The sequence below is a fragment of the Prunus avium genome, chromosome 2, assembly GCF_965620075.1.
Source record: "Prunus avium chromosome 2, drPruAviu1.hap1.1, whole genome shotgun sequence".
Taxonomy (NCBI): Eukaryota; Viridiplantae; Streptophyta; class Magnoliopsida; order Rosales; family Rosaceae; genus Prunus; species Prunus avium.
The window spans coordinates 1,991,038-2,135,216 of record NC_142285.1 but is presented as its reverse complement, the minus strand read 5'-3'; the positions used below and the strand labels follow the sequence as shown (position 1 = coordinate 2,135,216).

General features: G+C 37.3%; 8 protein-coding genes, 1 long non-coding RNA gene and 2 pseudogenes across 21 annotated transcripts; 8 read left to right on the top strand and 3 right to left on the bottom strand.

Annotated features, from left to right (window-relative positions):
* The first annotated feature begins 45,989 nt into the window (after nt 1-45,989).
* Nucleotides 45,990-50,726, top strand: LOC110746297 (uncharacterized). 4 transcript variants are annotated; one of them, XR_015833468.1, is made up of 4 exons: nt 45,990-47,066; nt 47,907-48,024; nt 48,945-49,076; nt 50,180-50,726. It is a non-coding gene; the product is annotated as an uncharacterized LOC110746297 (long non-coding RNA). The 4 variants fall into 4 exon arrangements; XR_015833465.1 differs by having other exon boundaries at nt 45,992-46,308; XR_015833466.1 differs by having other exon boundaries at nt 45,993-46,308; nt 47,910-48,024.
* A 545-nt stretch (nt 50,727-51,271) lies between these two features.
* ATAB2 (RNA binding protein) lies at nt 51,272-75,073 on the bottom strand. 2 transcript variants are annotated; one of them, XM_088249628.1, is made up of 5 exons: nt 74,517-75,073; nt 74,336-74,405; nt 52,240-52,411; nt 51,963-52,106; nt 51,272-51,615 (listed from the first exon to the last, which is right to left on the bottom strand). In XM_088249628.1, exons 1-5 carry the CDS (start codon nt 75,014-75,016, stop codon nt 51,356-51,358), a joined length of 1,146 nt encoding a protein of 381 aa, XP_088105754.1. In that variant the 5' UTR covers nt 75,017-75,073; the 3' UTR covers nt 51,272-51,355. The 2 variants fall into 2 exon arrangements, with proteins under 2 accessions (XP_088105754.1, XP_088105753.1); XM_088249627.1 differs by lacking the exons at nt 51,272-51,615; nt 51,963-52,106; nt 52,240-52,411 and adding exons at nt 72,242-72,585; nt 73,050-73,193; nt 73,327-73,498 and having other exon boundaries at nt 74,517-75,072.
* LOC110764637 (uncharacterized) lies at nt 67,762-71,668 on the top strand. 5 transcript variants are annotated; one of them, XM_088247887.1, is made up of 6 exons: nt 67,764-68,127; nt 68,440-68,795; nt 69,737-69,955; nt 70,445-70,490; nt 70,591-70,757; nt 71,238-71,668. In XM_088247887.1, coding segments are annotated over exons 2-6 (588 nt in total). In that variant the 5' UTR covers nt 67,764-68,127; nt 68,440-68,793; the 3' UTR covers nt 71,392-71,668. The 5 variants fall into 5 exon arrangements, with proteins under 5 accessions (XP_021823337.1, XP_088104014.1, XP_088104013.1 ...); XM_021967645.2 differs by lacking the exon at nt 68,440-68,795 and having other exon boundaries at nt 67,762-68,127; nt 69,807-69,955; XM_088247888.1 differs by lacking the exon at nt 68,440-68,795 and having other exon boundaries at nt 67,763-68,127.
* A 586-nt stretch (nt 75,074-75,659) lies between the features above and the next one.
* On the top strand, nt 75,660-82,328 carry LOC110764641 (Aldolase-type TIM barrel family protein). 2 transcript variants are annotated; one of them, XM_021967650.2, is made up of 13 exons: nt 75,660-75,815; nt 75,945-76,087; nt 76,271-76,397; nt 77,399-77,526; nt 77,628-77,697; nt 77,819-77,921; nt 78,524-78,641; nt 78,841-78,922; nt 79,382-79,443; nt 79,799-79,871; nt 79,962-80,042; nt 80,702-80,782; nt 81,890-82,328. In XM_021967650.2, exons 2-13 carry the CDS (start codon nt 76,032-76,034, stop codon nt 82,052-82,054), a joined length of 1,146 nt encoding a protein of 381 aa, XP_021823342.2. In that variant the 5' UTR covers nt 75,660-75,815; nt 75,945-76,031; the 3' UTR covers nt 82,055-82,328. The 2 variants fall into 2 exon arrangements, with proteins under 2 accessions (XP_021823342.2, XP_021823341.2); XM_021967649.2 differs by having other exon boundaries at nt 75,681-76,087.
* A 1,619-nt stretch (nt 82,329-83,947) lies between these two features.
* Nucleotides 83,948-88,341, top strand: LOC110764640 (leucine--tRNA ligase, cytoplasmic pseudogene; annotated as a pseudogene). The gene is made up of 3 exons (XR_015833662.1): nt 83,948-84,163; nt 84,267-84,369; nt 84,898-88,341. The product of XR_015833662.1 is annotated as a leucine--tRNA ligase, cytoplasmic pseudogene (transcript).
* Nucleotides 88,342-92,933: 4,592 nt separating this feature from the next.
* Nucleotides 92,934-97,544, top strand: LOC110769229 (40S ribosomal protein S27). The gene is made up of 3 exons (XM_021973168.2): nt 92,934-93,246; nt 94,569-94,912; nt 95,422-97,544. Exons 1-3 carry the CDS (start codon nt 93,033-93,035, stop codon nt 97,378-97,380), a joined length of 2,517 nt encoding a protein of 838 aa, XP_021828860.2. The 5' UTR covers nt 92,934-93,032; the 3' UTR covers nt 97,381-97,544.
* A 5,735-nt stretch (nt 97,545-103,279) lies between these two features.
* Nucleotides 103,280-108,364, top strand: ARP7 (actin-related protein 7). Its single transcript, XM_088249679.1, has 7 exons — nt 103,280-103,510; nt 104,420-104,635; nt 105,264-105,405; nt 105,985-106,229; nt 106,707-106,890; nt 107,281-107,348; nt 107,987-108,364. The coding sequence occupies exons 1-7, from the start codon at nt 103,433-103,435 to the stop codon at nt 108,137-108,139; spliced, it is 1,086 nt and encodes a 361-aa protein (XP_088105805.1). The 5' UTR covers nt 103,280-103,432; the 3' UTR covers nt 108,140-108,364.
* A 2,016-nt stretch (nt 108,365-110,380) lies between these two features.
* On the bottom strand, nt 110,381-113,502 carry LOC110762422 (polygalacturonase-like). 2 transcript variants are annotated; one of them, XM_088249673.1, is made up of 10 exons: nt 113,322-113,502; nt 113,158-113,228; nt 112,779-112,910; nt 112,004-112,171; nt 111,845-111,865; nt 111,490-111,697; nt 111,191-111,272; nt 110,981-111,089; nt 110,736-110,852; nt 110,381-110,608 (listed from the first exon to the last, which is right to left on the bottom strand). In XM_088249673.1, the coding sequence occupies exons 1-10, from the start codon at nt 113,488-113,490 to the stop codon at nt 110,381-110,383; spliced, it is 1,305 nt and encodes a 434-aa protein (XP_088105799.1). In that variant the 5' UTR covers nt 113,491-113,502. The 2 variants fall into 2 exon arrangements, with proteins under 2 accessions (XP_088105799.1, XP_088105798.1); XM_088249672.1 differs by having other exon boundaries at nt 113,158-113,502.
* A 3,046-nt stretch (nt 113,503-116,548) lies between these two features.
* On the bottom strand, nt 116,549-120,095 carry LOC110762421 (polygalacturonase-like). 2 transcript variants are annotated; one of them, XM_021965059.2, is made up of 9 exons: nt 119,563-120,093; nt 119,173-119,304; nt 118,371-118,538; nt 118,212-118,232; nt 117,856-118,063; nt 117,528-117,609; nt 117,320-117,428; nt 117,102-117,218; nt 116,549-116,937 (listed from the first exon to the last, which is right to left on the bottom strand). In XM_021965059.2, exons 1-9 carry the CDS (start codon nt 119,896-119,898, stop codon nt 116,710-116,712), a joined length of 1,401 nt encoding a protein of 466 aa, XP_021820751.2. In that variant the 5' UTR covers nt 119,899-120,093; the 3' UTR covers nt 116,549-116,709. The 2 variants fall into 2 exon arrangements, 1 of the variants encoding a protein (XP_021820751.2); XR_015834133.1 differs by having other exon boundaries at nt 116,806-116,937; nt 117,102-117,244; nt 119,563-120,095.
* Nucleotides 120,096-126,273: 6,178 nt separating this feature from the next.
* On the top strand, nt 126,274-128,284 carry LOC148296237 (uncharacterized; annotated as a pseudogene).
* A 12,124-nt stretch (nt 128,285-140,408) lies between these two features.
* Nucleotides 140,409-141,924, top strand: LOC148296236 (NAC domain-containing protein 96-like). The gene is made up of 3 exons (XM_088248083.1): nt 140,409-140,697; nt 141,000-141,580; nt 141,691-141,924. Exons 1-3 carry the CDS (start codon nt 140,415-140,417, stop codon nt 141,922-141,924), a joined length of 1,098 nt encoding a protein of 365 aa, XP_088104209.1. The 5' UTR covers nt 140,409-140,414.
* The last annotated feature ends 2,255 nt before the right edge of the window (nt 141,925-144,179 follow it).

The following is a 144,179-nucleotide window of genomic DNA, read 5'->3' as shown; positions in this document are numbered from 1 at the left end:
CTGAATCCCCCATGACCAACCATTGCCTAAAGAACCGTAAGTTTCTCTTTGGTGGATGTCTTGCCGTACCATGTGAACTAAGAGTCTTCGCCGCTCGATCAGCTGCTTGGGCCAAAGATCTCACAGAAGGATAAGTAACTGCAGTCACAACGGTCTGAATCTCTTTCAATGGTCATCTTTTGAATCGTTTGCACCTCTCTTCCTCATTGGGAACCAACTCAGAAGCAAATCTAGACAACTCATTAAATTTGTGCTCATACTTTTTTTAATGAACTGGGCGGTAAAACCCCAAGAACACACAGCAACTACTCACTACAGACCAACTGAGTCCTAGCGACTCCAAGCAAATCATCAACAAGGCTAGAGCCAATCCAACTCAGAGCCAATCCAACTCAGAGCCATATCAAGAAAACAAACACCTAAGTCCAGATTGTAGCTCCACAGCAATACAGTCAGTAACCACATTTCTTTCTCTATAAATGTGTTGAAGAGCACATGTATCAAACTTTCCCATAAGCTCCTAGCAACTTGAAGCCAGAGACACCGTATGATGTAAACCAAGAGTAGTAGAATTCTTCACCAACTTAATAGCCACTGCAGAATCCATTTCCACCAACAGATTACGAATACCTCTATCCTCAGAATTTATTGTTTTCTAATTTGTCACGTGTTTTTCTCATAAATAGCCAAAATTTTAACCCTAAAATCATAAATGTCAGTTTTTATAAAAACACTCAAATATAGCCAAATTCCCACTTAAATATATTCAAATGCCCTTAAAATTAAAAATCAAATAAATCTACATTAAAAAAAGGAAAGAAAAAAAAACTGCATTTATAGCTTGTGTCGCTAGCACTACTACATTTTAGACTTTACGTGACGAACACAAAACGGTCGCGCAAAGCACAACGGTGTCGCGCCAATAACAGCGCGACAGAGATATCGTCGCGCAAAATCAGTCGTGCAAAAATCATCAAGAAAGCCTTTGCGCGACAGAAGTAATAAATATCGTCGCACAAAACCCTTCGTTGCACCAACAATTCGGGGACGACAAATTTTCCGTCGCGCAAAATATTGAGCGACGAGGATACAGGCGTTGCAGGAACCTCGCGCGACAACAATTATCCGTCGCTCAAATGTTTGCGCGACAAACAACCAGACGTTGCAAGAACATAGTGCGAAGACATATTATCGTCGCGCAAAAGCGTTTGCGCGACGAAGAATTCGTCGTTGCCACAACTCTGTGCGACGATTTATGTTGTGACGCAAACCCTTGCGCGACGACGATTAATTTGTCGCCTTTTCTTTAGGGGACAAATATGCCGTCGCACAAACCTAAAATATATTCGTTTAAAATTTATTTTTATGGTTTTTTATTTTGTAAAAAGTGATTATGCGCGACGGATATGTTATTCGTCGCGCAAATATTAGTAATTAATTTATTTTTATTTTATTTATGTGAAAAAAATAATTTTGGTTTATTTTATTTTTATAATTAAATCAAATTACAATTAAAAAATGTAATGAAGAGAAATTGTTTTTTAAAACATAATATAAATGTATAATACAAGAGAAATATTTAAAATGTAATTAAGAAAGTAAAAAACTAATTAAACAATGTAGCTAAATCTACTTCCTCGTCAGGCAAATGCGGCTCGGAGGTCTGGACATTGGGGACAGGGGCAGAGGTTTGGTGCGCAGAGGTGGACGGGGGAACAAAAGACGATACGGGAATGCCGGGCTGGGCCATGGACTGTACAATCTGAGCCATCTGGGCCATCTGGGCTTCAAGCTGGGCCACCTTTGCTGTCAAAACACTGTTTGAGTGCGACGATGAACGGGGTCTAGGTTCCCGCCGCCGGGCCGGGCATTCCCCATCCACTACTACAAAAAAGGCAAAAGACGATGGGAATTCACCGTCGTGAATTTGGTTTTCAAACCGTCGTAAAATCGATCGACGTCTTTTGCAAAGTAAAACCACGACGCGAAATCACCGTCGTTGTTATAACAAACAACGTCATTAACAAAAAAACAATCGACGTCTGTATACTGAAAAATGAACCAAAAAATTGTCCTGGAGAAGAATAGACGACCTATTTTATACAACCTCCGTCGTGTAAAAGAATACAATACGATTTAAATAAATAAAATATGACGTTATTAAATCATACGACGTCTAATATATTTATATAACCGTCGTGCAATAGTAATGCCACTTCGTTTTTTCCATTAATATTGACGTGGAAATAGCGGTTAGGGTAAATCACCGTCGTTGTTGTAACAAACAACGTCAATTACAAAACAAAACCGACGTCTGTACACTGAAAAATGAACCAAAAAATTGTCCTGGAGAAGAATAGACGACCTATTTTACACAACATACGTCGTGTAAAAGAATACAATACGTCTTTAAATAAATAAAATATGACGTTATTAAATCATACGACGTCTAATATATTTATATAACCGTCGTGCAATAGTAATGCCACTTCGTTTTTTCCATTAATATTGACGTGGAAATAGCGGTTAGGGTAAATCACCGTCGTTGTTGTAACAAATAACGTCATTTACAAAAAAAACCGACGTCTGTACACTGAAAAATGAACCAAAAAATTGTAATGGAGAAGAATAGACGACCTATTTTATACAACATTCGTCGTGTAAAAGAAAACACTACGTCTTTAAATAAATAAAATATGACGTTATTAAATCATACGACATCGAATATATTTATATAACCGTTGTGAAATAGTATTGTTACTTCAGTTTTTCCATTAATATTGACGTGGAAATAGCGGTTAAGGTAAATCACCATCGTTGTTGTAATAAACAACGTCATTTACAAAAACAACCGACGTTTGTATACTGAAAAATGAACCAAAAAATTGTCATTTAGAAGAATAGACGACCTATTTTATACAAACACAGTCGTGTGTATATATATACTACGACCAAAAATTGTCATTTAAAAAGAAACGTCGTCTAATGCTAGCAAGAAACGACGCCAGCGAACTTGAACCACGACGGTAGTTAAAAACTGCGTCGTGGTATATATTTACAAACGACGGTTTGTTAAAAAAACCGTCGTCGTATGCATAAAAAGATATCGAAATCCCAGTTTATTTTCAAGAACCCAAAATATATTCAGAACACAACATATATAAGGTGAAAAGACAAGCAATGACTATCACTATAGCAGATTATATAAGGTTTTAATAGCAAATAATATAGTAAACAGACGACGGTTTTTTAACAACAACAGACGTTTTACACATATATAGACGACGGGTTTTAAAAAAACGTCGTCTAATGCTAGCAAGAAACAGACGCCAGCGAACTTGAACCACGACGGTAGTTAAAACAAGCGTCGTGGTATATTTTTATAGACGACGGTTTGTTAAAACAAGCGTCGTCGTATGCATAAAAAAGATTTCGAAATCCCAGTTTATTTTCAAGAACCCAGAATATATTCAGAACACAACATATACATTAATTTTTATGTAGGGTATTAAGAACACAACATATATATTAATACTAAGCACGAAACCAACATATACTAAGCATGAAAACATTAAATCCATTCCCAATTCATAATAACAGAGAGTATTAAAAGATCCGACAACATTAAACCCTAAACCCGATTCATGAAAACATTAAACATTAAATCCATTAACCCATACCGTCGACAACATTAAAAAATCACAAAATCCTTTACCACAGAACTGAATATCATTCAATGAATTTACAAGCATGAGATTAGGGTTTGCACTTACAGGTAGGCAGAGCTCACAGCTTATGGCCAACTTGGATTCGACGGAGTTGTAAACTTGGCCAACTTGGATTCGACGGAGAGACCAACTTTGAATTAGAGTTGAAGTGAGAGAGCGGAGCGAAATGTTTTAGGACACAGAAATTTTGGCAACTTGTATAAGAGTTAGAGCGAAATCTGAAAATTTTAGGTCGAGGTGAAATTTTTAGAAAGCGAGCTTTTTAAAAAACATCGACGGAAACAAAAACACAATCGTCGTTAAAAGTTCAACCTAAACATGACGCTTATTTTAAAAATGACGTCGTTGTAAATATCCTTACGACGCAAAACCAAACTACCGTCGTTAAACCCTAATAGACAAATATAACCTAAACCCTAAACCCTAATAAATAAAACCACAATTATATATATATTTTTTTTAAAAATAATTTCTCCAAAGGGATTAGGGTTTTATGTCCTAAAATATCTCGTCCATAAAACCCTAAACCCTAATCCCTTTTCTAAATTTATATAAACCCTAAACCCTAAACCCTAAACCATGAAAGTATAAGTGATGTTGTGACTCATGAAAACATTTCTCTTTTTGGTTTTAATTTTAAATTTGTATAACTCAAACTTAATTTTTTAAAGCTTAAGGGGGAAGAAAATATCTCAATGACTTCATAGGAGTTGACGTTGCATTTTTTGGATTTATTTTCAATTTATTATGAATATTTCGAATTAAATAGAATAAAATATTATTTTAAAAACCCACAAACCACGTCGGCGTTAATAAATTAACGACGTTTTAAATTATAATAAACGACGTAATTTTTAAACAAACATCGTTTAAAGTTAAAACCATGGTCATTTTTACACAGAAAATGACGTACAAACCATTTTCCACGACCTAAACGTGTATAATGTAATTAATACACGTCGGTATATTACAAAAAACGACGTGTTAAATAATATACCATGACGCGAGAGATTAATTTATCGACTTATTATTTTGGAGTATACTACGACGGTACCTACAACACTACTGTCGTGTTTATTTACCACGTCCTAAGTTCAAATTACTGTCGTATTTTTTCAATTTATACGTCTGCCTTCTCTGTAAACCGCCGTCTTATTTTTATAGATTTTTAAAATTAATTAATTTTTCTTTTATTTTGGTAATATCTTTCTTAACACAAAACAAAATTTAATTCTCAATCCTCAACAACATTTTCATCTTAAAAGGCAAATCTCTTCGTGTTAAATATTTACACAATATATGTACACAAATTTGGCAAATACATCGTGGCAAATATATGTTCAACTGTTTCTTCCTCTCATATGCAAGCTGGGCCCTCTCCTTCCTCTTGTTCTCAAGCTCCTGCACAGCCTCGATTCCTGAAAATCAAAATCAAAATCAACAAAGTGTGAACCCTCACTCCTCGATTCCTGGTTACATTGTAGTCCCCTTTTCCACAGTGATCAACTTCAAAACTCCTGTGTAGCAAGGTGGAACCAGCCTTAGAACCTGTTGTGGGTTGTGCCTTTGGGGTGAAGCTGGGAGAGGGCTTGAGGTTCAGAATGTATAGACACCACCTACTCATTTTGAACCTCAAGCCCACTCCCAGCTACAGCCACCACCTGAGTCCGTCTCTGCGAGCATCAGGAACACCCATGCAGGTTCTAAAGCTGGTTTCACCCTTGCTACACAGGAGGAGGTAGCAAACCCATGCTTGGTCTTGTGAGGAATCATTCTACAAACCCATTTGCTTTCAGAAAGACAATTTCTTGTGAGGAATCTTCTGCAACCCTAATTGAAAACTGAGAGTTAAAAAACACGTGAAAAAATCATATTTAAACAAATTATCGAAGTACAACGTCGGTTCTAATATACATAGCGACGTCATATTTTAATAATCAACGTCAGTTTAGATAAACAAGCGCCGTCATAACTACATCGGAAATCCAAAAGTCATTTGGCGAGTATTAAAAAGAGAACGACGTCGTTTTCAGAACCCCAAAGTAACCACGTCGGTTTATTAAAATACACAATCGTTCGGCAGTTGTGATAACTACGTCAGTTATGATTTATTTACCGTCGTTATAACTTTATAATACGACGGTTTGTAAACCCTTTTACGTCACTTTGTAAAAACTATGACGTTGTTATGTGTGTACAACGTCATTTTAAAGAAACCACGGTTTAGAAATGCGCCCTTCGATAATCATCGACGGAAAACAAAAAAATCGTCGTTAACAATATAAATAAACATGACGCTTATTACATCTATACCCTAAACCCTAAACCCTAAACCCTAAACCCTAAACCATAAAATATAAACCCTAAATTATATATATATGTTTAAATAATTTTAGAAAAGGGTTTATGGTTTTACTGCCTAATATATATTAACCATAAACCCTAAACCCCAAAAATAAACCTTTATCCCCCTAAACCCTAAACTATTAAAGTATAAGTGATGTTGTGACTCATGAAAACATTTTTCTTTTTGGTGGTAATTTTAAATTTGTATAACTCAAACTTAATTTTTTAAAGCTTAAGGGGGAAGAAAATATCGCAATGACTTCATAGGAGTTGACGTTGCATTTTTTGGATTTATTTTAAATTTATTATGAATATTTCGAATTAAATAGAATAAAATATTATTAATAAAACCCACAAACCACGTCGGCGTTAATAAATTAACGACGTTGTAACTAATAATAAACGACTACATTTTAACAACAAACGTCGTTTAAAGTTCAAACCATGGCCATTTTTACAAAGACAACGACGTACAAACCATTTTCCACGACCTAAACTCTTAACCTCTCGCCGTCTAATGTCAAGAAAACAACGTCGTCTATATAACCAATAGCGTCGTTTTAATAATAATTTACGTCGCTTTTAAAAAAAATATGACGTTGTTATATGTGTACAACGTCATTTTAAAGAAACCAAGGTTTAGAAATGCGCTCTTCGTAAATCATCGACGGAAAACAATAAAACCGTCGTTAAATATGACATCTATACCCTAAACCCTAAACCCTAAACCATAAAATATAAACCATAAATTATATATATATTTTTAAATAATTATAGAAAAGGATTTATGGTTTTAGGGCCTAATATATATTAACCATAAACCCTAAACCCCAAAAATAAACCTTTATCCCCCTAAACCCTAAACCCTAAACCATTAAAGTATAAGTGATGTTGTGACTCATGAAAATATTTTTCTTTTTGGTGGTAATTTTAAATTTGTATAACTCAAACTTAATTTTTTAAAGCTTAAGGGGGAAGAAAATATCTCAATGACTTCATAGGAGTTGACGTTGCATTTTTTGGATTTATTTTAAATTTATTATGAATATTTGAATTAAATGGAATAAAATATTATTAATAAAACCCACAAACCACGTCGGCGTTAATAAATTAACGACGTTTTGAATTATTATAAACGACTTAATTTTAAAACAAAACGTCGTTTAAATTCTAAACCATGACCATTTTTGCACATAAAACGACGTACAAACCATTTTCCACGACCACAACTCTTAACTTCTCGCCGTCTAATATCAAGAAAACAACGTCGTCTATAGAACCAAGAGCGTCGTTTGAACAACCTTTTACGTCGCTTTTTTAAAAACTGTGACGTTGTTATGTGTCTACAACGTCTTTTTGAAGAAACTACGGTTTTTCACAACATGAAAACCTCAACAAATTTGGTTCAGCATGATCTTGGGTTTTTCACAACATGAAAACCTCAACAAATTTACAGGGACGTTGATTTCAACAAAAACTTGCTAATTCTAACCAATTTTGTACAAAAACTTGTCTAATTCTAACAAAATTTGTACATTTTATAAAAATGTTTAAGTATGCCAAAATTCCTCTACTCCATATGAACACACACAAACTCTGCCCATTCTTTCCTAACTTCTTCAATGGCAGCTTGGGGGTATGGCGCTTGATCCTTTCCTTTGGCAAACTGCAGTCCATAAACAAAGATTAATCTCACAGACGACGCTATTATTCATTTACCGACGTAGTATATATATTCAACGACGGTATTTTTAATTTACCGTCGTTGATAATATAAAAACCCACATAAAAATAAATCTGAAAATTTTCTTCTTACCGTCTTCTCAAATTCCAGGGAAGTATCCTTTATGATGTCTCTCATAAAGCGCATGACATAATACCCGCATTCTACACTGCTTGGTTGCTTTGGAGTGCCGGGCAGAGTTTTCCAAAGAGGTGTTTTACGGCCTACTCTGCATATGTGTGTATTATACATTTTTAGAGCAGAGTTCACTATGTTTTTCCCGTCCTCATCCACAACACGATTTCCAGGCAGTGGATCCAGAAAATAGACGGTCTCCTTCTTTGCTCTCACAATGATCAAGACCCAATGACGGCTGCACAAAATAAATATAAAGGTTAAAGTTTTATATGCAGAGCATCATACAAACAAAATCCTGTTTTTTGTTTGGAGACTAACCCTGGATTGTAAGGCATCAGGAAAATCTGTTCACCATTTGTTTTTTGAAGTCGATTGGCTACAAGACGTGATCTTTCAGTTAATGAACCAGCGTCGGCACTAACTAGAGCAGGGTCGATAAAGCCAACCATGTTCACCATATTTGCAGCCTTCAAATGATCAAATAGGCACCTAAATAAATGAATTGAAACCATGAGTGTTTTTTTTTTTCAACATAAAGGAGAGTGTCAAATGAATATTTGATAAGGACAAACCTCATATATACTGCAACGACAGTAGCCCCAATTTCTTCCATGCCAGCAAATTGGGTAATATCTTCATGCAAGACGAAGGTGTTACGATCTATGCCAAACACCTCCTTCTCAATAGTAAAGCTCATAGCCTTCTCCTGAGGCTTTAGTGTCGATTCAACATAACTACAAAGGGATTGTAAAGAAGATGGCAACTCCAGCTTTGAATAATCTGGTACTTCAGTACTCTGTTTGGACAAATAAAGCAACATAAAGTGACGTGGTAAATAAATAACAACGACGGTTTAAATAACAAAACGTCGTCTTAAAATGAGTTACACGACGGTAAAAACATACCGTCGTAATGAATACTTTATTACGTCGTTTAAATAAAACCGACGTCTAATTCAAATGCAAAATTCATAATTAATGAATTTACCTTTTCAATTTTCTTTTCTCCAACACTGGATTGCTGTTTTAATAAATAAAGAGATATATATATAAGAAATATTGTACAACAATTTAAACATTCAACTAAATAAAAAATGGCGTGGAAATTTAAAACAAACGACGGTTGAAAGAAAATATAGACGTCTGAAAATTGAAAAACAAATGAAAAAGGCAAAGTTAAGAGAATTTACCTTTTCATCTTTCTTTTCTTCAATCTTTTCACCATCCCCAGATTTCTGTTATAAGAAATAAAGAAATATATATAAGACATAGTACAAAAAGGGCAAAAAAAAAAAAAGTAAAAAAATTAAATTAACCGTCGTGGTAATAATAACAAACGACGGTATTTAAGAATTACAGACGTGTATATTTAATCAAACGACGGTAAATAATAAACGTCGTGGTATTTCATATACTACGACGGTATCTAAGCTTGTACAACAATTTAAACATTCAATTAAATACTTGCAGACGTGTAACATTCATTAAAGGTCGTGGTAATTCCTTTATTGAAAAAAAAATGAAAAAAGCAAAGTTATGAGAATTTACCTGTTTAACTATCTCAAGTATCTTTCCTTCTACTCTCTTTTCTACTTCCCCTGATTTCTGTTTTAAGAAATAAAGAAATATATAAATGACATTGTAGAAAAATTAAAACAAATAAATAAACCGTCGTGGTAAACATTAACAGAAGACGGTATGAAATAATTACAAACGTCTGAATAACATCAAACGACGGTTTAATAAAAAGCGTCGTGGTATAAGTTTAACACGGCAGTAAATATAAACAGAGAAACAGAGAATTCAAAGTTCAAAGACGTTACCATTTCCTCCTGCTTTTCCCCATTCTTGGCAGTATCCTCCTCAAATTGTAGGGCTCTAACATCAAGTGCCCCAGAGCAGCTTGCTTTGTCCGACATTGGATTTTTGGGACTTTGCCCTTGGATTTGGGACAATGTATTCAGTTTCAGCACGCTTGGATCAAAATTGGGGATGATTTTTGAAAGCTGACTCAGCAAATTTTCCCTCTCAGCTTCTACCAATTGCTTGGTCCTAGCCTCCATCTTTAAACTCTCTTCCCTTGATCTAGCCTCCATTTTCAAAGTCTCTTCTTGAAGGACAAGTCTTACACTTTCCTTCAATTGATCAGCAAACCTTACCTTCTGTTGTCTAGGTAAATTGAAGTATTGCTTAGGGGAAACCCCAGCCCCTACCCCTCTAACTCTTCCTGGATGCTCGGGACCCAAAGCCAATGTCAAAACATCATTGGATCCTGACAGAGAAAGAGTGCCTTCAGAGACTTGCTTTTGCAAATCATCCGAACAAAAAGACATAATAAAAAGTCAAAATAAGGAAACAAACGATGGTTATTTATAAAAAATAGACGTAATATAATATTTCACACGACTCAATAACATAACAATCGACGTAATATAATATTTAAGACGACGCTAACTAAATACCGACGTTATTAATATATTAACACGACGTCAATAATAATCCACCGACGTCTTATGATATAATTACAAAAAACAGAGCATGGATTCCAGATTCAGACCTTTAACGACGCCTTTTAAAATATTTCGACGTAGTAAAACTTTTCACACGACGCAAAAATATAACAGCAGACGTAATAAAAATTTTAAAACAGAGTGAGTAGGCTTACAATTAATTTTGCTTTCTCTGCAGTCTTTGGATCCGGGATGTTACCATGTTTGTCTTCTCTTGCTTTTTTCCATAAGGTAGATCGATCAATATCTACCCCAGGCATGATTTCCTTCAAGTCCTCCTTAAAACCAACATATCCTTTTCGAGACAATCGATGATTGTACTCGAGTTTCTCCCTCCTCTGTGATTGTTCTTCATGCACAGCCTCAAATTCTTTAGATAACCTTGAAGCTACAAAGGCATCCCATTGAGCTTTCTCTATGAATTTGTATGTTTCAGGGGGCTGCCTTAATCTATCCTGCTCCTTGATGAATGGAAGGATATGAAACCTCGTTGGTATAGACTTGAAATCCTTCCATTTCTTGGCGGCAGAAGATAGCACCATTTGCTTGCCCCCTTTACCAACCACAAAAGCCATGTCAACGGCTTCCCAAATCTGCTCTTTTATATCCTTGGATATTTGAACCCATTTCTTGTCCACAAGTGGGACTCTGGAGCGTGCCAACACACCAATGTAGGACTGCATCTCATTATGTGCACGGCCATATGGTTTCCCTTCTTCATTGTACTCAACAACAGGCTTGATTTTCTGAATTTTTCTCTGCACAACACGGGGCATTGTGCTCATATCCCGACCTGACTTTGCCTCCTCAGAAATAGTTGCCGTGCTGGCTGGTTCTGTCTCAGAAGATGAAACAAACTTCATCTTCTTCGAGGCCTTGGTTTGAGGATTTACAACTCTAAGCTCCTTCTTCGAGGATTCATTTTTTTTCAAGCCAGACTCCTTACTTTGGGATTGAGAAACCATGGTTACAGACAAATTAAACCTGCAAGTGAATATATATCAGTGAAATTAAGAAAAACCACGACGATTATTTATAAACTACGACGTATTATAATATTTCAAACGACGTAAGAACAAAACAAACGACGTAATAATAAATTTACACGACGGTAATTAATCACCGACGTGATAAAATATTACAACGACGTCAATAATAAACAACCGACGTCTTATGATATAATAAAAAACAGAGTATTAAATATTACAACGACGTTAATAATAAAAATTCGCCGTGGTATTGAAAATAAAACGACGTAAATATTATTATACCGTCGTCTATACCACAAAAACAAATTAGGAACAACGTAAAATATTTTCAGCAGAAAAATAATTAAAAAGATTTTCTAAACAAAAACCATTGTTCAGAGAAATCAAACATGCGATGAATATATCCTTAAAAATCAAAAACAAAAAAAGGATATCATTTTAAAAAACAACGACGAACACTTTCACACGACGCTAGGGTGACTGACGAACCGTCGTGGTCTATAAATCTAACCACGTAAATAACAAGCCACCGTCGTCTTATTTAGTTGAAGTAAAAGAACCAAAGTAGTGTTCAAACTTGGAAACTTTTCGTCTTTGTCTGTAAATTTTATCAAACTTGGAAAGAAAAAATGTAAAAAGCTTTTAAAAAATGAAAATGATATGCGCATGCAAAACAGGAACAAAAATCCTTCCAGAAATGTTTACCCTTTGCTTGCGATGAAAGCTTTCTTCTGGAGTTTGGTGTTTCAGTTCAGAGATGAAGACGAAGAGGAGATAAGCTTGAAAGTTTGAAACAGTTCTTGGAGAATGACAAATGAGAAAAGCTTGAAAGTTTTTCTCGGGTTTGGAAACAGTGCAAGTATGGGTCAGGAAGGCGAAAAGTTTAAAATAATAAAGAACCGTTTCATAAAAACGACGCTATTAATAGTATGCGCCCTAGTATGATACATTATACGGCGCTATTGTTAACACTGCCCTATAATATTACTTTAAACGACGGTATGTTTTAATGAAACGACGTTTTTAAATCGACTTACACGACGCATGTTTCTTAAAAAAAAATGAATCGTCATTTTCCAATTTACCCAACGACCTTATATTCAATAATAACGACGTGAAAAATTAATACCACGTCGTTTTAATTACTCATACCGACGTGTAAGTTTTTTAATTACACAATAAATTAATTTTCCAAAAAATTACAACGTCGTTTTTATATAGCGTCGTTGTTAAATAATTTATACGACCTTATTTTAAATTTAAAGGACGTGTATGTTATATATAAACGTCGATATTTTAAAACACCGACGTGGTATATAAGATTTGTTTATAAATAATGGGTTTTCTGTCTTTCTGTCGTCTTCATTTTTCAATTAGGGTTTCAACTTTTTCTCAATTCTCTGGAGGCACATCACCTCTCTGTCTCATCTCGCTTTCATTTTTCAGTTTGGATGTTGATGTGTGGGCGCGTTTGTGTATCTGAAAGACACAAACACGCACACATCATCTAAAAAATTGTCTTTCTACACAGAAGGAGAACAAGGTCTGCATCAGCCCTCTTTCTCAGCACCTCCATGATGGGGTTCTCTGGGTTGATCTCCATGGTCTTCTTGCTCGACATGTACCCAGCCGCTCTGTTATCCCTCAAGGCCTGAGCCTTCATGATTCTTTCCATGTTGGCAGTCCAGCACGGTTAGACGGTCAGACACCACAACCTTCTCCACTCTGTCACCCAAAACATCCTTCACAACCTTGCAGAGTCCCTCAAACTTCTCCTTCAACTCTTCCTTCTTCTTTGCCTCGTCTTCACTCTCATCAAGCTTGAGACCTTCCTTGGCGGCTGAGACAAGCTTCTTGCCCTCAAACTCCTTGTGAGAGTAATGATAGACGAATAATGGCATAAAATTTGTACGTCGTTAATTTAACAAACCGTCGTGGTTAGTACAATTATGCGACAGTAGAGTTATGGATACCGTCATAGTATATTATAATTAAAAAGTCGATAAATTTATATTTACAGTCGTGGTAACTTAATTTAAATCGGCGATTTTTTTTGTAATTAACCGTCGTAGATTCCTTTGAATTTATGCGTCGCTGACTAAGAAAATTGGGTCGTGTTTATTAATTAATTAACACGGCGTCTTATTTTTATATCGTCGTCTTTACTTTCTACGGCGGTGATTTCGTAGATGCAGTCGTTGTTTTTAGGTTCAGATTTTAACTCTGAAAATACCTTTGTAATAAGACGACGCTTTTTTAATTTGGTGCGTCGTGGTTTCAAAATATCTATACGTGTGCCATTTTTTAGGTGTTTAAAGTATGTTTCTACGACGGGTTTCTATTACCGTCGTCTTTTAAAAAACAACGACGGTTTTTTGATCTACCGTCGTTGTTTACTGGTCGTCTTTTGCCCTTTTTGTAGTAGTGATCCCTCGACAGTATGTCCCTGGCCACCTCCCGAGAGTCTGATCCAAGGTGTCCATCAAGATCTGAAACCCCGCATCATGTGGAGGAGCCACGGACTCGAGCGGCGTATCGGGAGGAAGCTGGGAGGCGGACTCCTGAAGAACCAACTGGCTCTTCTCTATCATAGTCGTCTGTTTAACATAACATAAAATATGAATTAAAACATTCATATAATAACTATGAAACTTGAACGCGTAAGATAATAATTAAAATTAAAGACTACTTACATGAAAGGACTCCGCTAACTCATTCCTAGGTCGAACATAAACGTCGCCGAAGACGTCAATCTCAGGGAATTTGGACCCCTCCTAAATTGAACAAGAGAAGAGAAATGTTAGTACGAAAAAAAACAAATTAATATTAATGACATATTAAAAATTAAATAAATACGACTTTATTATTACCCGCCGCCGTGCCTCCATCCTATAGGAGAAGGGTTGGGAACCTGAATGGTGGAGAAGAGTCTTCTTCTCCCTATTGCCCTTATTTGCTTTGGCCATCTTCTGTTATACAAAAAAAATAAAACGTATTATTTGAAATTCAAATAATACATATAAAAAAAATTAAATAAACATTAGTAAGAAACGTGTAATAATTTTAAACTTAGTATAAAAAAATACCACATAATCGGCCCCCTCAAGCTCCTTCGGGCAACCCTGCCGAAGAGTGACCTGTGGATCATCAAATGCCTGAAAATGGTGGTGCAGGTCGCTCTTCCACTGCTTGTTGTTTGTGCCTAATAAATCACGGCCATGAACTAACCGAAGGAGCCCCCTTTTCTCGGCCATAGCACCTGCTTATGAACAAAACGCGGCATTTCGTCAAGTATTTTTTGCCTTCCTAAAGACAAAGGAAAAGTTGCGAAGACATAATCATCTCGGCCTCGATTATAGGCCGAGGCCGGAACCGAACAAAATCACGGCCAAAGGTATTAAAGTCAGATCATCAAGTGGCAGCAGGGTCCCACGCTTCATTTAATGAAGTAATGCCTCTGTTTATTGCAGCAAACCCACTGGCCACGAATAAACATTTAATGCACGAGGGAAGGTGGGAAGCGACTGAAGTCAGGATTTGGTGGTAGGAGTCAGAGTGATTGGATGCAAACATTCTCGCAAGAATTCGTGCAGCATGAGAGATTAGGTCACCAGCTATCAGAACAATAAATGCATCCCCACGACCAGAAGCGCAGATTCCACGATCAAGGCGGCGGCCGAGAATTACCAGGATTTATGGGGTCATACCACCATGCTTCACGATCCCAAATGTCGATTGGACTGTCCACTTGCTCTGATCAGGCTCCGCCATGCTTCACGATCCCAAATGTCGATTGGACTAAGCCACTTGCTCTGATTAGGCTCCACCATGCAGATTTTTTGCCTCGATTACTCATCCAAGAGCTCTTCCTATAAATACCAATCTCAAACTACATTCAAAAGGTTCAAACACCAAACAAAAGCCTCCCACGGAGCAACTTATATTTTCCTGTAATGCACTTTCAATATTTTTACTTGATTTCCTAGGAGTAGTGTTAGATTGTAAGGAAAATTCATTCATCAATATCTCTGTTACTCTCTCATTCACCCCATATATCATACGACCGTCGCTCTCTGAGCAACGCGCCGGAGCACCGCCCAAAACCCACCGTCAACACCACCACTAAACGGCCTTGTAGCTCAGGCCGTGAACCTAACGGCCGAGACCAGTTCCTCTCTCGGTCACAATCGTTTGATTAGAAGTCAGGCTCAAAACAGGCGCACCACTTAACTATTCTATCCAAACCACAATCGTTTTATAAACTATTCTATCCAAACCACATCACCATCTCGACGCACGGTAGACCGTGCTGGCACACTCACGCATAATCGCACCGCATCTAAAAGCAGGAAGCCACGTGTTAACGCACATCCCCTCAGCCCGGATCACCAGGCCGTGAGATTTGCGCAGCCAACACTTGTACCTGTCAGCGAAGAGTCTGTTGATGTACATCAACAACTCGTCGTCGACGTTCTCTAAATTGTAGTTCATCTACCATAAAGTAATTACATACATTAAGTATTAGAAATATATAAAATTTGAAGGGAAAACAATTAAAAGGTAGGATACATACCGACAGGTGTCCGCGAACCTCAATCTGCACCTCAGCAGGCATGGCCTTCCAAGACTTCCATTTCATCAGACATTGGGTCCGAACGACTGAACCAACATCGTGTGCCAATGAGCTATGTTGGTCCGCCGTTGGGGCAGCCCGATGACGATCGTCGTATCTGATGCTGATACGAGAGTTGGTCACCCGAGTGACCTTCGACGTGTTCAACTGGCGACACGGTCCCCGAGTGTTCTTTTTGCCTACAAAGAAATATGAAATTAATGTTAAATAACAAATTTGACTAAAATCTTGGTACGAAACATTTGTAGTTGAAGGAAATCTTTACCTGGTCCGCTCGAAGTGGTGTCGGTGGTGCTGGAAGGGCGATGACGCCGCCTAGCGCTAATAGGTTGCGCCACTGATGACTCTGATGACGCCGGTGCATGGGAGACGTTGGGACCCACTGGCATGTCGGGCAACTGTGGTGGGGCAGAGGGAGGTGACGTCATAGTTGGGAGAGGCAAACTACGTGAAGGCGTCACTGTCTTATGACTTCTGCTGATTAGGTTTGACATCTTGCAATAAAAACAAGCACCAAAGTTTAAAAAAAATAATTACTGTAATACAACAATCTTGCTAATTTTCTAACATTTATTTCATTTCATTTAAAATAGGGTCAACGTCTAATAACAAATAAAACAAATAAAACAAATAAAATATAACAAAAATATAAAACATTCTTCATTAATTATAAAACATAAAAATTATTCCAATTTAGGGTCATTATATAAACTAAGCTAACAAACATAAAAATCAATCAAATTTACCAACATATAAACTAAGCATATTTTAACAATATTAAAAAATTAATTAAAGCATATATGTTGGCGTACGCTTTGCGATTTCGGAGTATCCGGGACTCCGATCCACAATCCGTTGAATCCTATACGATCCTAGACATACAAGGTACATTATACGTGAGTTTGAGTTTGATCCAATGGTCCGAACATATCAAACCGTTAAATCGCACAATAGGCGAAATCCATTCGAAGCTGAAACAGTATCCAAATTGGAATCCGAACACACCTACGCGCTCATGACAACTAGGGGATCGCATTGGGACACAATGTGGTTTTGCTACAGTTCCCATGCGCAGCCACACGCGGCAGCAGCGCATGGATGTGAAAAAGCGATAACGATCGCCGGAAAAATCTCAAAATCAAGGGCCAATCTTCCTACCCTAGGTTCAAGACATTGAATAGAGGCACTTTTGTTCTCGGACATAGGCCAAAAAATGGCCGGAAGTGGCCGGAATTTCATCACGAAATCCGGCCAAAATCTGAGTTACAAAATTAGACAACGTACGCTACAAATTTAACAAATCCTACCCAACCATCAGCTAGATAATGAAAAATAAGGGGAAAAGCATACCTCACTCGTCAGATTTGGAGGCCGGAGGAGGGAGAACGAAGCTGGAGAATTTCGCTCAAAACCGGATAAATTCCCGCCGGTTTTCAAAGCCAATTGTCACGGCGGCGGCTCCGAAAGGGCTAGGTTCGGCGGTGGCCGCCCAATCGTTCTTTAACGTGGAGAGTTGAGGTGGTGGCCGGAGGGGAGAGAGAGAGAGAGAGAGAGAGAGAGAGAGAGAGAAAAGAGAGCGGCGGCGTGAATGAACCAGAAGGTCTGAAACTGTCGAGTTATTATAAGACCTTTGCGCGACGAATAATACTATTTCATCGCGCAAATCAGTAAAAGGAAAAAACGGCGCGTTTTGCCTAAAAATTTTCGTTAAGTTGCGCGACGAAAAATATTAACTGTCGCGCAAAGCTGAAAATATTAACTTTGCGCTACGAAATAAAGAAACAATCGTCGCGCAAAGACGTTGCAGTAGCGGCAATTGAACCGCCAAATTTTCACGACCTTGCGCTACGCTGGGCATCTATTGCGTCGCGTTAAAACTATACCCTAAACCCTAAATCCTAAACCGTAAACCCTAAACCCTGACCACGAAAACCCTGAACCCCATCATCACATTGCGCGACGAAACAATGATGTTCGTTGCAAAAAGTTGTTTTGCGCGACGTCAGTTACTCGTCGCGCAATTGGTTGTATAAAATATTGAATAAATTGTTTTGATGGCATACACATTCTACGAAACTAGTTTCAACGATCCAACCGTCAAACTTATTTTTCATACCTTTATTCATTCGTCTTTTTTTAGTAAACTAGATGCATATATGTGACGTTAATTAGGGGAAGTCACTCACACAAAGAGAAACATGTACATTTCATTTCAGCATATATTTATAAGGTTTTGATATAACAAGTACATTTCATTTCTTTACACTACCCTATTAAATTACAAATAAATTACATTATTCATCAGATGAACTATAATAACCTTCGTTATCATCACTATCCGTCTCCCAATCCTCTTCCTCCTCCTCTTCCTCCTCATCCTCCATAAGTACATCATCGTTGTTGTTCGGGCCCATGGTTGGATCGTATCGCGGAAGATCACCGAGGTCAATTGTAATTGACTGAATCGGTATTTCTCTTGAAGACACTCCGTCAATCTGAAATGGTTCTTGAACAACATTTGTATCTAGAAGTGTATGTGCATCATTTTCCATGGAAGAGTCTAAACGTTGGTCAACGACGTCGACGTCGTTGTCAGATGGGTCTAGTTCTGGTATAGCATACACGTTCCTTTGATCCATATGCTGAACAACTTTCCAATCGTTCCCCGCTTTAGGGTCATTTAGATACACAACTTGTTTTGCCATGTTTGCCAAAATGTAAGGGTCGTCATCATACCAAGTTCTGCTCATGTTCACAGATAGTAACCCATGATCGATTTTAATACTTCCCTGCCTATTTGGGTTCGTATCAAACCATCGACACTTAAACATGATCACTTGGTATTGGTCTTTGTAAAGCAATTGCACGACAGTTGTGAGTTTGCCATAGAAATCAATGTCCGTACTTTCGCCTCCACCTGGAACATGGACACCGCTGTTTTGCGTACACAACTTGTCATCTCGTGCAGTCCCTAAAAACTTGACACCGTTAACATGGCAACCTGAGAACAATTCTGCTCGGAGTGGGCCGAATGCCAAGTTATATAACTCTTCACTGTAAGTGGGGGAATTCTCTGATTTCAACTTATTCACCTAATATTATAAAAAAAAAAACATTCATATGTTAGTTTGGAAAAATGTAATAGAACAATATATATATCAATTATAAAACACTGATAACTTACATATTCCAAAAACCATTGTGGAAACAATTCACGGTGTTTCTTGGAATACAAATGTGATGGATGTTCTCGCTTCATCATCTCTTCATGCTCATCTAAGTATGCCAATATCTCATCACAATTGTCCAATACGAACCAATGAGCTACCTCCATGTCATTTCTGGAAAACGATTCTCCTCGTACAGGATCTCCAAAGGGTCGTGCGCTTTGGGCAAAAACAGAAAGTTGCTCATTTCTCAGACCTCCGTCATTATTGCGCTGAGGTCGATTGAAAGCCGTGTCCACATCCTTTAAATACATTCCACAGAAAGTAAGCGCCTCATATTGAACCCAAGCCTCTACAATTGATCCTTCGGGCTTCGTTCTATTGCGTACGCTTTTTTTCAGCTCTCCGAGTAGCCTGCCAAAATAAAACGAAAAGATGCAAATTAGCATGCAGGAAGCATGAGATAATGATGCATACACAAATGATGATGATTATATACCTTTCTATTGGATACATCCAGCGATAGTTGACTGGACCAGCAAGCAATGCCTCTTTTGGCAAGTGAACCATCACGTGAATCATACTCGTGAAGAAAGCCGGAGGGAATATCATCTCAAACTTTGCCGTCAGTTGGGAAAAAAATCTGGACAACAATATGATTGGCTTGACTACATCTTCAGGCAATAGGTGTCGAATCCCCACAGGAAGTAGGCGTTGCATAAACACATGGAAGTCGTGACTCTTTAGTCCAGTAAATTTACCCCCGTCAACTCTCACGCAACGTGCGATATTAGAAGCATACCCGTCAGGAAACTTTACAGACGATACGAACTGTAGAAACTCCTTTTTGTCATTCGGTTTCATGGAAAAAAAATGCAAGATCCCGTATAGCTTTATCATTGCCCCTTTTCAGCCATAAACCCTTTCGTATGCCCATTCTTTCTAAATCAAGACGAGCTTTTATCGTGTCCTTTGTCTTGCCCTTGATATCTAGAATCGTTCCCATCAATGTGTCAAACACATTTTTCTCAACATGCATAACGTCGAGATTGTGCCTCAATTTTAGTTTCGACCAATATGGGAGCTCAAAAAATATAGACTTGTGCGTCCAGTTCATATGTGTAGCAGGTCTGGTCCGACTAACTGTTTTCCCGAACGGAGCAAAATCCAAACGGTTAAGCTGTTCCAAGATCTGATCACCGGACCATTCTCTAGGTTTTGCGCGACGCTCTTTGTTCCCGTCGAACTCTATATTCTTCTCTCGCCACTCGTGGTCCCATGGCAACCATCTTCGATGCCCAAGGTAACACACTTTTCCAGCGTGCCAACCAGAAGTTACATCTTCCTTGCATACAGGGCATGCCATATAACCCTTTGTGCTCCACCCCGAAACCATTGCATATGCGGGAAAATCATTCACAGTCCACATAACTGCCGCCCGCAAAGTGAACATCTTCCCAGTGGATTTATCGTACGTGCGCACCCCGTTTGTCCATAAATCTTTGAGCTCATCAACCAACGGCCTTAAGTACACATCGATTGACCTGCCAGGATCCTCAGTTATCAAAACAGTCATCATCATGTACTCTTTTCTCATGCATTTCCAAGGCGGGAAATTACATGGGAATACGAAAATCGGCCAAGTGCTGTGGTGTTGGTTTAGAACCCCGTACGGATTGAATCCGTCAGTGGCAAGTCTCAACCTCACATTTCGGGGATCAGCAGCAAACTCGGGGAACGTTCGATCGAAATCTTTCCATGCCTCCCCATCTGCAGGATGCCGCATCACATCGTCGTCTACCCGTTTTTCCTTATGCCATCTCATTTCTGTGGCAGTATGCGTCGACATATACAATCACTGCAACCTTGGTTTCAGGGGCAGATAACGCATGACTTTTTGTGGAATCTTACTCATTCTATTCTGAGAGGTCTGTTTGAACCTCGACTCATTGCATATAGGGCATGTATCCAACGTTTCATACTCTTTGTAGAATAACATGCAATTATTTTTGCAAGCGTGGATCTTTTCATAACCCAATCCAAGACTACTCAACATCTTCTGCGCCTGTCTATGATCTTTCGGCAAACAATTGTCCGTTGGAAGCATTTTCTTGAAAACCCCCAAAAAGTAATCGAAACACAGGTTCGACATACGATACTTTATTTTTCCGTGCATTAGCTCCACAATCTCCGTCAGAACGGAAAAGCTCTCACACCCCGGGTATAACTCTTGGTTGGCATTTCTTAACAGGTTTTCATACTGTTCGAACTCTGCACTGTCCATTGGTGTAGGCACTTCATCTTCTCCTTCCTGATTACTGCTGGTCGATGCAAATGGAAAAGCATCATTTATAATATCTCTGACTTGTTCATTAGGATCCACAATGGGTTCAACATTGTCCACTCTTGTGGCCCTTGAAGACGAAGCGATGTCTAATTGTTCCTCGTGATGGTTCCAAGTGTTGTATGTCTCAATCATTCCATTCCTTACTAAATGAAATCGAACATGTTCAATTGTCTCCCACAACATGTTGTTACACCTCCTGCAAGGACACCGGATTCTAGTTGCACCCGGGTTGTGTGTCCATGCAAAGTTAATAAAATCCTCGATTCTATCCAAGTATTCGTCTGCGCACCTATTCGGGTTCTGTATCCACCTCCTGCTCATCATTCCTGGAACCACAATCACAATACAACAATCATGTTGTATTCGTACAAAATCTTTCTTTATGCCTCCGGTAAGGGCCCTATCCCATTCGGAAATGCATAGTCATGTCACGTAATTTACAGCTACATGAGATTAGATTTCGACGTGGATGAATTTCGGCAGCATCTCGGTACAGTTCTTGAAGTGTACCGTAGATATAAAATACCTACGTACCACCCGAAGAACGTACCGAGATGACACCGAAATCTCCACAATCGAAACTTAATCCTGTAGCTGTAAACTACGCGACATGACTATGCATTTCCAAACTGTCCAAAATATGGGACAATTCAAGAATTAATTGGACCGTAGTCGTGGTTTACCCACCCATGCGCGGTCCAACTAACCTCGAACAGGAACTAAGCTTTACAAAAAAAAAATGTACGAAGTTAATTTCAATTAACTTCGTACATTAACGTACATGCATAATTTAACAACATATTATAAACATAATTTCATAAATCAATATAAACATAATGTAATAAATTTTATATTATAAAACAACGAAAATACCTTCTAAATCGTTCTTCACCAATCGCTAATCACATATAATTTTCCTATATACAAGGAAATTAATGGCGTTAGTATGAATTTACAGTAAAAATTTTACACTAACGACAAAATATGCATACCCAATGACCGTACCAGAGGCAGAAGTAGCTCAACTCATAAACGAAATGAAAATGACGAGTTTTGTAGGCCAATACCGCTCGAGACAGACAGAGAAACGGGCTGAGGCAAACTGCAATTTTTTTTGCAGTTTGCCTCTGCCATGGCCAAACTGATCTTTGTATAGGACGACGCTCTTGCGCGACAAATAAAAATTTCCGTCGCGCAAGATTGGTCCCTTGCGCGACGAACACAATTTGTTCCGTCGTACATAGTCTGTCACGCAAACCACTTTATCGTCGCGCAAAAGATATTTCCCGGTCGCGCAAGGTGCTGTCGACATTGATTTTTTGCGCGACGCCAACATTTTATCCGTCGCTCAAACATTCGTCGCCATAAACTATGCGCGACGGAACTCTCGTCGCCATGAACTCTCATGCCGTCGCGCAATTTTTTGGCGCCAATTACTACCAACAGTTGTGAGTTTTTCGCGCGACGAATATTTTAAATTGTCGCATAAAATATCTTTGCACGACGATATATACTGTCGAGCAAATTTCACCGCCAAATAAATTTTTCCGCGCGTTTTCCCAACGCCTTTATGCGACGATTTCGATTTTTGTCGCGCAAAAGTTCTTTCCGCGACGAATTATTTTGTCGCACAGTATTGCGCTATGCTTTGTGTTACCCGTCGCGCAAACCGCTTTTGCGCGACGAAATATCCATCGTCGCGCAAAAATCCGCCGCGCAAGGACTAAAATGTAGTAGTGTAGGCATCAATCACAAATATAAATAAAACAAATCATTTTGATCTTCTTTGAATTGATACAAAGAATGTCTGATCTGGAAGAAGGCACACTGTTGTTCCATAGTTTCTTAGTTTCAACCCTAAGTTCAAAGTGAAAAATTAAAAGAAAGCCTGTGGAAGAGGATACATCATTGTTCTATCCCTCACGAGGGACTATTACCTCGTGAAGGCGGCGGTGTGAGGAGGTTTAACATGGTTTGTTTCTCATTTGGGGTTAATGGAACACCTCTAACACCAGAAAAAGTAGCAACCAGAAGCGGTGACACCGCAAGTACAGTCTGCAGATCAAACTTTGGGGAACAAAGTACTGTCTCCCCAAAATCCTCTTCAAGTTTCTTGTAAATCTCTCTGTCACTCTTCCCATCACGAATCACAACATGAATTAAGTTTCTAAGCAAGATGGCAATATAAGCTTGTGAAGCAGAGAAGACACATCGAATAAAAACTGATATGGTGTGAACAGATGGTCCTCATGATGATGAACTATGTTTTTAGGTTATTTAAATTTTGAGGGTATTCTTAATCCAAAAAATAAAAATAAAAATTTTGAGGGTATTTTTATCTATTTACTAGGTTTCTGGATATATTTGAAAGTTTTTATAAAAATTGACATTTATGAATTTCGAGGTTAAATTTTAGCTATTATTGATAGAATCACTTCCATTTACTCGTTTTACCAAACTCACTTGTTCTTTCTTCCTTTTCTTCTGCGTGGAACAGCAGCTCTATGTCTATGGCATCAATTCGCCTGTAAATTGTGATATTGCGGAACGTTTTGCCCCATATGCACCGTCTAGCGGTAAATGCTCACATGTCCTTCACAACAACCCACAAAGCTCAGAGCCAGAAGGAGACTAAGAAAGAGTAAGAACTCTATTTTTTTATTTCTTTATTCTCTTTTTCTGATTTGGATTGGGTTGAAGTGTTAGATTATGAGCGTAATTTGACAAATTTAGGAACTCAATCAACTGTTCTTATCTGTATCTCTGCATACGTTGATTCATCACGTTTTCTGTAATGCATTGTCAATGTTAGTGGGTTTTGAGAAATTTACGTGTTTGGGCATTTTATCTTTTTGGAATTTCAGCAATACTTACAAGTGACTGTGAATGATGCAGCCACATGTGATTGCCCTCACTGGCTCTTTTGTATCCTTTATATTTGGAGGGTTTGAAGCTTAGGCCCTACTATCTTCCTGGAATTGTCATTGCTTTTCTCCCCGTTCGATGAAATGCCTTAAAGGCATCTTGTTGTCAAACTTCAGTTCCCCTAATTTACACCACCCAACATTCAACATTGCATATACATATATAGTTAAATGCTGAAACAATATTGATACGATTTATCTGAAACTGAAGCTGAAGCTTAAGGATGGCCGCTGATTAGCTAGATCAGACACTCATACTGTTGCAGCTTTGAGATACAGCTTTTTATCATTTGGCTTTTCCTTCTGAAAACATGCATCATATGCTTTCTGTAGTGTTTCTGTATCGTCACGGTATATCCAACAACAATAAGTGCATGAATTGTGGATATCATCAACATATTATATTGCTCTTATTGTGTCTCTCCTTTGTCTTGATCAAAAATTTAATTCAAGTGTTCAACTATTTCCTCTGTATAAGCAGAGTAGAGGAGGTTTTCTCTCATGCACATGGGTTAGTTGCAGCTAAGGGCACATGAATTACTTCAGCTATTAGATTGAAGGTGAGGAGAGTGCAGTTGACGTTGGGCTTTAGGATTGTCGGACTAATGGCTGAAGTAACTCATACGCAACTCATGTGCATGAAAGAAAAGCTCGTGAAGGTAGAATCCTAGGTTACCACTCTGTTGTCTTCTAATTTCTACATTTTCTTCAATGTCACAGACTTGGCCCCGCCACTTCACACCACATTCCATCTTCTGCACGACTGATGAGTTTTCGCCCGCATTCTTTCCTTTCTATTTCATAAATTCCAACATTTATATCTTGCGTGGTTAACTCAGTTTTGTATATGTAACCAAAAGAACAAATAAAGGTGATATTCATTATCTACATTATGTAATCTATAAGGTGCATTATTGTTCTCACAGTTTTGCTTGGTTTCTCCAAGAAATACATAGTTTTGGTTATTCTTCTCAAAGTTGATAGGGAGGCCCATTGTCTTCTCTCTTTGGCCTGACAAGCTGCAGTTTTTCCAAAACCAGGTAAATTCAAATGTCTACATATCTCTCATTGATACTAACTTCAAAAATAGGAGTGAGTCATTTATTTTATCTTCCAGGTGGCTAAAAGAAGAGAGGGACTTTTGAACTACATGTTGTTTCTACGATTGCCAAACACGTTTATTAATCTTGCTTCACCAATAGTGGATGTACCCTATCATATTTTCTTCCTGGCAACCGTAATTGGTCGGATACCAGCTGGTTATGTCACTGTCAGGGTATGTGTCTTTCAATTCTATGAAAATTTTGGGTTAAATTATGAAGTTCAATTGTGGTCTCAGAACATCACAAGGAATTATCAGAACTCTACTCAAATCCTGAAGGATTCTATGCTCAAATGACCCAAAATAAAAATCATTATGCAAAAACAGATATGATTGTTATTTTTTGAATAGAGGAAGATCATTATACCTGAACTTTTACAGAAACCTCTCCGCCCATTCCTTTCTTGAGGGTATATTTTGACGATATAGGAGTGTAAAATGTGATTCCATTAAGGACATCACGTCCTTTTTGTCATATGTTGTAGATTATGAATATATAGTGGGAATGTGGAATGAAATAATAGTGGGAATGTGGAGTTTTTGTTTTGCCATTAAATTGCTCTCCTATTGCATTTGTATTGTTATCGTATTGCCATTGTAGTGTTGTTGTATTGCCTGGTTATTGCACTTATATTTGTTTCTTATCGCCTGTTTTTTCAAGTCTTTCTTGTGAATGAACTTGTATGGATATTTTGTAAAAGAAAACGCTTGATTGTATAAGGTTATTTTGTAAAGGAAAATGCTAGATCATTGTTCGTTATCATATAAATAAGGTACAACAAGCACCATATATGTATCTCTTCAATTTTATTTATTCGTGTTCAGCTATTGGAGTAAGAATGTGATTCCATTAAGGTGTAAGAATGCGATTCCATTATTGCTTTTTTATTGATTATCTATTAGTGTAAGAATGTAATTCCATTAAGGACGTCATGGTCCTTTTTATAAATCAAACTCATAGTTGCTTTCCCTGCAACAAATTATATTAATTAAGAAAACCAACCCAAAATCAAGGCTCCACTCCATTGTAATGTCACGTAGATTATGAAGTGGCAATAGACATACAATACAAAAGCAATACAAAAGCAATAAACAAGCAATAAAGTGGCAATAAACAAGCAATACAAAAGCAATACAAATACAATAAACAAGTTGGGCGCGGCCTTTCTTTTCCTTGTGCAATTTGAAAAGAAAAGGGGAAAGAAACAGAAATTGTCATGACAAAACTGCAAAAAGATTTAGTGTGGGAACAGGAAATGTTAAAAAGAAATATTGGATGGTTAGGGCAAGTCCTTTACCTTCATTAGCAAGTCCTTTACCTGAAAAGGGCAATTGGACAAGGGCCCATTTCTCCCCAACAAGATTTTCTGGAAGTTCCATTGGGAATGGGTTATCTACTGCAAGGAGTGGCTTAGATCCTTTTTGGAAACCAGGATGGCGTGTGTATACAGTCTCGTAGCGTTCTTCCAACCATAAAAGCAACGAGAGACACTGAAAGAAGCAAAGTTCCAAGACAATAAGTAGACAGAGCATAGCAGTTTTACCAGAAAACCAAACCAAGCTCCATTACTATACTAATGTACACTTGTAAACCACATATCCTTCTCTAATGATGCATAGCCCAGATTAGGATTGAAGTCAGGGCTCATACAAGGTCTCCTGGGTTGGGATGCACTCTGTAGAAGACCTGCACACTTAGAACAGCTATCAGAATAGGAGTGAATTAGGGTTGGTCCCTGTTGAACTCCCAACTACTGCGATAGTGATGGTATGAGCCATAAATATCCTCGTCGCACCACCTTGTTTGCCATAGACTGGGTCGCAGCATGATCGCCACATATTCCCTCATGGTTTTCCTAGAGGGCTTCCAATCCCTTCTCTGGGTTGACACACAACAATAGGTGCAAGGAGTGGCCCCGCTTGTACAGTTTTTAGCCTATGATAGTGTAGCGTGTGGCCCTGGCCTGGATTTTCCGAGCTTGGATCTTGTCCTGGGGGAGTGCATCATTGGTGAGGAACGCCTATATGGGGGTCATCCAGGTTAGTGGCTCGTCTACAGCCATACTAGTGCAATTCGTCTGAACGATGCTCTTTTCGGTTAGGTACTCGATGGGGATGTTCCGGGTGTGCTCGATATCGAGAGCCGAGGCGAGACGAGCCAGTGAGTCGACTCGAGTATTTTTGCTGTGTGGAATCTGGATGATGGCATGTGATCGGAAGGAAGAGAGGAGTCCCTTAACCTTCTGGACATAGGCGGTCATATGCTGCCCTCGAGCCTGATACTCGTCAGTGACCTGATTAACCACCAGTTGTGAGTCACTGTTGATGATGATGTGTTTAGCCCCCAGTTATTTTGCCAAGCGCAGGCCTGCAAGGAGGGCTTCATATTCTTCCCCATTGTTTGATGCCTGGAATCGGAACCGGAAGGCATATTCCACCGTGATTCTGCCAGGGGATATTAAAATGAGACATGTGCCGCACCCCTGCAAGTTAGACCCGCCATCGACAAATAAGGTCCATCGTGGCAAGGTCAGGTCGGTGGGCTGGGCTCTATCCTGCCCAGTCGGTGCTGGGGTTGAGACTGGCTCCAAGGTTTTTGGTAGGCCTTCGTATGCTGGTGGTGTGAACTTCGAAATGAAGTCGGCAATGGCCTGTGCCTTCATGGCTATGCGCGGCTGATAGGTGACATCAAATTCGCCCAGTTCTACTGGCCACTTAATGAGCTGGCCTGAAGTCTCTGGTTTTCTCAGGACCAAGCTTAGTGGCTGGTCAGTCAGGATTAAGATAGAGTGGGCTTAGAAATAGGGGCGCAGCTTTCGGGTCGAGGTGATCGGGCTAGGGCTAACTTCTCAATTTCCGGGTACCGAGTCTGTGTATCAATCAATGCCTTGCTCACATAGTAGATTGGGTGCTGTATCTTGTCCTGGTCTCTGGTGAGCACAGAGCTGACCGCCGAGGGGGAGACAAATAGGTACAGTGATAGTAAGTCCCTGACCTCGGGTTTAGATAGTATGGGGGCCTGTCCTATATGTACCTTTAGGTTTTCGAATGCCGATGCGCATTCGGGTGTCCAATCTGCTATCTTCTTATTTCCTTTGAGTGCTTTAAAGAAAGTGATGCAGCAGTCAGTGGCCTTAGAGATGAATCAGTTCAGTGCCGCCACTCGCCCAGTCAGGCTTTGAACCTCTTTTCTGGTCCTGGGCTGGGCCATACCTATGAGGGTCTGGATTTTCTCTGAGTTAGCCTTGATACCCATGTGGCTTACCAGAAACCCTAAGAACTTCCCTTAGTCGACCCTGAATACACACTTGGCTGGGTTCAACTTCATTCCATACTTTCTTAAGATTGCAAAGGTTACGGCTAGTTTGGCGACGTGCTGGTTGGCTCGAATACTCTTGACCAGCATGTCGTCGACGTAGACCTCCATGCTCTTGCCTAACTGGTCGGCAAACATGCGGTTGACCAGTCGTTGATAGGTAGCCCCCGCATTCTTGAGTCCGTACGGCATGACCTGATAACAATACGTGCCCCTATTGGTGATAAAAGAGGTGATTTCCTGGTCGGCTAGGTGCATGCAAATTTGGTTATATCCAGAATAGGTGTCCATGAAACTTAGCAATTCGTGCCCTGCTATGGCGTCAACCAGCTAGTCAATTCTTGGTAAGGGAAAGCTGTCATTGGGGCATGCTTTGTTGAGATTGGTGAAGTCAACACACATTCGCCCCTTATCTTCTGTCTTCCAAACCATGACAGCATTGGACAACCATCTAGGGTAGTCCACTGGGCGAATGAAGTTGTTCTTTGGTAGCTTGTCCACTTTCGTTTTCATTGCGGCGTACCTGACGGCGTCGTACACCTGATGTTTCTTATGGACGGGGTGATGTTGTGGATCAATGCTGAGACGGTGGGTTATAACGTCCAGGCTAATTCCTCGCATATCATCATGAGACCAGGCGAACACGTCGCTATTTTCCTTTAAGAATTGGACAAGTTCCTGGCAAACTGCCGGCATGAGGTGGGAACCAATCCTTAGGAGCCGATCCGGGTGGTCGGGAAAGGGTGCTATTTGCTCTAGCTCTTCTACTGATTGCGGGTTTACAGGGCTGATCTCTCCTATTGGATCAACGACCTCAGAAGAGCTAGGAGTTTCCCCATTGTAGGTCTCTACGCAATATGCCTCGTAGGTCACCTTGGTCTTCAACTTTACCGAGGAGGCATAACAAGACCGAGCCGACTCCTAGTCTCCTCTGACGCTGCCGACCCCATGGGGTGTAGGGAACTTAATCAGCAGCGCTCTCATATTGATTAATAAGTTCAGATCACCTTTGGCAGGACGACCGAGGATAACATTGTATGACCACTACTACAAAAAGGGCAAAAGACGACCAGAAAAAGACGACGGTAGAACAAAAAACCGTCGTTGTTTTTAAAAAGACGACGGTAACAAAAAACCGTCGTGGATAAGTGACTTAAACAACTAAAAAATGGAGATACTGTTGAGAATTTTTTTATAACGACGCACACAAATAAAAAAGCGTCGTCTTATTAAAAAGCTTTTCTTCAGAGTTAAAATCTGACCAAAAAACAACGACAGCAGGTATGACAAGCGTCGTCTTTTAAAAATCAAGTGTCCTTTTTTTGGTAAAGACATGGTTGTTTTGAAAGAACTGTCGTCTATTATATGTAAAGATGACGGTTTTTTTATAAAAAGGGTCGTCTATTATTAAGTAAAGACGACGATTTTTTTATAAAAAAGGTCGTCTATTATGAAGTAAAGACGACCCTTTTTATATGAAAATGGTCGTCTATTATGTGTAAAGACAACCATTTTCATATAAAAAGGTCGTCTATTATATGTAAAGACGACGGTTTTTTTATAAAAAGGGTCGTCTATTATGAAGTAAAGACGACCCTTTTTATATGAAAATGGTCGTCTATTATGAAGTAAAGACGACCCTTTTCATATAAAAAGGGTCATCTATTATATGTAAAGACGACGGTTTGTTTATAAAACGGGTCGTCTATTATATATAAAGACGACCCTTTTTATATGAAAAGGGTCGTCTATTATGAATTAAAGACGACCCTTTTCATATAAAAAGGGTCGTTTATTATTTGTAAAGATGACGGTTTATATGTAAAGACGACGGTTTTTTTATAAAAAGGGTCGTCTATTATGAAGTAAAGACGACCCTTTTTATATGAAAAGGGTCGTCTATTATATGTAAAGACGACGGTGTTTTAAAAAAAGGGTCGTCTATTATGAAGTAAAGACGACGGTTTTTTTATAAAAAGGGTCGTCTATTATATATAAAGACGACCCTTTTTATATGAAAATGGTCGTCTATTATGAATTAAAGACGACCATTTTTATATGAAAAGGGTCGTTTATTATGAATTAAAGACGACCCTTTTCATATAAAAAGGGTCGTCTATTATATGTAAAGATGACGGTTTTTTTAAAAAAAATGGGTCGTCTATTATGAAGTAAAGATGACGGTTTTTTTTTTAAAAAGGTCGTCTATTATATGTAAAGATGACGGTTTGTTTTTAAAAAGGGTCGTCTATTGTGAAGTAAACATGACGTTTTTTTAAAAACAAGATTTAACGGTTATTTCAACTCTTATTTTGATGATTTTTTACAGCTACACTCCTTGACCCTATATGAATACAATGACTGCATTCGATCGTCAATTTAAAATATTTACAATAGTGGATACCACAAAATCTTATGTTATATTTAATGAAAGTATAAACAAACTCTTAATTGTTAGTGAATATATTATTTTGATGGCATACGCATTCTACGAAACTAGTTTCAAAGATCCAACCGTCAAACTTGTTTGTTTACACATCGAGATCATATACGCCAAAAATCGGAAAAAAAAATAAATCAGAGATCAAGTAACGGGATAAAACATTTCGACGGTTATAAACGAAAAATCAAGATTTAACGGTTATTTCAACTCCGATTTTGATGATTTTTTACATCTACACTCCTTGACCCTATATGAATACAATGAACCAATTCGATCGTCAATTTAAAATATTTACACTAGTGGATACCACAAAATCTTATGTTATATTTAATGAAAGTATAAATAAACTCTTAATTGTTAGTGAATATATTGTTTTGATGGCATAGGCATTCTACGAAACTAGTTTCAACGATCCAACCGTCAAACTTGTTTGTTTACACATCGTGATCATATACGCCAAAAATTGGAAAAAAAATAAATAAATCGGAGATTAAGTAACGGGACAAAACATTTCGACGGTTATAAACGAAAAATCAAGATTTAACGGTTATTTCAACTCTGATTTTGATGATTTTTTACATCTACACTCCTTGACCCTATATGAATACAATGACTGCATTCGATCGTCAATTTAAAATATTTACACTAGTGGATACCACAAAATCTTATGTTATATTTAATGAAAGTATAAATAAACTCTTAATTGTTAGTGAATATATTGTTTTGATGGCATACGCATTCTACGAAACTAGTTTCAACGATCCAACCGTCAAATTTGTTTGTTTACACTTTGAGATCATATACACCAAAAATAGGAAAAAATAAACATTCAGAGATTAAGTAATAGGACAAAACTTTTCGACGGTTATAAATGAAAAATCACGATTTAACGGTTATTTCAACTCTGATTTTGATGATTTTTTACAGCTACACTCCTTGACCCTATATGAATACAATGACTGCATTCGATCGTCAATTTAAAATATTTACACTAGTGGATAACACAAAATCTTATGTTATATTTAATAAAAGTATAAATAAACTCTTAATTGTTAGTGAATATATTGTTTTGATGGCATACGCATTCTACGAAACTAGTTTCAACGATCCAACCGTCAAATTTGTTTGTTTACACTTCGAGATCATATACACCAAAAATCGGAAAAAATAAACATTCAGAGATTTAGTAATAGGACAAAACTTTTCGACGGTTATAAACGAAAAATCACGATTTAACGGTTATTTCAACTCTGATTTTGATGATTTTTTTACAGCTACACTCCTTGACCCTATATGAATACAATGAACCAATTCGATCGTCAATTTAAAATATTTACACTAGTGGATACCACAAAATCTTATGTTATATTTAATAAAAGTATAAATAAACTCTTAATTGTTAGTGAATATATTGTTTTGATGGCATACTCATTCTACGAAACTAATTTCAACAATCCAACCGTCAAAGTTGTTTGTTTACACATCGAGATCATATACGCCAAAAATCGGAAAGAAAAAAAAAATCAGAGATCAAGTAACGGGACAAAACATTTCGACCGTTATAAACGAAAAATCAAGATTTAACGGTTATTTTAACTCCGATTTTGATGATTTTTTACAGCTACACTCCTTGACCCCATATGAATACAATGACTCAATTTGATCTTCAATTTAAAATATTTACACAAGTGGATACCACAAAATCTTATGTTGTATTTAATGAAAGTATAAATAAAAAAAGGGTCGTCTATTGTGAAGTAAAGATGACGGTTTTTAAAAAAAAAGGGTCATCTATTATGAAGTAAAGACGACGGTTATTTTATAAAAAGGGTCGTCTATTATATGTAAAGACGACGGTTTTTTTTATAAAAAGGGTCGTCTATTATGAAGTAAAGACGACCCTTTTTATATGAAAATGGTCGTCTATTATGAAGTAAAGACGACCCTTTTCATATAAAAAGGGTCGTCTATTATATGTAAAGACGACGATTTTTTTATAAAAAGGGTCGTCTATTATTAAGTAAAGACGACCCTTTTTATATGAAAAAGGTCGTCTATTATGAAGTAAAGACGACCCTTTTCATATAAAAAGGGTCGTCTATTATATGTTAAGATGACCTTTTTTTTTTAAAAGCGTCGTCTTTTAAAACACGCTAAAAAATGGCCGCTTAAGTGAATTCGCGCTCGACAAATTTTCAAATTTTCACCCGTCTTTGAAAACCTTATCTCTCATTAACAAACGTCATCTTTTAAAACACGCTAAAAAAAGGCTACTTAAGTGAATTCACGCTCGACAAATTTTCAGATTTTCCCCCGTCTCTGAAAACCTTATCTCTCCCTCCTTGAAACCCTCCTGCACTCTCTAAAACACCCTTATGAAACTCTCTACAAAATCATCAAAAAATCGATATCAATGAAGGAGTTGAGAGATTGAGGTCTTCGCAGATCCATAAGATGTAGAGGGAGGTTCTGTATTTGAGAATCAAAGCTGGTTGAAAGGTTTGATTTGAAAGATCTCGACCTTCACTTTCTTCAAAGAAGATCTCGCTCTCAGGCACTCAACTCGCTCATCAAACTCAGTGACTCGATCTAGAAAGACTTATGGAAATCGGTCTATATATATATATATATATATATATATATATATATATATATATGTTTGTTCATGTATTGTGCTAATTTCGTGGGATTTAAGTGAGTTTCTCATTTGGGTTTTTTATAAATATGCACAGCCGTCCCACAAGGCCTTCGTAATCAAGAAGAAGCTGACGAAGAAGATGAGGCAAAACATACCCATCCCTCACTAGATCCGTTTGTTTTTGGACCGACAACATCATCAGGTCCAAAATACTTTTTGTTTTTGTTGTTTACTTTAATTATTTTGGAATTTCATTGTTAATTTTCTGAATCTCTGATTTTTCATTTGTTATGGTGCCACCACAAGAACAGGTTATGGTGCCACCACAAGAACAGGTACTTTGCCAATTATGCCAATTGTGTTCTGCTGTCATTCTAGAGCTGCATAGATATTTTTGCTAAGGTTAGGTTACTGCTAAACAAGTTTATGTTTAAGAGTATTGGGGTCTCTTTCGTGCAGGTCTTTCCTTTTCCGACACCAACAACTTGGAAAATGTGCAAGAAGGCAGAGCTAAGTCAACCCAAGAACAAATTGATGAAGTTAAAATCAAATTAGTAGAATTTGTGAGCTCCGTTATTTCTAATTATAGGTAGGAAGTATGTATGTAATAGAATAAAGATTGGTTGACTATGTAATAACTATTGACTCTTCAAAAAACTAAAGATAATAAAACGATGGTTTTATTGGAAAAACCGTCATCTGTATATATTATCAATGACCTCTTTTAACACCATAACGTCTTTTTATAAACAATCAACGACGGTTTTACTAAAAAATCGTTGTCTTAGAGTTAATAGATGACAATATTTCAAGAAATCGTTGTCTTCACATTTAATAGATGATGGCTTTTTAACAAAACCGATGTCTTTGGATATAATAAAACATAGTTCTTTACTTAATAATAGACGACCCTTTTTATAAAAAAAACCGTCGTCTTTATATATAATAGACGACCCTTTTTATATGAAAAGGGTCATCTTTACTTCATAATAGACGACCATTTTCATATAAAAAGGGTCGTTTTTACTTCATAATAGACGACCCTTTTTAAAAAAAAACCGTCGTCTTTACATATAATAGACGACCCTTTTTATATGGAAAGGGTCGTCTTTACTTCATAATAGACGACCATTTTCATATAAAAAGGGTCGTCTTTACTTCATAATAGACGACCCTTTTTATAAAAAAAACCGTCGTCTTTACATATAATAGACGACCCTTTTTATAAAAAAACGTCGTCTTTACTTAATAATAGACGACGGTTTTGAGTAAAAGCGTCGTCTATTTACATATAATAGACGACGGTTTTGAGTAAAAGCGTCGTCTTTATAAATAATAGACGACGGGGATTTACCGTCGTGGTTTTATGCATCAAAAGATGTCGCTCGATTTCACGACGGTTGAAAAACCGAATACACGACGGTGGATTACCGTCGTCTATTTCGATTTTTGTAGTAGTGGACGAGGGGCATTCTGCTACGATGAAGTCCGTAGTAATGCTAGTACGCTTAGGGTATACCCATATCGACAGGGTCAGGGGCATGTGGCGAAGGTGCTGCACATGTCCTCCCCCAAAAGCCACGAAAGCAGGGCAGTGTCGATAGAGAAAATTCTCACTGACTCCCAACTGTCTGAAGGTGCCGAGAAAAATGATATTGACATAACTGCCCCCATCCAAGAATACCGGGCCACTTCCCAGTGAGTGATCTCGGCTATGATAACCAGGGGGTCGTGATGGGGGAAGGTGACGTCTGTCGTGTCGCCTTGGAATAAAGTAATCGGCTCTGGTTCTATTGTGGGTCCCGTGGGTGGGGTTTCAGCTGTCTCCATTGCCATGACCTCGGTATTTTCACGTCGGTAGGTTCTTTCATGGCTTTTTATGGCTCTGTTCGAGTTGCCGGCTACAGTTGGTTGTTTGTGCCTAATAAATCACGGCCATGAACTAAACCGAAGGAGCCTCCTTTTTCTTGGCCCCAGCACTTGCTCGTGAAACTAAAATGCGGCGTTCCGTCAAGTGTTTTCTGCCTTCTTCAAAACAAAGGAAACTTGCGAAGGCATGGTCATCTCGGCCTTACAACCACGGTATCATCAGGCCGAGGCCGAATGACGAAGGGGACACGGCCGAAGATATTAAAATCAGATCATCAAGTGGCAGCAGGGTCCCACGCTTCATTTAATGAAGTAATGCCTCTGTTTATTGCAGCAAACCCACTGGCCACGAATAAACATTTAATGCACGAGGGAAGGTGGGAAGTGACTGAAGTCAGGATTTGGTGGTAGGAGTCAGAGTGATTAGACGCAAACATTCTCGCAAGAATTCTTGCAGCTTGAGAGATTAGGTCACCAGCTATCAGAACAATAAATGCGTCCCCACGGCCAGAAGCGCAGATTCCACGATCAGGGCGGCGGCCGAGATTTACCAGGATTTATGGGGTCATACCAACATGCTGCACGATCCCAAATGTCGATTGGACTGTCCACTTGCTCTGATCAGGCTCCGCCATGCTTCACGATCCCAAATGTCGATTGGACTAATCCACTTGCTCTGATTAGGCTCCACCATGCAGATTTTCAGCCTCGATTACTCATCCAAGAGCTTTTCCTATAAATACCAAGCTCGAGCTACATTCAAAGGGTTCAAACACCAAACAAAAGCCTCCCACGGAGCAACTTATATTTTCCTGTAATGCACTTAGGAGTAGTGTTAGATTGTGAGGAAAATCCATTCATCAATAGATCATACGATCCTTGATTTTTCAAGTCGCCGGAGCACCATCTCTGTTGATCTCTCATTCACCCCATATATCATACGACCGTCGCTCCCTGAGCAGCGCGCCGGAGCACCACCCAAAATCCACCATCAATACTACCTCTAAACGGCCTTGTAGCTCAGGCCGTGAACCTGACGGCCGAGATCAGTTCCTCTCTCGGCCACAATCGTTTGATTAGGAGTCGAACTCAAACAGGCGCACCACTTAACCACTCCATCCACATCACCATCTCAAACTCACGGTAGACCGTGCTGGCACGCCCGTGCACAACCGCACCGCATCCAAAAGTAGGAAGCCACGTGTTAACGCACATCCCCTCGGCCTGGATCAACAGGCCGTGAGATTTGCGCAGCCAACATTGGTCCTCCCGATATGGTAGATATGTACACCCGAGGCACCCCCGGTTTGTCGTTGGCATTGCTTCATGCATGGGCTTCCATAGGGGTTGCGTCTCCCGCTAGCGCTTCTATCTTCCGTATAATAGCCATAATCGCGGTGATATTTACAATACTTGCTGTCATCCCTCCTTCCTCGGTAAGGGAACCTTATCCTCTTCCGGTTAGGGAGCTCATCGGTTATTACCGCTAATATCTCTCCCTTTGATTTGTTCATAGGGGTATAATTTGTGTACTGATTATGCTTTTCTAGTCTGACTTCGCTCCTCCGAGCTGAGGATCCCGGCTCTCCCTTCTTTCTTTTTTTTGAACAGTCATAAGCATAGTCATTAGGTCTCTTTTCTTTGGGCTAGTATGGGGTGTGGGCTTCCGAGACCAATCCTGCAATGGCCTTCCTAGCCAGGTTCAGCTGCTTAGCTCGCGAGTAGTTGGTGGCTTCGCGGAAGAGGTCTTTCTACGTCTCTTGGGGTTCCTGGTAAGGGAAAAGTAGAAGTCTCCTCCCTAGAGGTCCCCCCCCCCCTTCCCCCATCAAAGCATTGTGCACTGTTTCCTCGTCGCATCCTTCACAACGTGCATACTCGTTGTTGAATCGGGTGATGTAGTCTCTAAGTTTCTCATCAGGTCGTTGTCTGGCTATTGACAAGTCATTCGTTGTGTATAGCCGATCAGAAATGATCATGTATCTTTCCAAGAAGACTTTCCTGAGCTCGGTGAAGGAGCTGATGGACTCTGGGGCAAGTCGTTTGAACCAACTCGTGGCGGGGCCCTTGAGTGTTGTTGGAAACAGGCGGCATTTGGTTGCCTAGTTTGCGCCACGTCCCTCCATAGCATAGCGGAAATTGTCCAAATGGTCATACGGGTCGGTCATCCCATCATACAAGGGGATCTTCAAAGCCTTTGCATCTCCCACTACCCGAGCATCTAGCAAGTCTTGGGTATATGGTAGTGGGATCCCCTCCTCTGGGCATTTTAGATTTCTCTACCTGCCCTAGTTGATCCCAAACACTTCTTAACTCGCCGATGACCAAGTCTCTGAGTTTGGAGGTGATACCATCGACCTCTTCCTCGGCATCGTCAGAGCCGATCTGAGCCTTTCCCTTGTGCAGACTCCTTACCAGGCGTTTGTTGCGCTCCTGCCAAGCCTTCTTCTCCTTCAGTATGTTCCTCGCGTCAGTCTCTATTCGCTTCGACGTCTCAGCCTCTGCCGATAAGGACGAGGCTCCACTGTTGTCCTTGGTACCGGTCGGCTCGGGATCTTGTTGGGCGTCCACCCTTTCTACTAGCTCGGCATCGTTTTCTTGCAGTATTTCATTCTGCGCCCGGAGGCTATTACTGAGGTTCTGCACATCTTTCAAGACCTTCAGGATCCGGTTCATTTTCTCCTCCAAATTCTTCAGACGATCAGACTTCAGCCTCTCCTTCTTTTGCCTCTGGGTGTTTCTCCCTGCCGTACCGGAGGGAGTTTTCTTTCTGAGATGCTAGTTTCTCAACATAGCTTGGTTCTGCTCAAGTCGGAGCTCAGGTGGATGATGGGATGCGACTTCTGTTTGTAAAGAAGTTCTCGCAGACGGCGCCAAATGTAAACCGCATATCCTTGTCTAATGATGCATAGCCCAGATTAGGATTGAAGTCAGGGCTCACACAAGACCTGCACACTTAGAACAGCTATCAGAATAGGAGTGAGTTGAACTCCCTCCGACGGTGAAGTCAGGTGCGGTTGTAAGGTGGAGAGAATGAATGTATGGTTTGCTTAGTGAAAATATTTATTACCTTTGTCCAGAGATAGGTGAGGGGTATTTATAGGGGGAGAAGGAGAGATAAAGATATTTAAGGGGGTGATATTTCCCTCTCTTCCCCCTGGTGTGGGTTACATTAAATGTCATGTTTCTGATCACCATACTATCTGACAGGGATCAGGTGGCGAAGTGACATGTGGCTTTGGATGGGAAGTGCATTAACCGATCTCTTTCCATCGCCAGGCTGTTTGATCATACTAATGGAGTGATTGACTTGACAGGGGTTCTGATTATGCCTGTATATCATCAAGCGCTTCTGGTCATACACGACACCACAGTGGTCAGGTCGGTGTTTGGATGTCGAGCACCATTTCGCCTTTTGTCTTGTCAGGTTTAGGTTGGGAGGTTCCTTATCGACCTCCGGGAGGTATCAAGTCTAATCGGGTCGGTGTAAAGGTAACCCAACCCAACTACGGCCACGTGGTGTTCTCTAATTGGCTCGGCTCACAATGATGGTATGAGCCATTAACAACACTAGTTCAAAAGACATGCAAGTTCTACATCTGTGTTGTAGTATCACCACAATTGAACGTTATATACGATTTGAACGTCCGTTGTAGTGTCTTGTTAACATAGGCTCCAAAAAAGGTGTGAACAATCATCGTAATAATATGTGCTTTATATCATTAAGTAGAACAAAATACTCGGATTAAGGAATTTCAACTACTTGGGATTGGAGAAAAAATCCATGTCAATAAGTGATGCAAAACGGAAGAGAAACTAGAAGAGTACAGCCTCCACAAGGAGTAAGGACACTCAATGAGACAAACATATACTAAATTTATCTAATGCTTACTACCTTTAACCTCATCCTCCATTCTCATTATTGTTCAAAAGGGCAAAGGAACTAAATCCCAAGTTTTATTATTGTTCAAAGCTTCCATTTCAACATTCATGGCATCCATCCACTTGGGGTAAGATAAATCATCATGCAGCTTAGTTGGCACACATACACTAGATAATTGATACAAATATGATGCATATGACTTAGATAAACGATGAGTTGACACATAATGGCTAATGGGATATTTAGACTTGGCATATATATCAAGAGAATATTGTACTTTAGGTTTCCTATGAGTGGTTTGTAGAGGTAACTGATAAGTTGACACATTTAGATCATCGAAAATTACCTCACTTGATTCACTATCATGAGTAAATTGGGGCACTGGCAGGGCAGATGGGGTGTCACGATCTGATTCGAAAATTAGGAATATTCCCTAATCATGGTGTGAGTCGTACTATAGTTATAAGAATAAAATCATACAACCATGATATGATGAGAAATAGAGCCAATAATATTACAAACTTATTTAATAAATACGAAGTCAGAGTTGCAGTAACTCAAAGTTAGTTACACACACTAGAGTAATATTCCAACAATTTATTCCTTAATAATTTTACAAACAATAACTAATAACACTAATCTAGTCCTCTAGTGGAACTTCTCCTTCCTAAAGATTTGCATTGGAACCTACATCATCTATTAGGGTGTGAGCATTCTAATACCCAGTAAAGTACCGTCAAATCCCTCAAGGTCAGCTATCACAGTTAATCAAAGTGTCATGCATCAAATAACACAAGATATATAAATTATGCAATCAGACCAGATAAATAAATTTGCATATGCGGTGATGCCATGAACTCACTCTCTTCTAATCTAGGGATGGCAATGGGTCGAATCGGGGGTGGATATGCCATTCCCATCCCCATCCCCATTAAGCTTTTTTCCCCCATCCCGGCCTTCATACCCACAATATTCATATCAGGGATTCCCCATCCCCACCTTCGTTAGGAAATGGGTTCCCCGACCCGCCCCATTATGGAAGAAAAAACCAATATATAACTACTTTGTTGAAGAAAAAAAAATACTAAGGCAAGATATAATATATACTTATAAGACAATATAAGAATGTTTATATATGTCTTGGAAGTTAACTAAATAAATAAGTAGTGTGGTTTAAGATTTGTATAAATTATATAAGTACATAATATAATAATATAAAATTTAGTCGGTACAATTACTTTAATAGCATATTTATATATACTATAATATACCTCATCACAAAATTAATATATATATTCTAAACGGGGAGGGTTCGAGTTGGGGATTAAAATATCATCCCCGCCCCTCCCCAAACACCATACCCAAAAAATTCCCCGTACCCATCCCCATACCCGTTTTTTGTCCTTCATACCCGACCCATTAGGGTCTGTAGGGGTCTTTTTCTTCCGGCAGCAAGTGGGCTGGGCTGATGAAGTTGTCCCCTTTGTCTGAGTTCGAAAATTAAGCCCCAAAATGCTTCGAAAGGGCAGCAAAGCCTTAGGAAGTATTTTGGTTATCTTCACCAACAAAAACAACAGCAACTTACAGATAATTTCTTCATGTTTACAGATAAACTTTCGGGCTTGGCATGAGAGGCATGTGGCATGGGAGCAAAATTATCATAGGTTTAGCACTTTAGAGAGAGAGAGAGTTGTGGGCTCCTACGAAGGACAGAGGTTCTAATGGAAGAGATGAGGGGTTCTAAGGAGGATTGGTGGAGAGTTTTGGGTGATTTTTGTAGCTTCCGGCAGCTTGGCGGAGACTCTGCCAAAACTTCTGTCGATCAGCCAAAACAGAGGAAATAAAGGAGACTTGGCAGGGATAGCACGAAAATTGCTGGGTTTGCAAGTGAGAGAGAAAGCTTGCTCTCTGAAGGTTGTGGGTTGTGTTGTGTTGTGTAGGAGAGGCCCTATTTATAGTTGCTGGGGTTTGTTCTTCTCCAAGAAACCCTAATGGTTTCTTCCCATTCTAGCTAAGCTTTCCTCTTCCTTTCTTCTCCTCTTTCTTGACTTACTTCATGGTGGCAAAGTTGGCTCTGCCCAATCCCACAAAATCAGAGATTTTGGGTGCTCCAAGTTTCTTCTAGCGGCTGCCTCAGAGGGGGGGCTTCTATTTTCACTCATCTTCTTCCTCTTCTTTCCTCCTTTTTTCATAGCTAAATCTGATGAGGGAAAGGAAAATGGGTGCGCCTGCTGGTTTAAGAAGTAGCGTCCTCCCTTGCATGCCAATACCCATCAGTTTCTTGAATGCTTGCACTTGGGATTCGTTCTCCCAGCAGCCCCTCACATGTGAGCCTTTGTTCTTCTCGTGGCCCTTTGTTTCAGCCAAGTGCTGGAGGCTTTGACTTCCCTTTATTCAAATAGTTGGGCCTTTTTAACATAGCAAACCAAGCTATTTAATGAGTGGGCTGAATTTACCAAGTATTTGGGCTTTTATGGGATATCTAAAGTAATGGGTCATTTTGGTTGGGCTACCCTAGTTGAGGTAATGGGCTATCTCTCCTCTTGTGCTTACCCATATTTGGGCCTAAGAAATGGGCCTGAGTCCCGAGGCCCCCAAGCGACCCGAGACTTCCATTTCTTGACTCATCAATGGGTCCCATGACAATTTGTTACCATCCATACCACAACCCACTCAAGCAAGCCCCGGGCATTTGAGTGGCTTGGGCCCACTTAAGCTTGAAGTGCGATTGGGTGTGAAATAATAATTTCCCGCTTGGCATGACATGTCGCTTGGCATGACATGTCGCTTGGCATGGCATGTCGTTTGGCATGCTTTTAATTATGACGCTTGATAGGATAATTGGCATGAATTTGCATAGCTAAATGCATCTTTATAATTTTAATATCAATTTCTAGCATGACAGATTTTTATTTGGCATGGCATGCAGGATGTGGCTTGTGCATGGCAGACTTTCGTGTACTCCAAATTGGATCCTTTTTCGATAATATATCGTTTTGGGCTATGAATTTATTCGGGCCCAACCATGGATTTTTTGGGCCTCAACAGGGTCGAATCCCCACGAAGACCCTTACCCGCGGGGAAAATTGTCATCCCTATTCTAATCCCACTAATTCATATCCTAGGGCAACAAGCCTACATGTCCCATACCATGTGTTTTACCATTGTGGCTTCGAATACCCTAAAATATGAACTAGCGGTCATTCGTCCCTTAACCCATCTTTCTTTTGTTTAATCAAAGTGTCATGCATCAAATAACACAAGATATATAAATTATGCAATCAAACCAGATAAATAAATTTGCATATGTGGTGATGCCATGAACTCACTCTCTTCTAATCTCACTAATTCATATCCTAGGGCAACAAGCCTGAATGTCCCATACCATGCGTTTTACCACTGTGGCTCTGAATACCCTAAAATATGAACTAGTGGTCATCCGTCCCATCACCTCAATATATTCAGGCCCTGCTCCCGTCACTTGAATATATTCCGCATTTTTACTCAGATGTATCTAAAGCCTTCTCTCACCCATTAGATATTCATATTTATAATATTATATATAAGCACCAAGATTAAAAGTGACATAGCCCAATCATTGAGAAATCAGGAAACCCTACCTCGTGTCCAGCTAACTTAACCTTGTGCAGGTTCGTCCTCGAAAGTACGCAGAGTAGAACAACTAATTAAGATAATTTACTGATTAAAATTCACTGGAAATAAGGAAACACGTTTGAGTGTCCTATTGGCGCACTTAGACCTAAAGCCCCATAATACGCTTGACAAGTTGTTCGACCCGATCTTTACTTCCCTTAACCTCACGTCCAAGCAAGCATAGAATCAAGCGTCAAGGAAAAACCAATCTATTCCCCTCCTATAATAGTTCTACTCTTTGGGATATTTAAAAGCAGGTTGTTCGGCTCTAGACTCAGAAAGAAAATTTAAAACATAAATTTAAAACAAAAACTTCAGTTTTGCTAAACATTTGGGTTGGAACAAGTTAACTTTGAAAATTCACTAAATATTGAGTTTAAATCAAAATAATGTAAAAATTTTCAGATCACAACTACACATAGAAAAAATAAAAATGTCAAAATTTGATGGAAATTAGGGTTAAGGAAGCATGTCAAAATAGAAACCAAAACAGACTAGGCTGTAGAATGTTCCTTTTTTCAGGTTTGTACACTTGTTTTGAAAAATCGCCAAAATTTCAATTTACAACCAAACGAGATAAAACTTTCCAGATTTGAAGAAGATACGTGAAAGTAAAACATATTAAAATTTCATGAAAATCCAAGTTCAGGAAGTTTTCAAACACTTATTCAAAACAGGGCATGTAGTAGAATCAGAACAATTCCAACAGCATAGTCTCTACTTTGAAATTTCACAACAACAAAAAATTCAATTTAAATTCAAATGGCACAAAACCAACTTTGAAATAACCCTTGAGATATCAATTTTGATGTAACAAAATCCCAGAATGAAATTGGTACAAAATCACATCGAAATAATCTAGAACTTCACAGAAACACACTTTGAAAGAGATATATGTCATTGAGGCATTCTAACCAACACTTTATTTACAACTAGTACTCAAAGAGACAATATGAAGATGAGCTTCCTACCTTCAAAGAATCATTTACTTGAGATGATAGTGGCTAATTTGATCAATGGAATGACAAGAAAGAAACCATTTGAGAGAAAGTACACATCTATAACAAGAAATTCAATCTAATCAATGAACAAGTTTTGTTCATACCAATTTTCAGAGAGTTATAATCGTTGCGTTTTGCTGACCTTTGGATATGTTATAAAGAGGAGAATTTGGAGTAACTATCGTGAAGAAACTATAGTTTTTTGAGCTTTCGAAATGAGTGTTCTGGACTGAAACCGAGGGAAGGAACTAGGGTCGAGGACTATAAACAAGTTCCACTCTAAACGTTCCCAAGGTGGCTATAGAAGTCCGATAATCCTAAACTTTTGATATATTATAATAGACAGCATTTCAAACAACTTTGATGAAGGAACCAACGTAATTTGAGTACAGGAAATCACATAAACATATTGAAACCGAGCATACTACTGTGAAATTAGGAAATGGTAAACTTATTGTGATCATACCAACCTTTCGGAGTCTGTACTAGTCGGATTGAGGTGAAATTGGAGCATGTTATAGGAATCACGTAAATGAACAACTTTTATGAAGGAAGTTTTCTCATTTGAGCTTTCGATATTTGAGTTCTCGGCTGCTCCAAGGAAGTGACGAATTTTGGATTTTGAAGAGGAACAAAAGAAGAATGAGGATGAAAATATTGTGAATGAGGAAGAGAGTCATGATACAACGAATGATGAGGATAAAAATAAATTCATGATTGAAGAGTCTTAGGCTAGGTGAGTCATCAATTTAGAAGAGAGTGATGATACAATGAATGGGAAGGAAGAGAATAAATTCATGATTGAAGAATCTTAGGCTAGGTGAGTCATCAATTTAGAATAGGTGACTCATGCTTTCATAAATGGTGGATTTGAAAGCTTGAGGCAAGGGGGAAAGAATGGGAGGAGGGTGGGTTGATGCCCTTCACATTTCAGATTTTTTTTTTTTTTCTTTTTAAGGGCCTACAAGGGTATTTTGGTCATTTTGGCCCAAAATTCAGAAACGATTTCCTATGTGTTCATTGAGTCGACTACGATTGTACTACATAAGAATCATAATGGTCTCACCTCAATTTCTTAAATGTCCTTTGAAAAATTCACAAAATGTTACATAAGGGCATTTTTGTCCAACTTGAAATTAAACACACTTAATTCAATAGTCTCAATCCAAAATTACTTGATAAAATACCCTTAATTATTCTTCACCATAATATTGTTTTTCACTTAAATACGAAAGTCCACCTTGAATTTTTCGGGGTATTACATCCTACCCTCCTTAAAAGAAAATTCGTATACGCCTCGTACGAATTGAGTTGTCTGATTCTTATTGAGTTGTCTGATTCTTATTTCATACTCCCAATTCTCTTAATCAAATTAGAATGTCGCGAACAAAAATAACACAATTGCAAATAAATAAATAACATACGGAAGGAAAAAGAAAAATGGCTCCTGGTAGATGCAGAGATGCCAAAGATGAGAATCCAATTGCAGGATTTAAAAAAGTAAAAAGAAAGTGATGTCGTATAAAACAATAAGGAGTACACATCATACTGTCGATATAAAGACACGACAAAGAGCCGTAATGCTGGCCTGCTTTTGCCATTTCCTTTGTTTATTGTATTGCACCTAACTCATTGGCATTGTTTACTACTACTTGCATCTGTAAGTTGTCTACAGATGCTATGTTTCGTTTTGCTTTCTTCTTCTTCTTCAAATCTTCATATCTCTGTTGGTTTTTCTCTTCCTGCCTTGCCGAATTTTGTGGGTGGAAAATGCAGCAGTATCAGTTAGATATGAGACACACACAGGCCCGCATCACAATGACCACCGTGAACTGCCATTGTCAACATGCAAGCGGGGACTTTCTCTTTGTGGAGACCGGATTACGTGAAAATTTAAATGGGTTGGTTTTTACTACTCTCTTCTTTCTCTTTTTCATCTGATTCTGGAAAGTTGGCATCGCCTTTCTCCTGATGATCCTTCTCAACATATTTTTTTCTGTTTCAAATCTTGTTCCCACTGAACTAGCCCCAAAAGCCATGAATTAGCCTAGCCTCTCTCTCACTTGATTTTTAGCAGTTTTGGCAAAGTTCCAATTCACTTGATTTTTAGTAGTTTTTTTATTTTTATTTTTATACGATTGATTTAGTAGTTTTTGCAATTCAAAAATAAAGACTTCTCTTCTTCCATTTGTTTAACAAAAGTAGCACGTTTGAAGCCCATCATCTTGTGTGTGAGAAAACTCATCATCTTCTCAACGTCGACACACACAAAAAAAAACCAATGAACGGGCCTGTCAAGGACTGGGCCTGATCAGTCTTCATTAATGACCCAAATTATATTTTCCAAAACTTTTTTCTTTATATACTTTCAGGCCATTTTTATTTAAGTTATCATGCACAAATTAAGTTAGTGGGCATTTTGGTCAAGTCACTATAATTTAAAATAGCCAAAATTTACCATATAAATGGACTCAACTCCCACACATATAAATAGCAGAGGTGTGTGAGTTGCTATTTACAATAGCAGCCTCTCTTATCAACTCCCACCTCCCGCCACCCTTCTCCATATCTCTCTCTGCATAAAGGTTTATAAAAAAAGTGAGCTTCATTCATAAAGGTTTAGCATTTCCTTGATTTTCTCAGTGCTTGTATCGGTTCGGTAGGTATCTTCAATTTCTTGTTCATTGTTCACCACTTTGCAGTTTGATCAATTTTTGGATAAGTTAATCTTACGATAGTTTCATATTTTTTCTCTTTCTTTTTTCTGGGTTTTCAGTTGTAGCAAAGTGTGGTGCTTGGTTTATGGCTGATTGATGATTGTTTGGGGTTGTTAAGCCCCATTTGATTAATTCTGTGTAGTTTGTTGTTTTTTTTTTTATGGGGTTTCCCCTGTTGGGTTTGAAAGCAGCGGAATAGGTGGGATTAGTATGGATAAGAGAGGCTGATTACAATGCTATTTTTAGGTTGTAGCTCTGTTTGTTCTGTACTTAAAGCCAGATACAAAAGCTCATATTTAAGCAAGACATAGAGCCCCCTAGAACATGAATTAAATGCCAACTACCATCTGCTATCCAACTCTTAAACACACATTAACATATCAAACTTTTCTAGAAATTATAAAACTACTAATGAAATTTTCAAAATTAATCTCAATATTCCCCCTGGTTCATAAAAAAAAAGAAAAAAGAATTGTGGTGCTTGGTGGTCATTGATGTTAATAAAACAGGGAATGAATTCTGGGTTTTGTGCAAAGTATTCTATTTATATGTTGGCTTCGTCTCCTGTTTTGAGAAGGCAACAGTTTTTGATAAGGTCTCTTAGAGCAAAACACTAACACCCATCATAAAAGAATGCAAGGTCTCTTTGATAAGGTCTCTTGGCTACTCTCTTTTTAAAAATCCTAATAGTCTTAATGGAATACCACAAGACTTATTTAGATAATTTTAAAGTCTTAATTGAATACCTCAGTTGTTTCTTCTTCCTTTTGTTTTGCGTGTAGCAGCAACTATGGCATCTCAGCCTGTGGATTCTGAAATTAGGGAAGGCTTTGCCCCTTCTTCAATATCTAGCAATACAGGCCCAGATACCATTCATCTTAGCTCCAAGAAAAACAAAAGGTATGAACTTTTTTTTTTTTTAATTTTTTTTTTTCTGATTTAGTAATTCAATCAACTGTTCTTTTCTGTATATGTGTTGATTCATCATGTTTTCTTTAATGCATTGTCAATCATCTGTTAGTTGGTTTTGAGAAATTTAGGTGTTTGAGCATTTTATCTTTTTTTGGAATTTCAGCAATAATGAGTTGCTTTACTTACAAGTGACTGTCAATGACGGAGCCACATATAAGAGGGGGAGAACCTGTTTGATGAAATGCCTTAAAGGCATCTTGTCAAACTTAAGTTCCACTAGTTTACACCACCCAACATTCGACATTCAACATTGCATATAAATATATAGTGCTGAAACAATTTTGATACGATTTATCTAAAGCTGAAGCTTAAAGGGAGGCCACTGATTAGCTAGATCAGACACTCATACTGTTGCAGTTTTGAGATACAGCTTTTTATCATTTTCCGTTTCCTTCTGAAAACATGCATCATTGGTGTTTGCAAAAGTATTTACTTCATAGGTCTTTGGTATTCATATGCTTTCTGTTGTGTTTCTGTTAATTAGGTGTTTGATGACAATAAGTGCATGAATTTTGGATATCATCAACAGATTATATTGCTCTTATTGTGTCTCTTCCTTTGTCTTTATCAAGAAAATAATTCTAGTGTTAAACTATTTCCTCTGTATAAGCAGAGTAGAGGAGGTTTTCTCTCATGCACATGGGCTAGTTGCAGCTAAAGGCACATGAGTTACTTCAGCTATAAGAAGGTGATGAGAGTGCAGTTGAAGTTGGGTTTTAGGATTGTTGGACTAATGGCTGAAGTAACTCATACGCAACTTGTGTGCATGAAAGAAAAGCTCGTGAAGATAGAACCCTAGGTTACCAGTCTTTTGTCTTCTCATTTCTACATTTTCTTCAATGTCACAGCCTTGACCCCACCGAAGCTAGTATTCGGGCAAGATTTGCAACGAATCGGATCTCAAGGGGTTCCGATTCACGTGCTGGTCGTGTTGAGCCAGAAGTTTCTGAAAGTCACAGCATGTTTGCTGTTATGAAAAAGTAAGAAATTAGCTTTATTGATTCATACCTCTCCTTTAACCAATTTTCAGCTGATTTTGAGAAAGTTTGTCCTTTGAACAGTTTATATGTTTGGACTATCTACCTGATTGGTGTTTAACAATAACAGTTAGTACCTAACATTTCTCATCTCTTGCTCTGTTCCGTATTTTTTTATGCCATGTAGTTGTTTAATTAAGAAAGCTGAAAGAATAATGACTAGCCAACTGTATGTGAAATTCATTGATACTACTCTGGAATTTCTACTTCGTTGTCGATGTAGAGAAATTTGATCTTTTCAATATCTTCTGGAAAGGAAAACCAACTTTGTAGGTGTTTTTTAATGAACTCCCTAGATCTTTGGTATTGATATGCTTTCTGCTGAGATCATGTTAATTGTACCTGACGTTTCTCATTTCTTGCTCTATTCCTTAATTTTTCTATGTTATGTAGTTGTTGGAATCTTATTATGAAATCTGAAACAGTAATAATTAGCTGGGTGCACGTGAAATCGATACTTCTCTGGATTATCTACTTTGTTGTTGATGCAGAGAAATTTGGCTTTTCATATTTTGGAAATATCTTCTGAAAACCTACAGTGTTGGTGTTTTTAACAGAACTGCCTACATCTTTGGAATTGATCTGCTTTATGCTGTATTCATGTTAATTGGCTAATGATCTTTGTTCTGATTTGGGACCTTTTGTTATTACTGTGTGGCCATGTTTGGTGCCTAGGATTTGATTGGATTGGATAACTCACAAGATTCAAGGTATGTTGAAGGAAGAAATGGAGGCCATCTTCCAAACTTGGTCCAAGTTGGATGTAGAATATGGCTTAGTTATGAAGAAAACCTTATAACTTACCACACGATGAAAAATCCTTCAGCTCTACCTTCATTTCTTATTTCAACATACCTTGAATCTAATAAGGTATCCAATCCAATCCTAGGCAACAAACGTGGTCTATGCTTGTATACTTTTTGTAGTGTACTGTGTACCAGGTCACTTTTATGTTCTTTGATATTATGGCACCAAGAATTTCTCATGTAATTTTCCAAAATCATCATTTTTTTCATAACCTCGTGTTGTCAACTATGCCTCTGCAGAATCACCAGGATGTTCAGATGTTCAAGAAGTTGAAACAAAAGCTGGCACGTTTGACTCAAAAGTGCTTGCCTGAGAAAATGAAGATTCAACATTTTTACGGCATTTCTTAGCATCCATTGCAGTTTTGAGGAGAGTTCCAGTTTTGATTATTGAGGTTGAATCAGCTGACAAAGTGGAGTTCTGGGTTTTCAAAAAACAAAAAACAAAAAACAAAAAACAAAAAACAAAAAAACAAAAAAGAATTACTGAGGTTGAATTTATAGATATTGTGTTTAGTATACTGCTAAATTGTGTGTATTCCCCGAGTTCATTCTTGTGTTTAATTTCTCATTTGACATTTTTAGTACAGAATCCCTTACAAATATACTCCTTGAAGTTTAATGTAGTTCGAAAAGAGAGATGCATATTCATAATTTGTATATGCACTTTGGGGTAAATCAAGGAGTATGAGTGAGGGTTAAGATTACTATAATGTGTATTTGAAAATATTTTCTACCTGAAAAGAAGTTAGATCATCTCAAACCGTTTAGGTAAATTTGAATTTCAGATTTTAGCAATTTGAAGAGCTACTGAATATACCATCGTTCCATTGCTTTCTTTGTTTGTTTGTTTGTTTTTTTTTGGGTCAATTATAGAAAATTCCCAAACTAAAGACAACTCTATCTCATCTCTCTCCCATCCTCTTCCCCGCAGACCCTACTCTCCGCTGCCCCCATCCCACCACCATCCCCCAAGCACCTTCATCCCTCCCGCAACAACACCGACCCCCTAAAAGCTGCAGCCCCTCACCCCTACCAGATCCATGTTTTTTTTGGAGCTATTTTTCATAGATTTTGAGGGGTGAACATCATACATTGAATTAAATTTAAGAAGCCGTGGTTCAGAATTCAGGTGCTGGGATTTAGATTGGGACCCCGAACCCAAGTTTGCATGACACGTCGAACCCCAAGCTTCACACCCACATACAGACCCCTGACAATGAGTTTCACTTCCCGTTTTCAGCATTTTTAGAAATAGAATGATGCATATGTGATCTGAGACCAAGTAATAAAAATCAAGAATGGCTAAAAACCTTAATAAGAAAACTCAGCTGCAAAGGAATATGAAGCGATGTAACTGTGAAACTAATGTGTAAGAGTAATTTCTTTTTAAAATTTGTTTGGACTGATTACACTCTATACAGGTGGAGACGGTAAGTCTAGTAGAAGCCAAAATCCAACACAATCATCCGAATCCAAGTCCCCCTGGATTGCAAGGAAGTGCAAACCTCCGGAATCCTTCTTTGCTGCTTCCCAAGCTTCAGCTTCACTTGTAGTTTCAGGAGTTTTGTTGTAGGTAGCATAAATATATCGCCCAGAAATACGAACAGAAAGAATCAAGCGAGCCCGTGACAAATCGGCTTCAATTGAACAAACTTCCAACCCATTCATCCAAGCTGCAACAGTTTATAGAAAGATGTGATTATGATCCTTTATGGTTAGAGGAGCATCAGAAAATTGTATAAGACAAGGAATAAGATAGCAGATTCAAGGAGAACGTATCACAATATCCCGTGAAGGATAGTGTTATCTAGTCAAAGAACCTGGGTATACATTAACATTCTGGACCACATGTTCAAATTAGAATCCACTCGATCAACGGTTTAGCTATTAGCATGTGATGCTTTCTGTACCCAGAACAGAACATCTATATAGATAGTCGCAGTGTATTGAATAATCATAAGGAGAAAGAAATTGCCATGTTATAAACAGACCAGAAGATGGTATTGGAGAGAATATACACCTGCTAGTGGTTTAGCACGTGAAGATGCAACAGCCAATCCGGGAATCAATGTCTTGTCATCAATTTCAATCCCCAACAAATCCAAATCTAGACTCGCACCAAACACGAGGTTTGAGTCCAAGGATGAGATTTCCTCTTGAACAGCTGAAAACAGGAGTTAGATTTAGTGTGGGAACAGGAAATGTGAAAAAGAAATATTGGATGGTTAGGGCAGGTGACAGGATGTGAGTTGTTATATCTGTCAAGACTCAGAAATCTTCATTAGCAAGTCCTTTACCTGAAAAGGGCAATTGGACAAAGGCCCATTTCTCCCCAACAAGATTTTCTGGAAGTTCCATTGGGAATGGGTTATCTACTGCAAGGAGTGGCTTAGATCCTTTCTGGAAACCAGGATGGCGTGTGTATACAGTCTCGTAGCGTTCTTCCAACCATAAAAGCAACGAGAGACACTGAAAGAAGCAAAGTTCCAAGACAATAAGTAGACAGGGCATAGCAGTTATACCAGAAAACCAAAGCAAGCTCCATTACCATACTAATGTACACTAGTTCAAAAGACATCTGTGTTGTAGTATTGCCACAATTGAACGTTACATATGATTTGAACGTCCGTTGTAGTGTCTTGTTAACATAGGCTCCAAAAAAGGTGTGAACAATCATCGGAGAAGAACGAAATACATGGATTAAGGAATCTCAACTACTTGGGTTTGGAGAAAAATCCATGTCAATAAGTGATGCAAAACGAAAGAGAAACTAGAAGAATAGAGCCCCCACAAGGAGAAAGGACACTCTCAGTGAGACAAACATATACTAAATTTATCTAATGCTTACTGTAAGATGGTTTACTGTCTTAAACCACAGAAGTGATCTTCTAATCGAATAAGGTTTTCTAAGAACTCATGGTTTATCAGAAAGTCTATTCCTATCAGATATGGCAGCCTAAAATAAGTGTTCTAGATATACACAGGCTTAAGGATTCCTACTTTGATAAGGATTAAGATTACCTAATCCTATAAGCATTAAGGTTATCTCTAGGAGGTTCTTGATGGGCAAAACTCCTAGAGATATGCATATAAATAGGAGGCTCCTTCTAGAGCCGAGACACACAACAACAAAGCATACAGATATTCACCCCATTAGAATTACTGCTGAAAAAGAGTTCTCGGCTTCTAGGAGAAAGTCTCTGTTTTTCTCAGGTTCAGTTTTGATCTTCATCTTGTTCAACATGACTGATACAGGTTAGTGTTTTACATGTTATATCTATTTAGACTTACATGTGGTATCAGAGCTTTAGTTATATCATGTTTTACCTAACCAATCTGATACAGGAAATCTATGAAAATTTTAAACTGAAAGCTGCAAGTTATATAGACAAGAACATAATAACAGTATAAAGAATTGACTTTATCATGTTCTTGACAGTTTTTGATCAAGTTTGCAGTTGCCATGGGATAATTGAGCAAGCTAAAGCGGCTCAATCATTCCATGATAATTGCATTCAAAGACATTGATCCAAATTGGCATCACAGTTCAGAACTTATTGAAAGGCTCTCCGTCCAAAGATGGGAGCATTTTGATATAGCTTTGACTGTGATGGATCGACATGGAATATGCACAGTTATAAAATAGCAGAAGTTCTCCTCTATCCAAAGATGTGGACAGCTTTTGTTCAAGGAATTATATAACTGTTTGTATTTCAGTGTCAATGGACGTACTTACACTTTCTATCCAAAGATGTGAGTTAAGTATGTTTAAACTAAAGTTTTGGGGAAATTATTTAAGGTATTAATGTTTTAAAACCTGTACAGTCAATCACAATTCAATCCAGACCCTCACTGGCTCCAACTACAAGAAATGGAGAGAAGATCTAGAAATAGCTCTTGGCTTATTGGACTATGAAATGGTTCTAACTGAGGAAGCACCAGCCACACCAGCAGCTGATGCATCTGTCGAAACTAGGACCAAGTTTGCAAAATGGACTAAGGCTAACAAAATGGCAATCTTAATCATGAGGAGATCAATTTCAGAGGAGGTAAGGGGCAGCATCACAGAGTCTGAAAATGCAAAGACATTTATTGAGGCAATAGCAGAGAATTTCCAAGGCTCTAAAAAGGCTGAGATAGGTACACTAATGAGCAAACTCACAGATTTGAAGTATAATGGAGAAGGATGCATAAGGACTCATATTCTGAACATGGTAGACATTGGAAACAAATTGAAAGCTCTGAAAGTTACAGTAGATGAAGCCATGATGGTGCACTTTGCTCTTAACTCTCTTCCTAGCGTTTATAGGCATTTGAAAACTACTTACATTGCTCAAAAGGAAACATGGACAGTGGCTGATCTAATAGGAATATGTGTGCAGGAAGAGCAAAGCATTAGAATTGATAATGCAAAGGAACATGTGAATCTGGTGCAGGATTTTAAAGGCAAGCCAAAGGAAGGATATAAATCCAAATATGTAGACAAGAAACAGAAGAAGGATGAAACTACCAAAGGGACAGGTCCAGTAGGTCTGAAATGTTTTTTCTGCAAAAAGTTTGGTCACATGAAGAGGGATTGTAGAAGGTACAAACGTTGGTTGGACAAGCAAAAGGCTAAAGGTAAGAAAAACTCAGTTTCTGTGGTTTATGAATCAAATTCACTTGAAATTTTATCCAATACATGGTGGTTAGACAGTGGTGCAACAGTTCATGTAACAAATTCTTTGCAGGGGTTCAAAACAAAGAGAGTGCCAAACAAGGATGACTTGAAGGTGTTCGTGGGAAATGGAGAAAGAGTTAAAGTAGATTTTATTGGTTTAGTTAATCTAGAGTTGCAATCTGGTTTTTGTTTGGAATTAGTTGATGTCGTTTATGTTCCTACTATGACAAGGAACCTTTTATCAGTTAGTAGGCTTGTAAAATCAAACTTACAATTTGAGTTTGATGATTTTGGTTTCTCCATTTCAAGAAATAAAAGAGTTGTTGGTAATGGCTTGATTGTTGATGGAATGTTTCGATTGAATTGCAAACTACCAAAACAAGGCACTGAAATGTTAAATGTAATAAGCACAAAACAGTTGAGCAATTCAGAATCATATACTCTTTGGCACAAGAGACTAGGACATATCTCAAAAGAAAGAATAAGTATCTTAAGCAAGGAATCTATGTTGCCACCACTTGACCACCATGAAAGGGATAAAACATGTATTGAATGTGCAAAAGGGAAGATGACAAACCTCAGAAAGAAAGGAGCTGTAAGAAGTGAAAAATTACTTGAGTTGATACACACTGATATCTGTGGCCCTTTTCCAGTCAACACTCATGATGGCTTCAGATATTTTATAACCTTTACTGATGATTTTTCCAGATATGGTTATGTGTATCTAATAGCAGAAAAATCGAAGGCATTGGACATGTTTAAAATTTACAAAGCAGAGGTTGAGAACCAACTAGATTCGAAAATCAAGGTAGTGAGGTCTGATAGAGGTGGAGAGTTTTATGGAAAATTCAATGAGAAAGGAAGAAACCCAGGACCTTTTGCCATGTTCTTGCAACAAGAAGGTGTTGTGGCTCAGTACACGAATCCTGGAACACCACAGCAAAATGGTGTTTCAGAGAGAAGAAATAGAACTTTGATAGAGATGGTGAGAAGCATGATGTGTTGCACAACACTACCAAAATTTTTATGGGGAGAAGCTTTGAAGACAGCAAATTACTTGCTTAATAGATCACCTACTAAAAGTGTTGACAGAACCCCCTTTGAAATTTGGTGCAATAGAAAACCAAGTTTCAATCACTTGAGAACTTGGGGATGTAGAGCAGAAGCAAAAATATACAATCCAATGCAAAAGAAGCTTGACTCAAAGACAATTAGTTGTTATTTTGTGGGATATCCAGATAGGACAAAAGGCTATAGATTTTATTGTCCTAATCACAACACCAGATTTGTAGAGACACAAAGGGCTGTTTTCATTGAAGAAGAAAAGGAAGAAACAGATACAGCAGATTTTGAGTTTGAAGAAATTATAGAAAGCAAAGAAATTGCAGAAGCTGGAAATAAAGAAAAGGGAGTGACTATATTGAATTTCGACAACTTGAATAAAGAAAACTCTCCTGCACATGAAGACATAAATATTCATCCAAATCTAGAAGCTGAAACGCACCAAAATGCAGAAGTTGAAATGCAATTAAATCTGCCAGAACAACATCAGACCATGGAATTAAGGAGATCCCAAAGAACTAGAAGACCAGCTCTACCAAATGACTATTTTGTCTATTTGCAAGAGTCTGAGTTTGACATTAACACCATAGAAGATCCTGCCACTCATAAACAAGCTATGGAAAGTGAGGAAAATCAACATTGGTTTGCAGCCATGGAGTCTGAACTTGAATCGATGAGCAAGAATGGTGTATGGAGTTTAGTTGAATTACCACCAGGTTCTAAACCTATTGGCTGCAAGTGGGTCTACAAAACCAAGAGGAATGCACAAGGGAAAATAGACAGATACAAAGCCAGATTAGTGGCAAAAGGGTTCACACAACAAGAAGGAGTGGATTATAATGAAACTTTTTCTCCTGTGTCAACAAAAGACTCATTCAGAGTCATTATGGCTTTGGTTGCACACTTTGATCTACACTTGCATCAAATGGATGTCAAGACAGCCTTTCTAAATGGAAATTTAGTTGAAGAGATCTACATGAAACAACCGGATGGTTTTATCTTAAAAGGGGGAGAGAATTTAGTATGCAGACTGCAGAAATCAATTTATGGTTTAAAACAAGCATCAAGACAATGGTATCTTAAATTTGATGAGGTAATTAAATCTCAAGGTTTCATTGATAATCCAGTGGATGAATGCATTTACATGAGGTTCAATGGAAAGGATTTTATTATTCTACTCTTATATGTAGATGACATTCTCTTAGCAAGCAGTAATTTGTCCTTGTTACATGACACCAAGAGAATGTTGTCTTCTCATTTTGATATGAGTGATCTAGGAGAAGCCAACTATGTACTGGGAATCGAAATTAGCAGAGATAGAGACAGAAAGTTGATAGGTTTATCTCAGAAGGCTTATATTGAGAAGATACTTAAGAGGTTTAATATGGAAAATTGCACGGGTTGTGATGTTCCATTCTCAAAGGGTGACAAGCTTAGCACTGAACAGTTGTTGTGTAGATACAGCTTCACCAAAATGGATTCAGTTGCATCCTCAACTTGTGATACTCGCAAGTGCACGAACCGTTCGGTAGTATAGCGTATGTAAGTGCGAGGTCGATCCCACGAGGATTGGTGATTGAATGATTCAATTCATTTTCCCTACACAAAACAGAAATGAAAAAGAAGGGAAATAAATAAAAACAAGGAAGAAAGAAAATAACTAACTCAAGCAGATAAATTCCCAAGTTCAATTAGATTAACGGATTGATTCTAGCTAAAGTATGATTAAGCCATGGTGTTTGGTCATAACCTTGTGTTCCTAATTCCCTAATTTGATCATTTGTTGTCTAACCTAAAATTAAGCATTAGGAACCCATTAAGCATAGAAGAACAATTTAAACAACCAAGCATGTATCTAATCCCTGTTGTCGAATGTCCATACATACTCTTCCTATTCATAGTTCAATTCGAATTAAAGCATGGTGTCTACTCTTAATTCAAACCAAGATAGCTAACATGCAAGCCTAAATGGTGATCAATCATTCAAACTAGCATATTAACTTATAAGCATAATGAATAAGAACAAAAATCATAATTGAAACTTGGAAACTAATCAAACTTGAAACTAAAGAAAAGAATTTACATAACAATGAAAATTAAGTAGAACTTGGAAAAACTTAAGGAAAATTTCAACACAAAAGATTTCATTACAACAATTGAAAACTAGAAAGAGAAACTAAGAGAATTTGAGGGAGAGAAGGGAAGGGAGCTCTAGAGAAGTGTTTGAGAGCTCCCCCCCTTGGGGTGTGTTTACAAGCTTGGGAAACCTCACTATATATAGGCCTAAGGAAGCTGAAAATCTGAATTAAGTATGGCTAATGCATACAACACTTGTTTTATAAAATCTGAAATGGTTGATGCACTTCACTAATGCATACAACACTTCCATTATAAAATCTGAAATGGTTGATGCACTTCACTAATAAATCCCACCAGCAGCCCTAGCTCATCTTCATGTCACCATGACCAAGCTTCCAACCAGAAATAATAGCTCATCCTGAGGTCAGCATGACCAGCAACTTCAAGGGCTTACGAATTGGGCTTCCCTTAATCAAATTAAGACTTTAAGCACTCAAACTTGAAGTTCAGAATGTCTTCTTTCCAGCCATATATCATTTGGGCCAATCCAAGGTCGGAGGAGGAAGTTAAGGCCAAAACAAATTGCTAACTCATTTTGCGCGCTGATAAAATCCATCTTGAGCATGGCTCTGTGTTTGCTAGGTAACAGACTCCATATTTATCCAATGGGGCTGAAGTTTGGATATGTTATATTACACACCCATTGGAACAACTTTCATGAAGAATGTGGCCTCATCCGAGCTATGTAGGTTGCTGAAACAAAGCTTACAATATGACCTACGAAACTGGGCTGGCAGGGGACTGTAGCCAAAATTGAGTTTGTCTTTAAGCTCTTCATCCATTCATCCAAATTAGGCCCTAACATGCATGGATTGCATCATTTACTATCCAAAGCCCTCATTATTACCTAAAGCTCAATGAACTGAAAGATAAACACAAAAAAGATTAAAAGCACAAGTTTAACTCAAAAACATAACCAAATCATAAGCTAGAAGGGTACAAAATGATATGTAAATATGCACCGATCAACAGTCTCCCAAGACTGAACAAGAAAAGATAGAGATGCAGGACAAGCCTTATGCCTCATTGGTAGGAAGCCTCATGTATGCTCAGGTTTGTACTCGACCTGACCTTGCATTTTGTATCAGTGTTCTTGGCAGATTTCAGTCCAATCCAGGCCAGGCACATTGGGTTGCAGGGAAAAAGGTGTTAAGGTACCTACAGAGGACTAAGGAGTATAAACTGATTTATAGAAGAGTTGAAGAATTGAAACTAGAAGGTTATGCAGATGCTGACTTTGCAGGCTGCTTGGACACTCAGAAATGCACATCAGGTGTTGTTTTTCTTTTTGCAGGAGGTGCAGTCGCATGGAAGAGTGTAAAACAACAATATGTTTCAACCTCTACAATGCAAGCTGAGTTCTTAGCAGTTTATGAAGCCACTTCCATGGCAATATGGCTCAAGAATTTTATGTCAATGCTAAATATAGTAGAGTCAATACAGAGGCCTATTCAACTGTGGAACGATAACAGTGCAGCAGTATACTTTGCAAATGGGAATAAAAGGTCATCTGGTATGAGGCATCTACATTTAAAGTTCTTATCAGCCAAGGAAAAGATTCGAGATGGTGAGACTGCTTTAAATCATATAGGAACAGAATTGATGATAGCAGATCCCTTAAACAAAGGCTTGCCTAATCATGTTTTTCATAGGCACGTTGCAAGTATGGGGTTGCTGATAAGTTTTGATGCTTAAAGTCAGTGGGAGTTAAAGTGATTACAGTTTTATTTTGGTTTTGTTAACTAGTTTATCTAGACAGCTTTTGATTCAGTTATGTTTTGAAGTTTTCTATTACTTGCATATACTGTTTCGTTAAATGACAAATAGATTAAAGCCAAACTGTAATTGTGCTAGCAATTGTTCACAGTTTGAATCTATGAATGAGTCATTGAATGATTTTGTTTTAAAGACCTTGGCAGTCATTAAAGTGAGCTAAACCAGTTATGATTGATCACACTCGACAGTATAATCATAACTGTTTTCAATCTTAATCCAGTTGGAAGCCTTATGTGTTTTTGCTAGTTCATATGTGTGGTTGTAAAAGTCTTAGATGTTATATATCTGAGGAGCTTCGACAGTCCCTTGTGAACTATCAATCATGACAGTGGCTTGATAAAGGAATAAAGATAAGAGTAGATTTTCACATGGCCATTAAGTGATGACAATGAGCTTAGATCGATTATTTGATCAAGTGGGAGAATGTAAGATGGTTTACTGTCTTAAACCACAGAAGTGATCTTCTAATCGAATAAGGTTTTCTAAGAACTCATGGTTTATCAGAAAGTCTATTCCTATCAGATATGGCAGCCTAAAATAAGTGTTCTAGATATACACAGGCTTAAGGATTCCTACTTTGATAAGGATTAAGATTACCTAATCCTATAAGCATTAAGGTTATCTCTAGGAGGTTCTTGATGGGCAAAACTCCTAGAGATATGCATATAAATAGGAGGCTCCTTCTAGAGCCGAGACACACAACAACAAAGCATACAGATATTCACCCCATTAGAATTACTGCTGAAAAAGAGTTCTCGGCTTCTAGGAGAAAGTCTCTGTTTTTCTCAGGTTCAGTTTTGATCTTCATCTTGTTCAACATGACTGATACAGGTTAGTGTTTTACATGTTATATCTATTTAGACTTACACTTACTACATTTAACCTCATCCTCCATTCTCATGCTCCATCATTATAGAGCCTACGTTAGAGTTCACGAAAATATCTACTTAGACCGCTGAGCAAGAGTGTTAAGCACATGCATCAACACAATACAAAGGGTGTTTCTTTCTGGTGATAGTTTTTAAACAAAAGAAAACAATCAACATCAATTTTTCCAAAAGAGATAGCTGGCTAAATGCCAATAGACGATTATGTTACGTACCAATCACCAGATAAAATTCATGCAAATCTTCAGTATCTTTCTCTAGCGGAGAAGGAAATAACAAGCGTATTTGAACATTTCAAAACAAAACAAAAGAATAAAGAAGAACCTTCAACTCTGTACCGGCCCTTTATATTCTCTAGGCTATTATCAGCTGAACTTTCCAATTATTCATTAAACAAAATATAAATGATAATTAATATAATTAAATAAGTCTAAGAAATTACTTAATTGCAAATATTAAACTAAACAAACTAATTTTGTTTAAAATAAAATAAAAACAAAGTCCATAAAATAATTTAAAATAATTAATTACTATTTATTAAGTAATTTATGAAATCAGTAAAATATTTAAATATTAATTAATCACTAAAGAAATAAAATTAAAACATAATTACTAATTTAAGTAATTAAAAAAGGCTAAGATATTACTTAATTACAAAAAAAGAAAACCATTTTGTGCAGTGCGGCCATACTGAAGTATACTATATTTAAAATGTATAGCCATTCGGCCATACTATAAATATATACTAAAAATTTTGTAACAAACACGCATGTTAAACAGGAAAAATACATACGTGTACAATACCCTTATTGTATGTTTGCTTTTTTCTAAAACGTGTATTTTACCGAATCTTTAAGATGTGTACGGAAAACATAAGTATTACTGAAAAATACGTACATACTTGTATAGTACAAGTATTAAACGGGAAAATGCTAAATTCTTTATATCGGTAATAACTTCGGAAAAGTAAAAAAATTGAAAGGGAACAATAGAGACTCGGGTAATGGCCTCATAGTAATGGATAATGCTCTTAACAGGTCGCAAATTCAATAACAAATCACTTAGTTCTTCTAATTCAACCTCAAAATTTTCATAATCCGAAGCATGGTTTTCAGTGTTTGATTGACCAAATGTATTTGGTAAAATCTACCTCAAGGCGCACTCAACTAACTAGGGTTAGGTCCGATTATGTCGTACTAACCGTATATTGAGATCGAAACTCTAATCGTAAAACCCTAGGTTGAGTTACGTGAGTATCCAAGCTGAATCAAGTCATAAGTGCTCCATAGTAGTCTTGTGGTCAGGGTTTGAAACTTGGGTTTAGCGTTTGGAGGGTCAAATCCAATTTTTGGAATACTAAAATTATTTTATAATAATTGAAACTGTTTTTAAAAATATATTAGGAAATTAAAAATAATTTTAAAGTCCACAAAATTATTTAAGATAAGTAAATATAATTAATTAGTATTTATTAAGTAATTTATGAAATTAATTAAAATACTTAAATAGTAATTATTCATTAAATAAAATATAAATGATAATTAATATAATTAAATAAGTCTAAGAAATTACTTAATTGCAAATATTAAACTAAACAAACTAATTTTATATAAATAAATAAATAAAAAACAAAGTCCATAAAGTAATTAAAAATAATTAATTACTATTTATTAAGTAATTTATGAAATTAGTTAAATATTTAAATACTAAACAAAAAAATTAAAACATAATTACTAATTTAAGTAATTAAAAAAAGGCTAAGATATTACTTAATTACAAAAAAAAAACCATTTTGTGCGGTATAGCCGGGCGGCTATACTGTTAAAAATATTCAAATATATTTAACGCGTATAGCCGTTCGGCTATACTATGAAAATATTCGTAAGAGTATAGCCGCGCAGCTGTACTGTTAAAATATTCAAATATATTTAAAGAGTATATTTGAATATTTAAAGAGTGTAGCCGCACGGCTATACGGTGTAAAAAAAGTTATAAACGGGACCCAGTTATAGCCGGCCGGCTTTACTATATATTTTTAAAAAAAAATTAAAAGGACACGCCTACCGCCTAGGCGGCCTTTTATTTTTCCCACTGGTACAGCCGCGCGGCTATACTATTAATTAAAAATAATTAAAAAACCACAGCAGTATAGCTGTGCGGCCATACTATAACTATACTGAAAATTTTGTAACAAAAACGTTTTAAAGAAGAAAGATACGTACGTACGTGTACAATACCTGTACTATATGTTTGCTTTTTAAAAAAACGTGTATTTTACCGAGTCTTTAAGATGTGTATGCAAAACGGAAGTATTATTGAAAAATATGTACATACTTGTATAATACGAGTATTAAACGGGAAAATGCTAAATTCTTTATACGAGTAATAACTCTAGAAAAGTAAAAAATCAAAAGGGGACAAGAAACAAGAAAAATACGTACGTACGTGTACAATACTTGAATTGTATGTTTGCTTTTTTTTAAAACTTGTATTTTACCGCGTCTTTATGACGTGTACGGAAAACGGAAGTATTATTGAAAAATTCGTACATATTATTAAAAAAATAAGTATTATTGGATGACATTTGTTAGAATCTTATCATAGAGTTTGATAGATTTTTATAAACTTCTATAAATTCGAAATAATAGTGGGCCATGATGTTTGTTATATTGGTGGTAGAGATGGTAGAAGTATCAATGGTGGTGGGGAGAGTGGTGGTAATGATCATGTCAAGTAGTGGCGACAACAGTGGAGGTGGTGGTGGCGATAGCCACGACAATATGGTGATAACAGAGGTGGTGAAATCATATCTTGAGAATTAAAAATATTATATCTATCAAAATCTTTGGGGAGAGGAACAAATATTTGTCATGGCCTAAAATAAGTCTAAAATCAATCAAAATTGACCACTTTTTATGTTTCCTTTAAAGTCAATGATTTTTTTGAATACACCCAAATTTTGATGTAGTCGTTTGAAATCGCCATTGAATACCTCCAAATTTGAACTTTAAAAAGTTTGAATTGAATACTGAATTTTATAAACTTGTATAAAATCTACCCTTAAACTTTGAAACTTCTTTAAAATCTCAATTGAATAAACCCTAACATACAACACTACTTGTAATAACCCGATCAGTATTTAATTATTAAATTATTCAAGTAAAAGACAATTTTACCCTGAGAATATTTTAATGGGTTTAAAGTTAACTTTTGATCCGGAAAGAATTTGGGGTTTTTAGTAGTACAGTTGCATAGAGCACGTCGAGATGAGTCCGTAGACACGTAGTGGGCCCAATTCAGAGTTGTAACGAAAAAGTTACGATCAATGGAAGTGCAGTGGTACAACCGTAAATATTTGGAAGTTTAGTTTTAAAAAAAATTCCAGATTTTTATTCTCTCCCTCACAATCTCACCCATACTTTTGGCTGGGCAAAAACAGACACCCCCTCTCAAGGCAGCAACTTCTCTCCTCCACCACTGCCGCCACCACACGCCGTCGTTCTTGGCGGCACCGGTCCCAAACGAACCACCTCACTTTCCTCTACCAGCCCCGCCCCTCCTTAGCCTCGATCCGTCGCTGCCGTCACCGGAAACAACCGCGAAACAGGCCGGTTCCAACAGTTTTTTTTTGAAATCTTTCGGGAGCTCATTCTCTCACTTCCGGCCACCAAATCTTTTGAATTAGGTATGCTTCTCTATCCTCTCGAAATTATCTAGCTGCTGGTTGTGTTAATTAGGAGAAATTTATGCTTTTTGGTAGTTAAATAAGCGATTGAAAATCTACCGGTTTTAGGCCTCCAATTCCGGCCACTTCCGTCAACTTTTTGGGATAGGTCCAAGAACAAAGGTTGCTCCACTCTATATGGTGATCATGTAGGTATAAGTCTTGACCAGCGGTTTGGAGATTTTCCGACCACCGGAATCACTTTGGACACCCACACGTTGCCGACGCGTGGGCCATTTTTGGCCGGTCTTAGGGTCCTAAAATTACTCCTAATGTCGTCCCGAGCACGAAGTATGCTCGGATATGAATTTGGATATAGTTGAATCGTCGATCGAATATCGCATATTAGGCGTTATCCGGGTTCGATATGTTCGGGCCGTTGGATCGACTCCAATTTAAAATTGATCTAGGCGTTCCTAGGATCGTGTAGGATTTCGCGGATCGTGAATCGGAGCCCCGAATGTTCCGATTCAATAAGTTAAAGTTTGTGTTTTACGATAACCGTTCGATCTTACGATCGTGAGCGATTCGACCGTTCGGTTTGGGCCAAACTTGCAGGGTAGGTTTAGAAAAGTGTGTTGAACCTATAGGAACTCCCAGATTGGTGATAGAGGTTGTGGGCCCCGCGGGCCCGGTTGATAAAGTTTGGATAATTTGACCCCTAGGTTGACCATGAGTCTTCCGAAGTAGCTTCTCCCTTTGAGAAGTATTAGAACGACCTTATTAACGAGTCTTAACTGTTAGCGGAGCTATGTTGATATTGGAGGGATTTTGGGATTTATCTTTATGTTATCGTATGGAATTCCTTGTGTAATGGGTTTAGAGTGGAAATTGATTCGATATGGGATTTCCTTTAAAGGTTATTACTTTTCCTTGATTAAATTACTATGAAACCCATTATGGGTTTATATGAATATGGAATGAAAATATATATGAATATATTTATATATATATATAAATTGCTAATTATGAATATTTCTATTACTTTGATGTTTGAGATTATATTATAGTACTTCATAGTATTACTAAATGTTATTTCCGATATTTGAAGATTATGCATTATTGGAAATGATGAAATCTCTAGGGGTTGTGGTTGTTTATTTATTGATTGATTTATTTATTTATTTATATATTTATTTATTTAGTTATCTATTACTATTAAGATAAAATGGTTTGTTAATCAGATTTCGACGTGAATAATAAGTTAATTAAGTATATAAGTGCATATCTATATTTTATATATATATATATAAATATATAAATATATACACTCAGTAGGGGAAGATGCAGAATTATGGATACTAGTTCTCAACATTATGTAGTGTAAATTTCAAGTCAGTTGAGAACTGATTTTTGGGAAGTTGAGAAAAGAATTTAAGTATGGTTTGTAAAATAAGAGGAATTTCAGGATAAGTTTTAGAATATAGTTTTCAAACCCACCTCAGGACCCAAGTTGCCTCTGAAACGGATTTGTCATTTATGACATTGCCCCATGAGTTTCGGGGACGCATGAATCATGTGGTGCGAGGATGTGCATTCTCAGGCTGACTACATGTCCCCCGAGTTCTGCGATGAATGTAGCTCAGGTTGACTAAGGGTCCCCTGAGGCCTGCAAGGAATGCGGCTCGGGTGACTTTGTGTTTCCGAGGCCTGTGAGAATGTAACTGACAGGGTATTGGAATTGATGGATTCTTATTGGAATTGACGGCATATTAAAGGAATTGACGGAATATAAATGGCGGTACGCCTAGGTGGAGAGCATAGTGTTTTCTAAGTTTTAAGGATTTGATACAATTCATAATTATTTTCTTAAGTGATGAGTTTATATTTACATATAAAGGAGGGAAACATATTTTATCTAAATTATTGATATTGACATTAAGTTTTCACGTGTTCAATACTATTTAAGAAATTTCTCGTTTTCCTATTTATCTGTAATAAATTAATTTTATATATATATATTTGTATACGAGTCTTATATGAGTTTCAAAGGAAACGTTAAAAGTGCCTTTAGAGCTTGTTTGAGTTACATATATGTACAGATAAAATAAAATACGCAAGCATATATAAATCGATTTATGAGTTAAAAGAAGTTCAGTGAGTGGCCTACTTACATTATGAGTTTGAACTGTTTTGAGAATTGGGAAAGTTGAAAAGTATCGCCTTAGAGTTTATGAATATTATTGAGTATATTCCCAACATGAGAACTTGGACTGATTTGCATTTACATTGAAAATTAACAGTTGACATAGATATACAAGTGCAATGTAAAAAGTAAAAGAACTACGTGTGACTTGATCCCTTGTTAAGGGTACGTAGGCAACCTAGAGTTACCAGGTGCAGCCGCGAGATAAAGTGATTGAAAAGCTGTTCAGTTAAATTATTTTGAAATCTATTAACGTATTCATGTTGTTTCAAAGGTGTGGATCAGTTTCTGTTGGCAAAACATTTTATTTGACTTTGAGAGGCCTGAGGCCATAAAGCTTTGATGTTTGGTTGCTTGTATGGTATTATTGTGCATACTAAACGTTGGGAGTATAAAAATCATGTCTTATACAGGTAAAATTTTTGGGAAACGAGCGAATTACAGGGGAGACTTTGTCGAATTTTCGGCAAGAGTCAAACTTGAGAAAAGAATTTTGGGGAAACTTAGAAGGGCATTTCGGTCAAAAGTGCTCGACACTTGCCAGGTGTCGGACACGTACAGGGTTCGGCTCAGATTCCAAAGTGGAATTTGGGTCGGGTCCTGTCACTACTTGTTGAACAACACAGCTTGGAATGAATTGCCTAAAACACTCATATCATATTTGCAATTGAACGAGAACTACTTGTTTATTATTGGGTTAATCATTTCATTAGTCCCTGAACTTAGACTCGATTTGCATTTGAGTACCTCGATTTCCAAAATGGTTCTTGTGGTCCTTTAACTTCACTTTCATTATGACAAATGGTCCTGTCGTCAATTTTGTTAACTTTTCTGTTAAATGCAGGGGCAAAATGGTATTTTTGTATCAAAATTGATTAAAATATGAATAAAAAATTAAAATTAAACTCTCTCTCCCCCCCCCCTCTATCCCGATTTCTACTCCCCCCAAACTTAATTTTTCTTTTTTTTTGGTTGGTTTTTTATTTGATTTGATTTTATTGTTATTTTAAAGATATAATTTTTTATTCATTTTTTTTGTTTTAATATAAAAATACCATTTTACCCATGTATTTAGCAGAAAAAGTTAACAAAATTGACGACAAGACCATTTGTCCCAACGAAAGTGAAGTTAAAGGACCACAGGAACCATTTTGGAAATCGAGTTACTCAAATACAAATCGAGTCTAAATTCAGGGACTAATAAAATAATTAACCCGTTTATTATTTTATACTTATGTGCCAGTGAGAACGAATTCAACATTAAGGGCTATAAACCAATTCAACATTAAGGGCTATAAAGTCTATTGACAAATTCGACCAACCAAAAAAATACAAGGAAAACAATGGCTTTTCAGTTGTTGCAGAGAATCAGATGATTGTTTTTTTTCGGTCAAATCAGATGAATTAAAAATGGAAAAAAGAAAGTGATGTCGTATAAAACAATAATATATATACATCAAAGCTGTCCAGATGAGGACACGACAAAGAGTCGAGGTGTCCGTCGAGCGAATCGGCGTGCTTTTGTACTTTCCTTTGTTTATAGCACCTTGTTGAGTGCTTGAGTGCTTTTGTACTCATTGACCTTTCTGCATTTTCCAGATGCTATGTTTTCTTCGGTTTTGCTTTTCTTCTTCTTCAAATCTTTGCTGGTTTCTTCTGAAATGACATCTGGGTGGAAATTGAAGCAGTATTGGCTCGGTCTGAAACACACACAGGCCCGAATCATCAATGACCATCGTCAACTGCCATTGTCAACATCGTTGACACCGGATTACGTCGAAATTCAAATGGGTTGGTTTTTTCTACTACTCTCTCCTTTCTTTTTCTCTTTCTCTTCTGATGATCAAATTTTTATTTTGTTTTCTGTTTCAAATCTTGTTTAAGTCCCATATGGATTCATCACCAAAACCAGATAATTTTATCACTTCTGCTCACCCACTGAACTGAGAAACGGAGAAACTGAGATAGCCCCAAAAAGCTATGAATTCGCCTCTCTCCGTTGATTCATTATGACCCTTGTAAATAGCCGACCTAATTTTTATTTTATTTTATTTTTAACCCACTTGATTTATTAGTTTTTGCACCTGGGCTTTTCCATCCCAGGCTTTGGGAGGATGGGCTTCCTCTTTCTATTGTTGGTGCGTTTTATTTTTCCATCTTTGGGCCCTTTTGTCCTAAAGACTATCTTTGGACAAAAGTAGCATGTCCCACGTCTATCTTGCGTTCGCATGGGCCACTATTAACGAAATTAGCCCGTTGTTTTTTGGGTAGTCGATACGATTCCCATTCATGTTTTCCCATAGTAACTTCCAAAAATACCCTTACCATTTTACTATAATTCCAAAACAACCCAAACCCTGAAAAAAATAGGAACTCACGTTCAAAGACACTCCAACTTCTTTTTCATCTTAACATTGCATACACAGCCTCTCTGAAGCAGCAGAAACGCCTTGTGTTATGTAAGTCATTCTATCTATCTATCTATCTACCTTTTTCTTCTTCTTCTATCTTCTGTCTCCCTTCCATTCCATAATTCTATCAATGGTTATTGTTGCTTGGATTTTTCTTCATGTTTCTTCAATTTTCTGTTGATTTTTTTGTTCTTTAGCTTTGTTTACACGGCTTATAATTTAAAGCAGAAGAAACTTTTCACATAATTTTCTGTTGTGTTTCTTATAATTTTCTGTTGGATTTTTCTTCATGTTTCTTATAATTTTCTGTTGTGTTTTGAGCTGATTATTTTTTCTCATTTCCTGCTAACTTTAACCCTCTGACTGTATAACAATGTTAGAAATCATGGAAGAATTACAATGACAGTATCTAGTTTTCTCTCTTTCTATGAGCGTGATGACAATATCAAATTTGTGGGTTGCATATACAATATATTGACATTGACTGCTGAAATACACATTATGGTATTGGCATCAATGATTTTGTGGGTTCATATTGTGATCTATTCTAGTTTGTGTTCTATATATCAATACTCTGACTTTCACTGCTGAAATACACATTATAGTTTTGTCTGGAAACATATCCAAATGTTGTTTTGATGCTCTGATTTCATTTTGGTACATTTATCAGTGGTGTGTGCTGACTTTTTTGCATTACTGTGTTGGAGAGTAGGAGGAATTGCCAGGCATTCTGATTTTTGTTATATCTTAGCTCTTTGTGCTGATTGTAGAATATGAATCATACCAACGTTTTAGCCAAAGAGCACGATTTGCTGAGGGTCTTCTTTATCATGACTGATGAAGAAAAAAAAGATGTATTTAATCTTATGGAGCATGGCTTACAGTCATTGTGATTGATGAGTAATGGGTGAATGACTTTTGTGGAGATTATATATCTCTTCTTTTGGTAGTATGATGATTATGTATTTAATCGTGTGAAGATTATGCAGGTTATTATTATTTGACTCTCCATATCTTCGTCCATCCGCATTTCACTCTCCATATCTTCGTCCATTGCAGAGTGGTTTGCCCCGTATGGAATCAATTCGGACTGTAAATCGGGATGATATTGCGGAACGCTTTGCCCCGTATGCACTTTCTAGCGGTAAAGGCTCACATGTCCTTCACAACAACCCACAAGCTCAGAGCCTGAAGAAGACTAAGAAAGCGTAAGAACTCTACTTTATTTATTTATTCTCTTTTTCTAATTTAGATAAGGTTGAAGTGTTAGATTATGACCGTAATTTGACCAATTCAGGAATTCAATCAACTGTTCTTATCTGTATCTCTGCATATGTTGATTCATCACGTTTTCTTTAAGGCATTGTCAATGTTAGTGGGTTTTGAGAAATTTACGTGTTTGGGATACAGCTTTTTATCATTTTGCTAGATCAGACACTCATACTGTTGCAGCTTTGAGATACAGCTTTTTATCATTTGGCGTTTCCTTCTGAAAACATGCATCATTGCCATTGGTGTTTGCAAAATTAAGTACTTCATAGGTCTTTGGTATTCATATGCTTTCTGTAGTGTTTCGGTTAATTAGTTGTTTGATGGTTTCTGTAAGAAAAGCTGTATGAAAGAAAAGCTCGTGAAGGTAGAACCCTTGGTTACCACTCTGTTGTCTTCTAATTTCTACATTTTCTTCAATGTCACAGCCTTGGCCCTGCCACTTCACGCCACAGTCCGTCTTCTGCAAGACTGGTGAGTTTTTGCACACATTCTTTCCTTTCTGTTTCATAAATTCCAAAATTTATATCTTGCGTGGTTTATTAACTCAGTTGTGCATATCTTGTCTATTCAGCTTCCACAAACTAGTATTCAGGCAGGATATGGGATGGAACCGATTTCAAGTGTTTCTAGTGGTGCAGAACCACGTGGTGGTCTTGTTGAGCCACAAGTTCTTGAACCAGTTGAAATTGCCCCCGCAGACCAAATGTTCACAGGGAAAGGTCACGGAATTATGGAAGAGTAAGAAGCTTTATTGATTCATACCTCTCCTTTAACCAATTGTCAGCTGATTTTCAGAAAGTTAGTCCTTTGAACAGTTTATCTGTTTGGTATATCTGCCTAATTTGTTATTACTGTGTGGCTGTGTTTGGTGCCTATGATTGGATTGGATTGGATAACTAACTAGATTCAAGGTATGTTGAAGGAAGAAATGGAGGCCATCTTCCGCACTTGGTCCAAGTTGGAGGTAGAAGATGGATTAGTAATGAAGGAAACCTTATAACTTCCCACACGATGAAAAATCCTTCTGCTCTACCTGCATTTTTTATTTCAACATACCTTGAATCTAATAAGGTATCCAATCCAATCCTAGGCAACAAGCGTGGTCTACGCTTGTAAACTTTTTGTAGTGTACTGTGTACCAGGTCACTTTTATGTTCTTTGATATTATGGCACCAAGAATTTCTCATGTAATTTTCCAAAATCATCTTTTTTTTTCAGAACTTCTTGTTGTCAACTATGCCCCCCCTGCAGAATCACGAAGATGTTCAAGAAGTTGAAGCAAAAGCTGGCACGTTGGACTCAAAAGTGCTTGCATGAGAAAAAGAAGATTACTTGGAGGGCAGGGGAGACCATCTTTGTTCAGACCATTTAGCTCCATCTTTCCAGCTAGAAGGAATGGACGCGTGTTAGGCTCTACCTATGTCCTTGCTCATGTAACTCCTTTAGCTGTTTTATCTTTGGCACTGGCAGTGTTTTGCTTTTGGGCCCTGTTAAATTTGGTTGGTTTCTAACCTTGGGCACCATGCTGTTTCCCTTTGTGGCTAGGCCCTTTTGATTTGTAGCTTTGTAGCAGTTTCTTGGCCATCTATTGAATGCAACACTATAACGTGTATTTGAAAATATTTTCTCCCTGAAAAGAAGTTAGATCATCTCTAACCGTTTAGGTAAATTTGAATTTCAGATTTTAGCAATTTGAAGAGCTACTGAATATACCATCGTTCCATTGCTTGCTTTGTTTGTTTTATGTTTTTTTGGGTCAATTACAGAAAATTCCCAAACTAAGGACAACTCTATCTTATCTCTCTCCCACGCTCTTCCCCTCAGACCCTACTCTCCGCTGCCCCCCTCCCACCACCATCCCCCAAGTGCCTTCATCCCTCCGGCAACAACACCGACCCCCTAAAAGCTGCAGCCCCCCACCCCCACAAGATCCATGGTTTTTTTGGAGCTATTTTTCATAGCTTTTGAGGGGTGAACATCATACATTGAATTAAATTTAAGAAGCCGTGGTTCAGAATTCGGATGCTGGGATTTAGATTGGGACGCCGAACCCAAGTTTGCATGACACGTCGAACCCCAAGCTTCAGACCCACATACAGACCCCTGACAATGAGTTTCACTTCCCGTTTTCAGCATTTTTAGAAATAGAATGATGCATATGTGATCTGAGACCAAGTAATAAAAATCAAGAACGGCTAAAAACCTTAATAAGAAAACTCAACTGCAAAGGAATATGAAGCGATGTAACCGAGAAACTAATGTGTAAGAGTAATTTCTTTTTAAAATTTGTTTGGACTGATTACACTCTATACAGGTGGAGATGGTAAGTCTAGTAGAAGCCAAAATCCAACACAATCATCCGAATCCAAGTCCCCCTGGATTGCAAGGAAGTGCAAACCTCCGGAATCCTTCTTTGCTGCTTCCCAAGCTTCAGCTTCACTCGTTGTTTCAGGAGTTTTGTTGTAGGTAGCATAAATATATCGCCCAGAAATTCCAACAGAAAGAATCAAGCGAGCCCGTGACAAATCGGCTTCAATTGAACAAACTTCCAACCCATTCATCCAAGCTGCAACAGTTTATAGAAAGATGCGATTATGATCTCTTACGGTTAGAGGAACACCAGAAAATTGTATAAGACACAACCGGAATAAGATAGAGGATTCAAGGAGAACGTATCACAATATCCCATGAAGGAGGAACCAAGTTTATCACTACCACTCTTAAGGGTAGAATATCACTGGCCTGATAAAAAATTTGGGTCTTTGTCCATGTAGGATACTGTGATCTTGTCATAGAACTTCACATGGTAAGTTGGTTGACGGTCAATCTGGACTACAAATTCAAATTACAGTCCACTCGACCAACGGTTTATATTAACAATCTAGCAACATAACATGTTAGGCTATCTGTACGAAGAACATCTATCCAAAGATATTTGCAGTGTATAGATAGGGTGAATATGCATGAGAAGAAAGAAATAATTATCTGGATATAGAAAGACCAGAAGATGATATTGGAGAGAATGTACACCTGCTAGAGGTTTAGCACGTGAAGATGCAACAGCCAATCCTGGAATCAATGTCTTGTCATCAATTTCAATCCCCAACAAATCCAAATCTAGGCTCGCACCAAACACGAGGTTTGAGTCCAAGGATGAGATTTCCTCTTGAACAGCTGAAAACAGGAGTTAGATTTAGTGTGGGAACAGGAAATGTTAAAAAGAAATATTGGATGGTTAGGGCAGGTGACAGGATGTGAGTTGTTATATCTGTCAAGACTCAGAAATCTTCATTAGCAAGTCCTTTACCTGAAAAGGGCAATTGGACAAAGGCCCATTTCTCCCCAACAAGATTTTCTGGAAGTTCCATTGGGAATGGGTTATCTACTGCAAGGAGTGGCTTAGATCCTTTCTGGAAACCAGGATGGCGTGTGTATACAGTCTCGTAGCGTTCTTCCAACCATAAAAGCAATGAGAGACACTGAAAGAAGCAAAGTTCCAAGACAATAAGTAGACAGAGCATTGCAGTTTTACCAGAAAACCAAAGCAAGCTCCATTACTATACTAATGTACACTAGTTCAAAAGACACGCAAGTTCTGCATCTGTGTTAACATAGGCTCCAAAAAAGGTGTGAACAATCATCGGTAGTAATCTGTGCTTCATATCATTAAGGATAAGAACGAAATACATGGATTGAGGAATCTCAACTACTTGGGTTTGGAGAAAAATCCATGTCAGTGAGACAAACATATACTAAATTTATCTAATGCTTACTACATTTAACCTCATCCTCCATTCTCATGCTCCATCATTATAGAGCCTACATTAGAGTTCACGAAAATATCTACTTAGACCGCTGAGCAAGAGTGTTAAGCACGGATAAGTCTTACCACTAATGTAGTCCAACATACATCAACACAATACAAAGGGCATTTCTTTCTGGTGATAGTTTTTAAACAAAAGAAAACAATCAACATCAATTTTTCCAAAAGAGAGAGAGCTGGCTAAATGCCAATAGACGAATATGTTACGTACCAATCACCAGATAAAATTCATGCAAATCTTCAGTATCTTTCTCTAGCGGAGAAGGAAATAACAAGTGTATTTGAACATTTCAAAACAAAACAAAAAAATAAAGAAGAACCTTCAACTCTGTACCGGCCATTTAAATTCTCTAGGCTATTATCAGCTGAACTTTCTTAAGTTACTTGATCAGTAAAAATGTCCTCCGACTTAGTTGTGTGATTGAAAAAAATGCTTTCGCTATCCATACAAGTTCCGAAAATTATACAATTGATAAGGAAAAAACATACTAACCCGTTTACTGGGAATTGGTTTTATACCAAGCTCGTTGCACGCTTTTGTTATAATTGTCTGCATCTGTGACCTATAATCCATTGAATAAAACGCAATCATACCAACTGAACCATTCCCAAGTGACATGGTTTCAAGTATGCACAATCCAAGAAAGCACACATAATACAAAAATAAATTTTACCTGAAGTAGCGGATTTTATCTGGGAGAGGGACCCCTAATTCTTCACTAATGGTCACAATAGCATCCTTCAAAGTAATGCTGTTGATGACATTGTTGGGGAAGTACTTGGTGTGCTGAAGAGAAAGAGATTCGTCACAAACTACAAGTTCCCAAACCTTCTTTCCCCTGATATCCAAAATGGGTCTGGAGCAGAAATCGAGCTCCCACTCCGAAATGCTCTCCGGGTCGGTTTCCGGATCAAGATAGCTCATTTCAGCAGTTGGGTCATCGTCTTCTTCATCAATTGCTTCGTCTACTTGATCTTGTGTTGTTGAAACTGAGCTTTCTGATGACACAGAATTTGCACGAAGACAGAGTAGCTTTGGTCGGTTTTTTGAAGGATTGGTGGAGAGCGTACATTGGGTTTTGATGGGTTTGGTTTGAGAGATGAACTTGGAGATGGGTTTGTGAGATTGAAGCGTAGGGGTTCTGATTCTGGTGGTGAAGCTGAAGCTCGCCATGGAAGTGTAGTGGCAGAGCACTTTGATAGAGTTAGCAAGAAACTGTTATTAGCAGTTATTTCTCCACCACATATATATATATCTGGGGAGCTGGATGGCATGCAAAGCATGGGCCACCAGATGTTTTGGGCTCTCATCCTTTGAATAATGGTTGATTCTATGGACACCCTAACACTTGTCTTGGCCACCCATGGTTATTGTTTTTTTGTTTTCTTAATGAGAATTGTATTCCTTTCCAAAATGGCTGAAAATTCTCATCCAAACTAATTCAGCAAACCTCATTCATTTATAACCAGTAAATATCTATCATGTTATCTCTCACATTAATGAATGCCTATAAATTGCTCATTATAAAATATACGGCAAAGTGAATGTGATTAATTAGATTGCGTGAAGATCAAAATGGGACATGAGTCCAGGATATAAACTATGGTGTTTTTATCACTTGACGAGAGAGATGAGATATAAACTAGGAATGCAAGTTTTTCTCTTCACTCTACTGCCCCCCAAAAAAAAAAAAAAAAAAAGAGCCGCGAGAATTATCCGGTTTTTGGATTGGGCCTTGCAAGAACACCCTTTTCATCAGTCCATTGAAGACTGGGCTGGGCTACTTTTGTCATGACAATCAATATTCTCCACGCCAAGTCCAATAGATACCAACCTTTCCTTTTCCGTTGGTCCTCGTCGTCTTCCTCAACCAGAAGTGCCCTATCAAGCTATCAGCCTCCCGCCCGAGTTTGTGGAGGCTAGAGTTTAAGCTCAACTAGGTCAAGCAGGAGGAGGCTGTGGTTCTGTGAACGTGAGTTAATTAATAGAGCGAAAAAAAATGAAGTTAGGAACTTCATCATATTCATATTCCTCAGTTACTCCTATTCATTCTGTTTTTCTTCACAAAAACCGTCGCAAATTGTCATTTAATATATTTCAGGGTACTTCTTCTTCAACAACCGCATCCAATTCCACATCCACTTCTTCTTCCACTCAAACCCATCAACTACTAAGCACACCCGCCGCAATGGTTTCTTCCCTCCGGACCCACCTCCATGCCCACTATCCTCCTCCGTGGTTTAGGTTATTCTCTCTCTCTCTCTCTCTCTCTCTCTCTCTCTCTCTCTCTCTCTCTCTCTCTCTCTCTCTCTCTCTCTCTCACTCTACTTTTCAGTTTATTTGAATTTATTATCTTTATTATTGCATTCAATTTGTAATTGCTGCTAATTTCTGTGGACTTGGGTTGTTTGGTTTTCAAATTTGCAGTGTTGCTCCTATGATGGAATGGACTGATAATCACTACAGGACTCTGGCCAGGCTCATTTCAAAGAACGCATGGCTCTACACTGAGATGCTTGCTGCTGAAACAATTGTCTATCAAAAGGACAATCTGGTAAGCCATATTTATCTAACTGTATGTTCAAGTTCAATTTGGGGGCAGGACCAGCAGGCTTATTGTTTTATGTACTGTGTATGTAGTAGGCTTCTCTTTTTTCTGTTTGCTACCTTTTTTCCCTAGGAAAATACACTGCTAGAATTGCTTTTGGAAGCCGCAAGTGAGATATTGGACTTCATTTTGGATAAAACTAGAAAGAATTGTGAAGTGTCACCTCAGAATCGAAAAGCTTTCAAATAGTTTCAACCAAGAACATAATTAGGTGAAAAATGTGAAGTTTATTTTCACAAGAGAACATTAGGCTTATTTTTTATTGATCGTCATCCAATAGAAGGAAAAGTTTGACAAATATCTTCCATGTGTTTAGTTGAAATAAATCCCTTTAAATTTTTCAAACCACTTGTGTACTGACTGACGCTGGGATAGGAAGAAAAGAGAGATAGAGTAGGCCAGGAGGCTAGACAGGGTACTCTTAATTAGTGAGCCTACCACCTTAGATAGGTAATATGGCTGGAATTTTTTGATTGTGGCGGTTTCAAGTTTTCAACAATTTCAGACAAAATGGACAAACTAGAGAAACTTTGTGAGTTTCAAAGTTCAAAATTGGAGTTGAGTGGGGCTAAATGTCCCAAGTAGAATTCTTAAGATGCTTTTTGTAGGTACGGGTTGACGTTGAGTGGCCTGGTTGGTAATGTATACACTATGATGGAACTGTTTGGAATTTCAATTTTAATGCTTTTGTGTCTTGAGTGTGCACATATCACAAAAGGATGTACAGATTTTTATATATTCTTTCCTTTGTATTTCCATCTTCTTCAATTTAGTAAATGTTTTATTTTCTGAAGGGTAGCAGGCTGGAATGCGAATTAAAGTTCTTTTGTTATTTATTTATTTATTTAAATTTCTGAACTGCCATTAACAGTTACTGTCATTTCTTGAATCTTTTGTGCATCTGATTAGTTGGGATTGAGACAACTGATAGTGTGACTCTTTATCAGGACAGATTCTTGGAATATTCTCCAGAACAACATCCTATTGTTCTTCAAATTGGCGGGAATAATTTGGAAAACCTGGCCAAAGCGACTGAGCTTGCTGAACCGTACAAATACGATGAGATTAATTTTAAGTTTGTGCACTTACTATTACCTATCTCTTTATTCACCAAATTCTATTCACTTTCTTTTTCTTTTTCCTTGACCCCTTACGTGGCCTTCGATATTTTACCAGTTGTGGATGTCCGAGTCCAAGAGTAGCTGGACATGGGTGTTTTGGTGCTCGACTTATGCTTGATCCAAAGGTTTGATAACATTTCTCATTATATTGTTATATATATATATATGTGTGTGTGTGTGTGTGTGTGTGTGTTTGTTTTCTGTGCACTGTGTTCTGATAAAGACATTTGGTCTTTACAAGGAAAGTTTGTTGCTGAGGCTATGTCAGTGATTGCTGCGCACACAGATGCCCCTGTCAGTGTTAAGTGTCGAATTGGTGTTGATGATCATGATTCATATAATGAGCTCTGTAAGGTCCTTTTTGTCCGAATATTTTATCTATATAGTCAACAAACTATTCAATATTTCTTATGATATAAAAGAAAAGGAAATTGGAAGAGCCAGTGAATGATAAACTATGGACAAATAGTTTTTTGCATCTTACAAATATATTATGCTTTGATTTTGGATGGATAAAAGAATGTTAAAAACAAATTTAACAGTCAAATGTAGTATAGGTAGATGGATAGTTAGCAAACTGAAGAAAGAGTATGAAAATTGGAGAGATAAGGTAAATGCAAGAGCTTTTTAGATTTTCCTATATAGGGAAACATGTATTACTATTTTGGAGCAGTCAGAAAATGAAGCAGGAAAGAAAATGTAGCTTTGTAGTCAAAGTTAACAGGAACTGCATATTGCAATATTTTGTTGCGTACACTCTTTCCACACTTTTGTTTTATATGCCTGTTGAATGATAAATGTAGAACATTATTTATTGGTTTAGTGCTTGTTGCTGAGCAAATCTAATTCCATATTGTTGCTTATCTGAATTTCAAAGACTGTAGCTATGGTTATGTTAGTTTCAGGAGTTGCATCCTCATTTTATTTTGCCACCACCTGTCTGCTTTTCAGGTGACTTTATTTACAAGGTTTCTTCTCAATCACCAACTAGGCATTTCATAATACATTCACGGAAGGCACTACTCAATGGAATTAGCCCAGCTGAAAATCGAAGTATTCCACCTCTTAAGTATGTATTGTGTGATTTCATATTTTGTCAACTTATAATTAAATCAGCTGACCTATGTTTATTAGAGAAATGTTTTACTGGTATGCGTATCCCAAAACTGCTATCCTAAAAATGCTTGGATATTTGTAAACATATGTAGATCACATTCACAGCTAACATGCTGCTTCTTATTATTGACCGCATCTTACTTTATTTGCAGATACGAGTACTTTTATGGCCTTTTGCGTGACTTTCCAGACTTAAGATTTACGATAAATGGGGGCATAAACACCGTTGATGAGGTGAACCTTGTCGATTGAACTGTTATTTTGTCCTTCAGAGGATATCGTTTTTCTAGCTACATTTTGTTCAATTCTTTGTTGTATTTTTTCTGTTTTATGAAAATTTCCCGCAGTCCAATGGTACATCAGTTGGAACTTGGACTTTTGTGTCTGTGCTAACATTTCCTTATTGTTGAGAAAGGTTATCCCAAAATTTTATTTTCTGAACCTTTCTGTCATTATATTTGCTGAATTTAAAAGTTACTATCTTGATGCTTATATATGACAATTTTATGCATGTTTTAACTTTGTGATAATATATGAACAAAGTAGTTGTTTAGCATCTCATTCTGGTTTCCAACATGACTTGGGAATACATACAACAAAGCTGTAGCTTGTCCTTTATGTTAATTGATACAGATACTTTATGTTGATTCCATTCGCCTATTTCTCATGTCTTTTTCCTCCGTCTGATTTTAGGTCAATGCAGCTAGAAGGGCAGGAGCTCATGGTGTAATGGTTGGACGTGCTGCATTTCAAAAGTACGTAAATATTCATAATTTAGATTTTCTTTTCCTTTTCGGTATGCTTATTGTTGCAAGAACCTTTAAGTTGGTTATATGTAGTTCAAGTCCATACACTACCTTAGAACCAAATGCGGGTCTTGCATGTGCGAAAGAGGAAAGTTACTGGAAAAAGGTCAAAACTTGTATAAGACTAACTGACGACTAGCGTTAATGATTACACCATATCAAAATGTCCCCCATAAGTATGAGTTCGGATATTCTATTTAACTTTAATTTCTAAATATTTGGATTTCTGATAATCCTCTCTATTGTAATGCCACTACTTTGTGACTCAAAAAGTTAACTGACAACTGTTGTACATTTTCCACAGACCCTGGCATACTTTGGGACATGTTGATACTGCCATTTATGGTGCACCGAGCAGTGGTGTGACACGGCGTCAGGTTCAGTTGCAAACTTGGCTGTGAAATCAGTGTATTTTTTGTTTTACCTACAGCTCATATTTTCTTTCCTTTTCTTTTCTCCACTTTTAGATACTTGAGAAGTTTCAAGTGTATGGTGATTCTGCTGTGGGAAAATATGGACGCAAACCAACCGTGCGAGATGTGGCAAGGGTGGGTTACACTATCATCATCATGATATTATGTTTCAGTCTGGAAAATGTGCCACTACCCTTATATATTACAAGTCATAGAAGAATGAATAGAGTATGCCAAGAACTTTTTTTTCTGCAAACTCTAAAACGTGGAGCTGACAATATTATGCTATTGTTTGCCATATTTTCATGAGTCATAAATGACTTCTTTCTGAAAAAAAAAATGGAAAGAACAAAAATTAGGAAGCTGTCAACAGATTTTTTGTTGATGTCATTTTGCATTCAATAACATGGGTCTCTTTTCGTTTGTCTGAATATCTCACCCCATCTCTGAAGGCTATGTTGCATTCATCCTGTCATACTGGAAGGGCATCATGGATTATGAATTTTGACATGAGTTGGTCATCTGACTCATTCTGACAGCCTTGTTCAATGTAGTTGTCACCCCATGGGTCTACTCTGGGATATGTGATTATGAAAATAGGTGTAAATACTTTTGCAATATGGATCAATTCATGAAATGCCAAGTTATCCTTGTGTCTCTATCATTCCGTCTTTCACCTTTTTTTTTTGGTTGACTGGGGTACAATATCTTAAGCTAGTCTCTTATGACCTCAGTTTCTCCTACCATAATTACTTTTGGTTCAGTTACATTATCCTCGTTTTGTTCTGCTGCAGCCTTTGCTTGGTCTCTTCCATTCAGAACCTGGGAATGGTGTGTGGAAGCGCAAAGCTGATGCTGCTTTCCTGCATTGCACGGTATTATTATCATCATTTTACACCTATATAGTTCCATTCTTAGTATTTAATCTATTATCAAAATTTAAGGGAAGTTTCCCAAACACAGGACCTTAAAGTTCTAATCACCCAAAAAAAAAAAAAAAACAATATTCATTAACATAATTTGCTTTCACTTTCCACCCCATGTAAACTATCAACCATTTTCATTAGTTCTGGTCAAGGTAGCAATCGTCTTCATTATTTGCTTCCACTTTCATGCCTAAGTGTTTATGAATAATGCTTCTCAGCTTGAAATGTTTTTAAAGTTAATGTCAATCAAAGAAACAGCACACTACATTTTTCTTAATAAAAAATACATATGTAAGCAGCCAACATCATCAGAATTCGGTTTGGATAAATATTTATTGCAGAGGTTTGATTGGCATGAGTGTGTGGAGGAAACAGTGACTCCCCATAAACACAACATCACATCATTAATGTGTCTTTATGCCTCATTTTATGAGAATCTTTTTAGGGGAGCAGTCTATGTTATACTATTATACGTGATACATATATGTCTCTTAACTCTCTAACTGAAGCTCTGCTAGGATAAAAAGCCAACCTTTCTCCTAACCCTCCTAGCTATTCAATGCTGCGTCATTGGCAATGTATACTGATAAAGTGTTTAAGAAGATTTTAAAAGCAATCTCCAAACTCGATCATGTTGCCGTTGTGATATGTAGGTTGTACTCAATATATAATCAATAAAAGTGCAGCACAAATGAAATGTCATCTAGTATAGAATATATTGATTTCACCTAACAAGATCAATATTGGTGTTTTTAGTTGACATTTATCAACATGTCATAATGAAGTATAAAAGAGATCCTCTTTTCTATTTTGAAAAGGAGCTGTATAGAGAGCAATCTTTTTACAGCAAGCATGACAAGCATGATGAAAGTTATGAGAAGAAAGGATAATACAGTAATTCCATAAAAACTTTAGTTGTCTCGATTGTACATCAATGGCATTCATTACTGTCATTCATTCTTTTCCGGTGGATTTTTCCTCTGATCTTCCAGGACTCGTCTTATTTTCTCTTTTCAAAATTGCTCAAGTTTCTGAGACAGCTCTTGAACCTTGCAGACTATGAAATCATTTTTTGAGGAAACGCTTGTGGCAATTCCTGACCATGTTCTAGATTCACCTATTGGGGAGCCATCATCAGGAGGTGAAGATCCTTTTGCCAATATTCATACTTTGCTGCCTCCAGCATACGAATCAAGGGAGCAAGAACTACTATATGCCTAGTCTGTATCTGTTCAAAATATCAAGTTTAGGCTATTCTTTACATTTTTGGAATTTAACCTGATTGATCCCATGTAGCAATATGCACTAATATATGTCAGTGCACAGTCAGAATTTTTTTGTTGTGAAGCAGTCAGTCCATCTTAAAAATCTTCTGGATGGTGACTAGCAATTTTTCTTTTGGGTGCTACATGTCCTCTATAATGAGAAACTCTTAACTTCACGAATCTGTTTCACTGATTTTTTAAATATATGATATGGGCTATTTTTGCAATCATTGTAAACGCGATCTTGATTGAGCCCTTGGAATTGTCATTTATAACTTGATCTTTTATCTGAATTCTATAGGTCTAAATACTGCCAATTTGATATCCACTTCTATAGCTCTTAGTTAAATGGTGGATCTCTCTTTTCTTTTCTTTTTCCCTTCTAATGGCATCCCTAGGTGTGAAATGAGAAATTAGAACTGAAATTGTTGCGCCTACCTCTCGGATAAAGAAATATGAAATCTCAATTCTCAGTATTGGATGTTCTCAATTGTTGCGCCTGCCTCTTGGATAAGAGATAATGTGCTCATTATACCCTTTCCCTCCAATCTTGTATAGTTGCGTTGTATTGTATTGCTCGTCTTCTTTTAACTCGTTTCAATTCAACCTTAAGAAAACAAACTACTATAGGCCATTGCCTATGCAACCATGACAGCGTCATTCCTTGGCGGCGCAACGCCCTCCGGCTGTTCTCCTATCACGCCCGTCGGACGTTTGTCGGCCAAGGATGCAGGAGCAGCTGAAGAGCAAAAGGTGAAGATAAACTATGACACCAAGAAAGAGGACAAGGGAGTTGCTCTGCTGCCGGGATTGCATTGGCCGGTGCGCCGAAACTGGGTACCACCCACCCAGAAGCTAGGAAAGCCTTTGCTTCAGTTTGTGTTACCATGCCCACAGCTAAGATCTGTCGCAGATGAAGCTCTATAATTTGTTGTATTTTATGCTGAATTAGTTTGAGCCAAATGTAATGGTGCCCTATTTATGTGCTCGTCATCTTCTCTTGGGGAGATACTCAGTTTGCTCTAATGCTTCTGTCAGATGTTAATCTGAGCATTCTAGTTGTCTTTGGTGATTTTTGTAAGCAAGAACATGCTCTATGAAGTAAATCAAAAAGCAATTATGGGCCACCAAATGGAGCTAACACTACCCCTTTCAATTCTCAGCATCACCACCTCTGCTTTAATCGAATACCTCCTCTTATTAAGATGAAACATACCATTTTCAGAGTTGGAAGATTTTCTGACTCCCAAGTTCGAATTTCCCATCCACATTAGTCAAATAAAGAATAACAAGTGCTAATTCTAAGGCATGACCCAATTAGAGAATAGATTGACAACATTATGCCATGAAAATCAAAAGATACAGTTTAAGGGATAAAAGAAAGGTAATTTGTGCAACCCGTATAGGTGAGTTAAGCTAGTTAATCAATGCATTGCGTCAATCCTCTTGCACCTGAGTATGATCCATATTCCCGTGATGTAGTAGTTTAGAATATCATCTTGTCAAAACCAACAACAAAAAAGGCAATTTGTCCAACCCCTTCCCTATATATCAAAAAATTTTGTTTTTAAATGAGGTCGGAAATTCTCATTCATGTTCCCGCCTCATATTTCCCATTTATATTTGTAGATATATAAAAAGAAAAAAAAAGTTATATGCACATATAACTTTCTAATTAATTCACAATTTTAAATTTAAATTTGTGTCTATATTGACAACTCTCTTTCGTAAATTCTCCAAAAATATGATGTTTCCCTTTTTGCCCGGGTAACCCGAACCAAAACTCTAACGGTCGAATTTGAGCACCCTAAAACCCTAAACCCTCAGCCCAACCTCCAAAATGAAAGAGGAAAAAAAACCGGAACTTTTTTTTTTTTGGGTTGAAAACCCAAAAGAGGGCAAGTAGAGAAAAGAAAACACCAAAAGGGCAGAATATTACAATTACACAGCAAAAGAAGAGGAAGAGACGAGTTTAGCAGAAGAGAAAGCTCTTTCCCGTTGTAATCAATCTTCACAGAGCACACAAAGCAGAGATTCCTAGCTGCTTCGTAAAACCCGATTCCAGGTACGAAATAAACGCTAAAATCCCTAATCCAGTCTTCCATCCCCAGTCCCTAACCCTAAAATCTCTTTTGTTTCAATTTCTCAACCTTTGATTTCAAATCCAGGTTTTGAAAGGGGAGAGAACTCTGTTAACTCGACTGGTGTGGCCTCTTCAACCAACCCTTCACCAGGCCTGCGCCGTTGCTTCCTCCGCCATCGCCTTTAGCGGTATCTCTATCGATCTACCTTCTTTATTGAATTCATATTGAGATTCACTACTATATCCTTCATTCATTAATTTTTGTAGTTAATTATTAGTTTCTGTCATGCTGGTTTAGCTTGGCAAAATCACAGCATCTTCTTTTCTATTCTCCCCCATTTTTTATTGTTTAATGAAACAAGGAAAATATTGAAACAAACCATGTTTATCACATACTTCATCTATGGAGTTCGTATAAAAACTAGTTTTTGTTTTATTTATTTAAATTTATGCTGCGCTTAGGCCAGCATGATTTTACTTTATTAGTATTTGATGTAATTAAATAAATAAATAGTCAGAGTTGTTATGCTGCGGATTGTGTGAACCAACCAAACAAAAACTTGTTTAATTTGATTAGAACATGGCTGTAGTAAATCTTTATGACTTGAGGGCTGTTTATATGTTCATATAATTTTTTATGTTTTAAAATTTTGATAATAATCTCATGGAATAGCTGGTTTGCTCATGGAAATCATTGCTTTTTTTTTTTTTTTCAGTTCCTGTAAGATCACTGACATGGAAGCTGAAGCTGAGAAGAGCTTAGTTAAGAGAAACTTTCTCAGAGACAATGAAGTAAAGATTCAAATGTTGTGGAAAGAGCATGATGTTTACAGGGCTGAATCTTGTGAAAAGCCTCCTGAACCAGGGGAGAAGTTCTTTGGAAACTTCCCATTCCCTTACATGAATGGTTCTTTGCATCTTGGACATGCATTCTCACTCTCAAAGCTAGAGTTTTCTGCACATTATCATAGGTTAAGAGGCGCCAATGTTCTCTTGCCTTTTGCTTTTCACGGCACTGGCATGCCCATCAAAGCCTCAGCTGATAAGCTTGCACGAGAGATCAAACAGTTTGGGAACCCGCCAGTGTTTCCCCAAAGTGACGAAGAGGAGCAAGGGAACCAGCAGGAAGCAGAAGATGAAAAAGCAGGTGCACCTCCAGATAATAAGTTCAAGGGAAAGAAGTCCAAGGCTGCATCAAAATCAAGTGGACAAGCATACCAATGGCAAATTATGCGTAGTCTCGGCCTCTCTGACAGTGAGATACCTGAATTCCAAGAACCATCTAAGTGGTTGAACTATTTCCCTCCATTGGCAGTGGAAGACCTAAAGGCTTTTGGCTTGGGATGTGACTGGAGCCGCTCCTTTGTTACTACAGACTTGAATCCATATTTTGATAAATTTGTGAGGTGGCAGATGTGGAAATTGAAAGAAATAGGTAAGATTGTGAAAGATAAACGTTACACAATCTACTCTCCATTGGATGGACAACCATGTGCAGATCATGATAGGGCAACTGGTGAAGGAGTTCAGCCCCAAGAATACACAATCATCAAAATGGAGGTAGTGGCACCTTTTCCTGCTAAGTTGAGAATATTGGAAGGGAGGAAAGTGTTCCTTGCTGCAGCAACTTTGAGACCAGAAACCATGTATGGACAAACAAATGCATGGGTTTTGCCCGATGGAAAGTATGGAGCCTTTGAAATCAACGACACTGATGTATTTGTTCTTACGCAGAGAGCAGCACTTAACCTCGCCTATCAGGAGTATTCTAGAGTCCCTGAGAAGCCTACTTGCTTGGTTGAGCTCACTGGTTATGATTTGATTGGTCTTCCATTGAAATCGCCACTTGCACTTAATCAGATCATATACGCCCTTCCAATGTTGACAATCCTAACAGACAAAGGTACTGGGATTGTGACCAGTGTCCCTTCTGATGCTCCTGATGATTTTATGGCCTTGCATGATTTAAAATCGAAGCCGGCTTTCAGGTCAAAATATGGTGTGAGGGATGAATGGGTCATGCCTTTTGAGATTATCCCAATCATTGACATTCCCGAATTTGGAGATAAGGCTGCAGAAAAGGTGTGTGTAGATCTCAAAATCAAAAGCCAGAATGACAGAGAGAAGCTAGGAGAAGCCAAGAGGTTGACATACTTGAAAGGATTTACAGAAGGAACAATGCTTGTGGGAGAATTCAACGGAAGGAAAGTTCAGGAGGCGAAAGCACTGTTAAGGAGCAAGCTGATAGAGGCAGGTGATGCAATTATGTATAGTGAACCTGAGAAGCGCGTAGTGTCAAGGTCGGGTGATGAATGTGTTGTGGCATGTACAGAGCAATGGTACATCACATATGGCGAAGCAGAATGGAAAAAACAGGCTCAGGAGTGCTTATCCAGCATGAACTTTTATTCTGACATGACACGGCATGGATTTGAACATACATTGACTTGGTTGAATCAGTGGGCTTGCTCACGATCATTTGGGCTTGGGACACGCATTCCCTGGGATGAAAAGTACTTGGTCGAATCGTTGTCTGATTCCACCATTTACATGGCTTATTACACCATTGCTCACTTGTTGCACAATGAAGACATGTATGGGGGTTCCAGCACATCTGGGGTTACACCTGAGCAAATGACCAATGAAGTTTGGGATTTTATTTTCTGTGATGGCCCATTTCCAAAATCATCTGAGGTGTCACAATCAATTCTGAATAAGATGAAGCAGGAGTTTGAGTACTGGTATCCTTTTGATCTTCGAGTGTCTGGTAAGGATCTAATCCAGAATCATTTAACCTTTTGCATTTACAACCACACAGCAATTATGTCCAAGAAGCACTGGCCTCGTGGATTTAGATGCAATGGGCACCTCATGCTCGATTCAATGAAGATGTCCAAGTCCACAGGGAACTTTATGACATTGCGCGAGGCAATTGCAGAATATTCTGCTGATGCCACACGGTTCTCTTTGGCTGATGCTGGTGACGGTGTTGATGATGCAAATTTTGTTTCTAGTACTGCAAATAAGGCCATCCTTGATCTCAGTAAAGAGATCTCATGGATGGAAGAACAATTGGGTGCAAACATGTTGAGAATAGGTCCCCCTTCTACTTTTGCTGACAGGGTCTTTGCTAATGAGATGAATATTGCTGTGAAGATGACTGAGCAGAATTACCAGGCTTGCAAGTTCCGAGATGCCCTTATTACTGGCTTTGTTGGTCTTCAAGCTGCTAGGAAGTGGTACTGGGTTTCATGTGGCTCTCAAGAAATGAACCGTGATTTGGTGTGGCGCTTTATGGATGTACAGACACGTATGATTGCTCCAATCTGTCCACATTATGCAGAATATGTCTGGAGGGAGCTTTTGAAGAAGGATGGGTTTGTGGTAAATGCAGGCTGGCCTACAGCTGATGCTCCAGACTTAACCCTCCAGAGTGCGAAAAAGTATGTGGAAGACTTGATTGGTTCAATGATCAAGCTGTACAACAAGCAAAAGGCAAATTTGACCAATAAGAAGGTGATAGGCTTGATATATGTTAAGGAACAATTTGATGAATGGAAGGTAGAGTGCTTGAGGATACTCCAGAATAACTTCAACAGAGAGACTTGTTGTTTTGCTGCAGACAGTGTCATATTGGAGGCATTGCAAAGTAGTTCTCTCAATCAGGGTAAAGATTTTAGACAAACCCAAAAGCTTTGTATGCCTTTCTTGAAGTCAAAGAAGAAGGATGCAGTTGAACTTGGAGCTCAGGCCTTAGACTTAAAGCTACCATTCGGAGAGATTGAGGTCCTTCAACAGAACTTAGACTTGGTTAAGAGACAAGTCAAACTTGAAGAGGTGGAAGTTTTGTCTGCTACCAACCCAGATGATCGTGCTAAAGCGGGCTCTCATGTGAAACAGATAGAGCAAAACCCTCCATCCCCTGGAAGTCCAACGACCATCTTCTTGACCTGTTAATTAGCTATAATCTTTTTGGTTTATATCTACAATTTACGTAGAGAACTCTCTTTGTCAGATTAGTTTGCTCACTTAACTTGTGTGGGTTTTTCTTTTATTTATTATTTATTTTTATTAAAGTTCAACTGTGGATTGCTTCTGTTTTCAACAATTTCAGACAAATGAAGAAACTAGATCAACTTTGTGAGTTCCAAAGTTCAAAATTGGAGTTGAGTGGGGCTAAATGTCCCAAGTAGAATTCTTAAGATTTTTTTTTGTTTTTTTGGTAGTTATCTTTTCTTAAGGGTTGATGTTGAGTGGCTTGGGTGGTAATGCATACACTATGATGGAACTGTTTGCATTTCAATTTTAATGCTCGTCTCTTGAGCGTACGTCGTACACATATCACAAAAGGATGCACAGGTTTTTATATATGTCTTTCCTTCGTATTTCCATCTTCTTCGATTGAGTAAATACTTTATTTTCTGAAGGTAGCAGGCTGGAATGCGGATTAAAGTTCAGTTTGTCTTTTATTTATCTATTTAAATTTATGAACTGCCATTAACGGTTACTGTCAATCTTTTGTGCATCTGATTAGTTGGGATTGAGACAACTGATAGCTTGACTTTTTATCAGGACAGATTCTTGGAATATTCTCCAGAACAACATCATATTGTTCTTCAAATTGGTGGGAATAATTTGGAAAACCTGGCCAAAGCGACTGAGCTTTCTGAACCTTACAAATATGATGAGATCAATTTTAAGTTTGTGCACTTGCTATTACCTATCCTTTTTATTCACTAAATTTACTTCACTTTCATTTTTTTCCTTGACCCCTTATTTGACCTTCTATGTTTTACCAGTTGTGGATGTCCAAGTCCAAGAGTGGCTGGACGTGGGTGCTTTGGTGCTCACCTTATGCTTGATCCAAAGGTTTGATCACATTTCTCATTATATTGTTAATTGCAACGAATATATATATATATATATATGATTGTTTTCTGTACACTGTGTTCCGATAAAGACATTTGGTCATTACAAGGAAAGTTTGTTGCTGAGTCTGTGTCAGTGATTGCTGCGTACACAGGTGCCCCTGTCAGTGTTAAGTGTCAAATTGGTGTTGATGGTCACGATTCGTATAATTAGCTCTGTAAGGTGTCTGAATACCTTCTATATAGTCAATAAACTAGTCAATATTTCTATGATAGAACAAAAAAGGACATTGGAAGATCCAGTGAATGATAAACTATGGACAAATAGTTTTTGCATTCTACAAAAATATTATGCTTTAATTTTGCATTCCGTGATTGAGTTTACCTTTCAAAATATTTTCATTGTTTGGTTCTTTATGATTGTGCTGTTATACCGTGGAAATATGAAGGCATTCAGTTCTACAGAATCTATAAATTATTGTGAGTCTGTTTTGGGCATTGGTTTCTGGGCCATTCAAGGATTATGACTACTGTATCATCATGAGAGATATGGCGGCAGTCTTAAGATGATTTTACATAAGTTGTTTTCTAGTTACAGATACATTTTCGGGTGCAATAGGTTAGTTGTTTTTTTTATTAGGTATTCTGGTGCTTAATGAGTCTGTTTTCCTTTTGTTTTATGATCAAGGATAATTTTTCCTCTTGATTATCAATACAAATGTTTCTATTAAAAAAAAAAAATTATTATGAGTTTAGATCTACTCAGAGTCTGGTGCTTCTTCTTAGTTTTCTTATCATAGAATTCAAATTATCTGAGTTATTCAAAAATGAAATTAAAAAGAATAGGTCCAAAAAGAAAAAGAGGACATGGTTTACGGTACAAAGCTTCATCAGTCAGATAAAAGAATATTAAACACAAATTTAACTGTCAAATATAATGTAGGCAGATGGATGGTTAGCAAGCTGAAAAGTGAGTATAAAAAATAAGAGCGATAAGGTAAATGCAAGAGCTTTCTAGATTTTCCTATATTGGGAAAATCATTTTATTACTAATTTGGAGCAGTCTCATAAATAGAAGCAGGAAAGAAAATGTAGCTTTGTGGTAAAAGTTAAACAGGAACCACATATTGCAATATTTTGTTGCGTACACTCTTTCTGAATATTACAATATGGATTGCTTCTGTTTTCTGTTTGCTTCTGCATGAATATTTTCTAAGGCATCAGACTTAACAGGTTATATAATACTCCCCAAAAAAAAGAGAAGAAAGAACAGGTATTTTGTTTCTACTTTGATTAATTCTCATCCTTGCCTTGTTTTCTTTCGTTTTGTGTTCTTCTGTTTAATTTGGTTAGTTTCATTTTTGCATATGCATTAGTTGAGGTTTTGTTCTTTTTTAGGCTTCTATTGTCAGTCTTTTTTGTTTATTCAAAACTTCTTTCATTTTAGTTTTTGCTGTTTTGTTGGTGCAACTTTTGCATTAATTTTTCTACATTTCTTTGGTTTTGAGTACTTTGATCTATGTTCATTGGCCATTTTTTGTAGGTTTTCTGATCTATTGTTTGTGTTTAAGTTTTATGTTTGTCTTGTTCTATTTCCTTTTAGGTGTCCTTCGTTTGGTGTTTTATTTTTCTTTTAACTTTATTTGCTGTTTTGCAACAACAATAATTGCATTTTATTATTTTATTTTGTAGGCCTTTCTTTGTTCCTGGTTTATACATTTTTATTTGTCAAAGTTTTTTTTTATTGTGCTACAAAGCTTCTGGAGTCTTTATTCTTCCCTCTTGCTGGTTTTCTAGGATAGGAAAGTGTTGTTTTTTCAGTTGGTACTGGTCCTTACATTAGTTTGTTTTGTTTCAAGTTCTTTGGTCCTCTAGCTAGGTTGTGTTAGGTTTTAGATTGCATCAGGTTTTTTAGTTTTCTTTTTTTGTCTTCGTACTTTTGTTGTTGTCTGTCTTCTTTCTGGTTCTTTTGGCCAAGTTTTTCCATTGATTTTCCATTTGGCTAAGTTCTTTTAATTGGTTAGTTGTTTTGCTTTAGAACTTTTTTTGATTTTGGGTTGCCGAGGTAGTTTTCACTGATAGCTTCTGTTGCAATCTTCAGTTTTTTTTTTTTTTTTTGGGTTTTCTTACATGTGCTTAAGTTTGTTCCAATTTGTATTTGGTTTCTTCTTGCCACTTTTATAAGTTTTGCTTTTTTTTATTTTTTTATACAAGCGATATTCTACTTTAATGTAATCTAAACTATGGGGAGGGGGTTTCAAACTCGGGTGGAGAGTGGGGAGCACAACTGTTCTAGCCACTGGCTAAGCCCATGTCTTGCAGTTTTGCTTTCTTTGTTGTAGTTTTTTAAACTTTCTCTTGTTTAGATGTTGGGCAGGTTATCAACAAGTTTCCTTTTCTGTTGTTCTTCATTGACACCGAATCTAGCCCATCTGATTAATGCGTTTTGGTGCATTTATCTTATTTAATTTAAAGTCTAGTTCGATGCTTTTGATTTGATTCATTGTGCATTTATCCGGTGTCACTCATTGTTGTCTTTTTTTTTTTTTTTTTTTTTTTTTTGGTCTGAACCACGAGGTGGTCCTAGATGGGCCCCAACTATAGGTGGCACCTTTAAGCCTTAACCACAACCCAGACTAATCCCCGCTCACACCGGGTCGGCCCGTAAGGGGTAAAGTGCTGGCCAAAGTGGTGACTCCGTACAAGAGCAGGAATCGAACCCCTGACCTCTCTTAAGGAATGAGAGTGCCGAACCACTCACACCAACCACCTTGGTTCATTGTTGTCTATTTTGAGAGTATCTTTGAGAGGCCTAACGTCAATTTGTTTTTCTTCTCACTTTTTGTTGTTTATGTTTTATTTTTCTCTTTTGTTTTTTATTTTTCATGATAATTTTCTGTTGTAGGGTGATGATTTCTGCTACTGGCATGGCCATTTTGGTGTGTAGATTGAAGAAGTGTCCAAGTTTTCTCTTCTTTCATTTTTGTTTTTTCGTTTCCCCGTGATTGTAAGCCGCGAATCTTTTTTTAAGATCACGCTTTTTGATTCTCAGTGTGGGTTTAGGATGGTTCATTGTTATCCTTCGTATTTTCTCAAAGGTGCTTCTATTGTTTTGAATATAACATCTCTTTTCAAACCAACAATGTAAGTTGAACAAGACTCAGAAATTTCTGAACGTATGCCAATTTTCTTGTTTGACTTAATAAACAAAGAAATTTATCATTTGTACGTGGAAAATAACTATTTGAGTTGTAAATCCAAAATTAAATTCCACATAAATGGATGTTATTTCTAAAATCTCAAAACTGAGCTTTAGAATAAATAAAAAATAAAAAAAAAACTACAACCATATCATTAACGCCACCCTATCCTCACCATCGTCTCTAGTATGATCACTTTTGCGATTGTCTAAACTAGAGGGGACGGGAATTTCTCACATATACACATAAATAATGCTATAAGGGTTCGCACGTGAACCTCTAGTCTGCAAGTCAAGTCCTTTTCCACTCAGCTAGACTCCGTTGATACCATCACTACTAATTATCTAGAAGTTGATGCATTCACCAAGATCAGTTGTAAACTCCATACTTCATCTTGTTTATAGGTTAATACCTCAATCAAAATTAACTGTACATAGTATGCAAATCTAATGAACAGATTTTAAAATCCCAATAATTTTGATATATTTTTGTTGTTGTAAACTTTCTTAAAACCCTTAACGAATTTGATAAAACTAATCTTTTTTGGAAATGACCAAAAGTAATTAATTTGGAAAAACGAGTTACAAAGTGAAAAAGCAATCTTCGAACGTCCAACAAACGCCACATGTGCATTTGAGAATGTGATTCAATTTGATAAAACGCCATTAAAAGTCCAAAATTTACGACTTTACCTCACACTTCTTCTCTCTCCGTAAGCAGCTCTCTGTAACCAATAAGATCACACAGAAGAGAACAAACCCAAAACCAAAATCAAACAACGCCATGGAAACGCAAGACAACGAGATCGAAAACCTCAACAGCACCTCTTCATGGAGTTCCGCCGCAAACTGGAACATCGCCGGTGGCTCTCTCGTAAATTGCGTCTCTTTCGAGTCGTCTTTTTCTCCGATCGACGACGAGACTCTAAAGTCCACCTCTGAATCCTCTCTTATTCTGCACCCTCCATCACCCGATTCTGTCCCTTGCGAGATCACCAGTACGTTCTGGAACTTATTTTTCTCTGAAAATTTTACATTTTCGTCAGATATTTTATGCGTTAATTCTTTGTTGAAATGTTGTGATTAAAACGATTATGTGCATTGTTTACATTTTCAGTTTATGGTAAAAAATGTGAGGTTTAACTCTCTGTTTGGGGTGCGAGAAAATGAAGGAAAACAATATTATATCAATTGCGGTCCTTTACATCCTTATTGTAGGTTAAGAATTTGAAATAGTAACATTAACATCTTGATTAACAGTTTGGTAACATAGTCTGTAGGCACCTATTTTCAACTTTTGGAGCAAGTGTATTAGAGAAACCGTATATGTATTCGTCTGGTTTTCATTTTAGGATTAAGATTTTATGTTAATGACATTTGATGCTAAAGTAGATTTCAATTAGGATGCGGATTGCCTAGTTATTAAAATAGCGAATATGTAGATGGAGCTGAAAGTAGGAGCTGCATCTGGTATGTTGAAAACAGAGGATAAACCGGAACTCTGTGGAATAGTGCCTAAGATGAGTTCAACAAGAACATTTTAGTAGCTTAAAGTAGAAAGAACATTTGTTGGAGCACATGATGTTATTAGGGTTGTGCAAAATGCATGAAGAATGTCTGACTCAACTGTTTCGACAGAGTAATTAGTTAAAAAACCTTCGATGATGTACTCAGACGTTTTTTTTCTCCACACAACTATTGATTTTATTAAGGATGGATTTCTCGGTTCATATGACTAGTGATATTTGAAGACACTATATAGCTCAATCTTATTCAAATTAGTTTATTCTTGGAAAATATCCTAGAGTGTTAAGCCAAGGTAAATATGGCATGGTCAATTCACCTAGCTATGAAAAAGAAGAAGGATAATAGAAATATTGTACATGCAACAATGCACTTGAACCTTCTGGTTTAAGTTTTGGAATGGCTTAGATATATCTAAACCTATAAGGTAGAGTTGTGAATGCAGCTTTTTGTTTTGTTAAGATTGTTGTCCTCTGATGTAAACAGTTCATCACTTAGTACATGCTACAAGCATTTTAATCATAAAACAGTCTGAGTTGCTGTTGAAAATATATATTTTGCTCCCTTTTCCCCCTTTTGGTCAGTTTTTGGGGCTATTTTCTTGGTTTTCTTATAATAGTGTTTATTCTTCTTTTGCACAAAAACTTCTCAACACCTTTATTTCTTTCTGTACATTATGCATCAATGTCCTTTTGGGAAAAAGAAAAAGAAAAAAGAAGAATCAAAATGGTCAAAGTTCAAGTGACTCAACTTACCATGTAGTCTCCTTGCAAATGACCAACAAATTTTGCTGCAGTTAATTTCATGCGGAAACATGAGATCCAGCAGGTTTATGTTCGGAGTACTGCCCGAGTCTATGAGATATACTATGCACCTGATTTGCAGAGTGGCAATGAGTATCTCTGTACGGTTCGCTGTGGAATTGCTGACAGAGATGAAGAAGTGCTTCATACAGGTGATAATGAAGAAGTACGTTCCACAAATTCAAATGGGTCTCTTAAGGACCCATCTGAAGAAAACTCAAGAAATGGAAATGGTCTGAACACCAGTGAAGATGACTGGATTGAAGTGAAAGTCCCAGATACTCATGTGCTTGATAATAAAATCAAATCCTTGCCATTAAAGTTGGGTTCTGCACAGGTATGTTGCTTAGCTGTCCATTTTTATTAATCCCAGTGAAACCCCTCCTGTTTCTTTTTTCCCCCGTCTAGTCAATTTCGTCAAATGGTACCCCTCATGCTTGTGGCCACTTGTATTGATGTGTTTGTCCATCCTCCCTTTTCAAAGAAAAACTAAGAAACAGGTTTGGAAATTCTGAAGAAGCCTGTGTGCCGTTGCAGTTGAGAGGATAAAACTAATTTGTATTTATGAGTGCAAACTATCTAAGTTTCAAATCAGCTTATTGGTGTGTTCTTTGGCCAATTTCTATTACACTTTGCCAAATTTAGGGTATATTATTACTGGTTCAAGGCCTTTTTAGGCAATTCTTGCCACTGGTAGTGCCCCTTTAGTGCTTGTGTTTGGAGGGAGAGGGGGGGAGGGGGAAGGAGAGAGAGGTTTTGTGATAATGGGCTGGGTATGAGTGACCAAACATCAGAGTCCTAATCTATATTGATTATTATCTTTGCTGATCAAGGTAATTTTTTCAGGCTTTTTATGAAGCTACAGCACAGATTAGTGATGCAAGTCCTTGTGTATCGCTCACACTTCGTCTACTGTCGCTTGAGAGGAAAGATTGTGTTTGTGTTGATGAGGTCTACGTGTTTTCTGACCCTGTTGATTCAGCTGATTCAGAAAATCAAGTGAGTGCCGTGGAAAGCTCAGCTGGGAGTTCCCTCATGGCCATGCTTGTGCCTACTCTTTTACAATTTTCTAAAACAAGCGGTGCTCACCGAACACAAGACAGGGGCAATTCTGATACATGGGAAAAACAGAACTCCCTAGAGATTGGGTCACAAACAGTTGGTTCTACCAGTGCTGCAACTAAGATTCAGGAGGAAGGAAAAGCCAGCATACCTGATCACCAAGAAGTAAAGGTTCAGGATGTGAATAGGGCTACTGTGGGTACAGCCCAATTACAGATCCCGCCACTAGTTCCTTTTAGAGAAAGCAAACCTGATTCCCCTCCATATAGTCATGTAGAAAGAGCTGTGGACCAGCTTTGTTCTCGAATGGGTAGAATAGAGGATCTATTTTTGAGGTTTGAAGAAAATATGCTGAAACCAATAAGCAGTATTGAGGCAAGGCTTGAAAGGGTAGAGCAGCAACTTGAAGTACTCACAAGAAAATCACAGAATTCCGGGTTGCCAACATGCTCAAGATTCTGTGCACCTTCTTTCTCATGCATTGAGTCTGAATCCAACTCTTTCTACAATAGTGGAAATGATTATCGCCGTTGGGAGGCTTTTGAATCAGGTAAGAATGACGTTCAATTGGATGCACTCCCGACCACACCTTATGACATGTCTGGTTCAAATTCCCCTCATTTGTTCCCAAGTCTAGTAGTAACTGCTCCTGAATTTTCAAATGGTGATGATGAGGAGGAGGAAGAAGAAGAAGATCATGAATCAGATGTAGTGGTAACTCCTTCAGAAAATAAACCAAGGCCTGCTTTGACAATTGATGATGCTTTAGCATCTGCACTAGCTGGATTCATGTCTTTGACTTCAACCCAGCCTGTGAAATATACCCAAACCCTTTCGGTTAAAGCTCCTGATTTTTTAAATGAGGAAGATGGTAGTGTTGACAGAAAATCTCCAGCAAGTGTTGAAAATGATGTAGGCGCAGATCCTTCCATGTGCTCTGGTGCAATTAATGAGACAAAGAGCGTAAAAGATTCAGTTGCTGATTCAGTGAAAAGTTCTTCAGAGCGTGAGGGGAATGTGATAAGATCTCCTAATGATGAGCACACTGATAAAACACTCGGAGTTGATGGACTGCACCAGCGTTATGAGGGTGGAGAAGAAGGAAAACTTGTTGATGGCAAGAGCATTGGGAATGCAGTTGATCTAGCCAATCGTGGCATGATGTCTAGAACTGATTTTTGTCAGATAACAGAAGAGATTGAAAACGGAGAAGTCAGCATGGAGATAAGCAACATCCTGGATCTTGATAAAACTGATATACCAAACTCGTTGCCTCAAGATCAGACTGATGATGGACACGATAACACCCAGGAAGATACTTATACAGAGTCTGATTTAACTACTCCAAAGGAAGCGGCAGAAGAGAATCCTGACAAAGATATTCTGAAGAATATCCTTGAACTTTCACGCGCTGCTTCCGTGGTGGATTTTGGGACTCCAGTTCTGGATGTGAAATTCACTTCTCAGGATAGTTACGATAGCCCCTATTTTTCTCTTGAAGCTCTTTTAGCTGAGTTGCCAGAATCAAAGACTGAAGCTCCTTCTGTCAAGGAAACTGATGATGCGGCCCCGGTTGGTGAGGGTTGTAAGTTGATTTTGGTGGAGGATGAGGAGCCAGTTGGTCCTGCCCCCGATGGTAAATTCTCTGTGGATATGGATTTCTATAGTGTAGGAGAACCTTTGAGCATGTGGGATGACGATACATGCAATAGCCATGAGACATTTGCAGCAAGTCTCATTTGATGACTCTGTCTCTTCACAACTTTGTTAATCTTCTGTACATAAATCTGGGCTAGACACTAAGACAAGAGTTGGTTGTGTAATACTGATTGTGGTCTGTTTCTTCTCTTCGTCATTACTCGTATAAACCAATTCGTATTGAGGTATTTTGAATCCTCAATTGTGAATCGTAGATGTGTGAACCCTGAAATTAATATATAAAATAGGAATTATAGAGTTTATATGACAAGCTGAGAGAGTCAACAGTAAACAACGTTGAATTGAAGAAAGTGTGAATGAGTTGATTTGGAAATGAGCCATAAGAACCAACTTGCTATCTGTGTGAATCAGTTGAGGCAATTGTTGTTGCTACTTTAAGGTCATCTACTCTTACAAGTGCTTAACATGATAACTTTTCTAGAATGCCAATGACAACTTCTAAGTTACTGTTGACTTATCTAATATAATTAGCAATAAATTAATTAAATGGAAAATTAGTGTTGACTCTAGTTAGTAAATTTGCGTATAGAACGACTAGTATACAAGTATGTTCATATATATTTTTTTAAATACTTCCTTTTTAGAACATTTTTTTTATGATACGGAGAAATACGCATTTTTAAAACCGAACGTATTATACATGCATGCATGTTTTTTCATGTATTTTCAAATAAATAGGGTATCTATTTGCAGTATAGCCCCGCGGCTATACTCTTTAAATATGTTTGAATATATTCAACGAGTATCGCTGCGCGGCTATACTATTAAATATATTCGAATATTTAATAGTATAGCCGCGCGGCTGTAATATTTAAATATTTAAATAACTTCAAACGGTATAGCCGCGCGGCTATACTATTTAAATATTTGCATATATTCAAAGGGTATAGCCGCACGGCTATACTTTGTAAATATTCGAATATGTTCAACGAGTATAACCGCGCGGCTGTACTGTTTTAAAAATTCGAATATTATTCAAAGGGTATACTCGCGCGGCTATACTAATTAAATATTCTAATATATTCAAAGAGTATAGCCGGCCGGCTATACTATTAAGGGCGCCTCAGGAACAGTGACATACTAATACTATTGCAAGTCATCATCAACCACAATAAAATTGGGTTACTCTTAGAGACCAACAACAAAGTCCTCACGACGATGAAATAAAGGCTTACTCACATCGCATGATGAAATATGTAGCACAAGCATTCCGGAAGGAATCTGACATTGGCTGCTTCACCCCAGATCAGAAAGTACACTGAAATATATATATATATATATATATAGTAACTTTTTTTACTTGCTAACTACCTACAAACTGCACAAAATTGAGTTATTCAGTAAGTCTCCATCATCAAACTCCATTCAATAAGTCTGCTTTTTTCTTGTAATGCACTTGGCCTGCGAGTGATATTATGATAATCACTAATTTTTTATATGCCGATTCGAGTAAAGGTTCATTAAAGCTTTTATCTGTTGATACCTATTTACTGAATCGCGTAACTGCAGGAAGGGAAAGTATCACCATACAAGAAGTCTGAACCTATTCCTGAGCCTAACAGTGAGCCTGTAAAAGTGGTAGTCGTTGACAGCATCCAGGACGTTGTTCTCAAGTCTGGGAAAAACTTGAATGTTGTGTACTAGTGTGCCCTTTTTGTTTTTGTTTTTTTTGTTTTTTGGGTCTTGTTTTTGTTAGTATTTCTCTGGGTTATCTGTTTATTATATGATTTTCTTGATTGACTACATTATTACTACCTCTGAGAGACAATTACCTTGAGGAGAACAACACTTGCTCTAAATACCTTACCTTGATTCTATGACACTAAATTTTGGGGATTCACATAAAAAATGATGGAGTTTTCGGATTTTAACAACATTTAATTATGCTCAGTGGCTTGAAAGTTCTATTGTGTGGTAATTTATTGTCTAATAAAATAGCCAAAAGTTTCTTGGGAGTTTATTACACCTTGCATTCTTCCTGGCTGCATAAATGGTTGAACATTTTATCTCCCTCATTTATTGTTTATTTATTTTTCGTTTTTCATAGATCTTCCTATCCGATAAAATAGAATAAGGTAGTGGTTTGTTAATGTCTTATTCCAGAAGAAACTGAAACTTGATACATATTTTAATTAGTGTCTATTTAATATCTGCCACTGTTGTCTTCACATGGTTGCAATATCCCTCCTCATCCCTATCTATCAGTAGTTATGTTTTTTTATCTTTTTAAATTTGAATAAAGTGGGAGGTGTTTTCGTCAACACTAGTTTCAGGGATAGCTTAGGGTAACAGTGTGCAGTTTTGGTAATGTAGAGACCCTTGAAGAAGCAGTTTAATTTACAAGTCCTGAAGTTAATTATCTCTTTGCAATTATGATTTAAGTGTAATTATCTCTAATCTTCTGCATTTTGAGAGAGTCAGATGCCCTTAATTCTGTTTTATTATGCGGTTTGGGTGTAGTGATGAATTTTAATTGCTTGTTACCCAAGCTGCTACTAATTCGGCCCAAAACGAAGGGTACAAAACCCATTTGGCCCATTCGGTTTACAATAATGTCTTACATTTTGGTAAATATTTATCGGAAAAGAATAAGGAATCCTAAAGGGATTTGGAAACCAATTAGAAACACGGTAGGATTTGGAAACCAATTAGAAACACGGTAGGATTTGGAAACTGGCTATCAGTATATATATGTGCTTAGCCTCAGCCTTTCGATTCACACCAAAATCCCTTGCAATTACACATAGCTTTGCATTTGCTTTCTCTTCTCCTATGGCTTCCATCAAGTTTTCAATCTGTTTTCTTCTTCTCTCTTCAAGTCTCTTTGTTATTAGTACCAGTCAAGCTGTCGAGCAAACACAGCAACCCAAACCCTCAGCCGTACTCTCTGACAAGGGCTATCATGCCATGTCACTAACCCTAGACATGATTCTTGAGTCCGTGATCATGCCCTCATTACAATCCGTAAACCACACCAACACCACTTTTACCCTCTTTTGCCCTCGGGACCAAGCTTTCTTCAACTCTAAGTATCCACAGCCTCCATTGACTCTCCTTAAGTACCACGTTGTGCCGTTCAAGTTCGACAGAGATACAATAGAGGCGTTTGTTGGTCATGGTTCCAACGTTCGCACTCTTCTGCATGGTCATTCTCTTGTCATTACTTCTTTACCAACCCGCACTGGTGGATCATACGCGTCTATTAATCGAGTCAAAATCACTGAATGGGGTGTCTACAATAACGGACGGCTCATTGTTCATGGGGTTGAGGACTTCTTCGATCCAGCTTTCCAAACCCTATTGTATCCGCAGTACGACACCGTTGTGACAAAGGTTCAGTCGCGTGGATTTTCTTGGCAGAGAGAGGTGATAGAGAATTGGATTCTTTTGGTAGCTCTTGTGGCTGCTTGCACTTGTGTGCTCATTCTCGTGAATATCTTTTGTGATAGCCCTTGGGACAAGGAGGATGTTCAATATTATCCTTTGTATTATTGACAAGGTTATTGGTCATGTAGGCATAATTGATTATTTTCTTTGTTTTAGTTTTTCTTCTTTATTCGTGGAAGATTCTTGTAAGGCATACATCAATTGGATCTAAAATAGAGAGACTGTTAATCCTTGGCTTAAAATTGGATCAATGGATAATACTTTTCAACTAAAAGACACCACCAAACCAATAGCACCAAATACATATATGAATATAATTAAGGATGTGATTATGGTAATATGTAATAATTAATCACCCCAGTAAAGTAATTGTATACTAATCTTGTACTACCAGAGCTAACCCCTCCATCTTGGACCTCATTTACTACGACATTGTTGTCGTTGTCGTTACAAGAATGATGTTCAAGGGATTTGAGCAGGTAAGGTTGAAGCTTCTTCAAATCCGATAGCTGAAGTGGCTTCAAAAGAAACTCCTCAGCCCCTCCTTCCAAGCACCTGCACTCACATTTTTGAAGATGAAGTTGCGGGGTTTGCAAAAGAAACAAGGATGTAAATTAATTAATTGAAGAAATAATTCCCCACTTACATAAGTAGTCACACCATTTAATATAATTGTCAAGGGACTATATGTTAATGAACAAAAGGTTAATATTATCGCAAAACAGAATATATTTAACAAGTATAGCCGTACGTCTCTACTATTTAAATATTCTTTTTTTTCTTCTCTTGATCACACAAATTCGTCTTCCTCATTCACTTCTTCTTCTTTGCTCCCTCTGAAATTTCAGAAAGGAGGAGGAGTTCTCTACCACGCACTCGGGCTCGCTCTCTCTATGGCTCTCTATTTGACTCGTTCTCTCCCAGCCTCCCTTCCTCATTTCTCTATTCATCACTTAACCTACCCCTTACAAGAAAAATTAGTTAAAAGTGATAAAAACCTTTAATAATAAGCATATGGTAAAAAGATTTTGAAAAATACGAATATGCATGTACATGTACATAATTTTCACGTATAATATTTAGGACAAAATACAGTAAACCCCCCAACCTATAGGGTCATTTACGAGTTCATACCCGATTTTGAGGACATTTACGAGTACATACTCAACGTCGCGGAAAACTTACAATTTGCCTCCTCCGTTAGCTAAACTGTTAGTGAGTTTGTTAAATGCTAACGTGTCAAAAGTGGGACCCCTTTTTTTAATGACGTGGACTTCCACGTGGACCAAAAATTAATAATAAATTATTTTACTGTTTAAATTATTTTAAAAAATCTCTCTCTCTCTCAACACCCAAAAAAGTAATGGAAAATTATTTACTTATTAAAAAAAATTAAAAATTGAATAATTAACATAAAAACAAACCCAGAATCCACCCTCCGCCGTTGCAACCCTCCCTCAACACCCACCCATGGTAGTAACAACAGCAAAACTAAACAAGGCTAAGATGATGAGAATAATTAGATCTGGAAATCGAATGGATCTCAACAAGTGAATAACTGAAGAAAAAAACACTTAAGTTGTCCTCACAGTAGAGCAGCACATTTGCATTCCATGGCTTGTGAAATCAAACCTCCTTTCCTTGATCTCAAGAGTGAACGTTGCATACCCATAACACCATTAGCAATAAGAACAATTAAAGATGAAGACTTTTTGCAAACCCAAACAGGTTATTGACATGGGATTGCCAATGAAAAACAAACCAAACCTATCCCCAAACCAAAACCCAGCCATCACTAATCCTCTAAACATGTTATTATTTGATTTATTTGCAGAAATTGATATCGATATCGAGATGGTGGAAGACACCCCTCCTACCCAGCCACTCCACCATCACTGTCACGTTCACGCCACCATCTAGTTATGAAGTTCTTTGGCCGCCACTAGATCCGACGAGCCCAAAACTCAACCCACATGCGATGCATCATATCTGACGAGCCCCAAATTTGACCCGCGAAGAAAGGTTTCCATTTGAGCTCACATCATCAAAAAAAGGTGGTTTTTTAGTTTTATTTTATTTTATTTTAATAAATATATAATTTTTTATTAAATTTTGGTCCATGTGGAAGTCCACGTCATCAAAAAAAGGTGTCCCACTTTTGACATATCAACATTTAACAGGCTTACTAACAATTTGGCTAACGGAGGGGGCAAATTGTAGGTTTTCCGCGACGTTGAGCATGTACTCATAAATGTCCCCAAAATCGGATATAAACTCATAAATGACCCTATAAGTTGGGGAGTTTACTGTAGTTTGTCATAATCTTTTTGTCCCGTATTAATGAGAATCCACCACCTGACGCTGGGACCTCTGTGTCATTTGCTAACTTTTAGTAACACGTGTCAATATCCTAAAGGCCCAATCGACGTAGGTCCTACATACAGCGTTTTTCCTTCCGTCAGATCCAAAAAAAAAAAAAAAAAAACGACAGGAAGAAAAAGAAAAAAAGGAGAGAGCTGATATTTGAATTTCCATTAATCTTGTGAAATTTGAAAAGACATATCCCCCGCTTGTAGTTTGGTGCTGTGTGTAGAACATATTTACTTCTCAAATGCTCAGCTAAATCCTTTGCCCATTGAACATTGCAGAAACTGAAATCTAGGGTTAGGGTTTTGTGGTAAAGAGCAAGATGGAGGCTGCGGTGGTCGACGCCGGCTCGAAGCTCCTCAAAGCAGGACCTGCTATTCCCGATCAAGCTCCTTCCATGGTAAAGTTTCCATCTTTTTGCACTTTCTATTCTCCGTTTGGTTTCTCAGAAAAGTTTTGGTTTTTTGGGAAATGGGAAACTCCAGCTGCGATAAGCTATGGTTGGTGGTGTCGGGGAAATGAAAATCCAATTTATCTTAGTAGGGTAAGCTAGGCTTTCTTTTGATTTCTTAAAGTGGGTACTTTAAAGGGACAAGTTAACCTGCTGTTTGAGGTCAGTTTAGTGGCAAAGATTTCGCGGTAGATTGTGCTTGGTTTCTGGGGAAGTTGTGGAAAAGACAAGGAAAAATATGGTTTGTTGTGGGCACAGTGAAAATTTTAGCAATATAATGGCCGAATTATGAGGGTTTCTTTTTTGTTTACCCCTGTGGCATGGATAAAGATTCTCTCAGTGTGTTGAGTGGATGATTTTTTGCCTCAAAATTTCACTTCCAATTGGGTCTTGTTCTTACTTCCATTTTCCTTCTTCCAACCAATCTTCTCTTATCACATATATCTCACTCCTCCCATCCTGCTATAATTCTTATCAAGTTACACTTGCATTGCTTTGTGATCCTTTTAGTTCTTAGAAACTAAACAAGCAATTGACTGTTTCTGTCATAGATGAGGACTTTGTAAAACATTTTGAGTAAGTATAAAATATTATTTTCAAAATGTGTATAATATTCGGAAAAAAAATATTTTTTTTGTTCTTAATGAACCCAAATTTGTGTATTTTACAACCATTTCTAGAAATTGCGTATTAGGAAAAGAAAATTTTCATTTATACCGAAGGTTATCATGGGCTTGCATTCAACATAATGACAATTCAATTCGACTAATCTAAGCTGATGAGATAGCTGTGGTCTAAACCTCATTTTTCTTTTCTAGTTTTTCCGCTTAACTTTTATTTTCTGTCCATATGTTTCAGATAATTCCTAACCAAATGAAGCGCATGCTTGATGATGGATCAATGAATGATAATTCATCATCTGAAGATACCATTGTTGATCCAGTTGTGCGAGGTCTTATTAGAGATTGGGATGCCATGGAAGATCTGTTGCATCATGTTCTATATACTGGCCTTGGATGGGAAATGGGCAACGAAGGGCAGATATTATTTACTGATCCACTATGTACCCCCAAGGTTAGCTAATCTGCTATTTGTTGAACACATTAAATGAATATGGAATAGAAAGGTGTCATTGTGCAAGTCTTTGCTGAAAACCTAAGTATTGTGGTTATTTTTGCTGTTTTATCATTCTTATATAGTTTAACTTGGAAAAGCAATGGATTATGTTGAAAGACTGTGATCTAGACTGGTGGCATTGTGCAAACTCTCTTAGTGTCAGTATCATGATTATAATCATTACTATTCTTGTTTAAGTAAATTTAAAGAAGAAATTCTGTGGCCTCAAGTTTTTATGCTTTGAATCAGTTTGTTGTCAGTGCATGGTGGTGAGAGTTGCCTTTCTAACATTATTTCACTGTTTGTTGCTTGTTGCTTGTCTTTGTGCATGAATGTAAGCATGCTGCCTTATTTTGTGGGTGTGAAAACTCTTGTACAGGAGGGATAGGGAAGGCTTGGGTGGTTTTGAAGTGCCTTAAAGTGATTGATGACCCTAAATTGAAGTAAATTGAAGTTGTCAATCTATCTGTCTAGAAAGAAAAAGCCTAGTAATAGCAATTTCTGCTGCTACATAATTCCATTTTTTTTGTTAGTGTAGTTAATATATTTCCTTCTAAAAAAAAATGAAATACAATTTTTCTACCAGGCTGTCAGAGAGCAGTTGGTGCAACTGATGTTTGAAACGTTTAACATTTCGGGCTTCTATGCATCAGAGCAAGCAGTATTGTCACTTTATGCTGTAGGGCGTATCTCGGGATGCACTGTTGATATTGGCCATGGAAAGATAGGTATATATACCTTGCAGAAGGGAACCTATGAAATCTTGTTTATTGAATACATAGTGATGTTTGAACTATTCTTACGTCTTCTTGACTGCAGGCTATGTTATGTGTATTTTAAATATAATAAATCTATCTCATCAAAATTCAATTTATCCTGTCTAGCATACAATCAATCAAATCATTTGCACTTCAAAATTTGTATTTTTTTTAATGCACAAATCTAGGAATAGAAGATATTGTGTTGCTATGCCAAGCTATAAATCTATCTCATCAAAATTTGTGTTTTAAGTATATTATTGATAGTTGATATTGTGTTTCTATCCCAAGCTAGAACAATCCATTAAGCAATTCAGTGCATTAGGTGACCTACGGCAATAATAGTCATAAAGATGCATTGGTGACTGAACTAAGGCTGGCGAGTTTTGGTTCGCCAGCATGTCCTGTTAATGTCATTTGATTCATCTTGATGTGCAAGCTAGTGGTCAATATTATTATTCAATGGAATATTGCTCTGGGTTATGTAAAAGGAACAAAACTGATTGTCTTTTAACTGTGCCTTTTTGTATCGTTGGCCATTTTTCACAGATATTGCACCAGTAATTGAAGGTGCTGTTCAGCACATTGCCTCAAGAAGGTTTGAAATTGGAGGTATGGATTTGACGAAGTTACTTGCTGAAGAACTTGGGAAATCCAATCCTTTGGTGAATATCAAGATGTCTGATATTGAGAAAATAAAAGAGCAATATTCATGTTGTGCTGAAGATGAACTTGCTTATGAAAAGACCAAAAATGCATGCCAGACAGAGCAACATACTCTTCCTGATGGACAGGTCTGGTTAATTTTATGAAATTTTGATTTGGATAGATGGAAAAGATACAGATGTAGGCATGTAGCTTATTTGGGTTAAGGATTTGTTAACCTGAGTACATCATAGTATGCCTATAAGTCACCGTTATATATGTTGTAACTGGCTTGCACTTGTCATAATTAGCTGGTTTTGTTTAATTTGTATCCAGGATCTGTTCATTATGTTTTACATGTATAAATAGTGTTAACGCAAAATTATCCACACTGAGATCTTCTCTAATATTGTTGTATCCTAAAGAAAGATCTAGTGAATGATGTTTAAAGTTCAAAACACTTCTTTCTTTTTCTACTTAAAAGAGGTGGAATTTTTGTTTTGTTTAGACACAACAATGATAGTGATCCAAGTATAACTATGTCTCTTCCCCAAATCCTCCTTTTGCCCGTTTTCATCACTCTGCTTTATGCCAACGTTCTGAATGTGATACTGGTTATTGTTTAGGTCATTACGATTGGAAGAGAAAAATATACTGTTGGTGAGGCTTTATTCCAACCATCTATATTGGGGTTAGAGGCTCATGGGATTGTTGAGCAGCTTGTTCGTTGTATTTCAACAGTGTCATCTGATAATCACCGTCAATTGCTGGAAAATACTGTACTGTGTGGTGGCACTGCTTCTATGACTGGTAAGTTTTATAGTCAGATGTTTGTGCATTTCAGATGCAGTAATTAGTATGATATATTTTCTTTATCTTTTATCTTTTTTTCTTTCCCTGAATAATTAGTTCTTGTTAGAATACATTGGACTTTTTTATATTTACATCTCTGCACTGCAAGGCCCTTTCTTTGGACGCTTTCATTATCATTATCATCTATATCGATTTAATAAATGGATTCACGAAGTTGTAAGGATCCGTGGGTTTAGAGTTCCTTTTACATTTTTCTTGTTTGACATATTTTACAATACAATTGTTATAAGAGCATTACCAAATTTGAGTTTGACTTTCTTGTTTCAGAAGAAATAGAAACTTGGCTCTGTCATTGCTGATTGGCAGTTGGGTTACTTTTTATATCAGGTTTTGAAGAAAGGTTTCAGAAAGAAGCTGGTCTATGCTCATCTGCTGTCCGTCCTGCTTTAATTAAGGTAATTTATTTTCATTAAAAACTGCAATTTGGTTTTAGCTTGAGATAGGGTGGGGTAGATTTAAAGTTCAACTGTGGCCGGGCACATCTGAAAATTGATCTGCTAAACATTGTCAACATTCTTCCACATGATGTCATCTTCATAGGTCATGACATCGCACCTATTGTTTACTGTCACTAGGACCCTGTCAAAAAACCACAAATTCTTGATAATTATGATGAAATAACCTTTTGAATTTCAAATTTGAGGTCCATATACAAAAAATGTAAGTATTGCTAGTTTTCATATTTGTTTCTGAGGCCATCTATATTTCACAGCCCACACTGATGGTTGTGACAGTTTCTGTTGTATGGTATTTCCCTATCTTTTTGGTTACATGTTAATAAGTGATGATGCTATATATTTCATAATTTTTTACAGACAGTTGGCAGTTTGGTGTTTCTGATATTTCCGGTAGAATGTATGTCTAATATCTTGAAAAAATTAAAATGTTCATTGATTTGGAAGTGGTTTTTGACACGAAGGGTTTATGCGAGAAGAATACTTTATGGTTAACGCATAACATTTTCCCAACACTGTTTTCTTTGTACTAGCTACATTGCCAAATTCTTGTTCTGATCCTTTGGTGTGGGTTACAGCCTCCAGAATATATGCCGGAGAATTTGTCAATGTATTCAGCATGGGTGGGAGGTGCCATACTAGCCAAAGTTGTGTTCCCACAAAATCAGCATGTAACCAAAGCAGACTATGATGAAACTGGACCTTCCGTTGTTCATCGGAAATGCTTCTGAGGATTCTTTGTCGGTATGAGTGAGTTCTTGGAAGTCTAGTTTAGTTTGACTAATATACTTGTATTATAATGCATGATAATGGTAACGGAAAATTATTGGCTAGGATTCTAATTTCAGAATTATAGTGCTTTGATGGCTCCGTCAATTAGTTTCATTATCTACTCCAGCTTTAGCCCTTTCGGGCATGAATTGAAAGGTTCAATCAACTTTTGGTTTGGAACATAATTGCCGGACTCATGCAACCTGCACATGCTCTTGTATATGTGCGCCCATTATTTCATCTGCATTTGATTTGTGGGACGTAATTTCAGTGGCATCTCTTCAATTGTAGGGAAAAGTGTTTCTTCATATCCAAACATATGCAGACCCCAAATACTTCCACCAACTAGTTTCTGAGGGAATTGGGGATGCTGCTGGGGGTTTTCCTTTGTTTGTTTGTTTGTATTTTTAAAATTTTAAATTTAATGTTATAGGGTTTTTTTCCCCTTTTTAAATGTTAGGGTCCATAGAGAGATTGCAGAATTCTGGCCATTTCTTCCGTCTCTTCATCTCCATTTGCTGAAGATATTTCGTAGTGTGTTCACCCTTAGAGGGCTTAAGTCTTTATGCCTAAGATCACCACCAATTCCTGACCTTATTGGAGAGCAAGGAAACTACAGGGGCTCGTTTGGTACACGGGATTGGCTTGGACTGGCTTGGACTAAATTTAGTACCATGTTTGTTTTATCTAATCCTAGTCTTAGATGGGATTGCTAATACCGGGCCTACCAAAAACACCTCCTTAGGAGGGGACTACTAATCCCATGTGGAAGGGGAGGATTAGCTAGTCCCAATGCTCACCAATGTATAAATGCATATATTATATTGTAAAATTAATAACATATATTATTATTATTATTAAACTTACTTACACATATACTATAATGTACATATATACATGTATATACACATAAATATATAATATATGTATATATGTACATATATGTGTATATATATACACACATATATACATATAATATATATATATATATATATATATAAAATATACATATACATATATACATGTATATTATTATTATAATATACCCATATACACATATACATATTAATATTATAATAATAGCATACATGTATATATGTAATATATATTATATATTATATATTATAATACATATATATATACATATATGTGTATATATTATACCCATGTATGTATTATAATATACATATACACACATATATACACATATACATTATATATGTATTATATATATTGTAATATACATATATACATGTATATATATATTATAAAATACATATATATACATAATATAATATATATATGTATTTTATAATATATATACATGTATATATATATATATATATATATATATATATATTATAAAATACATATATATATGTGTATAATGTATGTATATATATAATATACATATATACATAGGTATAATTAATACATATATATATATATATGTATTTTATAATATAATATATATATATATATATATATATATGTATTTTATAATATATATACATGTATATACATGTATGTGTACATATATATATATATATACATACATATGTTTATATTATTTATAATATACATATATACATGTATATACACATACATGTCACATATATTATAAAATACATATGTACACATACATAATATATGTATTTATACATATATACATATACATAGATAGTTTTGAAAAAATAAAAAAAATCTAGTCCTAGTCCAAGCGTACACCAAACGCAGGATAAGTGTTATCCAACTTAGACCAAGCCAAGCCAAGCCAAGACAGTCCCTAAGCATAGTCCATGCCAAGACAGTCCTGTGTACCAAACGAGCCCTAGGAGCTTATGAAGCAAGGATAGGGTGGAAAACTAGGAGCTTAAGGTTTACTTCATATGAACGGAGGTTTTGGAAACCTTTCAAGCTTCACATTAACTTTTGAAATTATTGCCATGCGTAAGAGCATTTACCCCTCCACCGAAGTCCAAGGTTCAATATCCCCCGCCCCCAATATCGTTTGTATCAAAAATTATTGCCATGCTTGGCTTTATTTTTCTTCATAACAAATTTAAGTTAAACACAAAGAATTCTGCATAGCATAGATTTATTCTTCTTTGCTATTTACAGTAAAGGCTACAATTTGGTTTCATTTATATTGTGACTGAAAAATCAAAGTATAATGAATGTGTAAATAATAAAGAAACTTCTTAAATTGTTGAAGAGCACTTTGGAGAAACCCTCCCCCTATGGCTTAGTCTAACATTCTCACAGGAAGCATTGGCCGTTCCTTCGCCTAGAGGTTTTATGTTAACGTTTCGTAACAAGATTCCTTTGCATCCGAAGCGCTTGCTGCAGTCGAATTTCATCGCCACTTTTGAAGCACTTGTGCCTTTTACGTTCTCATACACCACATTGCTTATTTTCACAGCTGAAACCTGGATGCGACACCTCAAATGATCAATATTATATATTTATAAATGCTCAACTTTTACATTTAGTATGTTATGTTGTCAGACTGTAAACAATGCGTTTTGACATAAGCGAGTCTAAACTAAACTGTACCTGTTCTTGGCATGGCTCGTCCCGATCACAGTAATTTTGGTTTATGATTATTGGATTGCTCACGTTGTGCATCATAATATTTTTGAATCTGATGTTGTTGGCATATCCAGAACCGCCCTATATGCATGAAGCAAAATAGACATGTTATATGCATGAAGCAAAATAGACATGTTTGTGTCATTGAAGTGTGACAAAGTTGGAGAATGCCCAAAATTACACATGTATATTTGAAAATGAAGTCTTACCTGCCAAGTCTTTATTCTTAATCCATTGGTGGTACCCATCATTTTCGCTCTAGAAACTATCACATCTGAAACCTCTGCTTCTGAATTCCCAGCACCTAAGCTTCCAATGCTGCAATTAAATCACCAGAATATGTATCAAAATTAGTACAATAAATTTATTTTAAAAAAAATTAAAAGAAGTTGTCGTGTAGAATGTGTCTAAGGGAAGACCTGATTCCATGACCTGGTCCGCAGATTATATCCGTGGCTCGAACATTTCGTGACCCACTTACTATTGAAATACAATCATCCCCTTCAATAGATTAAAAAGGAAAAAAGAAAACATTAGTTCTGGTGAATTGATATTTCTTTCGTTCATTTTACTAGCTCAGATAATTTTTCCAAGCAAGTATTTATGTTGTTCTCAAATATTGGCTCTTTATGCTAATTGAGAGCCGAACATGTTATGCTATTAGATTATTATTTGAAAACATATTGAGCGTTTGACGGCATGAGTTTATGACCCGTACCTGTCCTAATGAGACAGTTCGTTATCTGAATATTTTGTGTTCCTGTGACATGGATTCCATCTGTGTTGGGGCTATCCTCTGGTGCAGTTACTATGAGATTCGAAGCTTTCACATTCACACATTTGTGAAACCGAAGATGCATTTTTTGGGGATTTTGGAACCTTACATTGTCTACTTGCAAGTTGATGCACCCGGAGAAAGTCATGGCCTTTGAACAAGAAAAAGAACAAAGACAAGTAAACAAATTTCAGTAATTAAATAATAGAGTGCTTTTTTAATTAAAAATAATAGTCTAGTCTCAGTGCTGTAGGTATGATGATTAGTTCTTGGAAATAAATAGGACCCATAAACTTACATCTGGTGCGATCGTGCAAGGCTGTGACATAATGAAAGGTTGTTCCACAAAAGAAAATAAACTGTAGTTAGTCTTTGCATCTAGAATTGGGTTATAAAACAAATCAACATCAAAATTAAAGTATGCACAAGAACTTGATTAGTTTATCGAATTACTTACAAGGGATTCGTTAACCTTGCAAGAGTTTTGCCACCATATCCTTCCATTTCCATCGATGGTGCCACCACCTTCGACTCTAAAGTTTGCCACATTTTCAAACACAATCCAATGCCGTGTATCATTTCTGTAATCTGATCGGTTGGGAGAGGCTTTGATTGTTCCATAGATCTGGAAAATGAATCCAATTAAGAGCATATTATTTTACATTGTAAAAAAGTAAATTGTAAAACGTATAAATAATATATAATTTTTTTTAAAAATACAAACGATAGGGATGGGGGGTTTCTCACACATAAATTACCACCATGTGCCAACGGGGTCTAGTTCATTGAAAAATGGCATTAACTTGCAGACTAGTGATCTAAGGTCGAACTCCCATGACACTTTGGTAGGGTGTGTGTATGAGAAATCCTCATTCTCTTTGTAAATTAGACTTTCGCTTGTATTTAAATAAATTTTAAAAAATTCACAATATGCAATTAAGCTACCTGAACAACGTCAAAATAATCAACAAGTACTTTAGACAAAGATCCCCTCGCCACTCGAACAAAAATTCTTTTTTCTAATTTTTTTAATTTCATCTTTGAAACGAACGGTGTGGGTCCCACAAGAAGCAACTTAGGGGGTAAAAAAGTTTACTTGTGGATGCATAGTCCAAATTTATACAAGCATGCATCATGCATTTTATGAGTGCTGTATTGTACAGTATGTAATGTATATATAACTAATAATGTAGGCATGGCATGTATGTAGTTCAATTAATTTATGAACTCACCTTGAGGGTGATAGGAGATTTGCAAGGACCAGAGAGATTGATTGGTTTCAGGTGATAAATCCTGTTCTTAGGAACCACGAGATCAACGCCCCTTTGCGAAGAACAAGCCTTCTTCCATGCTTTTATAAACGCCTAATAAAACACAATAATAAAAGATAAAAACGCCAGCCTTTCAACAAACCCCATGCTACTCATTAATCTCTCATATAATTTAAAACAAGACCATCCAAAATAACTGAGCCCTTAAACAAGTAAAAAAAGAATGAATAAGGACATTTAAAATCTATATATATAAAATAATTAACTAGAAAATATTAACTTTTGCAAAAAATAAAAAATAAAAAAATAGAAAATTAAATAAATAATTTAGATGGGTTACCTGGGTATCATCCCCGCCATCTCCTTTAGCTCCAAAACTATCCACATTAACAACAATATTCTTTGCTGAAGCTGAATGATAAGCAGCACTTGCTCTGCTGAGAATAGCTAGCCTGCTTGTCCTTGATATTGTAGGGGAGGGTTTTATGTATTCATCATGATCACTAGAATTAGTTTGATGGTGATGATGATCAAGTAAAAGTGGGCCCTCTGGGACGTTACTGCTAAAAGAGAAGGAAAAAGAGGCTAAGAAAACTATCAGAAGTATGGAGAGAAAATGGCTTTGTGAATTCATCTGAGCTTTCAAAAGTTTTGGATACAGAAACAATTGCATGTCCAAATTCAAAAACGTTCAAGACAGACGCTTGGAGGATATGGGATGTGATCATGAAGTATAATACATATTTATAGAAGAGCAGTCAAAGTTTCTAGAGAGAGAGAGAGAGAGAGAGATTGTGAATTAGAAGCAAAGAGTGCTTGAGTCAGAGAAGTATGGAGATTGAGAAGCAGGAAATTGAGACGAAAGAATTACTTGGCTGGCTGGTAGCCGACTCTCTGGTCTCACATTATTAGTTTTCTCTCCACTGAAGGAAATATGAACGTAATATATTAATTGGATGCATTGAGTTTAGTTGGTTACTGGTGTTTGTGCTTGTTTACCAACACACAAACGTACATGTGAATACAAATTACTCGCGTGGAACATTTTCTAAACTCACTACCACGCTGGAACAGACAAACTTTCTCTTGATTCAGAATGGTTCTGATGAAGTTTCACAAGAATGGACAGAACCATTCTGAATCAAGAGAAAGTTTGTCTGTTCATTGCTATAGTCTTCTTGCCTAAAGTGTCATGCTGTCCTTGAGCTAGTACAAAGCGTGTCTTGAGCTCTTCGAGAGGCACAGCTTTGGGTGCCTTCAGTAGATTGAGGGACGTACTTTGTTGATTTTGCTCCCTGTTAGGTATAATTTGGCATTTGTTGAACGCTAATAGGTATTTTTCCACTTTTAAGGTTGTTTTGAAATTCCCGTTGACATGCATTCAAGTAATTATGATTCTGACTTGGAAATCTAATTTCCCACTTTTAGCGCCGAAATATGAGCCCGTTGGTTGGCAAGTCTCCGAAAATGTTGTCAACTCATTTACCCATATCATGTGTTGTGCGAGGGATTATAAAATATTATAGTAGTACGGTCATGTGATATATTTTCACTATGAAAAAGTCACGCATAAGTTATAGATTACCTGTGGCCTATATCCATATTGGCCGCATAACAAAAAATGAAGGTAGTTGAGGCTGTTGCCATTTACTTTTGGCCACGGCAAACAGTGTTCGTGGCCTATAATTAAGTGGTGGATCCCACCATGCCTTCTCACTCTTGCAAATATTAATATTGTTTGTGAGCCACTACTATAAAACTATAACCAACTAATACCTTTTAAATTGATGTTTGTACACGTGTTATAATATAAGTGGATATTTATTGATATTATTCCCTAAAAGGGGAGAAAATAAACTATGTTATCCACCCGTATTATAACACGCGTACAAAATATACCACGTGACCATACTACCGTATAAAAAACACAAATATATATATTTGACCTCAAATAAAACATAATATTTTTTAGAATACTTGAGATCCTTGTCTGGACCTTGAAGTTTGATTGATTATTTTTCAGAATACTAAAATCCTTTTTTTGTTCAATCTTCTCTTTCTTCCTTCCTTTTAGTTGTTTCTCTCTTCCTCTTCTTCTGTTAAATTTCCTCTTAGTCCTACATATTAATCCCACTTTTGGACCAAATGAAATATTCTTCATTCAGTCAGTCATCCAATTTGGAACCCGTACTTCAGCCTTCTTGATCTTCAGTCATAATACCCTTCACAATCCACTCAAACCTATATAATAATTAATATTAGAATTCACGTTTTACAAACAACTTTTCTATAATATTAGATATACACACAAAAAATTCTTTCTACAATTTAGTCAACAAACAATTTAATAGATGATTTCGCAGTGTCATTTGTTTTTATTTTTGGGTTGAAAATTTAGCGCTAATATATTATTAAAAGGGGTTAGAAAAAGAAGACATAAACCAAGAGGATTAGGCGAGTCTATCTGCACATAGGCCTCTTTTGTTTGTTTTGAGGTGTCATACTCATATATTATTCTTTGGGACGTCCTAGTAGATGATGATTGTCATTGACTTCAGGTTGCTATCCCTAGCGCAAAGTTTTTTCTTTTATCAATAAAAAATTTATCTTAAAGTCGTGACTCTGAAAAAATGATATATAACTTTTTACCATCCATTCGTTTATACATGAGTAATATGTTTCCCCATGCACAGAGATATGAATGATATCATCACTCCGGCGTCATGAAATAGTAGAGGAAAATGCTAAGTTTACCATGTTTTTCATACAACGTTTTGTACCTCCTCTCTAATAGAGGCGGGCTCCATTGTATTAGTGGGCTCCACCTCTATTAGAGATATGGTACAAATATGGTATGAAAAATGTGGTAAGCCTAGCCTTACGCAATAGTAGATTGTGACTCCAAATTAATATAAAAGGAAAGACGTTAATTAGGAGAGAGAAACCTAAGTTTATGTATTACGTTTCAAAAAAGTTCCAATAAGGCACATTGGTTGGTTGTGGGTTGAAAATCTTAGCTAAAGCAAGTAAGTTATACAAACGGTATTTTGGTCGTTTGACATCACTTTCATGAAGTCATAGAGACCTAACTTCCATAAATTTGTATTGAGGTATTCTGTTAATTTGTCGAAACATAATTGCCGGACTCATGCAACCTCCACATGCTCTTGTATATGTGCGTCCATTATTTCATCTGCATTTGATTTGTGGAACGTAATTTCAGTGACATCTCTTCAATTGTAGGGAAAAGTGTTTCTTCATATCCAAACATATGCAGACCCCAAATACTTCCACCAACTAGTTTCTGAGGGAATTGGGGATGCTGCTGGGGGTTTTCCTTTGTTTGTTTGTTTTCTTTTAATTGTAAATTTAATGTTATAGGGTTTTTTTCGTCCTTTTTAAATGTTAGGGTCCATAGAGAGATTGCAGAATTCTGGCCATTTCTTCCGTCTCTTCATCTCCATTTGCTGAAGATATTTCTTAGTGTGTTCACCCTTAGAGGGCTTATGTCTTTATGCCTAAGATCACCACCAATTCCTGACCATATTGGAGAGCAAGGAAAGGTTTACTTCATATGAACGGAGGTTTTGGAAACCTTTCAAGCTTCACATTAACTTTTGAAATTATTGCCATGCTTAAGAGCATTTACCCCTCCACCTCCACCGAAGTCCAAGGTTCAATTTCCCCTACCCCCAATATCGTTTGTATCAGAAATTATTGCCATGCTTGGCTTTATTTTTCTTCATAACAAATTTTAGTTAAACACAGAGAATTCTGCATAGCATAGATTTATTTTTCTTTGCTATTTGCAGTAAAAGCTACAATTTGGTTTCATTTATATTGTGACTGAGAAATCAAAGTATAATGAATGTGTAAATAATAAATAAACTTTTTAAATTGTTGAAGAGCACTTTGGAGAAACACTCCCACTATGGCTTAGTCTAACATTCTCACAGGAAGCTATGGCCGTTCCTTCGCCTAGAGTTTGTATGTTAACGTTTCGTAACAAGATTCCTTTGCATCCGAAGCGCTTGCTGCAGTCAAATTTCACTGCCACTTTTGAAGCACTTGTGCCTTTTACGTTATCATACACCACATTGCTTATTTTCACAGCTGAAGCCTGCATGCATGCGAAGACACCTCAAATGATCAATATTATATATTTATAAATGCTCAACTTTTACATCGTGTACATAGCTGCAAATATAAAGACAGTCTAGTATGTTATGTTGTCAGATTGTAAACTGTGTGTTTTGACAGAAGTGAGTCTAAACTAAACCGTACCTGTTCTTGGCATGGCTCGTCCTGATCACAGTAATATTGGTTTATGATTATTGGATTGCTCACGTTGTCCATCATAATATTTTTGAATCTGATGTTATAGGCATATCCAGAACCGCCCTATATGCATGAAGCAAAATAGACATCTATGTACATGAAATTAAATGACAAAGTTGGAGATGCCCAAAATTACATATGTATATTTGAAAATGAAGTCTTACCTGCCAAGTCTTTATTCTTAGTCCATTGGTGGTGTCCGTCATTTTCGCTCCAGAAACTATCACATCTGAAACCTCTGCTTCTGAATTCCCAGCACCTAAGCTTCCAATGCTGCAATTAAATCACCAGATTATGTATCAAAATTAGTATAATAAATTTTTTTAAAAAAATTTAAAAAAGTTGTCGTGTAGAATGCGTCCAATGGAAGACCTGATTCCATGACCTGGTCCGCAGATTATATCCGTGGCTTGAACATTTCGTGACCCACTTACTATTGAAATACAATCATCCCCTGCAATAGATTAAAAAAGAAAAAAAAACATTAGTTCTGGTGAATTGATATTTCTTTCATTCATTTTATTAGCTCAGATAATTTTTCCAAGCAAGTATTTATGTTGTTCTCAAATATTGGCTCTTTATTAATAGTAAAGTGCGTTTTTAATTACGCCCTAATATTTCAGAGCCCAACATATTATGCTATTAGATTATTATTTGAAAACATATTGCGCTTTTGACGGCATGAGTTTATGACCCGTACCTGTCCTAATGAGACAATTCTTTATCTGAATATTTTGTGTTCCTGTGACATGGATTCCATCTGTGTTGGGGCTATCCTCTGGTGCTGTTACTATGAGATTCGAAGCTTTCACATTCACACATTCGCGAAACAAAAGATGCATTTTTTGGGGATTTTGGAACCTTATATTGTCTACTTGCAAATTGATGCACCCGAAGAAAGTCACGGCCTTTGAACAAGAAAAAGAAAAAAGACAAGTAAACAAATTTCAGTAATTAAATAATAGAGTGCTTTTAAAATAAAATAAAAAAATTCTAATCTCAGTGCTGTAGGTATGATGATTAGTTCTTGGAAATAAATAGGACCCATAAACTTACATCTGGTGCGATCGTGCAAGGCTGTGACATAATGAAAGGTTGTTCCACAAAAGAAAATAAACTGTAGTTAGTCTTTGCATCTAGAATTGGGTTATAAAAAAAATCAACATCAAAATTAAAGTATGCACAAGAACTTGATTAGCTTATCGAATTACTTACAAGGGCTTCGTTAACCTTGCAAGAGTTTTGCCACCATATCCTTCCATTTCCATCGATGGTGCCACCACCTTCGACTCTAAAGTTTGTCACATTTTCAAACACAATCCAGTGCCGTCTGTCATTTCTGTAATCTGATCGGTTGGGAGAGGCTTTGATTGTTCCATAGATCTGGAAAATGGATCCAATTAAGAGCATATTATTTTACGTTGTAAAAAAGTAAATTGTAGAACGTATAAATAATATATATATATTTTTTTAAAATACAAATGATAGTCTAAGCTATAAAGGGAGGGGGGGTTTCTCACACATACATTACCAATGTACCATGTGCGAACGGGGTGTAGTTCATTGGAAAATGGCACATTGACATGCAGACTAGTGGTCTCAGGTTGAATTCCCATGGCACTTTGGTAGGATGTGTGTATAAAAAATCCCCCTTCCCGTTGTAATTTAGACTATCGCTTGTATTTAAAGTTTTTTATAAAAAAAATCACAATATGTGATTAAGCTACCCAAACAACGTCAAAATCAACAAGTAACTTTAGACAAAGATCCCCACGCCACTCGAACAACGCTTCTTTTTTCTAATTTTTTTAAATTTCATCTTTGAAACAAACGGTGTGGGTCCCACAAGAAGCAACTTAGGGGGTAAAAAAGTTTACTTGTGGATGCATATAGTCCAAATTTATACAAGCATGCATCATGCATTTTATGAGTGCTGTATTGTACAGTATATGTAATGTATATATAACTAATAATGTAGGCATGGCATGTATGTGGTTCAATTAATTTATGAACTCACCTTGAGCGTGATAGGAGATTTGCAAGGACCAGAGAAATTGTTTGGTTTCAGGTGATAGTTCCTGTTCTTAGGAACCACGAGATCAACGCCCCTTTGAGAAGAACAAGCCTTCGTCCAAGCTTTTCTAAACGCCTAATAAAACACAAAAATAAAAAATGAAAACGCCAACCTTTCAACAAACCCCATTCTACTCATTAATCTCTCTTATAATTTAAAACAAGACCATCCAAAATAACTGAGCCCTTAAACAAGTAAAAAAAGAATGAATAAGGACATTTAAAATCTATATATATATATATATATATTAAATAATTAAAGAGAAAATATTAACTTTTGCCAACAAAAATAATAAAAAAAGAGAAAATTAAATAAATAATTTAGATGGGTTACCTGGGTATCATCCCCGCCATCTCCCTTAGCTCCAAAAGTATCCACAATAACAACAATATGCTTTGCTGAAGCTGAATGATGAGCAGCACTTGCTCTGCTGAGAATAGCTAGCCTGCTTGTCCTTGATATTGTAGGGGAGGGTTTTATATATTCATCATGATCACCACTAGAATTAGTTTGATGGTGATGATGATCAAGTACAAGTGGGTCCTCTGGGACGTTACTGCTAAAAGAGAAGGAAAAAGAGGCTAAGAAAACTATCAGAAGTACGGAGAGAAAATGGCTTCGTGAATTCATCTGAGCTTTCAAAAGTTTTGGATACAAAAACAATTGCATGTCCAAATTCACAAACGTTCAAGACAGACACTTGGAGGATATGGGATGTGATCATGAAGACCTAATACATATTTATAGAAGAGAAGTCAAAGTTTCTAGAGAGAGAGAGAGAGAGAGAGAGATTGTGAATTAGAAGCAAAGAGTGCTTGAGTCAGAGAAGTATGGAGCTTGAGAAGCAGGAAATTGAGACGAAAGAATTACTTGGCTGGCTGGTAGCCGACTCTCTGGTCTCACATTAGTTTTCTCTCCACTGAAGAAATATGACGTAATATATTAATTGGATGCATTGAGTTTAGTTCGTTACTGGTGTTTGTGCTTGTTTACCAACACACAAACATACATGTGAATACAAATTACTCGCGTGGAACTTTTTCTAAACTCACTAGCACGCTGGAACATTTTCTATCTAAAAAATCGGAATTTATACTTATTTCCCTTCTAAAAAGTTAATTAAATAGATATCGAATGATAGATTTACCAAAGTTTCTCTTCTCTTCGTTTCCTTTTAGTTGATAGTTATACTGATGATGTTTCAAAAGAATGGACATAACCATTCTGAATCAAGAGAAAGTTTGTCTGTTCATTGATATGGTCTTCTTGCCTTAAGTGTCACTTGCTGTCCTTGCAGCTAGTACAAAGGGTGTCTTGAGTGCTTTGAGAGGCACAGCTTTGGATGCCTTCAGTAGGTTGAGGTTTGTTGATTTTGCTCTCTGTTAGGTATAATTTGACATTTGTTGAATGCTAAAAGGTATTTTTCCACTTTTAAGGTTTTTTTTAAATTCCCGTTGACATGCATTCAACTAATTATGATTCTGACTTGGAAATCTAATTTCCCACTTTTAGTGCCGAAATATGAGCCCGGTGGTTGGCAAGTCTGAAAATGTTGTCAACTCATTTACCCATATCATGTGTTGTGCGAGGAATTATAAAATATTACAGTAGTACGGTCACGTGATACATTTTCACTACTAGAAAAACCGTTTATAAACTACAGCTTAATTTACTTTTGGCCACGGTAAACAGTGTTCGTGGCCTATAAATGGTGGATCCCACCATGCCTTCTCACTCTTGCAAATATTAAGGGCCCGTCTGGTAACGTTTTCGGAGAGTGTTTTATGAGAATATTTTCAGAGAATGAAAACAAGAAAACGAATTTGCATTTTCAGAAAATGAAAATGTGTCTGGTAGATTAATTAGAAAACATCTTTAAAAAACAAAAACAATGAAAACATGTCTGGTAGTACAATTTGAAATAATAATATGTGAGTTATTTTTATGAAAACGTTTTCCACGAGAATGAAAAGAACTTTTTTCTGTTTTCTGCAAGTACACATGAACTTGTTTTCATTTTATGAAAACATTCTCAGTGTTTTCTGTTTTTGGGCCACCGAACGTGTTTTTGCCTCATTTTTGTTCTCTGAAAATGAAAACAACCTCTTAAAACGTTACCGAACGGGTAATATTGTTTGTGAGCCAGTACTTTAAAACTGTGGCGAACTAATGCCTTTTAAAGTAGTGTTTTTACGCATGTTATAATATAAGTGAATAGTTATTGATATTATTTTCTAAAATGGAAGAAAATAAATCATATTATCCACTCATATTATAACACGTGTACAAAATGTACCATGTGACCATATGAACGGAGAGCTTTCTATTTACCCAACGGTTAGAGTTGGTTAGAGCTGTTAGAATTGTTAGGAGGTTGGTTAATTAGGTAAACACTTTTCCACCCCACTCTTTGGTCTTAAGAATGCTAGTTTTAAGAATGAGTGATTGCCCTTCTCGACTCAATTTCATATTATTTAGATATTTTGATTAAAAAAAAGTAAGATATTAGAAACTTGAAAAACAAACATTGGATTGCGCCATACATATGAAAGTGTATACAATAATGATGTATTTGGCGAATCAAATACCACAGGCTAATAAAGAATCGTTTCTACTAGACCAATATATTTTCCTGGGGAAACCGGTAAATACTTCTGCTACGAAAAAAGGTTGTGATAAGAAACACTAAATTTCTACCGTATAGAAAACACAAACATATATTTGAGCTCATCACAAATAAAACATAATATTTTTTAGAATACTTTAGATCTTGTCTGGACCTTGAAGTTTGATTGATAATTTTTTAAAATATAATACTAAAATCCTTTTTTTGTTCAATCTTCTCTTTCTTCCTTCCTTCCTCTTAGTTGTTTCTCTCTTCCTCTTCTTCTGTTAAATTTCCTCTTGATCCTACATATTAATCTATATAGACTCACAATCCCACTTTTGGACCAAATGAAGGATTCTTCATTCAGCCAGTCATCCAATTTGGACCCCGTTCAGCCTTCTTGATCTTCAGTCATAATACCCTTCACAACCCACTCAAACCTATATAAAATTAATATTTAAATTCCCGTTTTTACAAATAACTTTTCTATAATATTAGATATACACAAATTTGTTTTCTTTCTACAATTTAGTCAACAAACAATGTAATAGATGATTTCGCAGTCTTTCATTTGTTTTTTTTTTGGTTGAAATTTAGCGATAATATAATATTGAAAGGGGTTAGAAAAAAAAGACAGAGACCAAGAGGATTAGGCGAGTCTAGGCGAGTCTATCTGCACATGGGTTCCTTTTGTTTGTTTTGAGGTGTCATTTTCTTTGGGACAAGTAGATGATGATGATTGTCATTGACTTCAGGCTGCTATCCCCAGCTATGTTTTTGCTTTTATCAATCAAAAATTTCTCTTAAAGTCGTGACTTTGAAAAAATGACATATAACTTTTTACCATCCATACATTTATACATGAGTAATATGTTTCCCCATGCACAGAAATATGCATGATATCGTCACTCCGGCGTCATGAAATAGTAGAATGTGACCCCAAATTAATATAAAAGGAAAGACGTTATTTAGGAGAGAGGAAACTAAGTTTATGTATTACGTGTCAAAAAAGTTCCAATAAGGCACATTTGTTGGTTGTGGGTTGAAAATCTTAGCTAAAGCAAATACGTGTCATGATCATTATTAATACATCATCATGTTGTCCAAGTCCCTCTGAATATGATTATGGGCATACAAGCATTGTAGGGCATACGCATGATGTCAAAGAGAGAGAGGCAAAGAGCAACGAAAGTTAGGGAAGTTAGCAGGCAATTAGGTAAATTAGGTATTTGGGTAAGAAAACTGAAAAAGGTGAGAGAAAGTAAGATGGGTTGTGGTAAGAGATGGGATTTGCGTGTAGTTATATAGGTTTTTTTGGGGATGAATATATAACAAGGAAGAGTGCTTGTATTGTAATTGGCATCACCTAAGAATTGGCGTGGTGTGTTTGGGGAGAAGTAGAGGGATGGGGAGGTTGGAGTGAAATAGTTGATGAAATATTGCGTTATTAGTTGTTGTTGCCATTCCAACAAGGCTTTTTGTCTCTATGGATCTTATCTCTATGACATAATCAGAAGCCACAAAGTTCTCCTTAATTATGTCACAATTGCATTTCTTTGTGGCCTAAGAATGCAGTAATTTAGTTGCCACAAGAATACCCTTATATCATAGATTTATTTTATCGGCTTAAAATCACAAATGGTCCTTGTTGGTTTATCTCATATGTCAAGATTAGTCATCTGATTTTAATTTTGTGAAGAATATCCTTGTGGATGTTGTCTTCATTTGCTAGCTAGCCTAGCAGTCTTACCACGCCAACTTTTTTGTTAATTTATAGTATAAATTAAAATAAGTTATACAAACGGTATTTTGGTCGTTTGACATCACTTTCATGAAGTCATAGAGACCTGACTAATTTTTCCATAATTTTGTATTGAGGTATTCTGTTAATTTGTCTCATTACACAAACTGACGTACGGAAATTGGATATATTTGATTAAGCTTAGTAGTAAATGTACACCACAAAGGTATATATATAGAGTTTTTCTATTAAAACCCCGTACTTCTCTTTCTTCACCCCATATTCTAAGTTCACCCCAACTTTTAATTCAAATTTTCACAATTTCTAAGAAAACCCCACTATCTTCCTAAACTACCCCTAAATAGACACCTAGCATAAAAAAAAAACAAAAAAAACTCATCAACTTCACACCCCACACCATGTTATCTTGCCCTTTACCATTCTAAGTTCACCTCAATCTCACATTATTATAAAAACACAGTTAAATTGATATATAAGTTGAGTTCAATATTGTAACAAAAAAATATATATTAAAAATGAAAATTAAAAACTTGCCTATTCATCTTCTTCCTCTATCCATCCGAAAGCAGCCGCTGCCACCATTGGGAAGTTGAGGAGCAGTAGTAAATCATTTGTTGATGGTTGTTGAACTCTTGTTTGGGTCTTTCAACTTCATTCACATTAAAATCATGGCCAATTATTTCTTTGGCAATTAGGTCTGTTTCTATTCTTCCTATTCTCCCAAATTCTAATTATCTTTGGGTTTTTCTCATTGGGGGATTAGAAAGCCAGAGGAAGAAGATGAAGAGTCCATAAAAATAAAAAAGTTTCTTTTGATCAATATTTGGTTTATTATTCAATCGAAACAAGAAGGCACAGGAAAATTGCTCTCATATAAGTTACCATAATCAAATATGAAGAGTGGGAGTGTGGGGTGTATGTATAGATGTATTAGGGTTAAGTATTAAGTTGGATGACTTTTTTGTCTTTTTACACAATAATAAAACTTAAGAGCTTAATGATTTAGGTATTGGGGTGAACAAAGAAAAGTGTGGGGTTTAAATAGAAAAACTCATATATATTAAATACAAGCGATAGTCTAAACTATAAAGGGGATGAGGTTTACCACCAAGGTGTGTCATGGGGGTTTTGAACTTGAGACCACTGGTTTCCAAGTCAATGCCTTTTTCCCACTGAGCTAGACCCCATTGGCCACAAAGGTATTCTTAGCAAAATAAAAACTAGACGACTTATGTCAACCAAATAAATCATTTGTGATTTTAAGCCTTTTTTTTTTCTTTCATTTTTTTCTTCGATTGTATGGGGGCAAAAACTCAAAACGCCACAAACAAGTATTGGTAGCAAAGAGTCATTCTATAGTGCGGGCCTAAGGCCCTTAGATAAGGTCCTATTTCATAACCGTTGGATCAAACTAACTAATTTGATCCAACTACTAACCAATTTAATCCAACGATTAGAGATAGGGCCTCACCTAGGGCTTTAAAAGGCCCTCGTTACAAAATTCTTATGAAAAAGGGCCCAATCACCTTGAACTAAGTTTACCACTTGGAGGGGATACTCTTTTAGATTATATATCTGAGCCCAAATCCATACTTGGCTCAATTTAGGTAATTAGCTAGCTTACTTGTCACGCCCCAATCCACAGATTTACGTAATCTTGGATTAAAACGTAATCACTAATGAAAGTATTTAAACAAGGCTAAGATATTATTTAATGAATAAAAAAGAATATTTTAAAAATGATATTTTAGATAGAATATTTTAAAAGTATAGCCGCCCGGCTATACCCTTTGAATAGCATAATCTTGATTTCTCTTTTTTAAAAACTATTTACTCAGTGAATAATTAGTATTTAAATATTTGATTAAATAAAAATAATAATTACCATTTATTAAGTTAATTAAAGTATTTAATTATTCACTAAAGAAATAATAATTAAATAAGTCTAAGATTTTGCTCGCAAGTTTGAAGGATTGGAGCTTTTTTTTTTTTTTTTTGAGGACTGGAGCATTTTAAGGTTTTCGTTGATCCAGGCGAAAAAAAGATGAAGAAAGAATAATTTATTTCCTGGATCTTATTATTAGTATCACACCTTTTATTTATTTTAATACATGCACAAATAGAAATTATAACAGTATAGCCGATCAGCTTTAAATACAATATTTTAGCATTATAGCCGCAAGGCTCTACTCTATAAATAGAAATTATAAACGTACAGCCGCACGGCCATACTCTCTAATTATATTCGAATATTTTAACGTATAGCCGCTTTAAATATATTTAAACCAACACGAAGCTTGCACTCGTAGAGGACGGAACTTTCTCTTGCAGTCATTGCTTCGTCCTCCGGGGTTCGGCACCGGAAAAAGACCCAACCCGCCTAGGCGCCCGCCTAGCTACTACCCTAGCCGCCTAGCCACCGCCTAGAGCCCGCCTAGCCGCCTAGCCACCGTCCAGCCGCCTAGCCGCCCGCCTAGGCCGACTTTTCAAACACTGTGATTGATTGAAAGTCTGAAACCCGAAATTGAAAAAATTTAGCTGCAAATTTGAGCTTGAGATTGGGAAGCCGAAGCAGTGAAGCACAAGTCAGGTCCATAGAAGAAATGATTCTGAAGTTTAAACATTATTGTGAATGGCATTCGTTTAGCTTCTCTTGCTATGCTTATTCTTTAATATGCAAATTCTGTCTCACCTGCCTCTTTTTCTTGCAGGTACCGTATGCCGTGTATGTTTTGTGTGCTGTGTTGGTGGTAACCTCAAGCACTGTGGAAAATGCCTTCAGTCGTATCATCTCCAATGCCTAGATAAGACCCATAAGGAAAAGAAACACATTGAAGTATCTGGCACAAGACAAATACCAATTAAAACCGTTCCGACAAGTCTTGATGAGGTTCCTTCCCAGAGGGATGCATATGGGAATAAGTCTAGTGGGAAGAAAGTAGGCTCATCGTCAAATGCTAATGCTGGAGCATTGGTTGATGATAATAATGTTGGGGGGAGGTTAGTTTCTCATTTGGTGATGAATTCCGCTGTAATTACTGCTGATTTTGTAACACAAATATCATCATCAGCAGCAGCATCATTTGAATGAAAAAGCAGCTCTGAATGTGATGGTACATCAAACTTAGAAGACACTGATTCATTCTCTAGAAATAAGTTAGATAAATTAGGTGGTGGTTCAGCTTGTGTGAAACAAGTTGACCACCCGATTGATTACTTTCTGCCGAAGGAATAAAGGAAAAAAGGATATGTATGAGTCTAATATACAAAGGAAATCACTGCCCGTGGAAAATAGCTGCTCATTGATAACCAAATTGAATAATTCTGTTTGTACTAATACCAGTTCTTATGAAGAAACTTCCCCTGAAAACTACTCAGTAGATCATGAAGCAGATTTGAAGCACTCCAGAGAGGTATGTAATATGAAGCCTATCTTTTGTCAATTTGGAAATAATGTATCTGCCTATGAGCACAAACACAATCATGTGAAATGAGAAATAGAAAATAAGATGCGACATGGAAAATACATTCTCATTTACATGTATTCTGTAATAATACATATGTATAAAAACAAGGTCAGAATAAAAGGTGCATCATTGTTAGTGCTTAGTTGCCCTCGACTGGCTGACTGACTCCACTATTATGTGCATTCTTAACCTGATACTTCATTTCGGTATATGTAATTTGTAATCACCGATCTAATTTTCTTTGCTACGGATCATTGATTTTACATATGCTCGTGCTGGATCTGCTGCCACTTGAACTAAAATGAAGGTTCACATTAACTTCAAAACTTATTGGTTTCTTATATTTTAATTGCTTACTTCATTCATTGGGACAGTTTGATGCATGAAGAAGAACAACTTCATGATGACGAAAAGACAGGCAGTGACGCCTTACAACAGGCTGGAGAAGTACTTGGCCAGAGTGCTCAAAGTGCAATGGATGTTGAAGTTCTTTGCATGGATCATTTAAGAAAAAGTAGTGATACTAGAGACTCCTCTTCTGAAGCTGCAACACTATGAAGCTCAAGTTTTATCAAGTGCTGATCTTAAAGCAACAGAAACCCCTCATTTAGGCAGATCACTTCCTTATTTGGACTTGTTTGTTATCCCCACTGGTAGGACTTCATTAATTTCTAGGAATGCATTTGAACCAGTAACATTATCAATTCACATTGTGTTTAACTTACAATACTTTATCTAAAAGAATTCTTACTAGCAGATTCATGTGGCACTGTGGAATGCAATGTTGACTTAAACTTGTGTTCTCAGAAGCAACCTGACCTGGCTGCGCCAAAAACTATGTGGGACTCCTTGGATTCTGCCAGCAGAAATAATGCCACTGTATTGCATGAACTGTCTCCTCCAGAAATGCCAGCTGCGAGAATTGAAAGAGTAGAAACTCATGCTTCACGGTTACACAAAGATGCATTTGAATTTTTAGAAGTTGGTGACAGCTGCAAAGATGATGATAAAGTTAGTCCTCTGTTTTCCAAGGAAATTACACCAAAAAACCAGTGTCTGCAGGTGAGATTTGTAAGTCTTGTTGTTTGAAGTTTTGGGGATGATTTGGCTGTCAACTAATCTTATTTTACTTTTCATGTTTGGAATTGATTCCAGCTATTTTCAGAAGAAAAAACCAGTGACGTTTTTCGGCCAGTGACAACACTGTTAATTATGTAGTCAATTAATGTGTTAATTATGTAGTCAATTAATGTGTTGATTATGTAGTCAATTAATGTTTGGCACCTACTATGTTTGGCACCTACAATATTTGGGGGGCTTGACTAGGTTGGTTGCCTAACTTGGTTGGTTGCCTAACTTGGGGGGCTTAGGAACTTGTATATATATGTGTTGATTGTAAGTAATGTGAGATATAAGAAAGAATTCTAAAACCAGAAAATTATCTTCTCTCATTCTCACATTCTCATATTCTAGCTTATCTCTACACAAATCTCTACACTTTGTTTGGCATGGTATCAGAGCAATCGATTTTGGTTGCCTCTGCATAACCTTGTTTTACCTTGCTCTTACCTTGTTCTTGCCTTACCTTGCCTCTACTTAATCTTGCCCTTACTTCTTTGCTCCTATATTGTTCCAACACAAAATTTGTGTTGAGTTCCCTTTGTTGTTTTATCCTTCCGCTGCATATACTTATCCCTACGTAATTTTGTTTTTCCCTTATCCTTGCCATTGCTTTGCCTTTGCTTAAATCTTGTCCTTGCCTTGCTGTGCCTATGCATAACCTTATCTTCCATAACCTTGTCCCTACATAATTCAAACTCGTGTCCCTTTGGTTACTTTGTTCTGTTGTACCCCTATTGTGTTCTTTAAATCTTCCGCTACATTTACGTATCCATACTTTCACACAAGACCCGCAACATGGCACCCAAGGCTGCTTATGTCATGACTACCGGTGAGTCTCCATCTCCTGCCTTACTCTCCGACTCCAACCCCGACTCAGGTACACGCTCTACTACATGGATAATTGATACTGGTGCCACTGATCATATGACTTTTGACTCCACTGTTTTTTCCACCTTATCTCCTAAATCTCATTATCCTTACATCACTAGTGCCAATGGGGCTTCTTCTAATGTTGCTGGAGAAGGGACTATATCACTTTCCCCTAAATTATCTTTATCTCATACACTACTTGTCCCCTCTATTAAATGCAATTTGTTGTCTGTTGGGAAATTCCTTGACTCACATAATTGTTATGCCACATTCTATCCTTCTCATTGTAAGTTTCAGGACCTTACGACTCACGAGACGATTGGGCATGGTAAACGGAGAGGGGGGTTGTATACCTTGACGGTCTCATCACCACCACGAGCTGTCCATGTTCAAAACTCACGTGCTCAACAACAGATTTGGCTATGGCATCGTCGCTTAGGACATCCATCATTTGGCTACCTTCGACGACTGTTTCCATCTTTATTCCGAGGTTTAGTTGATTCTCAGTTTCAGTGTGAAACCTGTGTGTTGGCCAAGAGCCATCGCACTGTATTTCCATCAAGTGATAGTAAAACAGAATTTCCTTTTGAGTTGATTCACTCCGATGTTTGGGGCCCTGCTAAAGTCTCTTCTACTGGCAAGAGGTGGTTTGTTACATTTATAGATGACTGCACCCGCATGACATGGGTGTACTTGCTCACCCATAAAAGTGATGTTACTACCACAATTCGTGAATTCCATGCTATGATCACCACTCAGTTCCAAACATCCATCAAAGTGTTCCGGTCCGACAATGGTGGGGAGTATGTAAATGGTGCCTTGGCTCAATTCTTCAAGGACCAAGGCATCATCCATCAAACCTCCACACCCTTCACTCCACAACAAAATGGTGTCGCCGAACGGAAGAATCGCCAATTACTTGAAGTTGCCCGTGCCTACATGCTTGATAAATCTGTTCCTCACCACTTATGGGGTCATGCTCTTCTCTCTGCAGTCTATGTGATTAATCGGGTACCTAGTAGCGTTTTGAATTTCCAAACTCCACTAGATACCTTGGCTCATCACATCTCTCTTCCTACCATCCTCAAGTTGCCTCCTCGTGTGTTCGGTTGTGTTGTTTATGCTCATGTTCCTTCTCATCAACGGAGTAAGCTGGATCCATGTGCCCTCCGATGTGTGTTCGTTGGATATGGCTTGAATCAAAAAGGATACAAGTGTTACCATCCTCCTACTCAAAAACTCTTTGTCACTATGGATACCACTTTTCATGAAGATTTGGCTTACTTTATGGTTTCCAAGACCCCTTCTCTTCAGGGGGAGAGGGGGAGTGAAGAGAAGGACTTGTCATTTGAAGAGAAGATCGAAACAAATGCTGAAAAAAACGTTGAAGATTCTCACGAAGTGCCCCAGGCGACCGGTCGTGACCCATTGACAACCAGTCACGAAGTACCCCATGCAACCGGTCGTGAAGAATCTAGTGACCGGTTGTTTTTTCATAGAGTTGAAAATTCTGAAGAAAATCATGATTTGTTCAGTCCTGACCTCAGTGAAGACCTTGAGACTATGGAACCAGAAGGTGATCCAGATGCCCCTGATGATCAACTACAAAATACAACCCTTCCTGCCCTGCCATCGCATCATTCGTCTAGTGATGAAGAAGTACTTGAGGTAATCACTGAACCACCTAATGTTGCACCATATACACTTCCACCTAGATCCACTAGGGGAAAACCTAAACCTCAATATTGCCCTGACCTTAATGCTAAATCTAAATATCCCATCAATAACCATGTGTCCACTCATAGATTGTCAAAGTCATATGCATCATTTGTCAATCAATTATCTACTGTATGTGTTCCAAGTAAGTGGCAGGATGCTGTGACAGATTCTAGATAGACTGAAGCAATGGAAATTGAAATGGAAGCTTTGAAAAAGAATTCTACATGGGAAATGATTCCTTTACCACATGGGAAGAAACCAGTTGGATGTCGGTGGATATACACTGTTAAATACAAAGCTGATGGATCCATAGACCGATACAAAGCTCGATTAGTGGCCAAGGGATATACACAAACATATGGAATTGACTACCAGGAGACGTTTGCACCAGTTGCCAAAATCAATACTGTACGTGTTCTCATATCCTTGGCTGCAAATCTTGACTGGCCACTGCTGCAATATGATGTAAAAAATGCATTTCTTCATGGGAACTTACAAGAAGAAGTATATATGGATCCACCACCAGGGATTCCTATGACATCCGGTCCTAATACCGTATGCAAGCTAAGAAAATCTCTGTATGGGCTAAAGCAATCACCCCGAGCCTGGTTTGGGAGATTTACTGATTCCATGAAGCGATTTGGGTACACTCCGAGTAGCTCAGATCACACATTGTTCTTAAAGCGTCGTGGTGGAAAGCTTACGGCCCTGATCATCTATGTAGATGATATGGTGGTTACTGGTAATGACAATGAAGAGATGCAGAATCTACAGAAGCTCCTTGGAAGTGAATTTGAGATGAAGGAACTGGGTGAGTTACAATACTTTCTTGGCATTGAGGTTGCTAGATCTAAACATGGCATATTTCTATCCCAAAGAAAGTATGTGTTAGATTTGTTGACAGAAACAGGAATGCTGGATTGCAAGCCAGCTGACACACCTATTGAACAGAATCACAAATTGGGAATGTATCCAGATCAAGCTCCTACTGATAAAGAAAGGTATCAAAGGTTAGTTGGGCGATTGATTTATCTATCCCACACACGCCCTGACATAGCTTATGCTGTGAGTATGGTAAGCCAATTCATGCATCAACCAAGTGAAGCTCACATGAATGGAGTAATACGGATAATGCGATACTTGAAGACTGCCCCTGGAAAAGGATTGATGTTCTCCAAACATACACACATGGATCTTGAAGGATACACTGATGCTGATTGGGCAGGGTGTATCACGGATAGACGTTCAACTTCTGGATATTTTACATTTGTGGGTGGTAACTTAGTTACTTGGAGGAGTAAGAAACAAAGAGTTGTAGCAAGATCCAGTGCTGAAGCCGAGTTTAGAGGAATGGCTCAAGGAGTATGTGAATTGCTTTGGTTGCGGAGATTACTAAAGAATCTTGGCATTAAACAAGTGAATGCCACAAACCTATATTGTGACAATAAAGCTGCCATCGAGATAGCACATAATCCAGTACAACACGACCGTACTAAACATGTGGAAGTCGATCGACACTTCATCAAAGAAAAATTGGAAAAAAAGATGATTAAGTTTCCGTTCGTAAACTCAGAAAATCAACTGGCTGATATTCTGACAAAGGCAGTGTCAAGTAGAGTTTTCAATGAGTCTATTGACAAGTTGGGCATGCGTGACATCTTTGCACCAACTTGAGGGGGAGTGTTAATTATGTAGTCAATTAATGTGTTAATTATGTAGTCAATTAATGTGTTGATTATGTAGTCAATTAATGTTTGGCACCTACTATGTTTGGCACCTACAATATTTGGGGGGCTTGACTAGGTTGGTTGCCTAACTTGGGGGGCTTAGGAACTTGTATATATATGTGTTGATTGTAAGTAATGTGAGATATAAGAAAGAATTCTAAAACCAGAAAATTATCTTCTCTCATTCTCACATTCTCATATTCTAGCTTATCTCTACACAAATCTCTACACTTTGTTTGGCAAACACAGCCCGTGGCGGCGGCTTATAGCTTCAGAACGAAGAAGAAATTCTTCAGTTGGGAGGCAAAAATAATCAACCAGAACAAGAATCTCCTCTGTTACTAGGTCTATCCTTATCCGAAAACCCTTCCAACTGCAGGATGTGCAACCAATACCTGCTTCAGTGGATTTCCCTTCTTGAACTGTCATTGAAAACAGAGAATTTATCCAATCTTCCTCGAGCCATTTATCGTCAGTATTGAGACACAAGCTTATGCATGATAGTATTGCAAGCCGAGCAAGAGCTTTCAATGAAGGGAGTAGTTTTCATGGAAATGCAACCTTTGTTGTTTAACTCAAAGTATAGCCGTTCGGCTATACGTTATAAATAGAAATTTTAAAAGTATAGCCGCACGGCTGTACTCTATAAATAGAAATTATATAAGTATAGCTAAGCGGCTCTACTATTTCAATACAATATTAGGAGTCAGAGCAACAAGTCCAAGCATGGAAATGAAACCTCTGTTGACACTGGAAATAGTGGTAGTACTAGGGGTATGTCCACAGAAAGCACAGCTGATACTCATCAAGTTGTTAATCTCTCCTTAGTTGATTTCAATGGAGTTTGGTGAACCTATTCCTCTATTATTATTTCGGGTGTATCATAAATTGTTGCTTAATTGTTGCATGTGCTTGTGTTTCATGTAGGTTTTTCAGCTGACCTCAACACAAGGACCGGAGGTGGGTCTTTATTTATTCAGAAAGGTGCCACACCATAGAAAAGCAAAACTTTGTGTCTCCTCCTCCAGTTGCTATTCTACCTCCCGGTCTTTATTTAACAGTAGAGCCGATCAGCTTTAAATACAATATTTTAGCATTATAGCCGCAAGGCTCCACTCTATAAATAGAAATTATAAACGTACAGCCGCACGGCTATACTTTCTAATTACATTCGAATATTTTAATCCTTTAAATATATTCCAACGAACATGAAGCTTGCACTCGCAGAGGACGGAACTTTCTCTCGCAGTCACTGCTTCGTCCTCCAGGTTCGGCACCGAAAAAAGACCCAACCCGCCTAGCCACCGCCTAGCCGCCTAGCGCCAGCCTAGGCGGACTTTTCAAACACTGCGATTGACTGAAAGTCTGAAACTCGAAATTGAATTAGACATGCCTCAGTCAAATTAAATATTGAACAACTGAACAACCAAAGGGTCGATTTGTCATCTGCCATGAATAGACCTCCACAACCTGTTCGTTGGGGACCAACATGAAGGTGGTCACTCTTTGGAGATTGTGGCTTTGGTTGATTGTTTTAATTGAGAAGGAACAAGTAATTTTTTTAGGGTAAGGACAAACAGAGCTACTCTGGGATAGAACTGGGAAAAGAATATTAAACATGAATAGAGAAAGCTGCAACAAACTCACAAGGCTATCAAATCCAATATAGACAGGCTGTTCACCAGCTTCAAGCCACTCCGCAAGTGAATCTGGGGGTTCATAATTTGAAGCAAGGTCAAGAAAACAAAAAACAACAACATCAACCTTCGGTCCCCAATCTGCCTAACAAGTAAAACGTAGAGCATATCAGCAAATAATCAGCATACTGTATTCTCATTTGGTCAAGCTGGTCTATTTCTACCACATCAAATCATATTCCTGAGGCTTCTGCAATATTATCAGCATACTATTGCTAGAACAAGAAGAAGCCCAGGTAATAAGATATGCTTAATAATCCAAAACCACCATGAGGATTCTGAAATGACCATGTATCTCTATCATATCTTCAGCAAGAAATTATAAATAAAAAAATAGTCTGAGTAATGGCAGAAGGCATCTTCTGGTACTCTTTCTCCATGTTAAATGAAATTATGACTTTAGTTTACTTTTTAATGAAATAAATTACCTCGAAGATTCATAAACTAGTGGAGGGATCTAGTAGTCATTTGTATAGTGCAAAACAAGTAAGAAACAAGGTGAAGAGTAGTAAGGAAATCCACAAGCAAAAAAATAGTAACAAGCTCTGCGAGTTCATACTTGAACTGCATCAAGTGGTATCAGAGCGTCCTTTGTGCATTTTGCATCCTTCCTTGAGTTTAAAGCAAAGAGCTCTCATAGCAGATGCTGCACGTGCCCTGGACAAAGCTAAAATGATCCGCTTAGATGAGAAAAGTAGCAACTTCTATTGTACAGAAATTGGTCGAATTGCAAGCCACTTTTAAATGAGGGTGTCGAAATCTAGTGGTATTCAATCAAGACTTTAAACAAGTAACAAAAAGTTTTATGGTATTCAAAAACTTGCTAATTTCGACGGATTGTTTTAAATGTGAGATTGTGTGAGATTTTTTAATAGAAGGTATAAATACCAAGCCCTATCTCAAATCCCACCCTAACCCATCGGATTTTTCATGTGGGATTTTTCTCTCTCTCTCTCTCTCTCTACCTGCTGAAGAAGATGAACAACTAAGCAAGCAGCAAGCCCAAGCCGAGCTTTTCCCAGAAACTCACCAACTTCAAATGCTAAAAATAACAACGGGGAATTGTTAAACTCCTTGGCGCCAAGCCAAATCACATGTTTCCCCGCCAAGAAACCCAAAAAACCCAATATTCAAACAAAAATCAGAAATAGAAAAGAGCAAGCAGACATTTAACCCAAAAATCTGGCATGGTAGGTGTTTGTGATTATGTCCCAATGACCCAGGTTCTTTTTATTTTGAATAGTGCTTCCTTTTTGGTTGTGTTCGATCATGAATCATGAAAAGAGAGCAAATGTATTTTTGGAATGTAATTAATGGGTGCATTCTTTGCTCTATGTCTAGTCGAGAAAGCAACATAGAAAACTATTTCAGTTAGCTTTGCTACTAGTGAACCTACAGGCTGCAGCTACCTAGTTTGCTTTGTATGTATCTTATGCATGCTCAACGAATTTCTAGGCAAGCTATCATTATTTGACGATTTCTTGATGTTACGTGTTATTGTTCAAATCAAATGGTGATTGTATGGGGTTTGGAGGAAGGAATGAAAAACAGAAAACACAATGACTAGGAAAAGGGGTGATGATAAATTTAAAAAAATATGAATAACGAATGGTTTCTTGATATACAACTTGGCTAGATGGCTTGCAGTTTGCCAACTTGGTTAGTAAGTCGTCCTATAAGTCAAATATATGAGGGCGCATGTGATGTTATTGTTGACCTTTCTACACATACCAATAAGGCTTCAAACCTATCTTCCTTCTCAAATGCAAGTTTTCTGTAAAATAAAATGAAACTAATGAAATAAACAGCTACTTGCACATGAGATCTGCACTAGACTAGCCGGAGGAATCAACAAATTGCTCATCATTGGTTGGTTAGCATCATAAAAGTAAAAAATCCATGTGGTCCTTTCAAATCTTATAAATTCTTTTGATATAAATCTTTTAAAATCCAAACATAAAAAATCATGATTATAAAAATATTTTAAAAAAATCTTTTAAGTCATTACATTCCTAAATAATTAAAATCTACTAGACTTATTTATCCATAAATAGTCTTTTAAAATCTCAATTGAATACACCATCCTTATATTCAATGCTCAAGTGTGGAAACATACAATGAAATGTTGAGACGCCACATGAATGAGACTAAGGTTATTGTTTTTGTGAACTATTTTATCTGTATTTTTACTATATTTTCCTACCAGTTACACCCCATTCATTTCTTCTATCAAACTCGTTTTCAGAAAAGAATCCTACGCAAAAATTCCTAAAAATACACTTTAGAATTTTAAACATTGATATTTAAAAGGCTATACTATTTAAATTACAGTTTCTGAAAGTGAATCCAGAAGCAAGACTCTTCTTGTTTGATTCTAGTTATTGCCGATGTATTAGTGAGCAGAATTTTACAGCCCGCATATTGAACTGCAGAATGGTATATGTTGCAAGAAGGTTTCTTTTTCCTTAGGCTCTCCTTTGTGTAATGTATGTATTTGAATGATTATTTAACTGATTGATATTTTTTCTGCCAGGTTGTTGACTCACTCAGGCAAGGTTAACATGCAATGGTATTCGTCATTCTCGAAAGGACACAGCAACAACAACTCAGAAATTGGTATACGTTTATATTCCATCTTCTTTTGTATGATACGTTTCCTTTGGAGATGTGCCATTTCTTTTCTCTTATATTGTTTTTAGTTTTGGAGTTAATGATATTGCTCTGGTTCAAAAAGATAAAATTTATCAACAGAACATGACTTAAGTGAAAAATAAATATACTACTGTACTAAAAAACTAGGATTTGTATTGATGCAGTAATCATTAGAAGTTTGATTTTACACATCTAAACATAGAAACAGTGGATTTCTAAAAGGGAAATAATAATAATAATAATAAAAGAAACAATGGAAATAGGTTACTATTAAGCAGAGTAGTTAAGAATACGATCATCCGAAATTATACTAGCAGTGTGAGTGGCAATTGGGAAATGCATAAACTTATTGGGATAGTTTTTGAAGTTCCTTAAGGTGCCAGGTAAATGGATTATAAATGTACAGCCGCACGGCTATACTTTCTAATTATATTCAAATATTTTAAACGTATAGCCGAGCGGCTGTACTCTTTAAAAATATTCGAACAAACACGAAGCTTGCGCTCGCAGAGGACGGAACTTTCTCTCGCAGTCACTGCTGCGTCCTCCGAGTTCGGCACCGAAAAAAGACCCAACCCGCCTAGCTATTACCTAGCCACCTAGCCACCTAGCCACCGCCTAGCCGCCTAGCCGCCTAGCGCCCGCCTAGCCACCTAGCCGCCCGCCTAGGCCGACTTTTCAAACACTACGATTGACTGAAAGTCTGAAACCCGAAATTGAAAAAATTTAGCTGCAAATTTGAGCTTGAGATTGGGAAGCCGAAGCAGTGAAGCACAAGCCAGGTCCATCGAAGAACAGATCATGAGACTCTTAATTCATCTAATTCCATTCCTCTCCCTGTTTCCCGCCTTATATTCTTCTCTCTTCGCACTGACGACATGGCGCAGAAGAAAAAGAATACAGAATTTGCTGACTTGGTGAGGAAATGATGAAGTTGTCCTATCATGGAGTTTCTATGGTCTTGCCAATAACAAGGTTCTGTGAATGCATGCGTTAGACTACTTGAATTCAAATTGATTCTGAAGTTTAAACATTTCTGTGAATGGCATGTGTTTAGCTTCTCTTGCTATGCTTATTCTTTAATATGCAAATGGCATTTATGCTTGTACCTCACTGCCTGTGTTTTAGGTGGAGAATGTTAGTACAATTTTTGTTTGCCGCATTCCTCGTAATAGTGATTCACTATTTCAGAGTAGTCGAAATCCGTCTTTTGCCCTTCAGCTATCATTGTGTTGGTACTCATAACTATATTAACTATATGAGTCATGACTTGCTGTTTAGTTAATTGGATATTCTTCCTTAACATATGCAGGTTTTTCTATGTTGAAATGAGACTGAACATAGTGGAATAAATACAAATTTCATGTGAAAAATGTGGTCCAAGTGTTTGGAATTGCAGCAAGATTTCTTTTTGGAAGCTTAAATGTCAGGAAGCAAAGTGTTGTTAATGTATAAGCGAAAGCGGCAATCAAGAACAGATCCAGTACAGGGACATGAGTCCGTAATTCACTTTTTGTTGCTCCCGATGATACTTCTTTAAGAAAACCACCAAACTTGCAAGTTCATTTGATTGATAAGCGTTCATCAGAACATTACAATAGAAATTCTGTGGTGAGATTTTAGAAAGTTGGAACCTGTTCACTTTTTTTAGTTTGTTTCGTAGGGATATATGTTGTATGTCAATCATCTTTATGTAGATAACTTAATAATCCATCCTTCCCTATTTTTCCTCTAATAATTTTGTTCTTGAAAAATATACTGAAAAGAAAAAGGTTTTAAGGGATTACCAGATACCACCAGAATGTGCCCTATTCAACCGACCCTTGAAAGCGTATCTAGTTGAGATGAACACAGGACACAAAGGAAATCACTGCCGGTGGAGATGATACGACTGAAGGCATATGGATGAGTCTAATATACAAAGGAAATCACTGCCGGTGGTAAATAGCTGCTCATTGATAACCAAATTGAATAATTCTGTTTGTACTAATACCAGTTCTTATGAAGAAACTTCCCCTGAAAACTGCTCAGTAGATCATGAAGCAGATTTGAAGCACTCCAGAGAGGTATGTAATATGAAGCCTATCTTTTGTCAATTTGGAAATAATGTATCTGCCTATGAGCACAAACACAATCATGTGAAATGAGAAATAGAAAATAAGATGCGACATGGAAAATACATTCTCATTTACATGTATTCTGTAATAATACATATGTATAAAAACAAGGTCAAAATAAAAGGTGCATCATTGTTAATGCTTAGTTGCCCTCGAGTGGCTGATTGACTCCACTATTATGTGCATTCTTAACCTGATACTTCATTTCTGTATATGTAATTTGTAATCACCGATCTAATTTCTTTGCTGCAGATCATTGATTTTACATATGCTCGTGCTGGATCTGCTGCCGCTGGAACTAAAATGTAGGTTCACATTAACTTCAAAACTTATTGGTTTCTTGCATTTTAATTGCTTACTTCATTCATCGGGACAGTTTGATGCATGAAGAAGAACAACTTCATGATGATGAAAAGACAGGCAGCGACGGCTTACAACAGGCTGGAGAAGTACTTGGCCAGAGTGCTCGAAGTGCAATGGATGTTGAAGTTCTTTGCATGGATCATTTAAGAAAAAGTAGAGATATTAGAGATTCCTCTTCTGAAGCTGCAACTCTATGTAAACCAGGAAAAAACCCATGCATTGATAAGAGATGAAGCTCAAGTTTTATCAAGTGCTGATCTTAAAGCAACAGAAACCCCTCATTTAGGCAGATCACTTCCTTATTTGGACTTGTCTGTTATCCCCACTGGTAGGACTTCATTAATTTCTAGGAATGCATTTGAACCAGTAACATTATCAATTCACATTGTGTTTAACTTACAATACTTTATCTAAAAGAATTCTTACTAGCAGATTCATGTGGCACTGTGGAATGCAATGTTGACTTAAACTTGGGTTCTCAGAAGCAACCTGACCTGGCTGCGCCAAAAACTATATGGGACTCCTTGGATTCTGCCAGCAGAAATAATGCCACTGTATTGCATGAACTGTCTCCTCCAGAAATGTCAGCTGCGAGAATTGAAAGAGTAGAAACTCATGCTTCACGGTTACACAAAGATGCATTTGAATTTTTAGAAGTTGGTGACAGCTGCAAAGATGATGATAAAGTTAGTCCTCTGTTTTCCAAGGAAATTACACCAAAAAACCAGTGTCTGCAGGTGAGATTTGTAAGTCTTGTTGTTTGAAGTTTTGGGGATGATTTGGCTGTCAACTAATCTTATTTTACTTTTCATGTTTGGAATTGATTCCAGCTATTTTCAGAAGAAAAAACCAGTGACGTTTTTCGGCCAGCGACAACACAGCCCGTGGCGGCGGCTTCTATAGCTTCAGAACAAAGAAGAAATTCTTCAGTTGGGAGGCAAAAATAATCAACCAGAACAAGAATCTCCTCTGTGGGTTGGTGAGTTTGTTTATAAATACAACTTCACTGCTCTGCTGCTTCTTCTCTGAAGCCAAACATTCGATAATCTTATTCCAATTTTCCAAAACAGTTGCAGGAGGGATGAGAAGCACAACAACAGAAGAATGGTTGCTTCCCTTGCTGCGTGGATTCAGATTCCATCCCCCTGAGGAGGAAATGGTGAACCTTTTGAGCAAGAAGATGGAGGGCCAGGGCTCCCAAGCCATGCCTGAAATCGATTACAAGCCTTGGAATTTACCTGATAATGAATCTATCTCACTTATTCTTCGCTTCTTGAAGCAGATGATGCAGGGTAAGGCCTCCCAAGCCTGCCACATCATCCCTGAAATTGATGTCTGCAAGTACGAGCCTTCGGATTTAGCTGGTAATCCATTAGTCTATCTCACTTTTGCTTCACTACCCATTTTCTCATTTCCAAGATATGATTTTTATGCATGCATAATCTTGATCAATTGTTCTTTTGAAGTGTTGAACTGTTGTTATATATGTACTTGGGACTTACCTGACATAATCCATTTATCTATCTCACTTTTTCTGGACTACCCATTTTCTCATTTCCAATTTAAAATTTCTATGTATACATAATTTAGTTGAATTCTGTTATTCATTACTTCTAGACTTGAATTGGGTTTGTTTCAATATCTTTTTTTGTGTTGCGTTTTGCAGAGCTCTTGTTCCCAGACTCTCCATATCAACCTAGGATGTGGTTTTCCTTCAGCCGACCTCATTACAAATCCATCAACAGTCTTCGTTACAACAGGGTCACAAAGAAGGGATTCTGGAAAATCACAGGCAAGCCACGAGAAATCAAGTCTCAACAACTCTCCAAATTGGTCACTTGCAAAAAGAGGACCTTGACATTCCATGAAGGTTGTGTGTCTAAGTCGACGAAGACCGACTGGGTCATCCAGGAGTATTATCTCACTCAAACTGAACTGGTTTCTATTCCCAATCAGCTGAGTGACTTTGTTCTCTGCCGCACGAAGAATAAGTCAGCTCATTATGAGTCTGATAATAAGAAGCTGAAGGATGCTTCAATCTGTGATGAATCAGCTGATCCTGGTATTGGTGGCTACATGGCCTCAAATTCTGAAGATGATCAAGCTCCTGCAAATAATATGATTCCGGAGGCCGACAGACATCTGGCAGACAAAGAGCTAGAACATGATCTGCCTGGAAGTGGCAATCATGATGCTGGTGAACCTGGTGGCTGTGTTTCATCTGATTGTGATGATATGATTCAAGAGGTGAGAATGAAACTAATTTTTGAACATTTCTGATGTAAAATTGTTAGTAGGGAGCACAATAAGTATTTCAAAACTTAAAGCTTACTTGTTTGTGATTCTTAATCTGACAGCTAAGTGCTCAGCCAGGAGAATATCTGGATTTACCTTTTCCTCCACCTGAGCCACCTGAGCCGGGAAATGCTTCTGTGCCATCTCCAATTGGGAATAATGATTCTTCTCTTCCAAATAAGAATAATATTACAACCAATTATGACAGTAAACCAGTTAGCAACACCGCCTCTAATTTCAAGAATCAAACTAAAGATGAAAGGACTGTCAAATTAGGAAGAGATATTGAAGGTTGAGTAGAGATAATGGAGAGTGTAGAGAATTTGGGAGCTATGCATATTTTCTGATTTCAACTTGTGTTAATTCTATTACACATTAAAACATATATACATGTAATAACCCTAAAACATTCCATGAAACATTCCCTAAGACATTCCATGAAACATTCCCTAAAACAAGGATTACATTGTTCAAGAAAAGTATTCCCTAAAACAAGGAATGAGACAAGTGCCATGAGACAAGGGGTGTCTTGTGTTTCATGTCTTTGTGTTCCACAAAGGACAATCACACAAGAAGTCAATATTGCTAACACTCCCCCTCAAGTTGGTGCATAGATATCACCAATGCCCAACTTGACCAGTGAGTTGTGGAATACCCTGCTAGAAACTGCTTTTGTCAAAATATCGGCCAGCTGGTCTTCGGACCTGACAAATGGAAGCTGAATTTCTTTATTGTCAAGTTTTTCTTTAATGAAGTGTCGATCCACTTCAACATGTTTAGTACGATCATGTTGGACTGGATTGTGTGCAATGGATATTGAAGCCTTGTTATCACACTGTAGATGCATTCCTAATGTAGGTGCATATCCAATCTCTGTAAGCAATTTCTTTAACCAAAGGAGTTCGCAAATTCCTTTGGTCATGCCTCTGAATTCGGCTTCTGCACTAGACAAAGCAACAACATTCTGTTTCTTGCTTCTCCAAGTAACCAAGTTACCACCAACAAATGTGAAGTACCCTGATGTTGATCGTCTATCAGTGACATTCCCTGCCCAATCTGCATCTGTATAGCCACTGATATTTAGATGACCATTTTTAGAGAACATAAGTCCTTTACCCGGTGCGGACTTCAAATATTTAAGAATTCTAAGAACCGCATCCATATGATCTTCACTCGGACAATGCATAAACTGACTAGCAACACTTACAGCATACGCAATGTCGGGTCGGGTATGGGATAGGTAGATCAGTTGTCCCACCAATCTCTGATATCTTTCTTTGTTAGTGGGTACTTGATTGGGATATTCCCCAAGGCGGTGATTCTGAACGATTGGAGTGTCCACAGGTTTGCAATCCAACATTCCCGTTTCTGCCAATAAATCTAGAACATACTTCCTTTGTGAGAGAAAAATGCCTTGCTTTGATCGAGCAACTTCAATGCCCAAGAAGTACTTGAGTCCACCAAGATTTTTCATTTCAAACTCCTTTGCTAAACATTGTTGGAGTTGAGAAATTTCCTGCTTATCATTCCCAGTAATAATCATATCATCAACATAAATGATAAGAGCTGTTACCTTTCCTCCCTTGTGTTTTAAGAACAGAGTATGGTCAGAATTACTCTGCTTAAAACCATAATTCTTCATTGCCAAGGTAAAACGCCCAAACCATGCCCGGGGAGACTGTTTCAATCCATATAATGTCTTCCGTAATCTGCACACCACATTAGCAGGAGTAGATATAACATATCCTGGTGGGATATCCATGTAGACTTCTTCTGTGAGTTCTCCATGGAGAAAGGCATTCTTCACATCAAATTAGTGGAGAGGCCAATCAAGATTTGTTGCAAGGGACAATAGCACTCGAACAGTGTTAAGTTTTGCAACTGGGGCAAAGGTTTCTTCATAGTCAATACCATATGTTTGCGTGTAACCCTTTGCCACAAGTCGTGCTTTGTAGCGTTCAATTGACCCATCAGCATTGTATTTCAAGGTGTAAACCTATCTGCATCCGACAGTCCTTTTTCCCCGAGGTAAACTCTCCAGTGTCCATGTGTGATTTTTCTCCAGAGCATGCATCTCTTCCTTCATTGCGTGAACCCATTTTGGATCCTTCAATGCCTCACTCACTTTGGTTGGAATATAAATTGCAGATAATTGGTGTACAAAGCCTTGGAGAGGTGCAGATAATTTTTCAGCAGAAACATAGTTTGCAATTGGATACTTCGATGCTTTGCCATTATCCGGTGAATACCGAATTGGTGGTTTTCCCCGGTTCTGTCTATTGGGTAATTGATATCTAACAGTTTCATCAACTAAAACATTAGATGTAGTAGAATCACGTACCTCAGGAGTATTCTCAGGAGATTGATCAGCTGGTACTGAGATGTGAGGGGGGTCTTCATCATTATCGTCGGCGAAGTAGGAAAAAATATTGTGTTCTCTGCTGTGGAGCGACCGGTCGCTGGGCTCCTGGCGACCGGTCGTTTTTGTACAGATTCGAATTTCAGCTTCAGCGCTTGGAAGCGACCGGTCGCTGGGCTCCTGGCGACCGGT

Coding starts and splice junctions, on each gene's coding strand:
- LOC110764637 (XM_088247887.1), top strand. Junction 69,956..70,444: donor CTGAAGAAGACTAAGAAAGC/GTAAGAACTCTA, acceptor TCAATGTCACAG/CCTTGGCCCTGCCACTTCAC. Junction 70,491..70,590: donor GTCCGTCTTCTGCAAGACTG/GTGAGTTTTTGC, acceptor TTGTCTATTCAG/CTTCCACAAACTAGTATTCA.
- ATAB2 (XM_088249628.1), bottom strand. CDS start 75,016: ATGGCGAGCTTCAGCTTCACCACCAGAATCAGAACCCCTACGCTTCAA. Junction 74,406..74,516: donor GATAAAATCCGCTACTTCAG/GTAAAATTTATT, acceptor AATGGATTATAG/GTCACAGATGCAGACAATTA. Junction 51,616..51,962: donor ACGTGCTAAACCACTAGCAG/GTGTATATTCTC, acceptor AAACTGTTGCAG/CTTGGATGAATGGGTTGGAA.
- LOC110764641 (XM_021967649.2), top strand. CDS start 75,843: ATGAAGTTAGGAACTTCATCATATTCATATTCCTCAGTTACTCCTATT. Junction 78,642..78,840: donor CGAAGTATTCCACCTCTTAA/GTATGTATTGTG, acceptor CTTTATTTGCAG/ATACGAGTACTTTTATGGCC. Junction 78,923..79,381: donor GCATAAACACCGTTGATGAG/GTGAACCTTGTC, acceptor GTCTGATTTTAG/GTCAATGCAGCTAGAAGGGC.
- LOC110769229 (XM_021973168.2), top strand. CDS start 93,033: ATGGAAACGCAAGACAACGAGATCGAAAACCTCAACAGCACCTCTTCA. Junction 93,247..94,568: donor TGTCCCTTGCGAGATCACCA/GTACGTTCTGGA, acceptor ATTTTGCTGCAG/TTAATTTCATGCGGAAACAT. Junction 94,913..95,421: donor TAAAGTTGGGTTCTGCACAG/GTATGTTGCTTA, acceptor TAATTTTTTCAG/GCTTTTTATGAAGCTACAGC.
- ARP7 (XM_088249679.1), top strand. CDS start 103,433: ATGGAGGCTGCGGTGGTCGACGCCGGCTCGAAGCTCCTCAAAGCAGGA. Junction 104,636..105,263: donor ATCCACTATGTACCCCCAAG/GTTAGCTAATCT, acceptor TTTTTCTACCAG/GCTGTCAGAGAGCAGTTGGT. Junction 106,230..106,706: donor ATACTCTTCCTGATGGACAG/GTCTGGTTAATT, acceptor GTTATTGTTTAG/GTCATTACGATTGGAAGAGA.
- LOC110762422 (XM_088249672.1), bottom strand. CDS start 113,490: ATGCAATTGTTTCTGTATCCAAAACTTTTGAAAGCTCAGATGAATTCA. Junction 112,172..112,778: donor AATCTCCTATCACCCTCAAG/GTGAGTTCATAA, acceptor TTCATTTTCCAG/ATCTATGGAACAATCAAAGC. Junction 111,090..111,190: donor GGACCAGGTCATGGAATCAG/GTCTTCCCTTAG, acceptor ATTTAATTGCAG/CATTGGAAGCTTAGGTGCTG.
- LOC110762421 (XM_021965059.2), bottom strand. CDS start 119,898: ATGCAATTGTTTTTGTATCCAAAACTTTTGAAAGCTCAGATGAATTCA. Junction 117,610..117,855: donor GAATTGTCTCATTAGGACAG/GTACGGGTCATA, acceptor AATCTATTGCAG/GGGATGATTGTATTTCAATA. Junction 116,938..117,101: donor ACGAGCCATGCCAAGAACAG/GTACGGTTTAGT, acceptor GCATGCATGCAG/GCTTCAGCTGTGAAAATAAG.
- LOC148296236 (XM_088248083.1), top strand. CDS start 140,415: ATGAGAAGCACAACAACAGAAGAATGGTTGCTTCCCTTGCTGCGTGGA. Junction 140,698..140,999: donor CGAGCCTTCGGATTTAGCTG/GTAATCCATTAG, acceptor TGCGTTTTGCAG/AGCTCTTGTTCCCAGACTCT. Junction 141,581..141,690: donor GTGATGATATGATTCAAGAG/GTGAGAATGAAA, acceptor TTAATCTGACAG/CTAAGTGCTCAGCCAGGAGA.